This window comes from Rattus norvegicus, chromosome 20 (genome assembly GCF_021556685.1).
Source record: "Rattus norvegicus strain SHRSP/BbbUtx chromosome 20, alternate assembly SHRSP_T2T, whole genome shotgun sequence".
NCBI classification, from domain to species: domain Eukaryota; kingdom Metazoa; phylum Chordata; class Mammalia; order Rodentia; family Muridae; genus Rattus; species Rattus norvegicus.
In genome coordinates this window covers 32,080,080-32,224,258 of record NC_141553.1, presented here as the reverse complement: position 1 = coordinate 32,224,258, position 144,179 = coordinate 32,080,080, and the positions used below count along the sequence as shown (strand labels likewise).

Genomic DNA, 144,179 nt, shown 5'->3' with positions numbered 1-144,179 from the left:
ACTCTCAGATGAAGAAGATGGAGAAATAAAGGGCGAGGACCACATAGAGTGGCGATGTCATCAAGACAAGGCTGTTTTTAAGTGGATGGAAACGAACACACAAAGTAACCAATCATTAGGACACTGAAGAAGAGACAGCGGAAACCGAATGATCAAGACAATAGCATCAACCATGTGTGGCTGTTGCAGTACCGGACAAAGATTCAAAGAGAGATGTCAAAAAAACCATCTTTTGAAAACTGTGTTCGGTGTGAGTCTTATTATACATGAGAAGGAATATAATAGACGACATTGATCATAATATTGGTTCTTAGAGTGTTGAAAATTTAAAAGAAAAGTGAAAAAAAAGTCTTGTTATTTTTAATGCTTTTTAAAATTATGTCTATGTGCGCATGTGCAAGTGAGTTTGTGCGCATGACTGGTGTGCTCACTGAGCCCAGAAGACTGCATTATGTCATCTGGAGCTGGTTGTTAGCCCACTGATGTGAATCTGGGAACCAAATCTGTGTTTCCCACGAGAACAGTACTCACCCAAACACTGAGTCACCTCTCCAAGCTCCTGGACAGCTTTGCTTGTCAATTTGACAACATCTAGAGTCATCTGAGAAAATGGAAGCTCAGTTGAAGAATTTTCTTGATCAGATTGGCCTGTGTCCACGTCTGTGTGAAATTGCCTTGATTGATAGTTGGTGACACAATACCTAGGCAGTTAGGTCTCAATTTTAGAAGAACGCAAGCTGACCATGAGTGACCAGAGAGGTGACTGGTGAGCAAGTTTCTCCATGGGTCTGGGCTCCTCGGTCTTATTTTCTCTCTTTACTTATCCTTTCCTGGTCACACTTTCAGTATAAAATATAGAAATATATAAAGAATAAAACAGAAAACTACCTCATCTCTTCTACCATAATAATCATTATTTATACTTGTTATATTTCTTTTCAGTGTATGTATTTTTTTAAAAAAAAACTGTATCTACCTTGAAAATGATGTATTGTCTTTTTTACCAAATACTAATTCTCAAAAATATTTTATTATGAAATAAAATAGTCTTTTAAAAATATTGGTTTTAAGCTAAGTGTAGTGGGGCACATCTTTGTGGGGCACAGAACAGATCTCTGTGATATCAAGGCGTGGGTCTATATAGCAAGTTTCAGGCCATCCCGGGGCATATAATGAGACCCTACCTTTAAATAAAAATAATTTGGCTCAAATTCAGTTCATAATACTTCATTGTTGGATGAAACGGTTTCCTTATTGCTATTGATAAACCTATGGATGTGTGCGATTGGAAATAGCAGACTCACTGTCCACGTATCAGTATCAACGGGTCTTAAATCTATAAATGTGGACAGATAGGAAACAGTAAAAAATGTAACACAAACCATTGAAACACAATTATAATAACTATGTGGCAGTCAGGATACTAGCCAAGCATCATGCCATGGAGCAGATCCCAAATCCCCTCGTACCATTCATATAAATGGAATTGTGTTCACACAAAGCAATTCACGCAGCATAAGAACACAAAGGCAGAGAGCTCTGCACGAACACTTTTGGTACAGCTTTGGCTATATTCCTTAAAGATGAGTAGATTGCTTATACCTGCCACAACTGTCTCATCCCTAGGAGGGTGTCCAACAGAACTGGGAACATGCATTTGCCAAGAGACGAGTCAAGGGTTCTTGGCAACCTTAATTTTGAGAGCTAAACAGGCAGTGGAACAGGGAGAAATTGTGATTTATTCACCAAGTGAGAGAAACACAGCAGCAAGAATGAGCTGTCTTAATTGCACACAAAATCACGACCAACATTACTTTTGGAGTCCCTACTGAGGTAGATGTTAGTAAGTCTTTATTACTGAAGACACCACACACTTTGTGTATGGGACACAGAGAAATCAAGTTGGGACAGAGCCGCAAGCTTCAGCTCACGATTATCCATAGTGCTGGAAGCTTCTGTCTAGGCTACTGGGGAAGACAAGGTGTTAATGTAACGTTAAAGTGATTAAAATAAGTTACTATTGAATGCTCACCACTAAATGAGGCACGTATAGGAACCTTCAAGACCCAGAAAACATCGTGAAAGAGGCAGTGACAAGACTGTAAAAGGATTGGGAAGAGTGGCATGAAATGCTATCTTTGCAATAAGATGTGACTGTCACAGTCATGACTACCCAGAAAATGGCTATCTGCATAAGACCCACAAAAATTGGGCCCTTCATTATTCCATTGTGGAGAGGGGCCAGAACTCATGAGACCCTATTCCATACTGTGGCTTTAGGTAACTAATGGCTGTCAGGGAAAGGGGGGGATAGTTTTCCCTTCAGTGCTATAATCATTGCTAAATTGCCTATGCTCCAGTAAACCACAACTTAGTGACTCACAAACACACACACACACACACAAACACACACACATACACACACATACACATATACACACATACACACATATACACACACATACACACATATACACACACATACACATACACACACACACACATACACATACACATACACACACATACACATACACATACACACACATACACACACATACACACACATACTCATACACACACATACACACATACACACACACATACACACATACACATACACATACACACATACACACACATACACATACACATACACACATACACATACACATACACACATACACACACATACACATACACATACACATACACACACATACACATACACATACACATACACACACATACACATACACACACATACACACATTCACACACACATACACACATACACATCCACACATACACACACATACACATACACACACATACACATACACACATACACACACATACACATACACATACACACACATACACATACACACATACACATACACACATATACACACATACACATATACATACACACACATACACACATACACACACATACACATACACATACACACACATACACATACACACATACACACACATACACATTCACACACATACACATACACACATACACACACATACACATACACACACATACACACATACACACACATACACATACACACATACACACACATACACATACACACACATACACATACACACATACACACACATACACACACACATAAACACACACACACAGAAAATGACATGACACATAGATGCACACACAGCAGAGGGAGTAGTTGGGAGGAAGAGGGTTAGCAGAAGTGGGAGGAGGTGCGAGAGGGTGGTTGGAGTGACTATGATCACAGTACATTGCATGTATGTATAAAACTGTAAAACAGAAAGAACATCCTAACTCAAAAACAAAAAGGTGAGCTGGGGAAGCCAGACAGTTTAATGTCAAAATGGAATAGTGTCATTTAAATACACAAATGCAACATAAACAAAGGTAATCTTTTTTTCCATAGAGTCAGGTTCTATGAGCTGGTAGTGACTAGGGAGGAGTGGACTCTTAGAGTTTTGGGGTGCTAGCCACATTTGCTCTTTGAAGGCAAGGCTGGTTAACATGATGGGCGTTAATTTGTAAAATGTCATTATGCTAAATGCTTATGGCAGCTGTCAGATATTAATCTATATTGTTTTTCAGTGCAATGACACATTAGAATGGTGGCCAACAGAGAAGGCATGTGTCAGCAAGAAAGAAAAGCAGGTGCCTGAATGAATTTCATGGGATGATTTTCAGGAGTTTGTTCCTAGTTTTTCTCAATAATCGTGATTTACAAAAATAAGAGAATTTCCCTTTGTGTTAGGAATTTTTAGAAAGCATGTGGCACAAAATGAAACTAGGCAAGCAATTTTAGGTGAGTCTTATCGATGTGTGACAACAACACATTAGGGTTTCTCTACATTTACGTTAACCTATGACTATAATGCAAACATTTTCTTTTTTGATTTAACGTGTTTTTTAAGCTGCGCTTTTTATTTTCAGTTTTGGAAGATTGAATTTGTTTCATTTCATTTTTTTTTATTTTCTTGTTCACATTTAATCCCAAGGCCCAAATTTTCACGTGACCGTAGCTAGCCACTGCTACTAAAAGGGCCATTCTTCTTCCAGAACAACTAAGCAGATTAGAAATTGCAAAGTGCTTCTGAGTTTAATTCCCCATAGAGCCACTAGAAGAGTTGTTTTGGGTGCTCCTGGTGACATTTATTAAGAGCAGAAAGCTCAGAGATAAGACCATCAGAAATGTTTGTTTTGCTTAACTACTCAGACCCTCCCACATCTGCTCAGCCCAGTGACCCAAACTATCTTGTAATTGCCCATGTTCGGCAGCGAGGAGGCAAGAATAGCCCACCTTAAGGAAAGCACACGCATTTTACACTAATTTTCATGGCTGGCTGGCATCAATATAGTGAAATAGAGGGACACTTTCATCGAATATTCTTATTTTTTTATTTTATTATACAGTTAATTAAAATTATTTAAATCTTAGATCATTAACTTTAATTTTTAAAACCCTCTCAACTCTTCTGTTTAAAAAAATGTGCTGTTTATGAAGAGAATAAACTTAAATCTTCCCTTGTGAGATTTAAAAACAAAAACGCTTGACAGCTGCTTAACAACCACATTGCTTACCAGAATTTGAATTTGCAAATGCAAATTTTAAGGGAAGGTTTTAAGGGAAGAAGACAAGTTACTTTTTGTAAACGGAATTTGCTAGCATATAACATATTTTTTTGAGAAACTGCACACTTATCCATGTGACAAATTCTTTTTATGTATATCGTAGAGTTTTTCCATTCATTCATTTTTGCCCAAAATGTAACTTGCTCCCACTTTAACTCAAGCAGCCTTCATTAGAATTGTGCTTATGTGCGTGTATTTCATGGCATAAAGGTATACCCACTTTTATATTTTTTTCTTCCCAGGGTTATTCAACAAAGAGGAACCGAGAATTGTGTGCTCCGTAGCTCACCGAAGCCCCATGGAAAACCCTACTGCACCCGGCAATGCACAGCTCTGGTTAAACATTGTCCTAGGGTTTGCCCTGCTCCGTCTGTTGTTTTTACATTGAAGGCTCAGCCCAGGTTGGAGGCAGTATTGACTTTGTAATTAAACCATTTTACCGTCAGAATTTTGTAATCATTGCATTTAAAACCATCTGTTGTGTAAAAGGTAAACTCTTCCCCCACCTCAAGGTACAGGGGGAAAAAAAGAAAAAAAAAGAATTAGCAACCTTTATTTTTAACTTCTGAGTCCCAATTTTAGGACCTTGTTTGCCTAATAGAACCAGCAGGAGGAGGGAGAGGAGAAACAGTTCTCCCCTGGAGAAGAACCAGGGGTGGGGGCTGACATAGAATTAAAAATAACTGTAGGTTCAAGGGTCTAGTTACCTGCAGCTCTTTTTCAAAGACACTTCCTTTCATCCTGTGTGCAGGAGCTCCTAAACATTAGTTTATTAAAGAAGGGATGTAATGATATTAAAGGCAGATTTGGATGTTTCCCAACATTAGAAATATTTCTTGCATGTGTTCTGTGGTCTCAAGGATCTAATAGGATGGGTTACTCGTAGTGGTGAGTAAAGGGGATTGGCAAACAAAAGTAGAATGTTCCGGAAAGAAGAAACTACTTTTTAATGGAAAACCAGTGCTTTATGAAATACACTGATAGTCAGCAGGCCCTACCTCAGAGCTTAGAAAGAAGCTGCAAGTGAAAGGTGAGCAAACTCCATCCTCCCCACACTCTGACCCTGAGGCTGGATGTGTGAGCCAAGCACCCTGTCAGCTTTAGGGAACCGCTGCGCACAGACCAGGCCCTGTACCCACTGTGCTGCTCCTTAGGCCCTGGGCGACCCTTTGAACTCGCAGAACCCAAGGCCCTGTCACTGATAATCACCAAAAGTTAAAGGGCTTGCATTTTCAGGTTGTTCAAAATCTTCATGAAATAATGTCTTAAAGTGTCCGTAGAGAAGATGCAAAGCAAACTGTTTATTTCTATGGGGTCCGGTTGACCCTTTGGAAGACGAATGCTAGAGGCATTAATCTTTAAGCTCCAGTGCACATCACTGACAAAAAAAAATTGATGCTTGATTTAATAGTGAACCTTACAAAGCAATCTTGTAGTTTTGATATGCATTATATATGTCTATTTCAGACAAGGAAAATTAAGAAAATAATTACCAATGATGATAAGAATCTCTCTCTTGACACAGCCAGAATACGGCAAATACATAGGCGAATGCCAGCAGCAAACCACTGAACTGAGAACGGGACCCACGTTGAAGGAAACAGAGAAAGGACTGGAAGAGCTTGAAGGAGCTCGAACCCCTTATGAACAACAATGCCAAGCAACCAGAGCTTCCAGGGACTAAGCCACTACCTAAAGACTATACATGGACTGACCCTGGACTCTGACCTCATAGGTAGCAATGAATATCCTAGTAAGATCACCAGTGGAAGGGGAAGCCCTTGGTCCTGCCAAGACTGAACCCCCAGTGAACATGATTGTTGGGGGGTAGGGTGGTAATGGGGGGAGGATGGGGAGGGGAACACACACATATAGGAAGGGGAGGGGGAGGGGTTAGGGGGATGTTGGCCTGGAAACCGGGAAAGGGAATAACACTTGAAATGTAAGTAAGAAATACCCAATTTAATAAAGATGGAAATTTTTTTTAAAAAATTCTCTCTCTCTCTCTCTCTCTCTCTCTCTCTCTCTCTCTCTCCCTTTTTTCTTCCTCCCTTCCTCCCCCCCTCCTTCTCTTTCTTCTTCTCCTCTTTCTACTGAATAATTCGAGGACTCTCAGTAGAAGGACAGATCAGATATTCCTCCGACATCGGTCCACAATAGGTGACGGTAGCATGGGTAAGGGGTAAGGAAAAGAAGAGGGTAGGTAGCAATAGGTCAAAACTTCAGTTCTGGGCAGAAGCACAAAACCCCAGAAGGCATGCTTTAATGTTAAGGGACCCAGTTTTAACTCTTCTTACCAGACATGTAAACACCTATCTTCAGTGTACAGTTCCCTCATTTGTAAAATGGAGATGAGACTGTCTACCAACTCATGGCCTACTAAGGTAATAACGTAAAGCACACTGAGCACAGACCCAGGTACACAACAGACATTCAGTGGGCTTCCAGTGCACTGCTCAAGTGAGCACATGTGCTTCTTATTTCTATTTTAAATTCACTTTTTATCATTTTAAATTAAGTATATGGACTACAAATATGTGTGGGCATGTGCCCATATAGGCAATTGTCTGTGGAGGCCAGTGGCAGCAGATAATCCAAGAGTGGGAATTACAGACACTTTTAGTAAATCACATGTGTATATTCAAGTGGGCACACACACACATATATAATATATATATATATTCAAGTGGGCGTACACACACACATACATATATATATATACATATATATATATATAAACCTTTAAAGACAAGCAATTTTTTGCAAAATTTGTTTCTACTTATTGGAAAAAATGTATATTTTAAAATTAAAAATAATATAAACTGGTAAATATAAACTCAAACATGTTTATTATAAAATTCTAAAATATATATAAAAGTATTATATAAGCTCTAATGCAAAACCACACTAGAAAATTTCTGAATCAGAATCCGTGGAACCATAGCTCCATCAAGTGCTTGAGCTTGAAGGAGAACTGCAGAGCAAGGAAAGGAAGGACGAAGGAGCGGGATTATCTTGGAAATACCTGGATTTCTATCAGAACTGTGCAGAATAACAAATTCTCTTTCACAGTTTATCGTCAGCTCAGAAAGCAACTCTTTCTGGCATGCTGAATGTCACAGAGGGGGCCCTTATCTTTAGCATTATTAATTTACAATTCCTGTGAGCTAAAATGGCCTCTGGGGTGTACCAGTGCGTATGAGCCTGCTGCTAGCCTCCCATCTGACTGTTCCTCCAAAAGGGAGAGATCTCTGGTGCATTCTTGGACCTCAAACAAATTGCTTCTCCCTGAGTCTTGGAAGAGCACAAAAAGATTTTCTTACTTCTTAGGGGTTTTTGTTTATTTCCCCGGATTTTGTGTGCTCATATTTGAAATATCCTATCCCTGGCCTTTGACCAGTTCAGATCCTTTCCTCACTCTTATCAGCACGTGTGAAATGAATGTTATCAGATGGGAGAGAGCACGGGAACCCATCAGCTGTGCCTCACTGGCCACCGATTGTTCTCTACCAGCTGTACTCTTCTCCCGAGGAGATTGGCTCGCAAAGGTTGACTTTGATCTGACTTGACTCTGTTTGACAAAGCCGGTTGCAGACGCTCTTTGAGGGGACAGCGATTTCAGACAATGCAGCGTGCACAGAAACACGCGTTTCTAGGAGTCCTAAATATGAGGTGACTGCAACGGGAAGCATCTATTTACCTGAGTTCTAGCAGCTCTCTTGAGACGCACCAAATTTAGCAGCAACCACTGAGTGACGATTGTATGCAATGGGATCTAAGAGTCACGCTTGTGGGTTTAGCTAGTAAGACTGCTACTGAACTCAGCAGAGCAGTAAAAGCCATGCTCCAGTTTATACCAAAACATCTTCAGCTGTTGAAAGAGAACAGAAATAGAAACATGGCTGAAAGGGAAGTTGTGTAAAAATGTGATCTGAGCGGTTGGGGATTTAGCTCAGTGGTAGAGCGCTTGCTTAGCAAGCGCAAGGCCCTGGGTTCGGTCCTCAGCTCCGAAAAAAAAAAAGTGATCTGAATCTTGAAATCCCATTCTGACTTTTACTACAACGTAGGCAGGGCATTCAGACTTTATGCCCTGGGACTATGGGAATAAAGAATACCAATCTCGCCCATACAAACATATCCTGCAGAAGACATGTTCCAAGTGGCTATTCTAACGGTACAGCTCACAGAATCTATAGACTCTGGGTCTGTTTAACTTTGTGGTGTGATGGGTTTTGGTTTGTCATTTTTTTTTCCTATTAACATTTATAAAATCCTGAAAAAAGAAATGATACCTTCAAAACTGAGTCTCGAATTTGTCAGTGTCATGAGGATAAGTCACACGGGAGCTGGTGAATGGACAGGGTAGTCAATAGCTGTCTAAGTAGAAATATATAATGACTATGTTCTGTAATCACGCGTTTTTCATACTGATTTGGAACCCTTCGTCACTCTGCTTGTCGTTCAAATGTGAGGGCTTCCCACATCCTGAGTTTATTTATTTACCTCCACAGACACATTCTTAAAATATTTTCTTCTGTTTTTTTTTCCAATTTAAGTTTTACTTTGGGACAGTCCATTCAGTCTGCTATTTTTTGCAGCATCATCTGGAAAAGTTATTATGCACACGTCTTTTACTGGCCACTACCTACCATTGCTAAATGGTTTTTCAAAGGCTGGTATTCAGGCTTTGGCTTTCTCAGCTCTGACTAATGAGATTAAAACACAGCTTGCTAAGCAGTCATTTCAAGGGGACACTGACCAGTACCTGGTTATCAGCAAAATGTCAAGACTCCATAGGAGATATACGCCAACACAATTTAATGGCCAATTCTTTTTTTTTTTAAATCGGACATTTTTTTATTTACATTTCAAATGTTATTCCTTTCTCGGTTTCTCACTCATAAGCCCCCTATCCCATCCCCCTTCCTCTTCTTCTATAAGGGTGTTCCCCTTCGCCAAACACCCCCTTCCCACCCACCCCCAACATTCCCCTGCACTGGGTGGTCCAGCCTTGGCAGGACCAAGGGCTTCTCCTCCAATTGGTGCACAACAAGGTCATCCTCTGCTACATATGCAGCTGGAGCCATGGGTCTCTCCATGCATAGTCTTTGGGTAGTGGTTTAGTCCCTGGGAGCTCTGGTTGCAAGCCCCTTCAACTCCTTCAATCCTTTCTCTAACTCCTCCAATGGAGAACCCGTTCTCAGTTCAATGGTTTGCTGCTAGCATTCACCTCTGTATTTGACTTGCTCTAGCTAAGCCTCTCAGGAGACAGCTATATCAGGCTCCTTCCAGCATGCACTGCTTGGCTTCATCAATATTATCTAGTGTGGGAGGCTGGGTGGGGCAGGCTCTGAATGGGTGTTCCTTCCACCTCTGTTCTAAACTTGGGGCAGGCTCTTTTAAGAAGGACTGAAGCATCCGCACTTTGGTTGTCCTTCTTCTTGAGCTTCATGTGGTCTGTGGATTGTATCTTGGATAATTCAAGCTTTTGGGCTAATGTCCACTTATCAGAGAGTGCATACCATGTGCAGTTTTGGGATTGGGTTGCCTCACTCAGGATGATTTTTCTAGCTCCATTTAATGGCCAATTTTTAACACAACATATAGTAAACAATATTTTAGGTTTTTTTCAAATTATTGTAGCAGTTAATCATTTAATAGATTCAGGAAATATTAAACACACAGTCTCTTGTCATTCCCACACCATGGAAAATCACTACCAATGGTTTGGAGCTCAGTCACTCTCTCCTTGTTTATATTTATAACAAAGTATTTATTTTTAAAGAAAAAACATGTTATCACATAGTACTGTCGATTGTTTTCTCATACATCCCTACTTTTACCTATCTTTCTATATGTCTCACACCACACTGTTTTAAAAACTCATACGGGGAAGAAATCCTTAGTTTTGTGTTCTGTTTGTTAGCAGAGGTTTCTGGGTAAATCCTAAGAGCTAGCAAATGTAACGAAAGCAAAGAAAGATTGTTCAGCGACGATTCAATACTCCTTAAATGATAATGCCCCGAAGGCCAAAAGAATATGTCTCATTTTCACCATCATTCCTCCAACTGGGAAGTCCACGGGGTGGTAGTCCCCGCATGTCTGCATTCAACAAAGACTCAGTGTATGAAGTCCTGGGAGTAACTGCTGTCTGCATCGCCCTTCTTCTCACCCCACGTGCTTTCCTGGTTTGTGCTTATCCCAGCTTCCAGTACTTTCTACAAATTTTATTTAATTTTAAAAGTTTTATATGCTTTTATGTTTTAATGTACCTTAAAAAGTCTTTCTGTGTACATTTCTAATTTCAGTATTTCCAATTCCTCTCAGGAATTGGTCATCTTCACTATAAAAAGAACACAGAACTTTTTGGGAGCCATTTTCATCCCATTTAATATCTTTTCTAAAACTAATAATTTGGACACATATAACTTGCTTGGATTTTTAAAAATGCAAGTGTATATATCTATCTTGTCCTAAATTCTCTGTCTTGCTTGCTCTTGCCTCCTTCCTTTCTCCAACGGTAGTAACCAGGGCATAGGGTACCTGGAACATGTGGACTTTTATTTGATCAAAGCTAATGATCAACCAGGCCCAGAGGAAGATAGGTCAGCTGTCCTACCTGAGCTGCCGGATAGAATCTTTGTGCATTCTCCCCAATTGTGAGTCCATCTGTGCGATCACCACGAAGGGAAAAACTCTCCTGAAGTAGAGGGGCCAGTAGACCAGGAGCAGGACTTTTAAAATGAGTTCAGATGTGTATTGGTAGGAGTTGCCAGTCTATGATTAGAAATCTGTCCTTTGTTCATTTCTCTGACTCAGTCAGAGCTACAGAATGCTCACCTACGTCTGTTTGCTCACTTCTCTATGATTTTCTTCTCCTACACCACCATTTTGATTCCATAATATTTTTTGTTTACATTGTAAGCAAAGTGGAGCATATCTCAACTTTATGCCAAGAGACTTTAAAATGTACTAATACACTCTACAGTATATATGATGTATAGATGTGTATGTGTATATATATATATATATTCAGTACTCTTGGCTTTTGGAATAAATGCAATTAAATTTTTATAAGAATGACATGGGGTGAATTTATTTCAGGATGCCCATGGGGTTTGCTGTGTTAATTTGTTTCTTTGAGTATGTAAAGGAAATGTATAGAGATGGTGGAGATTCTATATCTTTTGAATGTATGCCATTTAAGTGGTATTAATACTTCACTTTTCTCAAAAAGAGAGAAGTGCCATTAAGATTTTGGGTCATTTTGGTGGTACAAACTAATTTATTCCAAATGTCTGACTCCTTGCCTTATTTCTGGATCCCAGGACACAGATCTTAGTTGCTTATATTACAGTAAAGCACCAGAGAGGAAAATGAGGTCTATTAGTCAACGACTGTTGCCTCTGGAAACTGTCTCCCCTTCTTAGATTGAAGGGACGTATTTAGTAGGACTTGGTGCTTAACAAAACTTGTTTGAGGTGTTGACTGATCTATTCGTAAAAGAACTTAGAAAAGCTAGTGAATGATAAGGATAGTTGACAATGTGTCAGGTAGAGTAGATTGTCATAATAGTCAAATTTGTCAAAGGATAAAAGTGGGGGGAAGTCAGGAGATGGTTATCGATTTAAAGAAATGTGAGCATTTTAACATTACAGAGAAGTTAGAAGAAAGGAGCCTAAGGAGGTCACATGCACTGGTAAGACTTTTAAAATAGCTATTTCCACACTCTGACCATTTATGTACATTCATGGAATTAAAAGGACAAACTCTTAAACCTTCAACCCATAATGACCAATACCAGGTCATGAGATTACAGAACACTTCGACACATTTCTAAGCTTTACTCAATCCTCTAAACATCAGCATCTCTCAGAGACTTTTAAAAACATGGCTGTGTCCAATACACATACTTCACAAGAGCAGTAAGTTTACTACTCATGATCATAAGACAGCTCACCTTAACGTCTACAAGTACAAGGGTGTTAGAATGGGTCTTGAAGATGAGCTGGAGCTTGGCAATTAAGTGTGTGTGGGGGGATGGGGGCTGCTGTATCTTTTACTGGGTAATAAAAAAAATCCTTCTAAATGTCTATCAAGCCTGCTTGCATGTACCTGAAGCTTCTTGCCTTATCGGAACTTTCTGCTTTATCAAGATGGTGTTCTTTATGAGTTTTCAGAGTCCTCTCTAATTCAGCTCCAATACACAGTGAATATGATGGGACGTTCACTTGGATTTCATTGCAATCTCTGCCTTATGAAGATTTTTGTGGCCATATCGCTCTGATAATGGGGTTTGTCTTTTAGATGAGAGCACTCAACTGTGAGGGGGGGGGTGTGCAATCTGGTTACATCATTTTATTGCTGATGTAGCAATTAAGAGATAATCGATCCAATAAGGAAGTAGATGTGATGTGAGTTTCCACCTTCCCCCACTGATGTCCAGTTTTCATTTACCAGTTCCTGCACTGTACTGTTTCGTTTTCTCATGGGGACTTCAAAGAACAAAGCTCATCAACTGACAAACGTTTCAAGTGTTGGTGGGCTGCAAGAAAATACAGTCTGCCCACAGCATGGCCAGAGGGTGTCAATGGTGGGGTTGATACTGCTCAAGATTTAAAAAAAACATATTAATGGGGCTGAAGAGATGGCTCAGCAGTTAAGAGCACTGAATGCTCTTCCAGAGGTCCTGAGTTCAAATCCCAGCAACCACATGGTGGCTCACAACCATCTGCAATGAGACCTGATTCCCTTCTCTGGTGTGTCTGAAGTGTACTTCAGCTACAGTGTACTTATAATAAATGAATAAATAAATCTTTAAAAAAACATATTAATGACCACATAAATCCAAGAGTTCCAGAGTGAAAATACATTGGTAAGGGTGTGCCCCGAAGATCCATCAAGGCCCGTCTGTTTAAAATGGCTATGCCTCTTCTTGTACAAGTTTGTTCTTCTTCAGATATGGCTGCAAGAGTGCTCTGCTGCCTTTTGTAGCCGTTAACCAGTCAACAGCATCACATATACCGTTTCCAGATCTCCCCTCCTATCTACCTTCACCTTCTTTAATGCTCATTGACTAAATATTCTCTAGGGTTTCTGTTTATTCCTTATTTTTACCCACTGTGTAGCCGAGGTCAGCTTCAATCCTGTCTCAACACCAACTGATGGTATACTGACATATACCACCACACCTGGCTAGTGTTTTTATTTATTTACTTATTCATTCATTCATTCATTCATTTTACTTATTCACTTTACATCCCGCTGCTATTCTCCCACAATCCTTCCCTCTCCCTCTCCCCTTCTCCTCTGAGTGGGTAGCACACACACACACACACACACACACACACCACCACCACCACCACCACCACCCCAGGTTATCTTAAGTTTCTGCAAGGCTAGATGCCTCTTTTCCCAGTGAGGCCAGACAAGGCATCCCGGCTAGAAGAACATATCCCATATACTGGCAACAGTTTTTGGGACAGCCCCCTCTGTGGTTGTTCAGGACCCACATGAAAGTCAAGCTGCACATCTGCTACACATGAGTGGGGAGGCCTAGGTCCAGCCCATGTATGTTCTTTGATTGGTGATTCAGACTCTGAGAAACTCATGGGAGCAGATTAATTAACTCTGTCTTTCTGTACAGTTCCTATCCTTTGGGGAGCCAGAAATCCTCATATTTTTCCATAAAAGCCTCTAATTTCCATCCATTGTTTGGCTGTGGGTGTTGGTATTGGTCTGAGTCAGCTGCCGGGTGAAGCCTCTCAGAGGACAACATGCTGCTGTTTGCAAGCATAACAGAGTATTAGTAGTAGTGTTGGGAATTGGTGCTTGTCCATGGGACTGGTCTCAAGTTGGGTCAGTCGTAAGAGGCCGACGGAAGAAGAAAAGTGGGATGGAGAGGGAAGAGGAGGAGATTTGGGATCACACATGGGGAAGGACAGGAAGGACAGCTACATGGCCACGAAAATGAATGCAAAGCTGCAACCAACAGGGGTGAGGAGGTGGGGGCATCTTCAGGATGAGACAGAGATCTGGGATAAGGATGGTACCCAAGAATCAATAGAGATGACCTTAGCTGTGACTCACTGCATTGAGGAAATGGAACCTGAAAAAGCCACCTTCTGTAGCCAGAAAGGAACCCCAGTGGAGTGATTGACACAACAACCCACACACAAAACTTTCAAGTTTACTCTATCTACACTAATGCAGGCACAGAAGAGGATGTAGTGACTGAGGAATGGCCCGCCAATAACTGGCCCAACTAGTATTGTTTTTTAGGTTATCATATTTATCACAAATGTTGGGTGCCTTAATCATATCACAACTACAATATTACAACATATTCACCATTGATCAAGAAATTCTAGTACCCCAGAGAGCTTTAGGAAATCAATACAGCTTTTATTTTACATTTAAGGCTTTGACCAATAATTTTCTTCTACTATATTAGAAACTTGAATATAAAATTGTCTCCAGCAAAAATAGTTCAAGCAAATGATTTATCTTCAAATAACTTGGGCAAGCATTTGTGGAACATTGTTCGCTCTGACCTCTGACAGGAAGTTGGCTTTGATTCCTTGGGAAAGTGTGAGTGGGAGAGGTGTCTGGATAGTTCTCTTATCTAAGGGAATGTGAGATGGTCATCTAACATTGAGAGCAGAAAGCAGATCAGTTGCTAGGCTATTGAGAAGTGTGTTTGCATGGAGGGATGATTCCAAGGGATGAGCCGTATGTTTATAACCTCATCAATACTAACTGAACTTGAAACTCTGAATTGTGACATTGCTATTGACAGTGGGTCAAACGATGACCTCTATGGTGCCTGGATTGCAATAAGCATGCGTGCTTGTTGCTATGTACACTTGCTTTCCGTGTAATGGCAAATGCTGCCCATTCTGTGCTGCACTAGTAGTCTTCTATTCACTCTATTACCATTGCTTCATAGATCTCGCTGTCTCCAAAGATATATGTGCAGTTAATTTGAACACAAAGAGAGGTTTGTGTTTTGAATATCTTTTTGGGGGATTCAGACCAACAAAGCTATTGACGATAATCAATTTTAAAGTATCATTAGGGGGAGAAAGCTGGACTCACAGAAGTACAGACAACCTGAGAGCTCAGAGGAGACAACGACTTTTTTTTTTTATTAACTTGAGTATTTCTTATTTACATTTCGAGTGATATTCCCTTTCCCGGTTTACGGGCCAACATCCCCCTAACCTCTCCCTCTCCCCTTCTTTATGGGTGTTCCCCTCCCCATCCTCCCCCCATTGCCGCCCTCCCCCCAACAATCACGTTCACTGGGGGTTCAGTCTTAGCAGGACCCAGGGCTTCCCCTTCCACTGGTGATCTTACTAGGATATTCATTGCTACCTATGAGGTCAGAGTCCAGGGTCAGTCCATGTATACTCTTTAGGTATTGGCTTAGTCCCTGGAAGCTCTGGTTGCTTGGCATTGTTGTTCATATGGGGTCTCGAGCCCCTTCAAGCTCTTCCAGTTCTTTCTCTGATTCCTTCAACGGGGGTCCTATTCTCAGTTCAGTGGTTTGCTGCTGGCATTCACCTCTGTATTTGCTGTATTCTGGCTGTGTCTCTCAGGAGAGATCTACATCCGGCTCCTGTCAGCCTGCACTTCTTTGCTTCATCCATCTTGTCTAATTGGATGGCTGTATATGTATGGGCCACATGTGGGGCAGGCTCTGAATGGGTGTTCCTTCAGTCTCTGTTTTAATCTTTGCCTCTCTATTCTCTGCCAAGGGTATCCTTGTTCCCCTTTTAAAGAAGGAGTGAAGCATTCACATTTTGATCATCCATCTTGAGTTTCATGTGTTCTAGGGATCTAGGGTAATTCAAACATTTGGGCTAATAGCCACTTATCAATGAGTGCATACCATGTGTGTTTTTCTGTGATTGGGTTACCTCACTCAGGATGATATTTTCCAGTTCCAACCATTTGCCTATGAATTTCATAAAAGCATTGTTTTTGATAGCTGAGTAATATTCCATTGTGTAGATGTACCACATTTTCTGTATCCATTCCTCTGTTGAAGGGCATCTGGGTTCTTTCCAGCTTCTGGCTATTATAAATAAGGCTGTTATGAACATAGTGGAGCACATGTCTTTTTTATATGTTGGGGCATCTTGTGGGTATATGCCCAAGAGAGGTATAGCTAGATCCTCAGGCAGTTCAATGTCCAATTTTCTGAGAAACCTCCAGACTGATTTCCAGAATGGTTGTACCAGTCTGCAATTCCACCAACAATGGAGGAGTGCTCCTCTTTTTCCACATCCTCGCCAGCATTTGCTGTCACCTGAGTTTTTGATCTTAGCCATTCTCACTGGAGTGAGGTGAAATCTCTGGGTTGTTTTCATTTGCATTTCCCTTATGACTAAAGATGTTGAACATTTCTTTAGGTGTTTCTCAGCCATTCGGCATTCCTCAGCTGTGAATTCTTTGTTTAGCTCTGAACCCCATTTTTAATAGGGTTATTTGTCTCCCTGCGGTCTAACTTCTTGAGTTCTTTGTATATTTTGGATATAAGCCCTCTATCTGTTGTAGGATTGGTAGAGATCTTTTCCCAATCTGTTGGTTGCCGTTTTGTCCTAACCACAGTGTCCTTTGCCTTACAGAAGCTTTGCAGTTTTATGAGATCCCATTTGTCGATTCTTGATCTTAGAGCATAAGCCATTGGTGTTTTGTTCAGGAAATTTTTTCCAGTGCCCATGTGTTCGAGATACTGTCCTAGTTTTTCTTCTATTAGTTTGAGTGTATCTGGTTTGATGTGGAGGTCCTTGATTCACTTGGACTTAAGCCTGAGACAACGACTTCTACTCACATTCCTGGCCCAAGAGGAACCCACCTAGTGCCCTCTGTGCCCTCTGGGCACAGGAACCTAGGAACAGTCAGGGGCAGGACCCTTCCAGTTTCTGTTGCACCCAGAGCTGAAAGCCAGTTGCCAGGAGTGCCAACACACATGAGAGCAGAGGTAAGACAAACTCTTCTGCTCTAAGCAACTCACCTGGAGACCTCAGGACACACAAAGGCAGGAGCGTCTAGGACAGCACCTTCCAGTTTCTGCCTACACCCCGAGCTGACCAGGTCTCACAATTCACTGTACCAAGATCCGGCTGAAAGAAAACAGGTCTACAAAAATGCTGGCACACAGGCATGCAGGAGGGTCAAGCCACTGTCAGAGACAGCTAAACAGGCTAACACCAGAAACAATCTGATGGCAAGAGCCAAGCACAGGAACCTAAGCAACAGAAAACAAGACTACTTGGCATCATCAGAGCCCAGCTCTCCCACCAAAGCAAATACTGAATATCCAAACACACCGGAAAAGCAAGATCTGGATTTAAAATCACATTGCATGACAATGATAGAGGACTTTAAGAAGGACAAAAATAAGTTCCTTAAAGAAATACAGGACAACACAGGTAAACAGGTAGAAGCCCTTAAAGAGGAAACACAAAAATCCCTTAAAGGTTTATAAGAAAACACAATCAAATAGGTGAAGTAATTGAACAAAACAATCCAGGATCTAAAAATGGAAATAGAAACAATAAAGAAAACACAAAGGGAGACAACCCAGGTGATAAAAAACCTAGGGAAGAGATCAGGAGTCATAACTCAAGCATCATTAACAGAGTATAAGAGATAGAAGAGAGAATCTCAAGGGCAGAAGATACCATAGAAAACAATAACGCAATTGTCAACAACAATGTGAATCAAAAAAAGGTCCTAAACCAAAGCATTTGGGAAATCCAGGACACAATGAGAAGACCCATCCTAAGGATAATAGGTATATGAGAAAGTGAAGACTCCCATCTTAAAGGGCCAGTAAATATCTTCAACAAAATTATAGAAGAAAACTTCCCTTATCTAAAGAAAGTGATGCCCATAAACATACAAGAAGCCTACAGACCCCCAAATAGATTGAACCAGAAAAGAAATTTCTCCTATCACATAACAGTCAAAACACCAAACGCACAAAACAAGGAAAGAATATTAAAGGCAGTAAGGGACAAAGGTCAAGTAACATATAAAGGCAGACCTATCAGAATTACATCAGACTTCTCACCAGAGATTATGAAAGCCAGAAGATCCTGGGCAGATGTCATACAGACCCTAAGAGAATACAAATGCCAGCCCAGGTTACTGTATCCAGCAAAACTCTCAATTAACATAGATGGAGAAACCAAGATATTCCATGACAAAACCAAATTTACACAATATCTTTCCACAAATCCAGCCCTACGAAGGATAATAGATGGAAAAATCCAACACAAGGAGGGAAACTACATCCTGGAAAAAGCAAGAAAGTAATCTCCTAGCAACAAAACCAAAAGAAGAGAGTCACACAAACATAATTCCACCTCTAACAGCAAAAATTACAGAAAACAACTATCACTATTCCTTAATATCTTAACATCAACAGACTCAATTCCCCAATAAAAAGACATAGACTAACAGACTGGATACATAAAGAGGACCCAGCATTTTGCTGCATACAGGAAACACACCTCAGAGACAAAGACAGACACTACCTCAGAATAAAAGGCTGGAAAACAATTTTCAAAGCAAATGGTCCCAAGAAACAAGCTGGAGTAGCCATCCTAAATCTAATAAAATCGACTTTCAACCAAAAGTTATCAAAAAAGATAAGGAAGGACACTTCATATTAATTAAAGGAAAAATCCACCAAGATGAACTCTCAATCCTAAATAACTATGCTCCAAATTCAAGGACAACTATATCCATAAAAGAAACCTTACTAAAGCTCAAAGCACAAATTGCACCTCACACAATAATAGTGGGAGATTTCAACACCCCACTCTCAGCAATGGACAGATCATGGAAACAGAAATTAAACAGAGACACAGAGAAACTCACACCAAATGCATTTAACAGATATTTATAGAATATTTCATCCTAAGATAAAAGAATATACTTTTTTCTCAGTACCTCATGGTACCTTCTCCAAAATTGACCATATAATCAGTCACAAAACAGGCCTCAGCACATACAAGAAGATTGAAATAATCCCATGCATCCTATTAGATCACCATGGACTAAGGCTGGTCTTCAATATCAAAAAAAATGACAGAAAGCCCACATATACGTGGAAGTTGAACAATGCTCTACTCAATGATAACTTGGTCAAGGAAGAAATAAAGAAAGAAATTGAAAACTTTTTAGAATTTAATGAAAATGAAGGCACAACATCCCCAAACTTATGGGACACAATGAAAGCAATGCTAAGAGGAGAATTCATAGGTCTGAGTGCCTCCAAAAAGAAACTGGAGAGAGTATACACTAGCAGCTTGACAATACATCAAAAAGATCTAGAACAAAAAGAAGCAAATACACCCAAAAGGAGCACAAGGAAGGAAATAGTCAAATTCAGGGCTAAAACCAACCAAGTAGAAACAATAAGAACTATACAAAAAAAATCAACAAAACCAGGAGCTGCTTTGTTGAGAAAATCATCAGGATAATTAAACCCTTAGTCAGACTAACCAGAGGGCACAGAGAGTGCATTTTGCATTTTCTTTTACTGTTGTGTCACTATTTTTTATGGTATCTTCTGCCCCTGAAATTCTCTCTTCTATCTCTTGTATTCTGTTTGATGCTTGCATCTATGACTTCTGATTTCTTTCCTGGGTTTTCTTTTTTTTTTTCTTTCTTTTCAGAGCTGGGGACCGAACCCAGGGCCTTGCGCTTGCTAGGCAAGCGCTCTACCACTGAGCTAAATCCCCAACCCCCTTTCCTGAGTTTTCTATCTCCAGGATTGTCTCCTGTTGTGATTTCTTTATTGTTTCTATTTCCATTTTTAGATCCTGAATGGTTTTGTTCAATTCCTTCACCTGTTTGGTTATGTTTTCCTGTAATTCTTTAAGGGATTTTTGTGTTTCCTCTTTAAGGGCTTCTACCTGTTTGTGTTGTCCTGTATTTGTTTAAGGGAGCTATTTATGTCCTCCTACAGTCCTCTATCATCATCAGTAGATGTGATTTTAAATCTGAATCTTGCTTTTCCATCTGCCTAGAACTTGCTGTAGCTTAATTCTTGTGATGCCAAGTAGCCTTGGTTTCTGTTGCTTATGTTTTTGTGCTTGCCTCTCACCATCTGGTTATCTCTAGGGCTATCTGCCCTTGCTGTTTCTGACTGGAGCCTGTCCCTCCTGTGATCCTGGTTGTGTCTGAACTTCTCAGAGTCCAGCTTTCTCTATGATCCTGTAATTCTGGGATCCTGGGAGCCTGAGATCCAGGGTGTGTCAGAGCTCCTGGGAGTGAAGCTTTCTCAGGGTGTTGCAGGAATGGGTGGTGCTCTGAGCACTGGTACTCACTGGAAGAAACCTGTGCCTCTGGCTTGGTGAGGGTTTGTGTTTCCCTGGTTCCTGTGGGTGTCCCAATCACACTGGGTGTTGTGAAAGATGTTGTGGCCTCAACTGTGATCTTGAGTGTGTCAGAGCTCCAGTGCTCCTGGTTGTGTCCGATCTCCTGGGAGTCAAGCTTCCTCTGTGATCCTGTGATCCCGTGTTCTGAGGTGTTTCAGAGTATCTGGGAGGCGGGTTCCCTCTGGGTCTTGTAAGAGTGGATGCAGAGCCAACACCCCAGGTCTTCTCCGGGTCTAGGTTCAGACCAGAAGGAACCTGTGCCACTGGCTGGGCAAGGGTTCCTGCATCCCTGGATCCTGGGAGACCCAGTTACTCCAGTGTTGGGACAGATGCTGTGGCCTCCTTACCTGTGATCCTGAGCACGTTAGAGCACCTGGAAGTCGGTCTTTTTCTGGGTGTTGTGGGACTGGATTCAGAACCAGCACCCAAGGTCTACTCAGAGCACTGGTTCAGACCAAAAGGTAGTGTAGGCATTTTAATATCTAATAAAATACTCTTCAAACCAAAATTAATGAAGAGTGATAGGGAAGGACGTATTCATCAAAGAAAAATTCCACCAAAATAATATTTCAATCCTTAGCATCTATGGTCCAAACATAAGGCAAACCAAATATGTAAAAGAAACACTACTACAAAGATCACATATTGACCCTCACAGCGGGAGACTTCAATACACCTTTTTTTTTTTTTAATTAACTTGAGTATTTCTTATATACATTTCAAGTGTTATTCCCTTTCCAGGTTTCCGGGCAAAATCCCCCTCCCCCCTCCCCTTCCTTATGGGTGTTCCCCTCCCAACCCTCCCCCCATTGCCGCCCTCCCCCCATAGTCTAGTTCCCTGGGGGTTCAGTCTTAGCAGGACCCAGGGCTTCCCCTTCCACTGGTGCTCTTACTAGGATATTCATTGCTACCTATGGGGTCAGAGTCCAGGGTCAGTCCATGTATAGTCTTTAGGTAGTGGCTTAGTCCCTGGAAGCTCTGGTTGCTTGACACTGTTGTACTTTTGGGGTCTCGAGCCCCTTCAAGCTCTTCCAGTTCTTTCTCTGATTCCTTCAATGGGGGACCTATTCTCAGTTCAGTGGTTTGCTGCTGGCATTCGCCTCTGTATTTGCTGTATTCTGGCTGTGTCTCTCAGGAGAGATCTACATCCGGCTCCTGTCCGCCTGCACTTCTTTGCTTCATCCATCTTGTCTAATTGGGTGGCTGTATATGTATGGGCCACATGTGAGGCAGGCTCTGAATGGGTGTTCCTTCAGTCTCTGTTTTAATCTTTGCCTCTCCCTTCCCTGCCAAGGGTATTCTTTTTCCTCATTTAAAGAAGGAGTGAAGCATTCACATTTTGATCATCCGTCTTGAGTTTCGTTTGTTCTAGGGATCTAGGGTAATTCAAGCATTTGGGCTAATAGCCACTTATCAATGAGTGCATACCATGTATGTCTTTCTGTGATTGGGTTAGCTCACTCAGGATGATATTTTCCAGTTCCAACCATTTGCCTACGAATTTCATAAACTCGTTGTTTTTGATAGCTGAGTAATATTCCATTGTGTAGATGTACCACATTTTCTGTATCCATTCCTCTGTTGAAGGGCATCTGGGTTCTTTCCAGTTTCTGGCTATTATAAATAAGGCTGCGATGAACATAGTGGAGCACGTGTCTCTTTTATATGTTGAGGCATCTTTTGGGTATATGCCCAGGAGAGGTATAGCTGGATCCTCAGGCAGTTCAATGTCCAATTTTCTGAGGAACCTCCAGACTGATTTCCAGAATGGTTTTACCAGTCTGCAATCCCACCAACAATGGAGGAGTGTTCCTCTTTCTCCACAACCTCGCCAGCATCTGCTGTCACCTGAGTTTTTTTTTTTTAAAGATTTATTTATTTATTATATATAAGTACACTGTAGCTGTCTTCAGATACACAAGATCTCTTTACAGATGGTTGTGAGCCACCATGTGGTTGCTGGGAATTGAACTCATGACCTCTGGAAGAGCAGTCGGGTGCTCTTAACCGCTGAGCCATCTCTCCAGCCCTGAGTTTTTGATCTTAGCCAATCGCACTGGTGTGAGGTGAAATCTCAGGGTTGTTTTGATTTGCATTTCCCTTATGACTAAAGATGTTGAACATTTCTTTAGGTGTTTCTCAGCCATTCGGCATTCCTCAGCTGTGAATTCTTTGTTTAGCTCTGAACCCCATTTTTTAATAGGGTTATTTGTTTCCCTGCGGTCTAACTTCTTGAGTTCTTTGTATATTTTGGATATAAGGCCTCTATCTGTTGTAGGATTGGTAAAGATCTTTTCCCAATCTGTTGGTTGCCGTTTTGTCCTAACCACCGTGTCCTTTGCCTTACAGAAGCTTTGCAGTTTTATGAGATCCCATTTGTCGATTCTTGATCTTAGAGCAGAAGCCATTGGTGTTTTGTTCAGGAAATTTTTTCCAGTGCCCATGTGTTCCAGATGCTTCCCTAGTTTTTCTTCTATTAGTTTGAGTGTGTCTGGTTTGATGTGGAGGTCCTTGATCCACTTCGACTTAAGCTTTGTACAGGGTGATAAGCATGGATCGATCTGCATTCTTCTACATGTTGCCCTCCAGTTGAACCAGCACCATTTGCTGAAAATGCTATCTTTTTTCCATTGGATGGTTTTGGCTCCTTTGTCAAAAATCAAGTGACCATAGGTGTGTGGGTTCATTTCTGGGTCTTCAATTCTATTCCATTGGTCTATCTGTCTGTCTCTGTACCAATACCATGCAGTTTTTATCACTATTGCTCTGTAATACTGCTTGAGTTCAGGGATAGTGATTCCCCCTGAAGTCCTTTTATTGTTGAGGATAGCTTTAGCTATCCTGGGTTTTTTGTTATTCCAGATGAATTTGCAAATTGTTCTGTCTAACTCTTTGAAGAATTGGATTGGTATTTTGATGGGGATTGCATTGAATCTGTAGATTGCTTTTGGTAAAATGGCCATTTTTACTATATTAATCCTGCCAATCCATGAGCATGGGAGATCTTTCCATCTTCTGAGGTCTTCTTCAATTTCTTTCCTCAGTGTCTTGAAGTTCTTATTGTACAGATCTTTTACTTGCTTGGTTAAAGTCACACCGAGGTACTTTATATTATTTGGGTCTATTATGAAGGGTGTCGTTTCTCTAATTTCTTTCTCGGCTTGTTTCTCTTTTGTATAGAGGAAGGCAACTGATTTATTTGAGTTAATTTTATACCCAGCCACTTTGCTGAAGTTGTTTATCAGCTTTAGTAGTTCTCTGGTGGAACTTTTGGGATCACTTAAATATACTATCATGTCATCTGCAAATAGTGATATTTTGACCTCTTCTTTTCCGATCTGTATCCCCTTGATCTCCTTTTGTTGTCTGATTGCTCTGGCTAGAACTTCAAGAACTATATTGAATAAGTAGGGAGAGAGTGGGCAGCTTTGTCTAGTCCCTGATTTTAGTGGGATTGCTTCAAGTTTCTCTCCATTTAGTTTAATGTTAGCAACTGGTTTGCTGTATATGGCTTTTACTATGTTTAGGTATGGGCCTTGAATTCCTATTCTTTCCAGGACTTTTATCATGAAGGGGTGTTGAATTTTGTCAAATGCTTTCTCAGCATCTAATGAAATGATCATGTGGTTTTGTTCTTTCAGTTTGTTTATATGATGGATCACGTTGATGGTTTTCCGTATATTAAACCATCCCTGCATGCCTGGGATGAAGCCTACTTGATCATGGTGGATGATTGTTTTGATGTGCTCTTGAATTCGGTTTGCCAGAATTTTATTGAGTATTTTTGCGTCGATATTCATAAGGGAAATTGGTCTGAAGTTCTCTTTCTTTGTTGTGTCTTTGTGTGATTTAGTTATAAGAGTAATTGTGGCTTCGTAGAAGGAATTCGGTAGTGCTCCATCTGTTTCAATTTTGTGGAATAGTTTGGATAATATTGGTATGAGGTCTTCTATGAAGGTTTGATAGAATTCTGCACTAAACCCGTCTGGACCTGGGCTCTTTTTGGTTGGGAGACCTTTAATGACTGCTTCTATTTCCTTAGGAGTTATGGGGTTGTTTAACTGGTTTATCTGTTCCTGATTTAACTTCGATACCTGGTATCTGTCTAGGAAATTGTCCATTTCCTGAAGATTTTCAAATTTTGTTGAATATAGGTTTTTATAGTAAGATCTGATGATTTTTTGAATTTCCTCTGAATCTGTAGTTATGTCTCCCTTTTCATTTCTAATTTTGTTAATTTGGACGCACTCTCTGTGTCCTCTCGTTAGTCTGGCTAAGGGTTTATCTATCTTGTTGATTTTCTCAAAGAACCAACTTTTGGTTCTGTTGATTCTTTCTATGGTCCTTTTTGTTTCTACTAGGTTGATTTCAGCTCTGAGTTTGATTATTTCCTGCCTTCTACTCCTCCTGGGTGTATTTGCTTCTTTTTGTTCTAGAGCTTTTAGGTGTGCTGTCAAGCTGCTGACATATGCTCTTTCCTGTTTCTTTCTGCAGGCACTCAGCGCTATGAGTTTTCCTCTTAGCACAACTTTCATTGTGTCCCATAAGTTTGGGTATGTTGTATCTTCATTTTCATTAAATTCTAAAAAGTTTTTAATTTCTTTCTTTATTTCTTCCTTGACCAGGTTATCATTGAGTAGAGCATTGTTCAATTTCCACGTATATGTGGGCATTCTTCCCTTATTGTTATTGAAGACCAGTTTTAGGCCGTGGTGGTCCGATAGCACGCATGGGATTATCTCTATCTTTCTGTACCTGTTGAGGCCCGTTTTTTGACCAATTATATGGTCAATTTTGGAGAAAGTACCATGAGGAGCTGAGAAGAAGGTATATCCTTTTGCTTTAGGATAGAATGTTCTATAAATATCCGTTAAGTCCATTTGGCTCATGACTTCTCTTAGTCTGTCGACATCACTGATTAATTTCTGTTTCCATGATCTGTCCATTGATGAGAGTGGTGTGTTGAAATCTCCCACTATTATTGTGTGAGGTGCAATGTGTGTTTTGAGCTTTAGTAAGGTTTCTTTTACGTATGTAGGTGCTCTTGTATTTGGGGCATAGATATTTAGGATTGAGAGTTCATCTTGGTGGATTTTTCCTTTGATGAATATGAAGTGTCCTTCCTTATCTTTTTTGATGACTTTTAGTTGGAAATTGATTTTATTTGATATTAGAATGGCTACTCCAGCTTGCTTCTTCTGGAAAGTTGTTTTCCAGCCTTTCACTCTGAGGTAGTGTCTGTCTTTGTCTCTGAGGTGTGTTTCCTGTAGGCAGCAGAATGCAGGGTCCTCATTGCGTATCCAGTTTGTTAATCTATGTCTTTTTATTGGGGAGTTGAGGCCATTGATATTGAGAGATATTAAGGAATAGTGATTATTGCTTCCCTTTATATTCATATTTGGATGTGAGGTTATGTTTGTGTGCTTTCCTTCTCTTTGTTTTGTTGCCAAGACGATTAGTTTCTTGCTTCTTCTAGGGTATAGCTTGCCTCCTTATGTTGGGCTTTACCATTTATTATCCTTTGTAGTGCTGGATTTGTAGAAACATATTGTGTAAATTTGGTTTTGTCATGGAATATCTTGGTTTCTCCATCAATGTTAATTGAGAGTTTTGCTGATACAGTAACCTGGGCTGGCATTTGTGTTCTCTTAGGGTCTGTATGACATCAGTCCAGGATCTTCTGGCCTTCATAGTTTCTGGCGAGAAGTCTGGTGTGATTCTGATAGGTCTCCCTTTATATGTTACTTGACCTTTTTCCCTTACTGCTTTTAATATTCTTTCTTTATTTTGTGCGTTTGGTGTTTTGACAATTATGTGACAGGAGGTGTTTCTTTTCTGGTCCAATCTATTTGGAGTTCTGTAGGCTTCTTGTATGTCTATGGGCATCTCTTTTTTTAGGTTAGGGAAGTTTTCTTCTATGATTTTGTTGAAGATATTTACTGGTCCTTTGAGCTGGGAGTCTTCACTCTCTTCTATACCTATTATCCTTAGGTTTGATCTTCTCATTGAGTCCTGGATTTCCTGTATGTTTTGGACCAGTAGCTTTTTCCGCTTTACATTATCTTTGACAGTTGAGTCAATGATTTCTATGGAATCTTCTGCTCCTGAGATTCTCTCTTCCATCTCTTGAATTCTGTTGGTGAGGCTTGTATCTACAGCTCCTTGTCTCTTCTTTTGGTTTTCTATATCCAGGGTTGTTTCCATGTGTTCTTTCTTGATTGCTTCTATTTCCATTTTTAATTCCTTCAACTGTTTGATTGTGTTTTCCTGGAATTCTTTCAGGGATTTTTGCGATTCCTCTCTGTAGGCTTCTACTTGTTCTCTAAGGGAGTTCTTCATGTCTTTCTTGAAGTCCTCCAGCATCATGATCAAATATGATTTTGAAAATAGATCTTGCTTTTCTGGTGTGTTTGGATATTCCATGTTTGTTTTGATGGGATAATTGGGCTCCGATGGTGCCATGTAGTCTTGGTTTCTGTTGCTTGGGTTCCTGTGCTTGCCTCTCGCCATCAGATTATATCTAGTGTTACTTTGTTCTGCTATTTCTGACAGTGGCTAGACTGTCCTATAAGCCTGTGTGACAGGAGTGCTGTAGACCTGTTTTCCTCTCTTTCAGTCAGTTATGGGAACAGAGTGTTCTGCTTTCTGGCGTGTAGTTTTTCCTCTCTACAGGTCTTCAGCTGTTCCTGTGGGCCTGTGTCTTGAGTTCACCAGGCAGCTTTCTTGCAGCAGAAAATTTGGTCTTACCTGTGGTCCCGAGGCTCAGGTTCGCTCGTGGGGTGCTGCCCACGGGCTCTCTGCAGCGGCAGCAACCAGGAAGACCTGTGCCGCCCCTTCCGGGAGCTTCAGTGCACCAGGGTTCCAGATGGTCTTTGGCTTTTTCCTCTGGCGTCCGAGATGTGTGTGCAGGGAGCAGTCACTTCTGGTTTCCCAGGCTTGTCTGCCTCTCTGAAGGTTTAGCTCTCCCTCCCACGGGATTTGGGTGCAGAGAACTGTTTCTCCGGTCTGTTTCTTTCAGGTTCCGGCGGTGTCTCAGGCACAGGGGTCCTGCCGCTCCTGGGCCCTCCCCCACGGGAGCCCAGAGGCCTTATACAGTTTCCTCTTGGGCCAGGGATGTGGGCAGGGGTGAGCAGTGTTGGTGGTCTCTTCCGCTCTGCAGCCTCAGGAGTGCCCACCTGACCAGGCGGTTGGGTCTCTCTCTCACCGGGTCTGGGAGCAGAGAGCTGCTGCGGGCCGGGATCCGCGGGTGTGGGACTTCCGGTAAACACAGAACGTGCCCGGTCCTAGAGAAATTCTGCTTTCCTGTGTCCCAAGCTCACCAGGCAGCTTTCTTGCAGCAGAGAATTTGGTCTTACCTGTGGTCCCGAGGCTCAGGTTCGCTCGTGGGGTGCTGCCCACGGGCTCTCTGCAGCGGCAGCAACCAGGAAGACCTGTGCCGCCCCTTCCGGGAGCTTCAGTGCACCAGGGTTCCAGATGGTCTTTGGCTTTTTCCTCTGGCGTCCGAGATGTATGTGCAGGGAGCAGTCTCTTCTGGTTTCCCAGGCTTGTCTGCCTCTCTGAAGGTTTAGCTCTCCCTCCCACGGGATTTGGGTGCAGAGAGCTCAATACCCCTTTCTAACCAATGAACAGGTCATCCAAACAAACTCTAAACAGAGAAATAATGTATCTAGTATACATTATAAACCAAATCAACCTAACCTATTTACAGAACATTTCACTCAAACATAAAAAATACACATTCTCAGCACCTCACAGAACTTTCTCAAAAACTGACCACATATTTGAACACAAAGTAAGTCTCAACAAATATAAGACAATTGAAATAAACCCCTGTATCCTATCAGAGCACCATGGATTAAAGCTCGATTTCAACAATAGAAAATAAAAAACCTTGCACTCATAGAGACTGAACAACTCTCTAGTGAGTGAAAACTGTGTGAAGACAGAAATAAAGAAATTAAATACTTTCTAGAATTCAGCATACCAAAGTTATGGGACACAATAAAAGCAATGTTAAGAGAAAAGTTCATAGTATTAAGTGCCTATATTTAAACAAGGAGGAGGAGGAGGAGGAAGAGGAGGAGGAGGAGGAGGAGGAGGAGGAAGGAGATCTCTTATTAGTGACTTAAAAACATACCTGAGGCTGTACAGAAAAAGAAAAAAGTAAGCATGCCCAGGGGAGTAGATAGCAAAATATGATCAAACTGGAGGCTGAAATCAATAAAACAGAAATAAAGAGAACATAAAGAATGAATGAAATAAAAAGTTGGTTCTTTGGAAAAAAATGGAGAAGACAGACAACTCTTATCCAAGCTAAGTAAAAGGTGAAGGGAATCCAAATTAACAAAGTCAGAAATGGCGGGGAGGGGGGCATAACAACAGATGCTGAGAAAATCCAGAGAATCATAAGGACATACTTTAGAAATGTGTATTCTATTAACTTGGTAAATTTAAAAGAAATGGAATTTTCTTGATAGAAAACTTAAATCAAAATCAGATAAGCAATTTAAATAGATCCATAATCCCTAGTGAAATAGATGTAGTCATTAAAAGTCTTCCATCCAAGAAAAGACTGGGGCCAGATACTTTCAGTGCAGAATTATACCAGATTTTCAAGGGAGAGCTAAAACAAATCCTCCTCAAATTATTCCACAAAATAGAAATGGAGTAACATTGCTCAATTCATTTTATGAAGCCACAATGATCCTGACACTCAAAGCATATAATGTACAAAGAGAGAGAATTATAGACCAGTTTCCCTTATGATCATAGATGTAAAATTTCTCAATCAAATATTTGGAAACCAAATCTAAAAACAGGTCAAAAGATCATCCACCATGATCAAGTAAACACCCCAGAGATACAGGATTGTTCAACATACAAAAATCAGTCAATATAATCATATATACATATATATAAATATATAACACATTGTTATATCATTAGATGCAGAAAAGAGTTTGACACAATCCAACACCTTTTCATAATAAAAGCTCTGGAGATATTAAGGATACAAAAGAAATGCCTAAACATAATAAGGGCAATTCGCAGTAAGCCTATAGCCAACATCAAATTAAATGGAGAGAAACTCAAAGCAATCCCAGTAAAATTAGAAACAAAATAAAGCAGTCCACTCTTCCCCTGTCTATTCAATATAGCGTTTGAAGTTCTATCTAGAGCAGTGAGACCACTAAAGGAGATTAAAGAGATACAAAGGAAGAAGCTAAAGTATTGATGTTTGCAGATGATATGATAATACACATCCAAAAAATTGCACCAGGGAATTCCTATAGCTGATAAATACTTTCAGTGAAGTAGCTGAATACAAGATTAACTCAAAAACATTCAATAACCCTCCCAAGTATAAACAACAAATGGGTTGAGAAAGAAATCAGGGAAACCACAATCTTCACAGTAGCCACATATAATATAAAACACCGTGGGGCTAACCCTAACCAAGCAAGTGCAAGTCTTGTATGATAAAAACGTCAAGTCTTTGAGAAAAAGAAAATGAAAAAGATATCAAAAGATAGAAAGAACTCCCATACTCATGGATCATTAGGGACAACATAATAAAAATGGCTATTCTGCCAGAAGCAATCTACATAGTCAACACAATCCCCATCAAAATTTCAATCATGCTTTTTTACAGGCCTTGAAAGGACAACTTTCAACCTCAACTTCAACTTAAAAAACCAAAAGCCTAGGATAGTTAAAACAATCCTGGACAATAAAAGAACGTCTGGGGGTACCACCATCCCTGATTTCAAGCTGTACTACAGAGCTTTATTAACAAAACCCCTGTGGTATTGGCATAAAAACAGATATATTGATCAATGGAATCAAATTAAATCCACACCCCTATGGATACCTGACTTTTGATAAAGAACCCTATAATACACACTGGGGGGATAAAGTTGACATTGTCAACAATTGGTATTGGTCACAGTGGTTGTTCACATGTAGAAGAATGCAAATATCCATATTCATCACCCTGCACAAAATGCAACTCCAAATGGATCAAAGGCCTCAACCAAAGCCACATGTACATAGTCTGATAGAAGCGAAAGTGGGGAATAGCCTTGAACACATTGAGCAGGGGATAACTTTCTTAATAGAACATCAATAGTGCACGCAGTAAGATCGACAATTAGTAAATAGGACCCCATCAAACTGAAAAGCTTCTGTAAGACAGAGGACACCATCAATCAGGAAAATAGCATAGATTTTATGAATGGAGGGGGCGGTGGACCTGGGAGCAGGAAGGATCGTGTTTGTGGGGGAAGTGTGGTGGAGTGAGTACAGGATGAGGCAGGCGAAAATGGGGAGCATGTGGGGAGTGGTTGGAAATACAGTGCAGTGGGAACTTCCTGGAATCTATGTAGGTGACTCTAGTGAAGGTTCCTCATAATGGGGGAAACAGAGTTTTTAGTGGTCATCTCTTGTAGCCAGGCAAGTCCCAGTGGTGGGACTGGGTTGCATTCAGTTGAGTTACTGGTCAAGAGGGTTCCATGCAAATCCCCAAACAACCCTAGCCTAATGCAAGGTTTGTTCTCCTCAAACAACAAGGGTTGTTCTCCTCAAACTGATTATGCAACTCCATTTCACAGGACAATATTCATACAAGTCCCTGATCAGAGAGAAGTTGAGCTGATGCATACATGGAGCCTTCACTCCTATGTTCGTCTCTTTTGTATGGGAAGAACTCCGTAAGGTACTGAAAAAGAAATGTGGACGTCAATCCAGCCACAAAACTTTAGACTTAAAATATGTCTTGCATGCAAAATATGTTAGGGCAATGGTTGCAGAGCTTGTAGAAGTGGCTTTACCTATCTCTGATTTGACTTAAGGCCCATTTCATGAGAAGGAACTCATTCATGACACTGCTTGGGTAACCAAAAACCAAAGACTGCATAGCCCAGAGACCCAGGGTCAAAACAACTGTGTGGAACTCTGTCATGTTTTAAATTGCTGTGTATAAATGACACGTGTATATAAAAATACCATAATGAAATATTTTATTTCATATGTTAAACTAAAAATTAACAAAAATAAAGTAGTCTATGTGTTTGTCCTACTCTGAAATCATTTTTGCATCAACTTGGGCTTTATCTCTTACTAAGCACCCAGAAATTCACTTCTGTGACATTGAAGAGATGTGTCTGGAACTTTGGGGAGCTGTTTTTCTTGGGGTTTGGCCATACTTTACCAATGCGATCTGCTCCCTACTGCAGCCTTGTTGACTCTCAACTGAAATAAACCCAATACAAGCTCTACGGGCATCACACTGGGTCCCACTGACGAGCTTGGAGAGGAAAGGGAGTGGTCGGGGAGGGGGAACACCCTTATAGAAGAAGGAGGAGGGGGATGGGATGGGGGCTTATGGATGGGAAACTGGGAAAGGGAATAACATTTGAAATGTAAATTTTAAAAATCCAATAAAAAGAAATTTAAAAAAAGAATAAAATTCAGGTTTAATTTGTTTTGAAAAAGAGAAAAGGAATAACCACTCATTTCCTAGCTGCTTTTCCCTTGTAGTTCCCAGAGAATGGCCATATGTCAGAAACACAGCTGTGTCAGGAGCTGTTTCTTCTTCTGGGTGAAGAAGGCTTTCTCTGAAGGTCTGTAATCTCCAGGCAAGCGAATACTCAGCTGCCTAGGAGAATGCAGCGAGTACCACTTTCACGTAGTCTCTAGACTCTTACCAGTTTCCTCAAACATCAGAAAGTCAAAATGGATGCTATGAATTGTACAGGCGTCTGCACAATAAATAATAAATGAAAAACGGTATTATGTGTCAGGTGGCACAAATGCATCACCCTGTACACAAATACAAAAGCAAGAGGTCACCTTGTAACCTGAAACTTGGGAATGGTTTTCTATCCCATAGAGGTCATGTGCACAGCATTAATAAGCTAAAGTACACACATCCAAATGATAAATGTTGATTAACAAACTCCCCACAAAGCTCATATTTGCTGCAGTGTGTTTAAAGATGCTTGAAGGCTGTAAATTTCTGGCCCTCGTGGTGACTATTGATTGGTAAGAACAACACCCTTGTTTTGAGCTAATAAAAAGGAATAGTTTCTCTTTACTTTAGAGCGGATATCATATTCAGTAGTTAATTTTTCACTTTTGCAAATGTGTCCACTGGCTCCTTGAAGGTCCTACAACAGTCTTAAGATGTGAGGGTTGGTGATTTAGCTCAGTGGTAGAGCGCTTGCCTAGCAAGCGCAAGGCCCTGGGTTTGGTCCCCAGCTCCAAAAAACAAAAAAAGATGTGAAACCATATTATTATATGAGAGATCTTGGTTTGAGCCTCTTTATCATCGGTTACCTTCTGTTTGAGGATTAAAATCATACCAACAATGTAACAAGACATCGTTTGAATGCACTACCATTTATTTTGCTTCTTTGCTACTTAGGTTTGTTTTTGCAAAGAAGTACACTAAGACTGAATTTGTGGATACACAATAGAGAGTACAGGAGATGGAGAGGGAGCTCAGGTGGTTAGCACATGCCAGGAAACATGAGGACCAGGGTTGACTTCCCGCACCCACATAAAAGATGGTGGTGTGAATCTGCAATCCTGGTGTCGAGAGGCAGGCAGCTGGTCTAGCCAATAAGGGAACCGAAGGTTTAAAGAGCGAGTCAAAAAATCAAACCGGATGCCCTTCAACAGAGGAATGGATACAGAAAATATGGTACATCTACACAATGGAATATTACTCAGCTATCAAAAACAACGAGTTTATGAAATTCGTAGGCAAATGGTTGGAACTGGAAAATATCATCCTGAGTGAGGTAACCCAATCACAGAAAAACACACATGGTATGCACTCATTGATAAGTGGCTATTAGCCCAAATGCTTGAATTACCCTAGATGCCTAGAACAAATGAAACTCAAGACGGATGATCAAAATGTGAATGCTTCACTCCTTCTTTAAAAGGGGAACAAGAATACCCTTGGCAGGGAATAGAGAGGCAAAGATTAAAACAGAGACTGAAGGAACACCCATTCAGAGTCTGCCCCACATGTGGCCCATACATATACAGCCATCCAATTAGACAAGATGGATGAAGCAAAGAAGTGCAGGCGGACAGGAGCCGGATATAGATCGCTCCTGAGAGACACAGCCAGAATACAACAAACACAGAGGCATATGCCAGCAGCAAACCACTGAACTGAGAATATGACCCCCGTTGAAGGAATCAGAGAAAGAACTGGAAGAGCTTGAAGGGGCTCGAGACCCCATATGTACAACAATGTCAAGCAACCAGAGCTTCCAGGGACTGAGCCACTACCTAAAGACTATACATGGACTGACCCTGGACTCTGACCTCATACGTAGCAATGAATATCCTAGTAAGAGCACCAGTGGAAGGGGAAGCCCTGGGTCCTGCTAAGACTGAACCCCCAGTGAACGTGATTGTTGGGGGGAGGGCAGCAATGGGGGGAGGATGGGGAGGGGAACACCGATAAGAAGTGGGGGGGAGGAGGGGGATGTTTGCCTGGAAACCGGGAAAGGGAATAACACTCAAAATGTATATAAGAAATACTCAAGTTAGTAAAAAAAAAAAATCAAACCAGAAGGCAATATAAAAATATATGCAACTTCAAATTCTACTCTCACATATACACTCAAACATACATGAGCATCTTTACACACACACACACACACACACACACATTTACACATGATACAAATCAGACATGTGCACACACACCAAGAATACATGATTTTACTAAAAATTGCTTACATTGACTGAAATTATTATTTTTGAGATTTACTTGGCCAAGACTGTGAATGCCAGATACCCCAACACTCAGGATGCTGAACCAAGAGGACCGTGATGTAAACGCCAGCACAGGCAACTTCGTGAAGGACTATCTCAAAATAAAGAGGAACGTATCTAGGAGTGTGCTGGAAAAGCTTTTATCAAGACAGACAAGGTAAAACTCTTTTTAAACATTAAATACCTTAAAATTAGTGGCCACATTCCTCCTATGAGGACTTACAACATGTTTTCAGCCATTTGTCCTTAAAATGAGAGAGGGAATGAAAATATTTTCATTTGATTTGACCAATGTGATTTTGGAACAGACAGATCATGCTTTTTGCCATTTATAAACCTGGGGATTTATTTTAAAGTTCAATAATTGAATAAGATAATATAATGACATTTCATATCTATTCATCATTTCTTTTTTCCCCAAAGAACAAAATGTCCTATGTGCCATAGTCAACATTGTTTACCTTTCCATAAAGTCTTTGCTGAAATTTCTATAAACTTACCCTGTACTATACATCTGCCGCCACAATGTTTTGTTAACAAGAGCTCAGAGCTATTGTGGTGATTATGTGGAAACTAGTATCTCTCTGTGTTAAATAAAAATTGAAGTTCTGTAAGATCCCTTTCCATGGGGTTTAAGCATATCACTCTTATGTGATTCCTGCTTAAAATAACAACAACTTGGGAACTTTAGAAAAAGTTTCCCAATTTATTTATGTCAAATGTTTTCTCTTTCTCTTTTACTTTGCTTCTCTTTCTTTTCCTTAGTTTGTGCCTTTTAGAGTCATAGAGGAGAATGCATATCTTGACTTTCAAGAACTACACATTCCAAGATGCCGGAAGGACATTTAGAGATGTAGCTCAGAAGCAGAGTTCTCTTATGCGAAGACCCAAGTTCGAGCACTTAGGTGAAGGCACCTACGATGAGTAAGCCTGAAAGTTCTTATCACTGATGATGATATCTGCTTGATCAGACACATGTACTTAGATGGACTGAGGTTGATGTGTTTATAAAGAGACCTTCTCATGTGGTATCCCTTTAACGTCCTCAGCTTTCATCGTTTCTGTACGTTATCAGTTAAGAATAAAATTAAGAAAAATGTAGTAGAATTTATGTTTATCCTATTGTAGATTGTATGGGACAGATTTCATTTGAAATGATGCATCTGCCTAAATCTCACGCTGACCCACTTTATTTGCAGAGGGCTCACACACCGTAGTGGGTTGAACGTACCGCTGAGGCAGCTGTATCTTGAACAGCTCAACGGGCACTGCATCCAGCAAGGGCTTAGGGCTGGTTGATGCCATGGGCCCAGGAGATCCAGCCAGTGTACCATACTGGTCAGGATGACACTAATGCTGTTCCATTGGTTTGTTGCATGCCTGGAGACTGTCCTGTCAGCGTCCCGTGGGAGGTGCCCACACATGGGTGCCAGCTGGAGCCCCTCTCACAACTTAGCTTCTCCCCAGAACTTCCACCTCCACGGCTTGTTTCTTGGGACTGTGTTGTTAAAGTCTCCTATTCTAAGGAGATAATTGAATTGGTTAGAGGCTTGTCTGGTATAGAGATCTATTAGGAGGCGAAGTTTGAGGGGCAGGAATCTTACAGTCTACCAGTTTACTTTTTTATGCATCCATAGAAGGGTTCTTTTTTTTTTTTTGAAGTCAGGCTGTTCTTTCATGTGTAAATCTATCCTGCACATTGCCATATAATCACAGCCCTGCTCCTACCACCAGTTACTGATGCACTCGCCACTCAACACATCATGGCGACTCTATTTTCATAGCTCTCATTGGATGGGGCTTTCGGCATCTCCAGGAGTCTCCTCTCTTAAAGCAGGAAAAAGGAATGAGTTTTTGGCATCCCAACTATCTCTGAAATTTGTCTTTAAAGTACAAATCTACCAATATTTCATTAGAAAATATACATACTTGGGTGCATATAACTTGAGCAATCTCTGTTTTTCCTAGTAGGAAACTACCCAGAGAGAGGAAAATTAAGCCAGGTCCATTATGATCTGTGATTTGGTATTAAAGACAAAGCTGGATTTTTGGCAGATATGTTGCTTGTTCTTGATCTTAAATTTATCTTAAGATGTTCACTGAGTCAATTGAAACATTTTACCTGCCTTTAACAGTGGCCACAGTCATGTACAATTTGAAAAGAAAATTTCTGTAAGTCAAAAGATACATGAGGTATTCAAAATCAAAACCTTGGCTTTATAGCCTTAATTTAATGTAAGCAATAGCTCGAACGGCTACATCTTCGTGATGAATGCTACACAAGCTGCACAAGCTTCACTTGAAGATCACACAATTACATTGTATTTAAAATTAACAAAAATGTATCCCAAAATACCTTGAGCATCCAGTCTTTAGACCCATGAGGGAGCAACTCTTAAATGATGAATGCAACCAAGGATAGAGAAGTATGCCATCTAATGGTCTCCTGCCAGGCAAGATTCAAAGCATCTCTGCTTTGAATCATGCAGGGGTTACACTGTCTATCTAGAGGCGTTCGAACATAGAACACAAAAAGCAAGTTCTATTAGAACTTAGTGTCTGAGGACCAGCAACTTTAAATTAAATCTAACACAGTAAGATTAGTTATATAAAGCAGAACCATCTTGTGTAAATACCAATAGTCAAGATTGGGAAATACTCTCATGTAATCTCCCAGCAGATGAGTATAGAAGGAAATATAAGAGACATAAGTATAATTTTCCAAGATGTATGAACAGACTTTCAGACAATGTAGTGTATGATTGTTCTCTAGGCTTATTTGCAAGGTATCAAGTAGTTCATGTGACAACATGAACTCCAAGCCCATTCTCTGGGACAAAGGGAAAGTCAGTCACGTGTTTCCTCTTGAAGTCAACATCAGCCAGGAGCACATGAAGCCCAGCAATACTTCTCACTGTCTTTTGGGTTTATGTACACTCCTTGGTCGACTACTTGATACCTTGCAAATAAGCCTAGAGAACAATCATACACTACATTGTCTGAGAGTGTGTTCATACATCTTGGAAAACACTGTTATACTTATGTCTCCTATATCTCCTTATATACTCATCTGCTGGGAGAGTACATGAAATAGCCTTTCAAATAATTCTCAGGTTAAAGGTTCCCCTAGCCAGTCTGTCTGTCCCCACACCAAGCTGCTACATGCTCCTGGAACGTCATTTATTTATTCCATGCAGTTTCCCTCCCCTCAAATCTTTAAGCTTTAATTTCCCATCACCCCACCCCTTTGTTTCCACACAGAAGTGCTTTATTTGACAGGGTCACCTTCATCTTTGCATCCCCATGTTACATAATAGCATCTGACAATGCTAAACAGGCCTGGAAATTTTGCTTCCTAACTCTCAAGATTTGTGTTCAAATGCTTCTTTTTTTTAAATATTTTTTTTCTTTTCTTTTTTTCGGAGCTGGGGACCGAACCCAGGACCTTGCGCTTGCTAGGCAAGTGCCCTACCACTGAGCTCAATCCCCAACCCCATTCAAATGCTTCTTAATGCTGTTATTGCATTCCAAGCCTATGGTTTCATCCTTCTTTGCAGTCATACCGAATTACTAGTGAAAGGAAGACACTTCATTTCATACTCCTTGTGATTTGCTGGTACCGCCAACTTTCTCTGCTCATCTGTTAGATCATACTGTACACTGCTAGGTGGGCACAGAGCTTAGAGATTCTTGTATAGTTAACAGAAGTCTTCTAGGATAGGCTACAACACAAGGAAGAGAAAAATAAACAGATGTAAATAGAGGGTGCTGTCGGCTGTGTTAGCTTCCGTGTAATTCACTCTGAACCAGCCTCTGCAACCAGATTATCCCCGGACATTATTCCTTTCCAATTTATTAGAAAAATACTCAATAAACAAGTGCTCTTAAAAAACAAAAAAGTTAAACAACTAAATCTAATTTATTGACATTTACAGTCAGGAGTCTGATATAAAACACTCTTGAATTATAGTATCTTAAGCAGCAAGCTTTATTTATTTTTTTCATTTCATATCCATTGTACTTTGGCCTGAAGTCTTCACGTTCTCCAGAAACAGAATCAATCCCCAAAGCAATCACAGCCTTGAAAATGTTTCCACACACTCCTTTTATTTCCTCTTATCATTTTAAATAAAGAAGGAAAGCGTTTATCATTTGTTTTCAGTTACATAGAATTAGAACACTGCTATGTAACAGAAGTCACCACACTAGTGCACAGGGATAGAAGAAGGTCAAGTCACTTGGATCTAGGCTACATACGAAAAAGTCTTGACCTTGTAAACATTCTCACAGGAGGTAGAACTTAGACATTTGACTTTGGTCAAAAGGTGATAGTAAACAATGATTATAAATTAAAGATCTTGTGAAGGCATTGAATACACTTTTCTTCTTTTAGAAACCAAAGGTGAAGGAAAATAGAGAATTTTCAATAAGTTAGAAAGTGAAATATTACATCTTTGTAGTGTCTGCATCTTTAAATTTCCATCGGCTTCATTCGATAGTCCTTGAAGTTACGATTAATAATGGCTTCACATTTTTGCCTAATTGTGTGCAACACAAGTATTTCCATTCACTATGGAGTTGTCCAACACAGCAGTGACCTGAAAATAACATTCAGCCACTCCACCTTCCACTGTCTCTTCTCTCATGGCAGCTGGGGGTAGACAATGACACCGATGCAGCAGAGCCTTGAGTTTCATCTGCATTCTGCATTGTTCATTTAAGTGCCTCCAGCTGCTGTCCCCATAAACACAGTGTTGATGGGAGGTAAAGAGGACACCATTTCTCTGTCACTTGCTCCATTGGAATCCAGATTATCTTGCACTGGATACTGACCAGAAGTTCCATACATACACTGGGATGAAGAGGGAGGAATCTGGGTTTGCAAATTGGAAGCTACAAGGGAAAACACAAACCATTAAAAACAAATGGATGCATTCTGTTCAAAGGCCATTCATTTTGAACCTTTGATGGTTTGGGCATCTAGCACGTATAAGGTGTTTTCAATGCAAGTGTGCATGATTCGCCAGAACAATAATATTTCCTTTGATTTTCCCACTTGTACTCCTATGTATCATTTCTACATATTTCATAGAAAAGACAAATATTATATTACATTCTGCCACTAAAAGATATCTTCACTACTTCTACCTCGTGTTCGCACCTCTGATCACCATCTCTCCCATGACCCATATGGCAGCCTCAGTCTCTCACCCTTGCTTCAGTCTTTCACCCTTTGAAGAGCTAGAAAGATGATGCTGACTTGTAAAGCAGTTGTATTCTTCTGTCAGATGACCATGACTTATACTCTAGGAACAAAATCCAGTCTTCTTGCTATGATTCACAAAATTCTACACAAACTGACTTTTGAAATTTACTCTCATATGCTTAGCTTCGCAAGGCCCATTGATTTTTCTTTCTGCTCAATTTTCCCCCTGAATTCAGAGGCTCTGTAATGACTGTTTCTTCTGTCTAGATCTTCTTCATCTGATTTTCAGTGTTTCTGGATTCCCCAGCTCTCAATTCAAATGTCTCCACCTCAGGATTCCATTCCCGACCTCTGCCTCAGAGAGCTCCCACTTTGCCAATCACCACTTTACATATTTCAAAAAAAACTTTAAATTATCTTTTAATAAACTGTCTTAGTTGAGTGTTTCAAGTAATGGGTTTATAGCGTCTTCAGTACATATAGTCCTTACACTTGTTCTGATTTGTTCCCATCCCCCACTGACTTCCCCATAGTCAGTTCCCTCTCCAGCCTGTTCCTCCTTCCCCAGTTAGTTCCATCACATGTATTCCATTACTATATATTTTCCATGTCTATTAAGAGCTCTTCCTCCTTTCTCATGATCCTTCATGGCCTACATGCACACACATATATAAATGCATCTCTCTACATATATATATAGAGAGATATACATATACATATATATAATGTTTCACATATGAGAGAAAGCATGTGGTAGTTATCTTTCTAATGAAGTTATCTTTGTAATGTATTCATTTGTATGTTCATGACTCTTCCCCTCCGAGAACATAAACCTTCTCCAAGAAGAAACTCTGTCTTGATTACCTCGGTATCCTCATACCCACAATCTGATACATAGTTGCTTTAAAAAACCTTCCTTAACATGTTCAAACGGGTCTACTTCCTTCTTGCATGGTTGATGCCTTCTCTTGTCAAGCCAACGAGCTCTCTGTCTCGAAGGATCAGGCTTCCTAACTGAATGAGCACGGAATGAGTCCAGGCCCCACTGGGATTATTCACTTGTTCTCTTTCCCCTTTCACTCTGATGCCCAGTTTGCAATCTGCTCATTAGCCAGCTCTGACAGCTAAAGCTTAGAAGCCACCATACTTCCAAGCCATGTTCCATCAACGTTTCCATTATCTCTACGAGTAAACAGAACTAATAGTAACAATAGCAACACGGTACATTTTAGTCTGATGGTGAGGACACTTCCTGAAGTGGAATTTTCTGCTTCATTAGAGTAACCTAGAAGCAATGGCTATTAGCAGATAGCAGGAGATGAGCTACTAGACTGCTCAGGTGCGTTTGTGATGGCCACAGGAAGGGAAGAAGTACTTCCTATTGAGTTATTGGAAAAGTACACTGAGTGATGAGAGATGGAATGTATTTCATTTTCTCGGTGCTTCTATTGGGATCACGTACCTTTCACTGACACTAGTATAAAAATAAATTCCACTGAAGAATGGTTTCAGGCGTCTCATGTAAACATCAACACTCTCTTTTGATATGTGATGGTTACAAACTTTCTTGGCGATACTGCGTTATTAGTTTTCCAAACTAAATGTAAACATGGCTTCAGGGTCAATACCTATGCTATCAGAAATAACTTATTAACGTCGACTAAATGTATGTATAGATTTAAGGTTATTAGCTTGGTGCTAGAAGTCAAACCCTGGGCTTCGCGTATGACAGGCAAGGAAATGTTTTGCTGCCAGAGTCATACCTGAAGCCCCTAGATTTATTTGGACTTGTGCCTCCCTCATCGATTTGTTAAGTTCCTCTGTGCAGCCAGCTAGGCAGTGCATCCAGTCCCTGCATAGATGAGGCTAAGATTGGAAGAAGCAGCTAGGAGACTTCCTGGCAGGCACACTGATATGCTTATGTGGACTTGAATTACATGCTATATATAACGATTAAAAGTAGCGACAGTTACTGCAAGGCTATTCAATCCCACTTTACAATTGAGAAAATACTAGCTGCCACCATTGCAGGATTTCTGTTAGCTACTGTAAGCATTCAGAGTGGTACGGGGTGCTAATGGTGATGATGGGGTCCAAAGATCACTCCTGACACTTTCTAGTGAGTCCAATGATGGTCGTGAAAAAAAAATGAGGAAAATGTATCATTTTTCTTCTCAGATAGTTCACTATCATTTCAAATGCCTTTGGCAAGCTGTAGTAAACTTTTTATACATAGTACATATAAGTTGTTATTTCTGGAAGAAATAGCAGATCTTAAAGAAGGTGTGTACTTAATCATTTCAAAGAATGAGAAGTGGAGATGTATTCTTTACTCAAACACAAAAACAAACATAAAATGATGATAAAATCACTTTAGGGCCATGCATGCCTCGTTCACTGAACATCTCCCCACCCCCATCCCCACCCCCCCCCCCGACCCCCTAGCCAGGTCATTCTGCATAGCTAAAGCTCATGGCTTCTTACAATGCTTCCAAAGACTAGGAAAACAATTTACCCACTACAGGAGTCCGACATGTGACAGGAGAGGATGTGTGTGCATAAAACAAGTTGCTCTGCTTCCGGCCGCTGTCATCTAAAATGTTAAGTGGATCATGGATGTCACTGTAGGGAGGCAGGGAGCGAACACTGCTGATGACCGAAACGTGTTGGTTCACCATTGATCCGAGCCTATGTGCCTCTGGGTAGTTTATATTGTTTCCATAGTACCCTAGAATGGAACAAGTTGAAAATGTTCTATTTGCTCTCTGCTGAATCACCCCAGGAAAGGAAAAAGAAACATCATCGCTGGGTAAAAATATTAAATAGTCAGGATGATTTCTATTAGCTCGAGACTTGAACTCACGCCTTATTTTATAGCATGGTTTACTATAGTAGTTTTTAGATAAAAGGTAACTGGCATATTCTTCATTTTGAAACTGACTATACGTTTTTCATATTTTCTATAACTAAATTTATAAAGCATATCTATGAAGAAAGGTATAAGTACTGCTTTAAACCGCAATATTTCTCAAACAGAATTTCTCCCCACAAAGCCATGTTCATGGAAAAATTCAGGACTACACTTAGGAGAAGGTCTTTTTAAAAGTTTAATAAATCCAATGTCTTTCGATCTCCTTAACTTCAGGGTTACTTTTTTTTTGCTTTCTTTTATTTTTACAGAATTAAATAATAGTGGTTTTAGAACCAATCTTTGAAATATACTATTAATTCTCTGAAAGACATAATCTCTATTGAAAAAAATTTTTTTCAAAGGACAGATTCTTTTTTAATGTATCTAGCATAAGGTTTGACTGTTTAAAAATCAGGTATAAAAAAACCTTTAATAAAACCACAAGAATTAAGGAATGTGTTGGGGTATGGCTCTACAGCAGCTAAGATTCTGGGATATTTTACATTTTTTACTGTATATTATGAAGCTCAGCAGGTGACACTCAACGTCAGATTTTTGCTTTGCTGCCTTCTCAAGAGCCAAAAACCCACTTTAGAGGTTACGTACCATTAGGAGAATTAGAAGGTAAGGCTGCTCCTTGGCAGCTGCCAGTTCCTGCGTTACTGAGGAAATTGAAGCTCCCTGTGTTCAAAAACTGCATGTTGTGTGACTCTTGGGTTGCGGGGGATGGCCCATAACCGGAAGGCGGCCTGGAATTATACGGAGACCCAGCACAGCTGCCCCCGAAGAAGTCTCTAGAAAGCTGCTGTTCCGTCCAAGCCATGCATCGCCCGTTCTCTGCACGGTGAGCATAGAGACTTGACGCAGGGTGAGACTGTGCCCTAAACACAGTCTGATAGTTAGAGTTGGTCCCGTAAAAGTCGTGGTTGGCTGGAGGGAGGGTAGGATAAATCGGTTCTGCGTACGTCGGACAGTGCGTTGGAGCTGAGAGAGCTGTGCCCACGCTCGAGGGTCTGCCCGCCATTGGCCCTTGGTTAATAACACTTCCTCTGCTTGCTATGGCTGGAGAAATAGGTGGCGTCATCAGATGGCCAGTACTTTGTGAGAGCTCTATTTGACCTGGAAAAGAGAGTGAGACCATCCTATGAGTAACACAGTAAGACAGGGGATCATGTCTTTTAAAGTATTCGAATGATTTATTAATGCACCCTTTGTTAAAACTAAGCGACCCCTCCCTTGTATAAATAACTGGCGAATATATGTGCACACAAGTTTACAACACAGCTATTTCACAGCAGTGGTAATCTGGAGTTCATAATAGGAAAAGCCGGGGTTGTTTCAGTTTCCCTCAGGGGTTGGGGGACATTGAGGAGGATGGGGAAGAGCTGGGAGAGGAGAGGGGCTATAAAGAGGGGGAAGCACGTGATCAAAATATATTGTGTAAACTATTTTAATAAATAATAACTCACAAGTAGGAAGGGAAATGTACTATGAGGCCGACACTGTACCATAACAAACAAACGATCACAGTGCCGTCGTTTCACAGTCAGCTGAACACAGCACACAAACACCACTGGTGAGCACGGATTCACTCGCGTCTTCCACGCCCTGGGCCTATGGCTTTCAACTGGGATAATCAGGCCGCAGCATTGTGTGTCTGCTTTTGTTTTAACCTTCTGTGTGCCCAACAAATTAATCTATAAAATGAGACTGTGGTAACAGTCCAGTAGCCAACACTATATTCGAAATATTCTCTGACCTCTTGTTCAAACTACTGGAGATTTATTTTGCTGCAAAGCATAAAATTACCACATCATTATTCTAAAGTGGCTGGAAGAGAAATTGCACTGAAGCCAAAGTCAAATACGAAACCCATTCTCTAAAGTTTCTTTCTTGTTATTTTGTTTGTTTTACCTGCATGTACATCTGGCTACTCCATGCATGCCTGATGCTGGAGGAGGAGGAGGAGGAGGAGGAGGAGGAGGAGGAGGAGGAGGAGGAGGAGGAGGAGGAGGAGGAGGAGGAGGAGGAGGAGGAGGAGGAGGCTCCATGTGAGTGCTGGGAATCAAACCCAGGTCCTTTGTAAGACGTGCTTTTAACCACTAAGCCAATGCTGTGCCCAGCAACAGTTTTTACCGCTGTCCAACCCAGCCTGGTTTGAACTCATGACCTTCTTAGCTCAGTCTCCTGAGTGCTGGGCTTACAGATCTGTGCCACCATGCCTGGAAAGCTGTCCACATTTTATCTTATAGGTATCTTAGGGATTTTATGCATAGCTAAGATACGTTTTATTCTGTTAAATGAAGAGACCTAGTCATATTTGAAATGAGCTGCCATCCATCTGTGTGTGTGATAACCATTTGTAATGGTATAAATATGAGTGATAAAGGCAAAAATCATGAATATAAACCCATAAGTTTAAAATATTTTTTAGTCAGCTAAAATATTTTTCTCCGTGGCATTCCTGGAAGTTAGCAGTGTTGAGAGAAATGAGGGGGTGGGTCTTCTGTGAAGTACTGAAAGTGTGTGAAGGCGCTCTCGGTCGCTCCCCCACATACCTGAGAGAGGCATGGTCTCAGTGCTCTCCGCTGGGAATGAGTGCAGAGCATGGGGTACGGCCAGAGGCTGGCTGGAAGGCAGGGGAACATAGGCGGTCTCCTCGTGGCTTTCATTCTTCACAGGGTCACTGGAAAGTGAGCTGCCCTTATTTCGGTTGGCCAGAAAGCATGAGCTCGGGGAAGCTGTGAAGGCAGCTTTACTCGCCTCTGGAAAGATTATTTTAAAGTGACACAGACGAGATTACAAAACACTCCTTGTTGACAAGCCCAAGCAAAAGACACTGAACGTGGCTCCTGGTTGAGTAATGAATCTGGGAACCCCTGCATCATGTTTTCCATAGGAAACAGGCTGGAGGCTTTGATGGTTAGTGATGGTGCTGGGTTTATTAGTTCAGGATTTGTGGGGAGGTATATCTCTGAAGAGCAGTGAACAATCCACTCTGGGATAAACAGTCTTCGGAATGCAGGCTTCTAACCAGAAATGGGCTAGCTTCTTTTTCACTAGACTCTTGTATTTCTTTCTTTTTAATATTTTATTTATTTAATGTATATGAGTACATTGTAGCTGTCTTGAGATACACCAGAATCTGTTACAGATGGTTGTGAGCCACCATGTGGTTGCTGGGATTTGAACTCAGGACCTCTGGAAGAGCAGTCGGTGCTCTTAACCGCTGAGCCATCCCTCCAGCCCGACTCTTGTATTGTATTTCTACATATGTTGCCTTGAGTTAGAATGATTTGTGGAAAGAGTATGGCAGACTTCTCTTTAACTTCATTGAAATTAAAGAACATAGGTTCTTTAAGAAATTAAGAACATACGTTATATAAATTTCGAGTTTCCATTGAGGAACCTTTACTGCTGTGTCTAAATGGAGGGGAGAGGGCGCTCCCCATCAGTATTCAGACATGATACTAATGGTCCTGAGCGAGGAGGAAAACTGAGACTTCTATGAAGTCCACTGTGTACCTGCAGTTCCTTAAGCTTAGACCTAAACAAAGAGATACAAAAAGTATTTACGGCCATTTCACTTACCCGAGTTCTTCATATACTTGTCCAATAAATTCTGTAGCTCCTGTTCTTTGTCATTGTTAAATTGAGTCTCCATAGCCAGGAGAATGTATTCATCCAGAAGCATCCGGATCAAATGGAGAGAACCTAGTTCATAGAAGAGGGGGCACGTACAGGAGAAAAGAGGGGAGGGAGAAAGGAAAGGAAAAGGAAGAAACCTTATCTTTGTGACCATCTCACCTCACTTTACGAGGAACAACTGAGATAAACAAACACGTGTTGGACTTTCAATGACCTGCTAAGACCAACATGCTTAACTTGGGTCTCTAATCTTTCTGTGTACCTCCTGCCCAGCTCCCTGTGTGCACTGTCCTGCCGGCCCTTGGGCCACTAATTACATCAAAGGGAAATTCGGATGAAAGTGAGACAGGCTTTATGCTTTAAGAGGGCACACAGCAGGGCATGATAAGCTCTAAGCAGGGGAGAATGAGCTCTCTTCTGCTTGATTCCTATTTACTTTGTACTAAATAATTAGACAGCAGCCAACACTGTCTGAAAGTTTTATCAAATAAGGTGTCTCTCTAGCCTGAACCATATTTGATTTAAAAATAAAAGCAAATGAGTCATTTTCCTATGAAAGGTGAACTGGAAAGTCTAACCTTCTTTGACCCGTTCAATGGATTTCCCAACGAAAGTCTTTTTTTCATGCTAAAGTTGGGCTTGGATGCTCTGAATTTTTAGAGACTTGAAACATAAGAACAGCTATTCTAATTATTAAATTATAAAAATTTAAAACTAAGTTTAATAATTCATTTCTTGTTGACCTTTCAGCCCATTGTTCGACTTTAATTCGATTGAACACTAAATAAAAACTGAGTTGACACTAATACTTGCATAGTACTATGGAAAATTCTTAAAATGTAATTTGATATCTATAGGGTTGGTATTGTAATTCAATATTAGCAAGTTCAAAATGTTCAGGGCAAAGTAGATATGCAATTTTTGCAAAAGTGAAATTAGTCCAATTTACTTTGTTTAGAGATCAGGCAAGACAGTTCAGAAACTGTGCCTGTGCCTTCCAAGTTGCACATTGGTTCCTCAAGCTTAGCTATCTGGGTACCCTGGAGAGATGTACATGATGGCCACGCTATACCTAGAACAGTTCCTCAGGAGACTGTCTCAACTACTGGCTTTTATTTGCTTGTTTTATACAGAAAAATCTAGGCAAGCACTTCTACTCGTGTTTTCTGTAAACTTTTCATATGCATCATCTCTTCAAACACTTGTGCTCTGTGTACGGAACACTCCTCAGACTGGTTTTAGGTAACGCCTCAACCACAGAAACGGTGTTAATGCTACCGGAAGTCTGATGCCCAAAGGTAGCTCATAACTACCGTTCTCAATGTGGCTGGTACCCAGATACATTTTGAGAAGGAACGAGTGAGTAGTAAGCGGCTCAAAGTGGACAACGAGGGAATGAATGAAGTCACTGAGAAATCAGTCATTGTAAAGCACACTGGATACCAAAACTCGATGCGTTGTTCAAGGTCAGATTATGCATTACGCGGGCACCAAAAAAGCTCCATTTGAGCAGGAAGTCTTGAGCTCTCTTCTTCAGAGATCTTCCGTTCTGTTTGCTCATCTAAAATTAAAAGATGAATGAAACGGAAGCTGTGAAATCTGTCTTCTCACTGCACATGCGCCCTGATCAGGTGACGAGGTAGAGAAGCTGACACGCAGATAGATGGTATCACTTCATACTTACTTCATCAAATAAAGTGATTTGTCCGGGGATTTTTTTTAACTTCAGCCTGTGGTTGTGTTCATTCTAATTTGTACTGCATCTCTATTCCTTATACCTTAAAATTAGACTTTAAGTTGAAATAATTTACAGGCTGTTTTATCTTCTTTTTTTTTTTAAATAATGCTTTAAGAAAGACAGAAAGTAAGGTATGAAGCGAGGGTGGTTCTTTTCTGTAAATGATTAACTGGCTTCCCTGCCCTGAGAGTCTGTTTTCCTTCCAGAACAAAAAGTCCCCAGACTATAACCAGTTTCCTTGATATGGAGCGGCTTGGGCCAGCCAGTGAGGGGCATATTTGTTCTCAATGCCTCTCTTCATGATGGATGACTTGAAGGTTAACTGAAAGAGTTGAAGAAACCAAATAGAAAACCTAAAATTGTGACCTTGCAGAATCAGAATTTCTAATGCGCAAGATCACAGTTCCAGTCAGTCTTAAGGCAATTTGCTCTTTTGGAAAGACTCAAATCTTTTCAGTTTCTAAGTTTATTTTTAACCTAAATTCTCTCATACAGGTGTAACTTTAAACATTGATACAGGAAACAACAGCATCCAGTAGCCTTAGATTAAGGAAAAGAAAACAGCCTTATGTCTAGTGCTTTCAAACCAGTCATATTCCCAATTTTGATGTTTTGGTCATTCAATTTTATATGGTCTCAAAATCTTTACAAAGCATATTAAAATTTTCAAATTAACGTATATGCTATTAAATATCATTATGGCATTGTTAAACAAAGTATATTATTGCTACAGTCGAGTTCCCTGTAATCCTTCCAAGTCTCCTACCTCTTTTTCTCACTTGTCCTTTTCCCACTTCGTTCTTTCCATCCCCTGTTTTCACCCACTTCATGGCCTCCTTTCTTGGCTTTCTGGACAGTTATATGTGATGCATATGCATTTTCAGGCCCAAGCTCATGTATGAAGAAGAACACATGGAATTGCTTTTTTGACCTTGGATTGCCTCACTTAATACCATGCCTTCCAAATCCACCCATTTTACAACAAATTTCATTTTCCTTTACAGATGGAAAAAAATTCCACTCTCTATATGTACCACATTTTTACTACCTATTCATTTCTCAATGGCCATCTAGGTCGGCCCCATTTTCTTGCTATCACAGATACACAAAACATGGTTTAAAATGCACTGTCTGAACCTTTCCACAGCCGTCAAAAGATTACATCCAGGTTAACACTTTTCTCTTAAAAGTATTTTCTGAATTGTTCATAAAAATAATACCTTAATAACTCTCTGTTCTACCACAGTATCCAACCATTCAATAAAAGCTTCCACTGTCGCATTCTTCTTAAGGAGATCCTTCAGCTCTTGGAACACAGTGATAGAGTCATCTACCGTGTCAAAAACAAGAGGAGGAGGAGGGGGAGGAGGAGGAAGAGGAGAAGGAGGAGGAGGGGAAGAAGTGGGAGGAGAGGGAGGAGGGATTGGAGGAGGAAGAAGGGGAGGTAAAGAGAAGGGAGAAAAGGAGGAGAAGGGGAGGAAGAGGTGGTAGAGAGAACAGTAGAGTCGTTGGGAAAAGGAAGGGTGTCAGCGTGAGTGGGAAAGAGAAGAGCAGTTAATCAGGGGAAATACTAACAACAAACATCATATACATATGTGAAAATCTTATGGTAAACCTTGCTATTACGAACAATCAGCAGTTGGTAATTAAAAATTAAAATATTTTCCAACCACTCTGAACCCAAGGTACAACCTTGAGCTTTAAAACATTAGTGACTCTATGACATAAAAGGGGAAATGGAGATGGATAAGTGTGTGGAATTAGTTAATGTTTTATCCTGATAGTGGTAACAAAAATACTTAATATAATAATCAGGGTACTTGTCTTGGGATAGGGATATAGGAAATATAGGCTTATACTTTAAATATGCACATTTGACATGTTTTTGATGGGGGTAATTAATATAATGAATATTTCTTTTTAATTCAGTACTTTCATTTGAAGAAAGTAACTCATTAGATGAGGCAAAGCTAATGAGGTTCGTTGGTTTTCTGCTTCTGAAAGACTCTTTATCTTCTACAGATTAAGTTCAGCACTGAAGAACTGAGCTATTTATATAGATAGAGACCTTAATAAAATTTAAGGGGACAGACTAGGATTATCACTGAAGAGTTTGAGGTCTTCTAAGCCACGAGATGTAACATAGCATTTCTCCCAATAGAAATGAGGCTTGATGCTGAACTCCAAGAACGAGTCGTTGCCTGAGCCAGGAGAGGGCATTTCTGTCAGGCGGCAGAACGGGATGGGAAAACAGTCTGCTGCTGCCCCTTGATATTGACTATAGCTACATAGTCACACACGTGGGCTGTGCTAACTGCCAAGCAGCCTAATTCTGAATCAAATCTCTGCTTTTAATAGCATTGTATTGACACACAGTCTTCATATGTTTCACATGCTGTACAATGACAGAAACATGGAATACATGCAAATGTGTTCATATGATATAACAGTGGAAAATTTTTCAGAAAACTCAAAGCTGTTCCTATTGCTTCTGGGTTAATGTGGTTATTTCTAGACAGTGAAATAATCAGTTATTTTTCTTTTCTTCAATATTTCCCACAGTAAGTATACCCTTTCGAAGAGAACATTTTTTTAAATTAAAAATGATTCTGAAAGAGTTTCTTCAATAACTGTGATTTTGCTGTCAGAGACCTTCAGTATCAGCTAGCGCAGTGGTTCTCAACCTTTCTAATACGGTGGCCCTTTAGTACAGCTTTTTATGTTGCAATGACCCCCCCAACCATAAAATTATTTTCATTGCTACTTCATAGCTATAATTTGTTATTGATATGAATTGTAGAGTAAATCTCTGATATGCAGGATAGCCGAGATGCGACCCTGTGAAAAGGTCACAAAAGGGGTCACAGCCTACCTGCAGGTTGAGAACCTCTGATCTAGAGACACTTTTGGTTGTCACAACTTTTCTCCTAGCACCTAGTACAGAGACGAATGATGCCCTTAAATACCCTACAATGCTTCGCGTAATCTCCCAGTTCCGTTACCTACCAAGAGGTCAGGAGGGTCAAAGTTAGGAGATTCTATTGTTGGCTAAGCAGACTCACATTCACTGTAGATGTCGGATTCTGTGTCTGTGCTGTTGGATATGGTAAGAAGAGCCTGAGATCCAATACTATTTAAGTCAACCTTTTCAATATCAGATACCATGGCGTTCACCACATGCTGGTCAAAGAGAGCTGGTCTGGCAATCTGCACATAGACAAAAAAGACACTGAACTGTATCCATTATAGTCTACCTTAAAGAAAATTTTAGCTCCGATAAAAATAGTTTCTTGAAGAAAGACAGCCATAAATAACTTCTCTTGAGTGTGTCTGTGCATAAATACATGTTTGTATTTATGTATATGCATGTGTGTGTGTGTGTGTGTGTGTGTGTGTGTGTGTGTGTGTGTAGGTCTGTGGTCTGTATTGGGTGTCTTTCTCAGACTGTCCCCACACTGTTTTTTGAGACAGTGTCTCACTGAACCTGGAACTCACTGATTCAACCAGCCTGGCTGGCCAGAAAGCCCCTGGGATTCATGTCTCTCAGTCTTTGCCACACCAGCTTTCCAGGTATGAACCTGGCTCCTGTGTGGGTGTTGGTCCTCTAGCCTGTGTGACGAATACTTTATTGGCTGAATCATCTCCTCTGTCAAACCTCTTACTCATTTTAAGATAACTGAAACACATGATTGTTTGTGAGACAGATTTGAAATCTCTTTTAAGATTTAGAAAAGGAAAATAATATTTTTGATCCATCATCACAAAGCAAGGAATATTAAAGTGTCTATTTAAAAATAACATTTTAAAGCTGGGTGGTTGTGACCTGTGCCATTAATCTCAGCACTCAGGAGGCAGATAAAGGCTAGCCTGGTCTGTGAAGCAAGTTCCAGGGCAGCCAGGGCTACACACACACACACACACACACACACACACACACACACACACACACACACACATACACACATGGCAAGATATCTGATATGCAACCCTGAAAAACCAAAGCAAACAAACAGAAAAGAAAAAGAAGAAAGAAAAAAGATAGAAAAGAAAAGAAAATGCAACATTTAAAATATGTTATATTTCTTCAGCACCAAAACTAGATAAGATTGATGAAGCGAGAAAATGCATGCGGAAGGGACCGGATATAGATCTCTCCTGAGAGACACATCCAGAGCATGTCCAATACAGAGGTCAATGCTAGCAGCAAACCACTGAACTGAGAACAGGGGTGAATTAGAGGAAGCATTGAAAGAGCTGAAGGGGCTTGTAACCCCCTAAGAAAAACAATGCCAACCAACCAGAGCTTCCAGGGACTGAACCACTACCGAAAGACTATACATGGACTGACCCAGGGCTCCAACTGCATATGTAGCAGAGGATGGTCTTGTTGGGCACCACTGGAAGGGGAAGCCCTTGCTCCTGCCAAGGTTGGACCCCCAGTGCAGGGGAATGTGGGATATATGGGGGGAATACCTGTATGGGGGAGGAGGAAGGGAGGGGATGAGGGCTTATGGACAGGAAACTGGGGAGGGGAATAACATTTGAAATGTAAGTAAAGAAATATATCTAATAAAAAATTTTTTAAAAAAAAGAAAATAGTTATATTCTTATCTGGACCTGTGACTAGGTCTTTGTTGCTTTGTTTTGTTTTGTTTTTATTCGGACACTGAGGCCAACAGTATAACACAGTAATAACTGTATGTGGTACTTTCTGTGTTTGCTGCTCTGTCTGATAGTGACTGTCAGTAGCAGTTTCAAGTGCAGAAGGCATGGAGGGTTGAGAACTTTAAATATCACACAGTCAGGCTAGAGAGATGGCTTGGAGGATAAGGGCACAGATTGCTCTTCCAGAGAGTCTGAGTCTGGTGCCCAGGACCCAATGTCAGTCAGTTTACAACCACCTGTGACTCCATCCCCAAGAGTATCCAATGTGCACATGCTCCCACACAGATGAGAACACACACATCCCATTCAGAAGCTGTATCTAAAAGAGGAACCAGACAGCCTTGCTACTCACAACTTTAACTTGTACCAGACAGCACAATCCTTTTGAGATTTCAATATCGTTATTTTTTTTAATTTTTGAAATAAATTGGAATCACAGAAACTTTGCAAAACTAACGTAGAATTTCAGAATTCTTTCCACCCAGCTTCCTATCACACTATACAGCCTACTATCCACACCGCGTCCTTTCCCAAAACTAGGAGATGAATGTTTCTACTGTGTAGTTAGAAGACGTAGGCCTACAGATTGAATTCTGTGTCTACGCGTCCTCTCAGGTTACCTGTTACATCTAGATCTTGTGCACTGTGCTTCCTTCACATTGTGAGAGACCCTTAATCAGAAGAGTCCTTTTGATTTGGGTGACTCGGGTTCTCAGCTGACCCCCCCTACCTGAGCAAGATGCAAGAAAGATGTCTGTCGCTTCAGAGAAGATACGAATCTTCGCAAAATGGGGATTTTCTTGTCAATGAGGGCTTCTGGCAAGTTTTCCAAAGATGAGACAACCCACTGTTCCCAATTTTTAGCAAAATTTCTTATATCTGCTAATAAGCTGCAAAGAAAATCCTGGGTTAGGTGCTACATTGCTCAAAAAAAATGTACTGAAAATGCACATTTCATTAGTTCGCCTATGCTTCCAAATGCTTGAAGTCGAGGCCAAAACAGAATCAACCTGGGGCTGCTCTATATGATCTTAAATGAAATGCTCAAGTTTCTAAAACTTCTTATCTATTAAATGGGAGTAAGAATGGGTTTCATTTGATTATTTTGAGAATTCTAACAACTCATGGAAAAGACCCTGATTTGAGCCTAGCACAAAGGTAGAAGGCCATAAATACCATATTATGATTCATAGTTATTTTCTGTGAAATACATTTCTTAGAAAGTCTGTCAGCTTTGCCATCCATATTTCAACTCCCTGGATGATATTACCCTGACAATATATTATATTTAGTATCAGTCTTATTAATACATTAGTATCATCTACATTTTATTCGAGAGGTGACCAGAAACATACAGCTTACAGTCAACTTAGATAATTGCGAATGGTGGCAGAAGTGTATGTAAGAGAGTATTTGTCTCATAGCAGCAGTCTGAGTACAGTCGCCGTGGTTTGTATGTGGGCAGTGGTGAGAAGACCGAGGGGAAAGACTAAGCAAAGCTCCTCTAGGTCAAACCGTGGGGTTTAGCTGGCTCTGGGACATTAATAAAGTTTCTCTCTACTTCCAAATTCCCTGCTTGGTAATTTTGGGATTATGATGTCTACTCTTGAAAAATATATCAGCGTTTATTTATCAGTTAATGAAAAAGAATTGAGTGCATGCTGGGAAGGTTTGCCATGGAACTTGAAGAGCTGGACTCACTGCTGTGGAAATGTCCTTGGGGGAAGGGCTATAAGGTTAATATTATGCTTTCAAGTGTGCATAGTCACATGATTAAATATATGATTTAATTCATCTAGGCTACTACTACTGTTTAAGCAGTCACATGACCAGCTGCTAGCCACTAAACTAGTATATCAATTTGACTGTGACACCGAATCCTCGTTTATAAGTAATTGCGAATACAGAGTGGATGTGTACAGTACACTGGGGATAATTAGAGGAAACCATTGACCAAATCATTATTATATAAAGAAAGAAAATAATCCCATGAAATTTCGTCAAAGGCGGATATTTTTATCAAGCAACATGCGTTGGAGCACTCTGTCAAGGCATAGTGTGACTGTTGCCTCTGTTTTAAAAGAACTTACATTATTAGACTGTTTTAAAGAGAAAATTTTGCTCATCTCCCTCCAAAGTTCTATGTTTTCACCCTAGAGAAAAGGCTGCGTGAGAAATCTTCCCATACATTTTAAATAAGTATTTAAAAATCTTTGCTCTTGCTGAAAGGTCATAATTTCACTACACCTGACTGATTACTTCCTGGTTGTGCAGAATAAGTTAGTCATAAACATATAGTAATTAAGGATTCTCCCACTGGCTATCTCACGAGGCCGCCATCTAATCTCTGCTGAAGAAATCCAGAAGGCACTGGAGGTTGACCATGACCATGGAGGTCAACACTAAAGGGACTTTAGATTTTGCTTTTACCCATTTTATTCACTGATGCTCAAATACAAAGCCCATGACACACTCCTTCCAGGTGAGAGAAAGCTACAAAAAAAATGTATTCTTGATAAAAGGAGGAGTTCCAAGCCAATGGTTTGCATCAACAGTGTATGAGGTGAAACCATCGTTCTTACGGGGGACTGTCCTGCTTCGTTAGCTGAACATACCTTTCAGGCATTTCTTGCATGGTTGCAGGAATGAGGACATCTGTAAGAACCTTAACCAAAGCAAAACAGGGTTAACATAAAACTTTAGAAATGATTGTGATTGGCGTTCTGGGAGAACAAGCTTTGTGCTTCACCATCCAGGCAGAGTTGGGAACTGAACCAGGGCCTCCAGTATGCTAGGACAGCACTCTGCTGAATGAACTGCATCCTTAACACCAGAAATGATTATTTCCAATGCCAGGGACAGACACTATTTGTCGATTATTTCTACTTCTTTCCCTCCTAGAGAGTAACATGATTCCACATGATTCCTTTCTGAATGTTAGCTTTTTTTTTTTTTTCTCCAAACCGAGTGTGAGTCGTCTGTGAGCACTTGAGACAGTAAATCAACACCCCTGGCGTGAACTGCCCATGCTAATTAGCCTTGCTAATCACACAGTTTTCTGGACTAGACATCGGATACTTTCTATGAGTGAATGAAGACCTCACAGATGCTCAGTTTACAGTTATATTTTCTGTGCCCTCTGCTTCTCTCTGGCTCTATTTATGAGGAAGAGAACTAAATGTACCTAGTGATACTTAAAATCAGGACATTGATGCACTAGACTAAAATAAAAAAAATAATCCGTGTGTGGGGTGGACGTGAAAGCCGTTTCTCAGAAGACCTGAGTGGTAGCCCCAATATTGTTGCTGTGATGGTAACAGCCGTGTACCTGAGCCCAGGTCTTTCCTGTGTTCATTCAGAACTACCTCTCACCTCCTAACAACTGCTTTTGGTAAGTGGTAAGAACTACAGACAATCACATTTAGTGCAAACTGAACCTTTCTTTGTAAATACTGGCCTTTATTCAATTATAGCAAAAACAAAACTCGACAGTCCTTGCTCTCCCTTGTCATTCAGTGTGAGCTCGAAGGCAGAAATACCCTGCACTTAGCTCTGCGTTCTCTCTCACTCTGTTGCTACTGAACAGGGGAAGAAAGCATGATCCCTCGTTTCTCACTCTCCAGTCAAGCGGTCAGACGCTTGCAACGTTGCCTCTGAATGATGTAGCTGGTTGCTTCCTCTAGCTTTCTGCAAAGCTGAGAATGCAGAAACAGCTAATTTGCCCAACCGGTTTGAGCTTTCTCGCCAACTCAGATGATGGTTTCTAACTATACTTTCCTTGTGACAATTTAGCAGGTAAATGCATGCTCATTTAAAGTGCCCAAATTGCATTATCATTCTACCCTTCTGTCTGGGCCTTCTGACTGCTCAGCTGAGGAAGATACTCTCCCCATTCCCACTAAATGTTTGCCTGGGCCAACCTGGTCCTCTTCTCCAGGATCACTTCTTGTAACCATCTTAAAGACATCTATAGACTCGTATTAGGTTAAGTACAGAATTGAGTATTAATGTACATAAACTAGAAGTTTTAAAGTTGTTAATTCTGAGGGTGTCTAATTCTGCTATTCCCTGAGAAATTAGATGTCATATTATATAAATCTGAATAGACCTCACAGAGACAACAAGGATTAATGAATTTTTTTTCACATATTAGCTACCATGTCTTATTTTAGATAATTCTTAGCTGTAAACAGAAATTGGGCTGGTTTTGTTTACTATAAGGTTTTTTAAGTAATTATAAATAAGTTACAAGCATTAAGAGTGTTATTTAAATATATAAATTATTTATGCCTAAGACACCCCAGAAGGCTTACCTTATACAGAATTGAGTCACAAACACAGAAAATGTCAATGATTACAGGATTTTCAAGCAGGGGAAGGAGGTGGTCTGGCATTCCTTGCCAAAAGTGCAGTAGGAAATGCTGGATCTGGTTGTAGAGCAAAGAGCACAATGAACTTCTCAGGAACAGGATGCGAAGGTCTAGGTAATGTCGTAGAGAGGCACGCAGTTGACTCACCTCCTCAAAGTTCCCATTGATGGCGTTGTCGAGTATGCACTGGCAGTGAGTCTTATACATCATTATGAGAGTGTCAACCTGTGTCACGGAAGAAAGAGCTTGACCAAAGAGTCTCCTGGTGTTTGCTATCTGATCAACCCACACTTTAAAGCTCCTGTTGTATACCAGGCAGAGGACCTGGTGCAGAGGTCAAACCATTGTCTCAAGGACCTTGCTCCCCAGTGAAGGAAAAGACAAGGAAACTGGTGATCTAACACCTTATGACTTGATAGGATGCTCTTTGGTTGTAATAAGAACATTTTAAAATCTAGTAGCAAGGGAACTAAAGCAACGTCTTAATTTTCTGTACAAGAAAAAATATGTTTTATTTGGAAATGAATATAAGATATTAGCATGCATCATTTTCATGGTTGTCGTTTTGGAGACCAGGTTTCTCTATGTAGCCCTGGCCAACCTGGAGTTCACTCTATTGACCAAGGTGGCCTCAGACTCAGAGATCTGCCTGCTTCTTCCAGGCAAGTGCTAGAATTAAAGATGTCCTACCACATAACTGGCCTAAAATACATCAACTCTTGGCTTCTGGGAGCAATGTGGTGTAGTGGTTTCAGGTTTTGGGTCAGCAGTCACCTTGTGAGTTCTAAATGAATTAACATATACTAAGTGATTAGTAGACATTAAAAAAGATGAACCCTTTGAATCACAGCAGCAGCATCTACCGTGGTGTAGTCATTGCCTGGCCTAACATTTTCCATTTCCCCCCTTATTCTGGGGACAGCATCTGTCTTTGTGGTCTAGTTTGCCACTACATAATGATGACATACAAACTATCAGTCTCTTTCCAAGGAATTAGGCTGACTTAGGATATCTCCAGCTGGCTGCTTTCATCAAAATAAATGAAACTTGTTCTACACTTTAGGCAAAGTTATTATTTTTAGATAGATCACCAAAGCAAACCTTTAATATGGGACTAAGGACAGCAAAAAAGACGGGAAGGAGGTTATAACACTATCAAAACGTAATGTTTTGATACTGTTACAGAATTTGAAGGGGACCAGTAGGATGAGGGAATGGGAAAACGTGTAGGGAAATTGGGAAAAATATAATCAAAGTAAGTTATATACATGTATTAAAATTCAATTGATTATTTTATTCAATTAACATAAAGTAATAAAAAGTAACCCTTTGAGCATCAAAATCTACTGACATAAGTATAAAACTCTAGTTCACAAGTTACTATATATACTTTTTCAAATCTGCCACTTTATACACAGTTCTTCAGAAACTTTAGATCCTACCATTAGTATTTCTTCTGCTTATTTGACATTTGCAGGCCTTATGACATTAAACTTTAATTGTAGTATACTCGTGTTCTTCAGAAACACTATTTGATTTGATTTTCTGAGAATAGATACCATTTTAGAGAGTGCCAGAGAGAGGCAAGGCTCAGCTCAACTGCAGACAGTGAACATGGAGGGGAGTTGACCACCACCTTGAGTGCGGACAGCAGGATGACAGAGCAGCCCTTGCCCCAACTCTTGGCACAGTTATTTACTGACATTGGCTTCACGTTAAGCATGTCCCAGTCTCTCTGCCTTAGTGAAAAGGGTGCTTCAAGTCCTTTGCTTTAGATCCAAACTCTTTCCAAGAGCCAATTGGCCACCTGTGGATCCTGGAAACTGTAGGAAGGTAAAGGGGCTAAGTTGTCCTCAGGAAAACTGGTGTCAGTCCCTGGACTCATATAAAAACATCCAGGGGGAATGAACTTAGAAGCGAGGGCTCTCACAATCATCTCTGCTACCTGAGTGAGAAATGATCTGTCAGTGTGAAAGGTGAGAATTCCTTGGAGACAGGTAGAGAATCGAAAGGAAACCATTGGTTCATGTTCCTCACCATTCTATTTTTCTTTGTCACTTTTCTCCCTTTCTGTCTCTCACCAGACAGATTTACGCAGTAAACATCTTCATGGCATGTATTCATGCAAACAACCCCCTCCACAGAGGTTAGCCAATACCTCCAAGAAGGGAAGACCCATTGATTTCCACCACTCTCCCCACAAGCTGCCACATGTTAACATTTACTGGCAATTTCTCTAGTATGAAGTCACTATAACTATGAAGAAAACAGTATGTTAACCTTAAGTACTGTAGTTGGAGGACAGAATAGAAGGAAATGGATGTATTCAATGTGAAAATTATCTTCAGTACGTGGCCTATTCTTATCTAGTGAGGTGCATCTGTCATCCAAATGTGTCCTATGGTTACTCTGCACCTCTACTTATGTATCAATAGCTTAAAATTCATTTTTCTATTTTTATTTCCTCTTTCTGCAAAATTGCTAAAATAATTCAGTTTGGTTTACAACGTTCCAGTGTTTGCATCTTAAAATATAAATTGTGTCAAAATCACTTTCACTCGATCTGAGTATAATGAGCTTTACTTGAAGGAAACATATAAAGATTATTAAATTCTGATTCAGTAGTGGTATACGCTAATAAATGACAGTAATTCCCCAACAAATGACTCTAGAAGTGCAGAAATAGAAGGAGGTTTAGTGTGAGACTTTATTAAAGAAGCTTTGGAAATTAATATTGAGGAATATCCAATTAAAATACATCTCCCTTTTGTTATCTTGTATAACACTTACATTTAATTAGTGTTCCCTCTCAGTGCTAGGAACGGGCTATATCCTAGAGAAATACTTGGCAATATTTATTGAAATAACAATTGAATTAATTAAAACCAACCAAAACTATAAAACTTACCATTGAAAAGCAGAATGCAACTCCAGTCACACTCTAGTACTTTTTTTACCCTCTATTTTGAATTTTAAATAAAAATAATCTTTAGCCCTTGGGATCTATTTTACTACCTTCTGATTACGCACTATTATAGACATGGTAAATAATTAATTGGAAAGTGTTTAATCAATGTTAGTAAACATTAGTCTCTCCTATAAATCAATCAATTCTGTATGATAATGCAGATTTCTGATTGCTTCCTGCAAGTGCCATAAGATTCCAAACAAAAGGAGATATGGAGTCAACATATCAGAAAATCAATAGAGACGTGTCGAATTGATACCTTATCCTTAGCAATGCATCCTGGGTACACAAGATGTTGAGCGCTGGGGAATTCTGGAAGAAGGGTTCCTGTTTTTGAGCTGAGTGAGTATTTACGAGTAAAACCACCCTATAATTAAGAGAGGCACAAAAAGAAATGTCAAATTCCAAATTTGGTAATGAAACAGAAATGCACATTGAGAGTTTTGTTTTGAATATTTGTCAGTTCTTACAACTTTTAGAGTAAATTTCATATGTATTAATGGTGTACTTTTAGAAGATCTACACCTGGAATTGCTAAAATTATTTTAGCTACGAAATCAAGGATTGCTGGATCCTAACGCTAATAAATGACAGTAATTCCCCGACAAATGACTCTAGAAGTGCAGAAATAGAAGGAGGTTTAGTGTGAGACTTTATTAAAATTTATTTGCTAATAACATAATCAAGATGCATTTACTAATAATATAATCAAGATGGTGACAAGTAGAACCAGTCGTTCAGTCTCAGGTGGGTTAAGTACTGCTAGGATTTTTACTAGAATCTAAGTCATTTGGTCTCCAAATTATTCATCTGTACTTGTCTCTGTCAGAGTCCCGCACACAGAATTTGGGTGTTTGCCATTCCTTTGCATTTCCAGAAGAAAGCAGTTTTCAGCAAATTAGAAGGAGAACGCAAATACATATTTGTAATGATGCGTAGTGCTGCAGAACTGGCACCTTAGGAAACCTGCATGGGAAGAGAGAGTGCTTTTTTACAACGAACCTGAAGCCTCCTCAAATGTCTCACAGGACAGAACTGATTGCCCCAGCTCCAGAAACAGACTTTAACCAACTTTTCAAGAGCAGTTAATCCTTGGGAGGAAGAAACAGAAAAACTAGGGATTCAAGAACAGCCTCTCCTATACAGAGAGCCTGAGGCAACCTGGACTACCTGAGACACCGTCTCAGAAAACAAAAATAAAAACTGAAAGAAAAAGATTTAAATAAATAGGCTTGCAACCAAAAGTTTGAACTGGAAATAAAATTATAAATGTGGCAAATGATAGGAAGAATGGAATTCATCCTTTCTTCTAGCTTCCCACACTTCTAGGTTTCTCATGTCCCCTTGTTTATCTAAGTCATATTGAATCTGTTTACTAGACTAAGGATTGATTACTGGCCTACATAGGTGGGGCTTTCTCCCTGTCTTATCAGTTCCAGGCTCTCTATGTCCTTCTAGACTTTCATGGTAAAGCAGGAAAAAAGCTGGGAAGACTTTTGAGTCCTTAACAACAAATATTTTAAAGACCACTGGTTGTATAAGGAGACATTCTGTATAAGCATTTAAACTAACTTTATGTTAATACAAAAATCAAATATTCCTAATTGCTATAAATTTTAGCTCTCATCTATATTTTCAAGCATGTGAAGTGTTAAGTAAAAATTTAAACCTAGTCAAGAACTATTATATGAATAATCCTCGTATGCTGTTATACCTACAAGTAGCTCTCAATCCACTCTATTTAATTAGACGTCATCATTCAAGATCTGTTTCAAAAACTTTCTCTGTTTTGGGTTTGCCATATATGAACACTGCCAGTGAACCAACAAAGATACTCTAAGCAAAAAAAAATGCTGACTTATAAAAATAAAGAATTTGGTTTCTAAGAAAAGGCCAAGTTATAGCCTCAGTGTAAAGCCTAACCATCAAAACTTCTAGAAAAAAAAGAACATAAGCATTACTCTGGAAGTTCCTTGGAGTCTATGGAAGTGACCTTAGCTGAGACTCCTAGCAGCTGGGGACTCCAGTGGAGGGTGGGAAACATCGACCCAACCGTAAAACCTTTGACCCAAAATTTGTCTTGCCAACAAGATGCAGAGGGATTAAGACGGAGCAGAGATTGTGGGAATGGCCAACTAATGACTGGCCCAATTTCAGACCTATCCCATTTGAGAGAGCAAATGCCTAACACTATTAGTGATACTCGGCTATGCTTGCAGATACCCTGCTAGCCCAGAAAAACTATCTCCTAAGAGGTTTCATCCAGCAGTAGATGGAAAACAGATGCAAAGACTCACAGCCAAACATCCATCAGTCAGTGCTCAGGGAGTCTTGTGGAAGAGTAGGGAACAGGATTGAACAAGCAGAAGGAGTCAAGGATGCCACAAGAAGACCTACAGAGTCAACTAACCTGGGCCCATGAGAGCTCACAGAGACTGAATCACCAACCAAAGAGCATGCAGGGGCTGGACCTAGGGCTCCTATACATTGTAGCAGACATGCAGCATGGTCTCCATGTGCTTCCCCTAACAACTGGAGCTGAGGTTGTCTCTGACTCGGATCCCTTGGATCCCCTTCCCTTAGCTGGACTGCCTGGTTGGGCCTCAGTTGAAGAGGATGCACCTTGATGTCCCAGGGTAAGGCACTTGAGTGGTTTCCCCTTCTCTGGGAAGAAGAGGGGGTCATGGGGGAGGTACTTGAGAGGGCAGGACTGAGAGGAGAGGACATGGGTAGGGTGCAATCAGGACATTAAATACATAAATAAATAAATAAATAAATGGACTTTCTGAATAGGACTTCATTTGTCAAGGAGTTAAGATCAATGTGGAACATTATAAAATGAAAAAGCATCTATTGTTCTAGGAAACAATTAACCAAGTGAGCTGGAAAGCTCATAGGCAGTGGGGTCAGGAGCTACTGTTGTTTTGCTAAATGGACTTGAGGTGTCTGCCAGTTGTCTTCTAAATAAGTATGCTTTTTTTAAAAAAGATTTTTATTTATTTTATGTATGTGAGTATACTGTAGAGTACACTAGAAGAAGGTTTCGGATCCCATTACACATGGTTGTGAACCACCATGTGGTTGCTGGGAATTGAACTCAGGACCTCTGGAAGAACAGTCGGAGCTCTTAACCACTGAGCCATCTCTCCAGTCCCTAAATAAGTGTGCTTACAGTTATGCTTCTTTCCGCTCTGGTTAGAGAAGAATTTTTGCAGAGAGCAGCAGAATCTACAGAGACTCACGACTGATCAACTTGCAGAAACTAACTGTTCAGTGTTCATCCTGCCCAAGGCTCAGAAAACATGAGAGATACAGAAGAAAGATGCTAAGAGGTAGGGGAAAGAATCAAGTGTTGTGAAATGCTGTCTTCTAGGCATGGCAGACCTGCACATGACTGAGTCTTTCTATATTCCATTATGGTGTTGAGAAGGACTCACGAGGCCCTGTCTTTACCTGAATATTTGTAAATACTATATAGTTGGTGTTATGTATGGTTGGGGCCACAAGTCTCTGCCCCTTTCTACAGCCATATCTATAGGTAATTAGTGGTTTTTAGGAATAAATGAGATATTTTCTTCAGTGGCAAGCCACTAATAAATTGCTCAACACCCTGTAAATAACCTAAGATCCTAAGGAACTCCAATTAAACTCATTGGCTCACTAAAAAATAAGCGCAAAGACACAAAAGTAGACAAACAACTAGAGAAAAAGACAAAGTGCATCATCCGGTATGGAAGAGAGACATCAGAGAATACTAAGGTAAGAATAATTTTCCATTGAATAAGAATCACAAAAGATAAATGTGGAAAGATTAAAGTTATAAAGAGTAGCATATGTTATTAAAACCACTCAATTCCATATTGCTCAAAAAACAAAGTCAAGCATTAATAAAACTGCTTTCTTATAGAAACCAACACAGCTACAAAACTTGTGGCCTATAATCTGCCCTGACTGAAAGATGTGCTAGAGCAATGGGGACACCAAACTTGTGGAAGTACACAGCCAATGTCTGGTTTGACTGAGGCCCACTCTATGAGAAAGAACCCATAACCAACACTGCTTGGGTAACTAAGAACTAGAGACTAGGTAGCCACAAAGACCTAGGACAAAACTAAATACTACTAGTCTGACAAAAAAGTATCAATAAATGACTCCTAATAATATTCTGCTACACTCATAGATCAGTGATGAATTCAGTCAGAGAAGCTTCCTCAGGTAGCAGAGGGCAACAGGTGCAAAGACCCTCAGCTAGACATTATGCAGAGAGACAGAGACAGAGAGAAAAAGAGTCTCTAATGGGAGGTCTCCATCAATTCCCTCCTCTCAGAGTTCAGGAAATCTCATGAAAGAGGAAGTTAAAAGATTGTAAGGCCCAGAGTGGGTAGAGGACACCAGAAGAACAAGGCTATCTGAATTTCAACTACGCAAGGTACAAAAGATCTCACAGAGAGTGAAGAGGCCAGCACAGGGCCTACATGGGCCTACTCCAGCTCCTCTGAGTGTATTTAAGTACAATCATTAGCTTAGTCTTTCTGTGAGACTCTCGACTTAGAGAACAGTGTGTCTCTGACTCTTGTCCCTGCCCTTGGGTCTCTTCTTCCTGTTGGGTTGTAATGTCCAATTTCAGTATGACAGTTTTTACTATATCCTATTATATTTTATTTTGGCATATTTGGTTGTTGTCTCTTGGAAGCCTGTTCTTTTTAAATGAGAGACAGAAAGGGAGTGATTCCAGAGGGAAAGGCAAATAGAAAGGAACTGAGACTAGTAGGATGAGGGGAAACTATAATGATAATATATTGTGTGAGAAAATATTCTATTTTCAATAAAAGGAGATTAAAAATGTTAAAACCTGATTTCTAACAAAAACAATAAAATGTATTTCTTCACCAGGACAATATAATTATGTTTTATTTTATTGCAAGGGATTAAAGGTTTCTGAGAAGTTCTCCACGATTTTGAAATTTAAAAGATGTATTTATAAACCAAAATTTTAAGTCAATGTAAATTCATAAGATTACAAACTAATTATGCTTTCTGCCCTATTTCTGAGCTTTTTAATTGTTGTTCAGCTTGCATTGTGGCTTTGCAAAGCTACATAGGATAGATAATGAATATACTTATCATCCTGACTAAAACATGAGACACTCCCTATGATAAAACAGCCTTTGCAGCCATCCTTATTTAAGCTACCTTTCCTTTCCACTAGAAAAAAAAATCAATGATCTGGGTGTGGCCTAGATCACCACTATTCATACTTTAAACTTTGTTTCCTATAAATAGATTCTGAATCAATATTTATTGTTTAAAATTGGTACCATACATAATGTATCCTACATTGATGTCCTCTATAATCTACTCACTATGGTTTCAAAATTACTCACATTCTAAAGACAGTTCCCTCATTCCCATTAAATCACAATAGATATTTAAATTATTTTCCAGCATTTAGATACAATGATGATAAACAATGTTGAAATGAACATTCTTCTATGTGCCTCTCTGTTCTGTGAGAATTTCTTTAAGAATGCTATTAAATATGGTACCTTTGACTTTATCAGATATTGTCTCTTCTAGTATTCAAGGGTGTTTTTTTTCATATTCCTAACTACAGCATTTCTTCAGACCTTGTGAAAAGTTACTTATAATGGTTCTAATAATTTTGCATTTCCTTTTTCTTTTCTGTTTTTTTTTTTTCAAGACTAGAATTCTTTGTGCAACCCTAGCTGCCCTGGAACACACTCAGTAGATCAGGCAAATCTTAAAATACCAAGTGCTGGCTGTGATCATATGTGTACATCACCAGGTCTGGCTTTCATTTCCCTACAAATATTTGTATTGAGTAATTTTTATTGACAAAGATAGTATCCAAAATATTATTTTTTTCATTTAGTATGAATACTAACCATCCAGAATAGGTGTCTTGAGCATCAATATTTTATAGTAGTTATTCTTGTTATTGTTATTTGAATATATATTATTCTTGGTTATATGTCTTTTTAAAAGATTTTAAATTTTTTATTTAATTATGTGCATGTGTGTGGTTATGTGTAAATGAATGCAGGTGACCGTGGAGACCTGAAAAGGTGTGAGCCACCTGATGTCAATTCTGGGAACCAAGAATTGTGGTCCTCTGGAAGAGCAAGAAATAGTCTTAAACTTTGAGACATCTGGTCAACCTCACTCTGTTACATTTCTAATGTATCACATTTTTTTACACATCATGGAACAGTGCTGCTCAGCAGAACTTCTATGGTGCTAATGTTCTGTAAATTCTATCTAAAATAGTAACCATTCACTGCATATAATTTATAATCAATTGAAATATAGTGTGACTACAAATTTTGATTTTTAGTTTTTTTAATGACATTTTATGATTAGTAGCTACCATATCCCAGAATATATTTATAAATACTATATCTAGAGAAGTCAAAAATCCTAGATGAAAACACAACACTGTTATTTGCTAAATGTACATAGTATTAAAGTAACTCCTAATGACTGATCTCTGTACACATAGATTAGTGTGACTCTCATTATTTATCAGAAAAGTTTCTTTTGTATTAGATAGTTATCAGTATAGAGACCTACAACTGGCCAATGTGCAGAGCATGAAAATCTGTGGAGTACTCAGCTTTCATTAGGACATCTATATCACACCCCTTTTCTTCCAGGCTTAAGGGCCATCCTGATATAGCATGTAGAAAGATTGCAAGTGACAGATGTCATGCACATTGATAGCGAAACAGTATTTGCTAGAAATGATAGTTCCTTTGCACAAATAAACTCACAACTTCTGTGACTGCCAATCAAAGATCCCAGCTTGTGCTGGAGAGGAACCCATAAAGCCCCATCCTAGCTCAGGAGCTATTTGTAATTGGTGGTATCTGGGGGAAGGAGAGTCAGTCTCTGATGGGATGCCGCCTGTCAAAACCTACCCAAGTTTTATTTGAAGAAGAGAAAGTGGAGAACATTTTATCAAAAAACAATCTATGCATGTGTGAAGTTCTCAAACAGTAAAAGAAGAAAAAGCAAGTAAACAAGGAGAACTAACAACAACCAAAACTATAGGTTTGAGATGAAATAAACTACAAAACTACTATCATCATGTCTTTCTCTCTGGCACATGAAGTGTGTAAGAGATCAATATGTTACGATTATTTTAAGATCAATATCAAACATATTAGTAGAAAAGCAAAACAACAGTAACAACAAAAATAACTGTTTTTCTCTTGAGGAAGCATCAAGGCAGGCTTTGTGCAGACAGGAATAATTTGTGGTACCTTTTGCTTTGATAACCCAACTTCCTCTAGCAAGGACTTGAAACAAGTCTTTGAAAAATATCTTCATCCCTTTTTTACTGCAGTCAACCCTAACCACTCAATCTTTATTTATACTAGAGAATTTTTTCAGCTACTGAATCTCTATTGCATTTTTTCTGTTTATAGTTGAGTCCATATCAGATACTCATAAGATTTTGGTATCTATTAGACATGTCCTTTTATGGAGTCTTCTGGTTTATACTTCTCTTAACTATTACTTTCTATATAACCTATATAAAGTTTATAGCTATTTTGATTGATTTCAAAAATTAATTACCATGGAGGTATCTATTAGAATATATATGTATATATATATATAATATCTAGTGGACCTAACCAGTAGTATCTCTTATAATTTTAATTTTGATATATTTATGCTTTTTTAAAATTGTGACTACTCTTTAATACTTCTGCAGGTTCCTGTCATCCAAACGCTATAATTTCCTATATAATTCCCATTCATAGTTTTCTAAGACTGTTTCCACAGTTCTCAACAGAAAATCCATGAGAAATGAAGAAATTATTTGAATTTTCCTACTTCTCCCAGAAAGATATGTAACTAATACGTGTCTTTCAAAAGAGTTCTACATATGGTGGGCACCTAGGGACATTAGGACTGCATTCCCAACCCTGGGAATGGTGCTTGAGGACAGCTGACTTTTCTTTTTTCTTTTTTTTTTTTTTTTGACAAATGTATTTTTATTTAGAATTTAAGATTTTAAAGCACATAATAATTTTTGATTGTTATATAAAGAGATTCAGTGAAGATACATACAATGAGAGACAAACAAACAGACCAAAGATGACTATATGTCCTGTATATGGAGGGAACCACTGTCACTATTTTGTTGTGGATGTGCAGTGCCTTAAATAGCTAGCACATATATTTGTCATAGCCATGAGTTAGCACACATTTTTTTTATTTTTATCACTTAATGCACTCTTAAAACACAACTTTCTTCACACTTATACAATTGTTATTAATGCAAAGGAATATGGTAATACAAAACAGTCTGAGGAACTCTGAAGCAGACCTTTATTATACTGATAAATTTGAACCTCATGTTTTAAACAATAAACTTAATATCAGCCTATTAACAAGTAATGAAAACAGTGAAATATTCACAGTGGCCATGACCTTCCTAAAGCTTCTCCAACCCATTTTTCCCAAGTTGTTCACAGCTGGTGACCTGACAGAGAAATAGAGCGTTAAGGAAGCTACCTCAGCCCACTGTCATAGAGTTTGCAACATACATCTGAATCTGCCTTTCCACTTTCTAGTTTGAATGGAAGATGTGAACCTTCATTCTCATGTCTTAGGATGATGAGTATATGAAATTTTATTATTTATTATACATGTCTTTGCAAAGCTTTAAGCACTTCAGAATGTAAAGGAAAACAAACACTGGACACACAAAAGCTAAACAACAATTAAAATGAAAAAAAAGATGGAGAAGTTATAAACATAGCGGTTTATAAATTTTGATTGTCTTAAATTTTTAATTCATAAATATATGCTTTAAATTCCACACATATATCTAGATACTACCTTGTCCTCTAGAACCTGTAGTATTATAAATATGTAAATTAGTTGCTTTGACCGTGGATTTAAAAAAGCAGAACCCCACCTGATGTTTATGCCCATGAATCTCTCAGCCTTGTTTGCTTTGGCTGTAAATCACCAGGATTGGCAGCTACTCAATCTATGTCAGAATTATTAATATTCAAATAACATAGTATACATGGATAGTATACATAGATTTGCACTGATTATATTTTGTCCTTAACAAACAGGAATTGTTGATCACCTTAAGCACAAAAATAATTTTGAATTTTTCAACTTTGTGGTGCAAATATCTTATCACTTTAAAAATCACTTTAAGGGTTGGGGATTTAGCTCAGCGGTAGAGCGCTTGCCTAGCAAGTGCAAGGCCCTGGGTTCGGTCCCCAGCTCCGAAAAAAAAAAGAAAAGAAAAAAAATCACTTTAAGCAAATGGGGGTTCCACTCAGTGGTAGAAACTGCCTGAGTTCAGCCCTCTGCCTGCAAAAGGTTACTCAGCTCTGAGCTTTTGGAAAGTTCTTTCATGGTTAGTCATCATCACAAAAATGCATGACTATTGATGCAGGTGCTTATAGAAAATGCATAGCCCATATAACACGCCAAGAAAAGTTTATTAAAATTTTTATTGGCTAAATGTCGATTAGTAACATAGTTTCCTAAAGAGGAACAAGTAGATCTCAGATGTATTTTCCTTTTACTGTGTGAGCTAAAATGTGCTGTACACAGGGTAAATCACTGAATGCATCAAAGCTCAATGGTCAATCAGACTGGAAGAATACCTGAGTGAAGTCACTGACAAGCCCTTTGACCTAATCTTAAATGAGCCAACGTGCATTTCTAAGTCAATATTTTTGCAGTTTCATCATTGTTTATTTAATAAAAGCTATTATTTCATTGATAAAAAAAGGCAATCTGGAGTTTATTGTGTAATTAACCATTAACTGTTTTAAAAGTACTGGAAAGAAACTGGTCATTTCAGAGGGTTGGGGCCTTTTATTATTTCTTACCATAATATGCTTGTATTATTCCATTAAATTAATGGAGTTACACTTTAGCTTGAGTTACTCTTTACCACACAACACATTGTCATGAGCCTTGAGTTCTATGGCACCTTGTTTTAATGATTAGTTAAGATGAAGATAATGAAGGTCTTATCATGTGTCTAATCAGCCATGCCGTCCCTAATGGTAGTATAACTCATTTAGATAAAGTCAGTTTACCGATCTGTTCTTTTAGGAGAGGTTGGAGAGGAAGCCAAGGGGAAAAGATTTCATACAGTGTGAGTTGCATGCATGTATAAGTGCATGTGTGGTTGCAAGCATGCATGCATGTGTGAGTGCCTGTATGTATATGTGTACATGTGTGTGTACGCATGTGCTTGTGCAAGTGTGTGTATGCAAGCATGTGTGCCTGTGTGTGTGTGTGTGTAAACATGTATGCCTGTGAGGGGTGTGTGTGTGTGGTGTGTGTGGTGTGTGTGTGTGTGGTATGTGTGTGTGGTGTGTGTGTGTGGTGTGTGTGTGGTGTGTGTGTGTGTGTGGTATGTGTGTGTGTGTGTGTGTGTGTGTGTGTGTGTGTGTGTGTGTGTATACACAGAGTAGTTGAACAAAGAGCAGGGCTGTACAGCATTCAGGCTTCTTGACAACTATGAAAGCTTTTCCCTGAATCAGTATATAGTTCAATTACCAATTCTTTCTATATTCTCTACTTAAGCTTTCCTAGTCACTGAAGTAGACGTTTTTAGGTCAGTAGAGGCTTACTTTTCAGTTTCTACATATATGGTATTAAATCACTGAAAACTGTCTCCCAAACAAACAGGTAGTGGTTGAGCGGGTCCATGCAAAGATTCTCACTCAAAGTCTGGCCTAACTGGATTTGGAGTTCTTGTTTTTAACCAGCTCCCAATAAATAACATTTGCTTTCATACTTAGGTAAAAAGAACTTTCTGACCTTTTAAGACACAAAGCAGATGCGAAGAGCGTTCTTACCTCATTCTTCAGTTTGCTCCCCGAAAACCTTAAAAATCATAAACTTCTCATTAGTTTGAAAGAAATGAACATTGCACCAAGACAACCCAGAGGACATTAGAAGTAGTCTGTTTCACAACATCATTAACTGTTCAAATATCTATAAAATGGTTTGGGAGAAGAAATTAAAATAGAAGATAATCATGGGAAATTGAATAAGATTTGAGACAAGCAGAAATACTATACTAAAGTTTTGTATGTGTCCTAGCCTGTATTTACATTTTCTTGAGGGTATTCACTAGTAACATATTACTGTAAATATCCAAATTAATCTCAAGTGACTAATTCTCCCTAAAGATATTTTGCTATTAAATTTAGTTCTTCTAAGAGTTAATAAATAAGTCTCCATAACCACACCATGAGGAAATCTCAGGTGAAGTTTTAATTAGTTTGTTCCAACATTCTTCTAAAACTTGTGTTCCACCTGGTTTTATTGATTATAATACCACATATTAATATCCTGCTCCTGATAGTTCATGGCAGTTAAAACAATGTGCTCTTTATAGTAAATGGATTTTTATCACAGAGACTCAAATGGACCATCATATCAGACTGTCTTAATAAATAATATGGTACTCAAAGATTATGTTTAGCAATTATTATAATAACATTTTTGTATTGTTAAGGTATTATTCAAATATACAGATTTTTAAAACTACTATCTTAAAAAATCACATTTTAACTTTATTTTTATTGAAAATAAACAACTCTTTGAGTAAATGAAAATATTTAAAAGATTTATTTATTTTTATGTTATTTGTATGTTTATGGCTACATGTATGTCTGAGTGTCATGGAGGCCATAAGACAGCATTGGATCTTCCAGAACTGGAGTTTTGGGTATTTATGGGAGGATGTGAGTCCTTTGCAAGAACAAGTATTCTTAACCCTTGAGCCATCTTCCCCAGCCCCTGAGTAAGTGTAAACTTAAAGGCAATTCTCCTTCCTTGGATTCTTCTCCTCATCTCTTGGGGGACCCTTGCTCACCATTACTTTCTCATTAACCATTAAGACTATATAGTTTACCAAGTAATCTAGACTATATTGTGATAATATTCATAGTATATTGACATTAGGTTTGATAATTAGAAGAAAACATTTTCATAGTGAAAAAAATTACAAAGCAATTTATTGAATAGATACCACATATACTTAAAGAAATGCAGAAATGAATGTTTACTATGTTATCACCCTACCTTGTCAAGCCCTTTCCAGAATAAACAGAGTGGTAATAGGCGCTGCTTTCTTTGATGCCAATCCCATAGTAATGATACCTACGTTAAGATAAGAACCATTTCTGAATTAATGAAAGAGAAGCAAAACTTAGGAATAACTGCACTAACCCATTAAGTCCTGCCACCCACAGAAAACCATCCCTGTGAGGTACCACTGCCCATCTTCCTGCCATGCTTTCCCATCTATGTGTACTTAAAGTCATGAAGTAGATAAAACTAAAATATGACGGCACTTCTATTGGACCCAAGACTAACTGTACTTTAGTCACTTTTTGGCATTACCGTATGAGTGTAACAATGGCAGACACACACTTCAAGCCATTCTTATGACATTAGTAATTAAAGAAAAAGAACTTGGTATAGTTGTTCTATTTCTAAAAATTTGCATGACCTAGAAAAGATGTACATATAAAAGCTTTAGGCAGCATGTCAAAATACTTAAAAATATAAATAAATAAATGAGTTGGCTTCATAGGCTATTCCTGTGCTATTACATTTCTAGTGCATGCCCATAATGACCTAGCAATCCGACTTTGGGATTCTTAGACTCATGGAGGTCCAGGTGAGAGCATGGTAGTGGGGAATCCATCACTTATCAGTTTTTGCTCTGTTCACTGTGAGGGACGGGTACTGCACATCCCAGATCCTTCCACCACTCTCACATTTCCCATAGCCACTCTTTAGCTCAGGGTCATATGCACAGGTAGGGTATGGGTGATTGGTAGGGTAAGGTGGCCTCCCGTGTATGATTAGGAGAAGCTCCCCAGAGCTCAAGGGAAAGGTCATGGCTCCAGGGCCCAAAGGGAAAGATGTAGTCTTTGGATGAGGGCATTCGCTAGGGCTAGGGACTATCTGACAATGGAGGAATCAGAGCTTCCAAGCACAAAGATTGTGGCAGCAAGTCTGTCGCTAGTGACTCAATGTCGCTTGAGTTATACATTGGTTTAAAACTAACACATGTGTACGCACACGCACACATGTGTGTGCACACACACACACACACACACACACAGTGTTATATGTTTTAAAAACAGGAAGAATGATATTTTGTAAGCCTGAAAAGACAAAGAAGATTTACGCTATTAGTTTTGGTCAAAGGAAAACAGTATCCTATGAACCTGAACAGAAGACTGCCATAACTATTCCACTTTTATAGATGGTAAAAACTATACGATATAATATGAGGCAAGAGGATCTCTAAGGTGTATTAAAACAAGAACGGAGATGGAAAAATAGGAAATGTCTGAAAGCTCAAAAATATTGAACTGGCTTTACTTGTCTATAGTAAAAGAAAGAAACTTAACTAGTGAAGACCCAATCGAAGGAAATGCAGTGATAGAAATAATCAAACAGTAAATAACAAATAATAAACAGTATCAGCCGGTCTTAAACTATGGGTAAACTAGCAGATTTATATGCATTTGGCAGATAAAGTAGTAGAATGCAGATTATGAGCTTAGAGGTTTGAAGTAAGTATCAATATTTCCTTTTTAAAACTTTAACACTAAGATACCAGTACAATGTCACTGCATTAGAAGAAATAAACTAGTGGTGTCCAACATTGAGAGGCTCTTTTTAAGTGGAAAAATATTGTAATTCCATGTTCTTTTGCTCTCCAGACTCTGTAGTTTAAACAAGTACACTTGCTAGAACAGTATATGCTCAGCGTCATTTCAACCATCAATAAACTTCTTTTTGTTTCTCATTTCTAACCCCCTTTTTAGCCTGTAATAAAATAATTCTATCCCATGGTAAAGTTGTTTGCTATTGCAGTAAATCTCCAACCCCAATAAGCCCAAGCAAAGAACACATAACTCAGTTATAATATTTATAAGCTGCGAGCCTAGATTGGGCAGATCCACCACTACACTGCTCTGTTTCCCAGCTATGAGATCCCTTGCTACTTGTGGCTTCTCCAGGCCACATGGTTCTGCTCCATTTTCTTTCCACCCTTCTCAGGCTTCCTCTGTCTCCTCCATCCCCTCGTCTACCTCTCCAAAACCTCCAACCCCACCTTTCCCTTCTACTATCCAATCACAGGCTCTCGCCTTTATTTAACCAACTAAAATGGGGGAAAGGTACACATGAAATCATCTGTGAATGTTATCCACTCCTCCTTGGGGCAGCACCAATTAGCATAAAAATACAAACAGCACAGGGGCAAAATACAACAGTTTGCCACACAATTTATAAAGAACTACACTGCCTTCAAAGGTGACAGGCAGCCAGATAATTCCAAGAGGTAGCCATGAGTTCAATAAATACCAAAGCATGTCTATCATGTCTGGCCATTGGGACAGTTGTCAGAATCATGATGAACGAAATAGACACGAAAAGTAAGGCCAGCTCTTCACCCCAGTTCATGGCCTCCTGAGCTAGATGCCTGCTAGACCTGTTGTAGTGATCACACCAATGGACACTGAGGAAAGTATATTTCCAGATTTTAAACTTACCTGCATTGGGAATTGGGAGGACTTGGGTGGAAAAGGGACAGGGAGGGGAAAAAGGGAACATGATCAGGGCTTAGGGGAGGGAGGAACAGGACTGAAGCCCTGAGGGCCAGCGGAAAGAGTGGAAACAGACAACCTCAGGAGGTAGGAGGAGGGGAGACCCTCTAGAATGTACCAGAGACCTGGGAGATGAGAGACTCTCAGGACTCAAAGGGAGGAACAATAGATGAAATGACCCACAGTGGGGAGAGGGAACTTATAGAGTCCATCTCCAGTAGAAAGACAGGGCATCAAGTGGAGGGATGGGGTTGCCATCCCACAGTCAAAAACACTGACCCAGAATTATTCCTGTCTGAAAGAACTGTAGGGTCAAAAATGGAGGAGAGCCTGAGGAAAAGGAGGTCCAGTGACAGGCCTAAATTGAGATCCAGCTTAGGGAGAGGCCCCAAATCCTGAAACTATTACTGATGCTATGGTGTGCTTACAAACAGAAGCCCAGCATGGCTACCCCACCCCCGAAAGGCCCAACAAGCAGCCGAAAGAGTCAGATGGAGATATTTACACCCAACCAAGGGACAGAAGCTGGTGACCCCTGTGGTTGAATTAGAGAAAAGCTGGAAGAAGCTGAGAAGGAGGGCAGCCCTAGAGGAAAACCAGCAGACTCAACTAACCTGGACCCCCAAGATTGCTCTGACAGCGAGCCACCAACCAGGTAGCATACACCAGCTGATATGAGGTCCCTGACACTTATACAGCAGAGGACTGCCTGGTCTGGGTGGAGGTCTGGGGGGATGGGGGTTGGGGGTGGAGACATCCTTTTGGAGAGGAAGGAGGGGGAAGGTATGAGATCTGGAACAGTCAGAGGGCAGACCAGGAGGGAGATAAAGGCTGGACTGTAGAAAAAGATTAAAAACTTAAAAATGCAATATTAAAAAAATTATCTGACAGTTGCATTAATTGCAATTAACTATAGTTGCATTCATTATTTTAAATTGCAGCTTCCTTCACTAGTGTGGCTTTGTAATTTGTTTTCTTATTTATGACATTAAGATTGTTATCATATACACTTACCAGTACCTTATTTTTAGAAGACGATTTCATTATTGTCATTTATTACCAATGCATGTTAATTACAATTAGAGTATGAAAGTTTACAAGCTCGAATTCAAAGTCAAGGTCTTGTGTACTTTACTGGTCAAATGTACTGACATATCAACCCAGACACCAGGATTCTGACCTGGTATCGCAATGCAGTCTCATGAGCATGCCTGGTGATAGGGAATCATCGAAAGAGAGAGTCTTCTTCAAATGCTCTTCTGTGTGCTAGATTGTGAAGATCCAGAGCCAGATAGGGGAGGGACTCAGACCCTGAGGAGTTACCAGTCTTGGAGCAGACGAGCATGCAAAGGAACTCCCTTGTCTGGCCTCAGTGGGAAAGGATGTCCCTAATTCTCTAAAGACTTTATGCCCTAGGGAAGGGGGATGGGGGTTGAGGTAGGAATGGATGGGTGAGGAGCTAAGTAGTTGAGAGGTGTGGGAGGGTGGGTGAGTGGGTGGGGAGCACTCTCTCATAGGCAAAGGGAAGAAGGGATGGGGTGGAGAACTCTTAAGAGAAGGGGGAATGGGGAAGGGGGGCAACATTTAAAATGTAAATGAATAAAACAATTTTTAAAAGGAAGGAAGGCAATTCTGAGTTGACACATGCTGCACCTGTTGAAGACAGTGACAGCAAACGGTAATAGTAGTTGCCTACTGCTACTGTAAGGGACTTCATACATACATGCCACAGTCTATAATATATTATCCCAACGTCAAACAAAGCTTCAAAAAGAAATCTGTGATTTTCAAAACAACCCTGAGATTCCACCTCACACCAGTCAGAAGAGATCAAACACTCGGGTGACAGCAGATGCTGGCGAGGATGTGGAGAACACTCCTCCATTGTTGGTGGGATTGCAAGCTGCTATAACCACTCTGCAAATCAATCTGGAGGTTCCTCAGAAAATTGGACATAATATTGCCTGAGGACCCAGCTATACTACTCCTCGGCATATACCCAAAAGATGCTCCAACATATAACAAGGACACGTGTTCCACTATGTTCATAGCAGCCTTATTTATAATAGCCAGAAGCTGGAAAGAACCCAGATGCCCTTCAACAGAGGAATGGATACAGAACATGTGGTACATTTAAAAACAATGACTTGATGAAATTCTTAGGCAAATGGATGGAACTAGAAAATATCATCCTGAGTGAGGTAACCCAGTCTCAAAAGAACACACATGGTATGCACTCACTGATAAGTGGATATTAGTCCAAAAGCTGAGAATACCCAAAATACAATTCACAATGCATATGAAGCTCAAGAAGAAGGAAGACCAAAGTGTTGATGCTTTAGTCCTTCTTAGAAGGGAGAACAAAAAACACTCACAGGAGGAAATATGGAGACAAAGGGTGGAGCAGAGACTGAAGGAAAGGCCATCCGGAGACTGCCCCACCTGGGGATCCACCCCATATGCAGCCACCAAACCCAGTCACTATTGTTGATGCCAAGAAGTGCTTGCTGACTGTAGCCAGATATGGATGTGTCCTGAGAGGCTGTGCCAGAGCCCTACTGATTTAGATGAGGGTGCTTGCAAATAACCATCAGGCTGACCATGGGGACCCCAGTGGGGGAAGTTAGGACAAGGACTATAGAAGCTGAAGGGGTTTGCAACCTTGTTGAAGAACAACAATGTCAACCAACCACTGCTGCAGTCCCCATCCCAGCTCCCAGGAACTAAACCACCAACCAAAGAGTACACATGGAGGGACCCATGGCTCCAGTCACATACGTAGCAAAGAATGGCATTGTCTGGCATCAACAGGAGGAAAAACCCTTGGTCCTGTGAAGGCTCATTTCCCCAGTGTAGGGGCAGTGTAGTCAGAGTGTTGAGGTAGGAGTGGATGGGTGGGAGGGGGAGCATCCTCATAGAAGCAGGGGGAGGGGGTCATTGGAGAAGGAGGAGCTGGGAAAGGGGATAACATTTGAAATGTAAATACAGAAAATATCCAATAAAAAAATCTGTGATTTATGTTAAATTTTATTTATTTTTGTATGTATGAGCACATGGTGTGTGCGTGTTTGTGTGTGTGTGTGTGTGTGTGTGTGTGTGTGTGTGTGTGTGTGTGTGTGTGTGTTGTGATGTGACTATGAGTGCCTCTGTGTGGAGACCAGGACAACTTTAAGGAGTCAGTTCTCTTCTTCCACCATGAGGTCTTAAGACCAAGCTCAAATAATCAGGTTTGGGCGCCAAGTGCTTTTACCCAATTTGCCATCTTACCAACCCTGTGGTTTATTTAAAGTCTATTGTTTATTTAACAGCTGTATGGGTTGAAGGTCACCGTTTCTCAGGGCAACTCTGTCCTTCAACAGCGTACGTATGTTGCCTTCATCCCTGAAATGCAGAAGATACAACTAATTTTTTTTTAATCTCAAGCTTACTCCCGTTTAGACATTCTTAAGCCGCCTTTCCTGTTCCGGTCTGAGTGAAACAAGCTTGTGGGCCAGTGATACCCAGGAATTAAGGGTTTTTTGGAACCCAAGAGGTTGCCGATGGCTGCTTCCCGGCTGTCATCCTGCCACAAAATGAATAGATTGAATTGCACCACAAACAATATGGATATCATTTGGACTACCATGAGAAAAAGAGAAAGAAAGAGGGTTGGGAGGCCCATGAACATTCAAAGAAGGAAAAAAAAAAAAAAAAAAAGATTGGCCTGAAGGCTAAGCTCTACCATAAACAGCGACATGCTGAGAAAATGCAGATGAAAAAGGCCATTAAGATGCATGGAAAGAGAAACACCAAGCAGAAGGGTGATGAGAAGACTCCACGGGGAGCAGTCCCTGCCTACCTGCTGGACAGAGAGAGGCAATTGAGAGCAAAAGCACTTTCCAACATGATTAAGCAGAAATGAAAGGAAATCGGGAAGTCCCGCTCCCCAAAGTTGGTGCCCAAGGAGAAACAGAGGTATTGAAAGTTATTCGAACAGGAAAAAGAAAAAAGAAGGCATGGAAGAGAATGGTTACAAAAGTCTGCTTTGTTGGTGATGGTTTTACAAGAAAACCACCTAAATATGAAAGAAAGGGTCATTAGGCCAATGGGTCCACGCCTCAACAAAACCCATGTTATACACCCTGAGCTGAAAGCTACCTTTTGCCTGCCTATGCTCGGTATGAAAAAGGATCCACCATCCCCATTATACACAACCCTGGGTGTGATCACCAGAGGTACAGTCACTGAAGTGAATGTGAGCGAGCTGGGCCTTGGGACACAGGAGGCAAGGCGATTTGGGGGAAGTGTGCCCAAGTTATCAACAATCCTGAAAATAACGGGTGAATAAATGCAGTCTTTCTGGTTTGACAGTGACATCATACAAGTCATTCCACTCACTACCAAAGACTACCCACTGTCAGGAAACACCATCACTGTGATCCTTCTGAACTACCAAGTAACCTTACCTGATGTGCAGTCATCGAGAAGTATTTATTGAATTGTAAAGGAAAATAAAATACTGCCCAATTTTGGAAAAGAGAGGGAGAGAGAGAGAGAGAGAGAGAGAGAGAGAGAGAGAGAGAGAGAGAGAGAGAGAGAGAGAGAGAGAAATTCTTAAGCCTATAAATATAATTTGAATAATGGGCATTGATACACACTAGGAGTCATCATGAGTTAGAGTAGCACAAATAGTCCATGTGAATCCCTCAGACCTGCAGCATTGATCGGGCTGTCTCATAGTTGACCTTCCACGTGTAAATAAAGCCTTCTAGATTGCAAGCTTCCTGTAACACGGAGTCAATAAACTCATCAAATAATTGAATATATGGAAAAAGTTTTAAGACTAACAATGTGTCATAAAAGAAACTCTATAACTAACTTGTCAATTAAGGTCAAGCAGATATAATCACGTATGTGTGATTGGCACAATCCAAAATTTGGCAAAGCTCAAAATATTTTATCACCTATGAAATATAGAAATCTACTCACTCCTTTCACCCAGTCAGAAGCACTTTGTAAACTTAACTGTTTCTGCCTGGCTTACTGGCTCTCCATAAAGAGCTTGTGATGGCTCCAGCCATTGTTTTCTTGATCCCTCCACTAGGAATAGATATATCTTCTTTCCTTCCTGGGATAGGATTGTTTCTTAGTCAACATTGAGGCATATTGTTGGTGAGTGAAACTGCCTACTCTCTGAGACAAAAACTAATCTCTCTGTCCACCGAATTCCATTCTTGGCCATTTACCCATTGTAGCCTTAGCCCTGTAATCATCAGTATCTCTGTCAGTGGCTTAAGCACTAAGATTTGAAGATATCCTTGGGCATTTATCAATGTTTGTGTCCTACAGACTCGAAAACCAATAAAACATAAACTTGAATCCAGTAATTTTGTTTTTTTTTAGTAAACACCTGACATTGTGAATTTCCATGTCACCAATGAAACACTTGAGCAAAGCCAAAACTGAATGTTTAAATCCTTTAGAGTACCAATGTGAGGTCAGCAAGTTTAGAAAGGAAACTGTGGGCGACACAGATCTCAGGATTTCACTCTGTCCACCACTGTGCTCCAGTGTCTCATACCAAGCTTCTTTGGGAGCAAATAAACCAATCTTTTCCCCTTAAGCTTTCTTTTGGTCTAACAAAGCACCCGTTATCATCTTCGTGATGATTTAGCGTCTTTCAGAAAATAGCAGAGATAGTGCACGAGCGGCCCTGTCTTCCTAGAGTTAAACATAAACCCCGTAAAACTGGGAGGAGCGAGTTCACACAGGGTATGTGCGGATTCTTCGTCTCCGCTGTAGCATTTTACAATGTTTGTCATTAATAGATTTTGCTAAAATAAACCTCGCTAGGAAATGTTTCCAGGAACATTACAACGAAGTAACATATGCTAATACATGGTGAACGAGAATGAAATTTGTTTCACTGTTTTGACTTAGTTATAATCTCTGCCTGCTGCCTGTTTGGTGGGCCATTCTGCAGATCACGGTTCTCTAACACTAAAATTCTGAGTAGGATTAGTTGTGTTGTCTAGAAAAAAAAGTTTATCACAAAATTAGTCTTTCTGATTTTCTAACAATATTGTATCTATTCATTAGCACCACTGTCCTCTGCTTTACACTTTATGTTAAGTGATTGGTCTCATTTATAAGTTATGAAGACAAAGGAATGATTAATTAATCCATGGGCTCATAAGATAACTATAACAGATTCTTAGTAGACTAAGTGAAACTATTACATTTCTCCTTCGTGGCCAGCACGTTGACATTCTGTCCAGCACTTTTCCTCATCAGCTAATCAGAATCCACCTATGCTCGCACTTCCTCTTTTTCCTCACCGCTTCTCATACAGAATTCCCGAAACATATGTTCCCACTGAGCGGGTGGCCCCGATGTTGGTTGTTTACACTGCACAAATGATAACCGATAAGGAAATGATAGGGTTAAGCTGCCCGCGGACTTGCAATAACTTGCCGTGATAAGAGCAGCTGTCATATCAGTTTTTATTAACCCACTAAATCACCACTAATAAATAAGATAATAGCTTTTGCCCATCACGTCTGAAAACCAAGATTTGGTTGATCAAAGTCTACCAGAAATTAAAATGTAACTTTGATTCAGACGGTGTACCTTGTACATGTGTATGTATTAAAGAGCACACATATGACATCTCTTACATGTGTATGTATTAAAGAGCATACGTATGACATCTCTTACACTATTCATCTATTTTGAGCAAAGACACATACCGGCTTTTTTGTTTCATTTGTATCCTCAAAGGCTAGCAACTATTGAGACTGTCAATATAATGCTTATTAATATGAATAGTGAAAATCCTTTAGCGATACATAACTAACACCTTATATATCTCATAAGACTTTATACCTCCAAAACTCTTTAGAACCATGCTTTGTACCTCAATTCTAATTGAATGTATCAATCATCCCCAAAATACTCATAATCGTGAAATGTACATGATTTATTCTGTGATACCTAAAGAATTTCATTTTTTGAAAACTTAAATTTAAAAATGTGAAAGAAACTGCAGCTCTATGCAGCCAACCTGTAGAGTCCACGTATTGCTATGAAATGGAAAGAGACTTGATTCCATGAATCCCAAGTACATTTGAGGTCAGTTTCAGAAACTGTGACACCTACTTCCTATCCGGAACCCAGAAGAGCTGTTTAGACCCATCATTGCCAAGCACCAATTCCATTTGACATCCCAAACAAAATATTTAAAATTTGATTACTCTATGAAAATATGGCAGAATTGAAAACTTACTCAACACTACTAGAAAATTGATTAAAATTCTGGAAGGAAGTATGGTCTCCTGATTTTTCTAAGTAAGATTACTTCCTTTGTATTTCTGTCTCAGTTGTCCGTGTTTGTAATCGTCATAAAATATTTTTTTATAAAATTGAAACCCATGAAATGCTCAACACCTAGCAGAAATAATAGTTGGAAGATAATTGTTTCACCTCGAAGATGCTTAGGGTTAAAATTAGAAAGCATGGAGTTCATTGGTTGTGCAAATTTGCTTTCATACAAAATATATATCACTAAAATTAGTTATTAAAGATTAATAAAATATTACTGTCTTTGAGGAAGAATGTAATAGTAGCTACTCTTAAAAACTGCTTGAGCAGTACAAAATTAATTAAAATTTGAATTTACAAAGATGAAAACAATATAAAGTTTAATTAATTGTTTTGGTAATTTGATTGATAGTAGAAACAAGTGCTTTTCTTACTTCTACTACTTGATAAAGCATATACTTTAGAGTCTGTTGAAACTTGGAATGAACGCCAGTGTTGTTAGGATTGTATCCTTGTGGACTTAATCACAATAACCTTCTAACTATAGTTTCCTTATTTATAAAAAACACAATTCCTATCTTGTATCATTATTGAAAGGATTAGATCTAAGAAATGTGTGTGGGGGGTGTATATGTGTATGTGTGGTGTGTGTGTTTGTGTGTAGTGTGTGTGTGGTGTGTGTATGCATGTGTGTGTGGTGTGTGTGTGTATGTGCGTATGTATGCATGTGTGTGTGTGATGTGTGGTGTGTGTGTTTGTGTGTGGTGTGGGGGGGTGTTGTGTGTGTGTTGTGTGTGTGTTTGTGTGGTGTGTGTGTGTTTGTGTGTATGTGTTTGTGTGTGTGTGTGTGTGTAGTGTGTGTGTGGTGTGTGTGTGTGTCTGTGGTGTGTGTGTGTGTGTGTATGCATGTGTGTGTGGTGTGTGTGTGTATGTGCGTATGTATGCATGTGTGTGTGTGATGTGTGGTGTGTGTGTTTGTGTGTGGTGTGGGGGGGTGTTGTGTGTGTGTTGTGTGTGTGTTTGTGTGGTGTGTGTGTGTTTGTGTGTATGTGTTTGTGTGTGTGTGTGTGTGTGTGTACAATTCAATAGACAATAACTTCATTGCATTGTTGATTTTTGATGTTTTCAGTCAGAATTTTCTCTTATAAAAAGAGTATCATCATAAGGTGGAAGGTGTACTTGACTGTCCATTAATATTATTTAAATTTTATTTCATTCTCAAAATAATGTTATAAGGTATCACAGCCCACTCTTCTGATAAAGGCTGAGTGATCTGGCCACTCTCATACACTTACATATGGAAGCATTGAATTCAGCCTGATGTGTTCATCTTTAACTCATGTCCCAGTCATCAGGCATGATGTCTTAGATGTACCGTCTTCCAAAGTAAAATCTGAAGATGTCTTTTAGAAGCAAAAATAGGTACGCCCCCTGAATATGAATAATCATATCAGGGTATTACCATTTCTAACATGATCTTCGCTTTATCTTTGACATACTTTGTTTACACTGTGGGCGCTATTTCTACTCACAATATAAAAATGCCCAAAAGGGCCATGTCATAAAACGCAAATGGTATACCAATAAGGCAGAAAAACAATTTGGTATATCAAATCGTTAGGCCTTGATCATGTCAATGGCTCTTAATTATCAAATAAGTTGCCAGAAGTCACCAAATGTTGCTATATCAACGTAAGAACAGGAGTGTGGCTGTGTCACAAGGGCCATAGTTAATGATTCATCTCTAATCCTAAAGGCTTCTTCTGGGATTAATTGACCTTCTCTGCAGCCTGCCCACCCACCCTCTTCTAGATCCTGTCAAGAGGATTGCTTATGTTGCTTTGCCTCTCTGCCCTCTATCTTTCTACTTCAAACACTACCTGATCTCACCTCTACCTTCACAGTATAGTGCTTTAGAAATCATCAAACCGGACTGAGCCAAGCTTGACAAAGACTTAGTTAGACTTAGTTAGAAGGAAAAGGCTTTTTCCCCAGTGTGGCATTTTACTCTTCTTTCACAGGCCATAGTATTTTTTAAATTACTTAAAATCAGCAAAGTAAGTATTGATTGATAATAAAGTATGTGTGAGACAACAGGAAGGACTGAAAATGAAGGAGAAAAAGTATCTGACCTCAAAATAGTATCTGCTTAGGAAGCAGCTAAATTAATATCATATTTAGATAGATTCTGATCAACAGCTATGAGAGTGCAAAGAACCTACCCAAAAAAACGGAATAAGAGAACATTCAAAAGAGAAGCTTCATAACACATACCTTTAAGTGACTAAGATTTCAAAATACATACAAAGGCAAGAACGTCTTCAGCAGGGGAAACTAACATAGAAGAAAGGCATTTGGATGATTCAAAAGGGAATGGGGTAATAATTTCAGGACAGACATAGCAATATACTAACAACTGAGAGATAAACAATAAGGGAGAAAAACAGGTTGAAACTAAGTCATAATACACTTTGCATGTCAAGGTAAGAAACTGTCTTTAAGAGTAGAAATTGGATGGAGTAGAACTTCAGAAATTCAGTGTGGAAACTCTGTATTGAATGACTAGAGAGTCAAGATGACACTACAAAACTGAGAATAAAGAAAGACAACTTGAGGAGAATTCAAAAATTAGGAGTTAATTTTTTGCACGTGACCAGAGCTGGCCAGTGAAAGGCAGCTGCTGTACAAGGAGGAAACATCTGAACTGTGGCTAGCTTTGAACAGAAATGTGCAAACTATGCATGGGATTTTAAAAACTCATTATGAACAAAACAAAATATCTTCTCAAAATTTTATATAGATTACACACTGAATTTTTTTCTATACCGAGTTAAGCAAAACTTTATTGAAATTAATTTCACTTGTTGATTTCTACTCTTTTGCTATGATTAGCAGGAAAATTTAAACTAAGATAAGGCTACCTTGTGGGTCAGCACTGTACTGGAATCCAGGAGACTGCCTGCAAGCTAGAAAGATGGGGGCGGGGTTACTGGGGGGGGGGGGGACTGTGAAGTGACTCGGAACCCATAGGTCAAGGTTCTGTGTCGAAGAGGGAAGTTGTCGGAAGGAGCAAGTGCTAGGCAGTAGGCAAAAGCCGAGTAATCATAGAAACAGGCTATTTGGGTTTTACCCAGAAACAGAAGCGTTCTGGCAGAGTAAGGTACCTATCACTGGGAACTGTGACTGATTGTTGCAGTTTGTTGCAGTTTCCTCTCCAACCCGAATCCGCCAGTACAAAGAAAACGCAACTCAATTAATATGAAAACAATCTAGCGTCTAGATTGGGCAGATCCACCCTACACTGTCCTATTCCTAGCTCCCAAATCCCTCATCCCTTGCACCTTTTATTTGCCAGGTCTCCAGCTTCTCCTTCTCCCAGGACAACTCTCTCCTCACTTCTTTCCTTTCTCTCCCCTGACTCCTCCCCCTCCTGACCCCTCCCCTCTCGCTCCCGATTCCTCCCCTCTCCTGACTCCTCCCCTCTCCTGACTCCTCCCCCGCCTGACTCCTCCCCTCTCCTGACTCCTCCCCTCTCCTGACTCCTCTCCTCCCCTGACTCCTCCCCTCTCGCTCCCGACTCCTCCCTCTGCCCAAATCTCGAGCTCTTGCCTTTATTTTACAAATTCAGAGAGAACTCCAAGGCAAACCACAACAACTGATAACTAGTCTTTCGAGGAACAGCAAAGAGAAGATAAACAAAAAGTGGTGGAGGATATGTCAGGTCTGACCTGATGTTTTTTTCAATGTGGAAGATCTGATTCTGTTCAAAAATGAAAGCGTGGACAGATGAACCACTGGTGTGCATGGGTTAATGGTGATCTACAGAGAGTTACGAAAGAATATCCAAGAACGTCAAAGGGCATGACGCATACAGCCCATTGTATGTTTATATGTATATATAGAGAGATTACTTGACTAAAATGACCATCTGGATGACAACAGTTGAGGAGGAACTTGAAGCATGCCAGGGCTCCCTTGTGCTACTGACCTTATCCTTTAGGAGATGTTGTCAGTCTCCTTGCTCATTAAAGTTTGTCTTGTACATATTTTGTTCAAGACATTGGTGACTTTGCCAAGACTATTCACTTCACGTACTTCAGGAGGAAGCATGATAAATATTATGAGTAGTCTTTGTAAATTTTGCTTTCTAAATAATATATATGTGTTAGTTCTTATAGTTCATTAGCATATACCTGATTAAGAAGAAAATATGAAATTCCATTCACTAAGACAATGTTACTTTATGTCTATAATTATAAAGGAGAAACCTATTATTCTGTTCTTACTTTGAATGACCTCTTGTTCCAAGTCTTCTTGTTGTCAGGAGGGGAAATTTTTGGCGAATTGTCTAAAAAGAAAGACAGGATTTAGAATATGTATAGTTCTAATGCAAAGCACTCGTACCCTAATTGAAGAAAGTAAATGGTAAACTAAAAGGAACAAAGTAATATGCATGTATTGATAAGAAATACATCAATTATCATAGTTACTTTATTTATGCCAAAGAAGGATTGTTTAGATTCCTTTGTAATAATTCCAACCAGAGGTTTACCTGTACTAAATATCCATCACCATTCTGAAGAGATCCTTGGATCTTAAGAGAGCTCCATGGACAATCTGATGGGTTAATTACTTCTACTTTAATTGGACGTCCAAGGTGCTCTGATTCCCACTTAGGCCTTATCATCATAGGGTAGTCTCAAAAAAATGATACTGCTATTATGGACATCGGAAGCTGTTTCATCCAGCTTTAGAGGGTATATGAAGCCTTGAGGAGATTCTTTACCAGCAAGTATCACCATAAGCTAATCACAGGCATGGCTAGATCCTAGGCCCCTCAAGAAACATGCTCTACAACACACTGTCTCTGTAAGAAAACATGTTTTCAAAATAATCAAATACTTCCTGGTATTATTTTATTTTATATGGATAGGTGTTTTGACAGCATGTTTGTCTGTGTACAGGCATGCAGTGCCCACAGGGGCCAGAAGAGGCATGAGATGCCCTGGAACTGGAGTTACGGGGTTTATTTGGAAGAGCAGTCAGTTCTTTTAACCACGGAGGGAATCTCTCTTGCTCCCAAAATAAACTGCTTCTTTAAGGGTAAGGCATTGGTCTACTTTTCAAGTGGTGAGCTGGGTAGAATGACACACGTCTATAAATCCATCACGCAACAGGGTGAGCAGGGGGATCGCAAGTTCAAGGCCAACCTGAGCCAGATAATGAGTTTAAGGTCAGCCTGGGGTATATCCCTGTTACATATCTGTATATCAATCACCTGTCTCCGTCCTCTCCCAGAAAACCTGAAAACATGGGCCATAACACTCATTAATTTCTGAACAATGAGTCTTCTACAGGTTAGGATTTGGACTTTGGAACTGTAATGCTTGAAAGCCAAACTCCATAGAGTTCTAAGACGTCCTAGAGTCCCAGACAACAGATGACTGGAAGAGGTTTCAAAGATGAAGGCCTTACCAAGCAATTGATATTGTTCTCTAGTTCTCAAAAGGATATCAACATATATAAGCCATCCAGGGTCAGATTTATAGATTCCCACCCTAATGATAGAAATCCAAAACACAGAAGTATAACCAATCCCATTATAAAAAATATGTTAATTCTGTGGTATGGACATAATCAAACTAAGGCAAAGACTAAGAACAACTACTTAAGTGATAGAATGAAAATCTGTCAAAAACTCAAATATTTGGTCTATATAAATAATAAGAAAAGCCTGCATTTATGGGTTTATCTTCATTTGCTTTCCTTTTCATATATAGTTTATACCAATCTCTTGAATTTACTCTCTTTGAAGAAACATGCTACTTTTTTGTGGAACTTGCCTTGAGCTCACATTAGATCTGGCAGCCAGTGATCTGAGACTCAGAAAGAAAAATCAAGATAGACACATATAGCGCTTCCAAACATAGATTTCATTTCTACCTGCAAAGCAAATGTCTTAACATTGTCTAAGAGAACTCATTTAGGTAAATTTAGTTACACATGGTTCCCCCAATGTTAGCTATAAGGCAGTATAGCCAATATGTGTCATATACCTTTCCAAAGGTGGCTGCACAGGCTGGTTCCAGTTTCTCTTTCCTGCAGAAATCTAAATAGTGAGCATAAAGAATGCACCGTGGGAGGCAAACTCCTTCACATACAATGTAGTTGTCTTCAAGCCTGAGAGAAAAGGCCAAGAATTAGGTCAAACTTTTTCACTATTACCTCCCCGCCCCCTCAATGACCTAATGCTAGTTCTGAAAACAGACTATATAAAAGTGAGTTAATGAGTACATATACATGAGACTTTCTTTGTTCTGGTTGCTATTTAAAAATAATACCAGGATGAAATAAGCAAAAAGTTATGTGCTGTACATTTCAGAATTGCTAAGAGAAGAATTTGCATGTGATTTCCATTAAACCACCATAAACTGATGTTTGTGTCAAGGAGTGTATAGATATACACTCCTTACACCATTGTCACTATCCAATGTTTAAATAATCAAAACATACCAGTGGCCTTTAAAAATGTCTATGAAGATTATAATAAGTGTTCATTCATTCCCTCGGTAAGGAAATTCTCTTGATGATACCATTTCACTTGGCAAGCCCTAGAACAATGTCTGGGAGTCAGAAGCAGAAGGACGATCTTAAGTAGGAGCAGACACCCCCACGGATCTGGAGAAGCAAGTGATAATTTCTTGAAGAGGACCATCTCTAGGAGAATGGTAGGTAATCCATAAGCACTAAGGGCCTTGGTTCTACAGTTCAGGGAATAAATTCTGTCAACAACCAATAGAGAAACAAGAGTTGAAAGGTCTAGCGTGAACTGTCAGGACCAACAAATAATTTCTTCATTTCTACTTGGTGTGAGTATGAACTTAGTATGACAAGGTGTGAGTATGACAAGGTGACCTGTCTAGACGCCTGACCCACGGGAGCTCTGGGACAGTATGTTTATGTTGTAAGCAAGCACATACTTGTAAGCACATGAACACAATCATAAGGGTTAATGTTAGAAGAGTAAAATCCACAGTGAACACCCGTTAGTACAGTTACAATGTGATGTTAACGTGGAAACCACTCCTTCCAGGCCATCAGTTCAAATACCAGGTCTTACTTCTGTCTAAGTCTCCAATGCTCAGTAGTTTACTCATTGATCTAGGACTATGAATGGTGAGATTAAAGATGCTGTCTTTTAGAACATCTTCAGTTTGGAAGGGCTGCCGGGCTTCGGCCCGTCAAAGCTCACACACCCTTACTTCATCCGCAAACTACTGAGCAACCGAAGGTAGTGTATTTGTTTGGAAAAGATAGCAGGGTAAACTCACTTCACTGAAGCTGCGATGATAACGGTCTATTTCTACTCTTACACCTCTACTGTGATTACACCTATATTCATCTAAATTATCAGATATAACCAAGGCAATGTCTATAAAAGCCTCCATATACATAACATATACAATCCCAACTCTGTAGTGTAGATATGACTATATAAGCTTTGAAAATCTGGGTAGATCTCCACTTAATTTCAACTACATGTGTTAAATAATCTGTGTTCCAATCATCTGGATGACAATCTAGAAACCAAAGCTTCTAGATTCTGTTCCCTTCTTTTTCAAGGTTTTCAGTAAATTATTTTTCTTAAAATGTACTTATATATTAATTTCATGTTTAATAAAGCATAATCATTTACAACACAAAAGCAATGCAGTATGCAGCATTATTCAGAATAAAACTGGATGAAGTCCTTTAAGACTTTACATACAGACTCTCGATGCACTCAAAATAAAAGTTAGGGGACCTATTCCTTGAAATTCAAACATTAATTTTTTTTAATTAAAAAGATTCAAACCAGCTAGGATATAGTATTTCAAAACAAATAAATTCACCTATTTAAAATTGAATAGCTAACTGACAATAAGAGCTGGAGTTAATGTCATATTTTTGCTTTGATTTTCAGTTCTAATTTTTAACACTCCAACCGCAATTCTATAGCCTCATGGATTCCTTAAAATCTAAGGAATTTGGGGTTTAAAAAAATGTATAACATTCATTTGCTTCAGAAGATTAGTAAAATGAGCTCTATAGTCTTCAAAAATGAATAATCTTATGAGAAAGAAACAGCTATTTAAATTTTTCAGTTTAAAGGTAGGAATATAATACCCACAATCCATCTATTTGGGTAGTTGTTTTTATATTTATTGTTTTATCTTCAAAACACTGAGTTAAGCTAGGCATATGTATGGTACGAATTTTGACAAATTCAAGATTGTTTATAAGTACTTAATTTGAACTGAAAGCCTCAGAGTGATCTTTCAAAATCCTTTAAAATAAATTCAAAATTAAACATTTTTTCCAAACTGTCCTGATGACAGTAGTTCTTTCCTAAATATTGCAGGTAATTTCTCAATTATTTACAGTTTTGGGGTGTTTTCAACTAGTAATCATCACACCACACTTTATCAGTTAAAATGTAATTTTACAGGCATATTTATTTTCTATTTCAGACACTGAAAGGGTTCAGGCATATACTTTCAGAACCTCAGGCTATAAAAATTAGAACTTAATGTTTAAATATCAAAAATAAAGTTTACAAGCATTTATAGATCCTATTTTTCTAATTCTTAGATAATAATAAATTAGATAGATAGATAGATAGATAGATAGATAGATAGATAGATAGAAATTTGTGGTCCTAATGCTTCACATTATGCAAGGGTTCTTAATGACACGTTCTTATTTATATATCTCTTCCTTTTGTAGCAAGTATTACAAAACACACTTCATATGTAGACCTGCTGATAATTTCTCAGTTTTAAAAGATTTGAGGCAAAAAGCCAATTTGTGATGTTTTATTATAGTAAATCATGTATGCTATATGCTGTAAAAACTAAAAATTATTTACTCAGGACAGCTTGAGTGATTTTTTTTTCCGTTTTGTACTTCTAACTCAATCCATCTGTTTTCTGACTGACACAGTAACTGCCCTCTTACGGATTAAAGCAGAGTTAAGAGCCTTCCTTTTTTTGTTCTGAAGAATTATATCTCGAAAGCATAAAAATATCAAAGAAATGCATTTTATGCTAACTGAACAATCACAGAAAAATTCATCACAGCTTACATGTGAAGAACCCGTGGTTTAAGTCAAAAATATATCCCGTCTTTCATCAGGGTCAGAATAGGTCTCTGTGTGCATAAGCAATGCAAGAAAATAGATGCATTTCTCGTGGGTCTTTTAAACTTGTGGAAGTTTTAATGAGAAGCAAGTTGGGGAAAGGCAGGGTCCTAGAGACACGGGCTGGTGGACGTCAGCCTGTGCGGGCGCCAGGGCCAGCTTACCACTGCAGGGTGAGCTGAGTCTGCTTCTTCTTGTCCTTCATGATCTGGGTGATGCTCTTCTTCTGAGAGAGCTGTGGGTCGGTGGCTTTGGTCTTGCTTTCCTGAGTGTCTGCATCGTCTTCCTCCGAGGAAAAGTTGCCATTGTTTAAATGCATTTCTGAGGGCGAGTTTTCGGAGTGACAAAGAACAAGAGAACACGCGATCAGTCCAGTGACCTCCACACCTGCCTGCTTTGCACCCAAGGAGGAGCAAGGCAGGAGTTGAGCAAAGCCCTCAGAGTTAACAGTTTTCCTGGTGAAATAAAATGGTTCCGAGAGAGCACTCTATGTGTGTTCAGAGTGTGTTTTCTTTTTTATTGTTGGCATCCTTAGGACTCAGCACCGCGGCAGGGCGAATGGAGCACTCACCTGATTTAACTCCAACCTGCAGCCCGAGATCCCCGTCTTTCTCCTCGCTGCTCCGGGCGCTGGCCACCAGGTAAGCGCTCTCCTCGGAGTAGACCAGCAAGCCCTTGCCGAGCAGCTGAGCGCCGCACTCCTCCGCGATCTCGGAGGGAAGTTGGGGCGAAGGCTGCTCGTGCACGAAGGTTTCCTCCAGTTCCCGGACCTTAGCCATCCTTCCCACCGCCCGGACCTCGGCACCCGGAGCCTGGCGGAGCTCGGTGTGGAGCCCCGAGCCCGGGGCGGGGCGGGGCAGGGCGGGGCGGGGCGGGGCTGGGGAACCTGTGGCGGCTGAGCAGGCTCCCGAGCCCCCGATGGCGGAGAGGGGACCGGGTGGACAGATACCGCACAGATGGCGGGGTGGAGGAGGGCGGAGGCGACGCTGTCTTTTCTCCAAGTGTCCGGGTCTGGGCAGAAGCTTCCTCCCAGTTAGTTCACTTCCACGTCGGCTGTCAATCACACGGAGCGCTTTCCTCTTCTGTTCTCTCTTGCCTCGTTCTAGACCCAGGACCACTTCTCTACTGCAAACTTCCTGAAGAATCCTCTAAAGCTCAACTCTCCTCTCTAGTGGGACAAGCAACTTCAACTGTCCCTATAGACTCTTGGAGACTTAACCCAGGCACCTGCCAGGTCAGCCTTGGCTTGAGTATAGGATGGACGGAAATAAAACCCAGAGTAACCTTCCTTGGGCAGCCAGTCTTTGTACAGCCTGGGTCAGATGTATCCCCAGAATAATGCGAGAATTGAGGAGCACCCTTCTCAGTGGCTGGAGGACAGAGACACTGCTTGGTATTTTGGATACTTGGGCCTCACACCCCCTCTAAATTCTCGAGATTAGAGGAAAAGACGAGTCCCCGTTCATACTTGTATGTGCATCCCTTACAGTTCCTCATTTCATGTCTAGCAGTAGAACAGGAATATTTACTGAAATTTAATATTTTCAGCCCCAAATGCAAAACACGAGCTTGTCTCAAAGTGAGTTGGGCTTTCTATAAAGAAGGGTGCCGGGTGGAGATTTGGGATCCTACTGCCTGGCTGGTTCGAAGCTTTCCTCATTCTATTCCCTGTGCTTTTGACAAACAGGTCCTCCTCATGAAGGAGGGATCCTGCCTTGGTTTCCATTGCTTCTTCGCAGCCAACCCTGTATCTTCTTTGGGGGGATTAGGAAAGGGTATCACCTTTGAGTTTAGCATGTAATAACATTAAACTGAAGTCACGCAGAGAAAGCAAAATGAGACCCAGAGTGGCAGATGACTAAAAGGGACCATTACAGGAGCAATCCAACAGAGAGAGCAGCCTTTCCCAGGGCAGCTCAAACTGTGCATCTGCGGCTGCTTCCGCTCTCAGCAGCACTTGCTGGAAAAGGCATCACTTCTTTCCGGGCTCATCTCGCCGGCTTCCTCTGGTTGCTGGACAGAGACCGTAGCCACGCACTTTGCCACACACTCATTGTTCTCTACCTTTGGATAACTTGATATCTATCAGTCTTCTCTACCTAGTCCTCTGAAAGCCTCTGAGACTGCCTCACGTGTGGGGCTTTTCACTTTAGAGCTCACGTGTACAGTGTACTACTTTTACAGAGACGGACTCAGGGGTACTCTGTAATAGAAGTCCTCTTTGTGTTCACAGCAGGACTCTATCGTCTCATGTCCCATAACCACGAGAGAAATGTTCAGAAAATGACTAGGATGTCTTCTTTAGTTTCAAAATACAGCCTACTTGATATCAGGGAGCTGTGTTTGTGTATGCGACTCATATAGATACTTAGTGAATATTTGCCAATTGAAACATTTTTTGGCTGTATTTTTTTTTAAAACAAATTGTCTCTCTTATAAAACACCATTGAGGTTCTTTGTGCTTCTCTTCAAAACTAGGAACCATAAGTAGGCATGTAACAGTAAAGGTATTAAATCGGTGATCAATAATCCTCCAACATTAATCATTCCAAGGCAAGCGTGGCTTCAGTAGTAAATTGCACCCAGAGTTTGAAGAATTGATGCTAACCCACTCGGCAGGGGCAAGTCTGCCGTCATTCTGAACGAGCATGCGTGTGATTACGATAGCCTTCACTTCCATGGGGACGTGTTTTAGGATCCCCAGTGTGACTTGAAACTGTAGGTGGTAACAATCATGGAACCAAAGCCAATCTGTCCTCCTTTATTTTATGTGCTGGTGTGTCCTTTGTTTGTCTTTCACTGTGGGGGTCAAGAGGAAGTAAAACAGCAGTGAGAGGACCCAAAGCCCAAGCCTAGCAGTACCCCAACATTCCACCTCATACCCCAACAATCCATATCATACCCCAACATTCCATATCATACCCCAACATTCCACCTCATACCCCAACATTCCACCTCATACCCCAACATTCCACCTCATACCCCAACATTCCACCTCATACCCCAACATTCCACCTCATACCCCAACATTCCACCTCATACCCCAACATTCCACCTCATACCCCAACATTCCACATCATACCCCAACATTCCACCTCATACCCCAACATTCCACATCATACCCCAACATTCCACCTCATACCCCAACATTCCATATCATACCCCAACATTCTACCTCATACCCCAACATTCCACCTCATACCCCAACATTCTACCTCATACCCCAACATTCCACCTCATACCCCAACATTCCACCTCATACCCCAACATTCCACCTCATACCCAGAAAGCGGGTTACGTACCCAGTGCTACTCGTCACACAGGCCAGCACACCCTCAAGCATTCTCCATCCATTACACTTCTTGCAGAAACTCTTGTCCACAGGGGTAAGAGATCACTCAGTCAGTCTTTGAACATGACGATGCCTCTCTAGTGGAACTTCAGGTCTGCAGTTTCAGACGCCGCTACACTCCTGGTCTCTCTTCTTTGTTCTGTGGCTTCCGGCTTCTTGAACTAACCTAATACCTGTTTCCATGGTTCCCAGCCTGCAGTTGGCCATTGTGGATCTAATTCTACATATAATAGTGTATGTTAATCCAATAAACCTTCTTATAACAGTGTGTATGCTATTGATTCTGTTCCTCTGGAAAACACACATTTGTTTGGTTTGTTTGTTTGTTTGTTTGTTGACAAGGGCAGAAAGTCTACCCAGTGAGAAAAGAAAACCTGGCTTCATGAAATTCATATGCAAATGGATGGAACTAGAAAATATCATCCTGAATGAGCTAACCCAATCACAAAAAACAAAAACCACATATGCTATGTATTCACTGATAAGTGTATATTAGCCCAAAAGCTTGGATTACCCAAGATACAATTCACAGACCACATGAAACTCAAGAAGGACAGCCAAAGTGTGAATGCTTCAGTCCTTCTTAGAAGGGGGAACAAAAATATTCATAGGAGGAGATATGGAGACAAAGTTTGGAGCAGAGACTGAAGGAATGGCCATTCAGAGCCTGCCCGACCTAAGGATCTAGCCCATATATATACAGGCACAAGACCCAGACAATATTGCTGATGCCAAGAAGTGCATGCTGACAGGAGCCTGATATAGCTGTCTCCTGAGAGGAGCATGTCTCCTGTCAGAGCATGACAAATACAGAGGCGAATGCTAGCAGCAAACCATTGAACTGAGAATGGGGTCCCCTTTGGAGAACGGATTGAAGGAGCTGAAGGGTTTGCAACTTCATAAGAACAACAATACCAACCAACCAGAGCTCACAGGGACTAAACCACTACCCAAAGAGTACACATGGACAGAACCATGGCTCCAGTTGTATATGTAGCAGAGGATGGCCTTGTTGGACACCAGTGAGATGAGAAGCCCTTGGTTCTGCCAAGGCTGGATTCCCCCAGTGTGGAGAATGTCAGGGCAGGGAGGCAGGAAGAAATGGGTGGTTTGGTGGGGGAACACCCTCATAGAACGGGGAGGTAGAATGGGATGGCGGTTTATGGACAGGAAACTGAGAATGGGGATAACATTTGAATGTAAATTAAAAAATATCCAATAAATTGTAAAAGAAAAAAAGAAAAGAAAAGAAAGAAAAGGAAAAAGAAAAAGAAAAGGAAACCTTTTCAATTAACATTGCTGAAACATTATAAAGGAGTAAATGTAGACCCTTACCTCATGCAATACACAAACATCAAGTTAGACTAAAGGTCTATAAATAAGATCTACAAACGCAGAGCTTGTGGAAACCTTAGCATACATCTGCCTGGTTTTGGATTGGGCCCAGGCTTCTTAGATATGACTAGATGGAAGCAGCTAAAATAAATAAATAAAATAAAATAGAAAATAAAGAGGGAGACCAATTGAATTCCTTCAGAATATGTACACCTGAAAACTACCAGAAAGGTAGACAAATCAGTATACATGATGGGAAAAGATTATAAAATCATCCCAAAGGTTCTAATATCCATAATACATAAAAACCGTTTACAGCTCCACAATCAAAATGGCCTTATTTTTACAACGAGCAAAGGAAGAAGATGCAGAGTTGGGTGAGCAGAGGAGGAGAAGTGGAAATGAGAGGGGGTTAATATGATCAAAATATGTCGTATACAATTTTTAGAGAACTAGGAACAATTTCAAAACTCTCCTACAAATGAGTAGAAGGTTTAAACAGACATTTGTATGTAATATAGAGATGGAGATGGGGATGGATAGATAGATAGACAGACAGACAGAGATACAGATTAGAGATAGAGATTGAAATAACAATGGTGTAAAGAGATGTTGCACACTGTTCAAATTAGGAGACTTCAAATCAAACCCACAGGAAGGTACCACCTTAAACCATGAGGGCTGCTACAATCTTATAAATACAAAGCACAGAAAATAACTGTTGGTGAGTTTGTGAAATAATTGGAATTGTCCTCCACCGCTGGTAGAAAAATAAAACAGGTGAAAAAAAGAAAAAACGGTTGAACACATGGTCCAGTAATTTCATTCCTAGATTCTCATTCTGCTCAAGTAAATGCAAACTCAAGTAAAAAGTGTTCAGTACGGTATTAGGGATGGTACTCCAAAAGGTGATGAAATTCAAACACCTTATCAATCGTTAGATAACAGGGACTAAATCACCAAGCAAAGAGTACGCATGGACGGAGATATGGCTGCATGGCCTTATCTGACATGGATGGGAGGGGAGGCCCTTGGTCCTATAGAGACTCATGCCCAACAGAGGGGAATGCTAGGGCGGTGAGGCAGGAGTGGATCGGTTGGTTGGCAGAGCTCCTTCATAGAACCAGGGGGAAGGGATATGGGATGTTGGATTTGCAGAGTCCCCTCTGGGAAAGTGGGAAGTGGGATAACATTTGAAATGTAAATAAATTAAATAACCAATAGAAAAAAATATATAAACAATTACTAGAGAGGATATTTCACTTCATTATCATTACATATTAAGCATAGGTGAAACTAAGATGAAGAAATAAATTAATGTAAAATTCTATGAAAAAAAAAGAAATTCGATGTGGCACAGCACCCAAGGGAATAGTAGTCAATCATAAAAAAAGGAAGTACTAATATATGGTATAAATTATATGCAATCTTTAAGGCCATTATGCAAATTTACATACAAAAGCAACATATTATTACCTTCACAGGAAATAATCAGAGCAAGACAAAAAAGTAAATCAATGTTCCTGTTGGGAGAAGAAGAAGGGAGACATTAGGAGTTACTCTTCACTGGACACAGGCTTACATAGTGGCGATGGATGAGTAATGTTGACACACAAGAAACTCTATAATTGTACACTTTAAAATGGTTTAACTGGGGGATTTTGTCTCAATAACAAGAACTACTTTCTAGGGACAGAGCAAATGACAGGCTTTTAGTTTGACACCTGGTTTCGTGGCCAAAGCCTTCTTATGTTTCGTACTCATAAAAGTCAAATCCTATCCAAGCAGCACAGAGAGAGAGGAGGAAGACCTGAGGTACCCATAGACCTGCCCTCCAGCATACAGCGGAGGGAGGCTAAAGATGTCTGTGTACCACCATGCCACACAGCAGTGGATGTCACCCAGGGGCCCACCAGCCCTGTGGCCAGCCTGCAGCAGTAGCCACCACAGTGTGAGAGTATGTGATGGTCAGATTGGAAAGAAAGAGTAGAGCGGCTTGGACATTATGAAGAGAGATGGAACTGGACCTCCATGGTGGAGAGGAGCAGCCTGGTTTGAGTGGCCAGCCCCGCCACACGGGACCACGGTAAGGTCCCAGCCAGAGCTACTGCTGAGAACCATGTGTTGGTCTGTGGCTACACAGCTTCAGGGGTCAGTGTCGATGTCTGTAGCTTATGTTACCCCCAGAGAGCATGGGGATGTCCCTGGTGTGAGCAGTGCTAGAGACCACATGGATATCCAGCTTCCCAGTAATGGGGGTAACAGTAAATTGTCGACAGAAAGTCTCAACTGCTCGACTGCAATATTATCAGTTCTATTATCTGTTTTAATCTGATTTGGAACACCCAGCATAGAGAAACAACTTAAGCAATGAGTATTACACTTTTACTTGTTTCTTCTGTTAAAACAGTTGCAACCAGAAAGCCCAAGAAGGTGTCAATGGTCACAAATAAATATTTTAATTTTCCAAAACCAGAAATATGGGTGACATTCATTTACCATAATTGGTTAGGTACAAGTCCTCGAGGACTAACGCCATTATGTGATACAGGTATAAATTGAGGACATTCAGGACAAGTCTTTACAGTTTGACTTGCACATTCTCTAGAAATACCAAATTGTTGTCTCAGTCCATCCCTATTCTGATGATGTAAAGGATGAGATTGTATGGCTAATGTTCCTGGGTAAGGCCCATAATCTGCCTGGCATACAAATCTGCTGTGGCATTGCCCTCACTAAGGATCCAGGCCATCCAGTATGAGCCCTTAAATGTCCTTTGAAGTTAAGAAACAGTACATCCTCCTAAATTAAGTTGTATTTATACAAAGAATTGCAAAAAAAATTATCTTTCAAGCTTTTATTTAAGTGCACAGACTTAAGTATGATTTAGATTTTGTTAAAAGCAGCCACATCCATGGACTGTACGTAGTCCTCGAAAGCAGTAATCTGCTCTTCCAGCATATCTGTTCCAACCTTATCATCTTCAACTACACACTGTATTTGAAGCTTTTTAATTCCGTATCCCACTGGAACCAATTTAGAGGAGCCCCCCACACCAAGCCGTCCACTTGAATGCTTCGGACACACTCCTCTAGTTTCGTCATGTCTGTCTCATCGTCCAAAGGCTTCACATCCAAACAAGATAGAAGACTTCGCAACAACTGCAGGCTTTTTAGCTTTCTTTGATTCATACTGAGCAAGGCGTCCTTCTCGTAGCCTCTTTGCATCTTCACTTTCCTCCTCATCGTCAGATCTGAAGAGATCGATGTCATCATCATCCTTAGCATCTGCTGCTCCACTTCCTGTGGTGTCTGCCACGCTGGCAGGGCCATACTACAAGTATGAAGATGTCTTCACTCCCGGCAAGCTGGCCTTTTCTTTCTCATAAGATTTGATATGATTATACCAACGCAGAGCATGACACAGGTCAGCGGGTGGTGGACCAGAGATTGCTTCAAATACTGCCACGTCGGCTTGTGATGGCACATACCCCTCAATGTAGCTCTTGTCTGCCAGGTAATCATTGAGCACCGGGAGGCCAGCGGGGGTTTTCAGGCCTCCGAAACCCGTGGCGTCGGTTGTAAGCAGGAGCCAAACAAGAGGAACAAGAGCGGAGGAAAAGAGCGCTAGAAGCCCACGGTCAGCGCTGAGGGAAAAAAAGGAGAATTGCAAAATTTGAGAATTAGCAGTATCTAAAAGAGGAACAGTTTCAAGCAATTGTAAACCATGAGCTATATATTGGCTATCCGTATACAAATTAAAAGCTTGATTTTTCAATAATCTGGGCTGAAGCAAGGGGAAACTCAAGAGAATAAACTTGTGATCCAATGATATGTGCCGTCTTCCCATTAGATGAGTCATCTGTAAATACAGTAAGAGCATTTTCTATGGGCTGCGTGCATAAATTTACAGTAAATACAAAAGCATGCATAGAGGCAAATTGTAACAACTTGTCCTTTGGATAATAAATACCAATTTTGCCTGAAAAAAATGCGATAGGCCAAATATCAGCATTCTGGAATTTAATTGCTGTTTGAAATAAGGAATAAATATTTCATCAAGTTCTTTCCCAAAATACTTTCTTGATTCTATCCTAAAACCTTGTATTAGCACAGCAACAGTTTCACAATGGGATGTTAAAGCTTTCTTTGGAGATGAAGAAAGGTGAATCCACATTAATTAATGTTCCCTTTAGCCAAAGGACTGCTGTGGGTCCAAACAGCCAACAATTGTCTATATAATGTATCTGTTGTTGGCTAATAGCTTCCTCCACTCTCTCCAAAGCTATTTGTTCCTCATCAGTTAATTGTTGAGGGGAACCAGGATTTGCATCCCCTTGAGAATATCAGAGGTTTAAGCTCTCCTGTGGTAAGCTTAAGATAAGGTCTTAACCAAATAGCATCTCCTAACAACTTTTGAAAATCATTTAAAGTAAGTAAATTATCTTTTTTTATTTAAACTTTCTGTGACACAATGTGTTTAGGATATAACTGATGTCCCAAATATTGAAAAGGATGTTGCCTTTGAATCTTTTCTGGAGCAAGAACCACGCCCCAAAATTTTAAAGCTCACTGTATAAGAGCAAAGTCTTGTAGTAAAACTCCTTCAGAGGGATCAGCTAATAAAATATCCATGTAACGAGTAATATACGCTGGAAAATTCTAAGTCCTAACTTCTTGTATTGAAACAGAGACAAAATTGTTGGCATACCATAGGGCTACTAGCCATTCCTTGAGGCAAAACTTTCCAATGATATCTGTCTCTTCAAGGGTTCTTTAAACTTACAAGCAGACATGCTAAATGCGAACCTTTTACAGTCATGAACATGCAAAGGAACAATATAAAAACAATTCTCCAAATGCACAATCATTCTATCTGCGTTTCCTGGAATGGCAGCTACAGTAGGAAAGCCTCATCAGCCCTTCAAAAACCCTGCAGCAATCTGCAACTGCCTGATTTTTTCTTAATTGCAAATATGTGTGTGTTAAAAGCCCAAGCCTGTGCTCGAACTGTGAGCTGCAGCCAATGGAACACTGGCAGCTTGACTGTAATGTCCCTTGCAACACCAGAGCACAACCATAACTTTGGAAAGCAAAACCCAACCTCCAAACAATCCAGTCTCTCCGAAATCAACACCAAGCGCATCACTCCCATGCTATAAAGTTTGGCTGCCAATCCCTGCACAGGAACACACGATGGTGCAGGCTCTAATACCTCAACAAAGAGAAATCGCCCTAAATCCTGTCTTTCATAAGTCTGGATTCTAGGATAAGAATTACATAAAATATTTCCCAAGTTAGACATATCTTTAGAGACATGTTTACCTGGTTTGGCTCATGCCACATGTTGTTCTAAATGACTCCAACCCAGAGTTACCAGTTTTAGGCCAACTTTCTGTTACCAATTTTTTAATCATACCCACTAACTTATAAGCCAATATTCTATAACCAAGACATGTAGAGCATATTTATGTATTTAAAACCAGTCAGAAATAGACATGAAGTGGCCACACATTTACTTACTTAAACCAGACAAAATTCTTACTCTTTCTAGCTGTAATTTCAAGAGGGGAGCACCTTGTCACCGGCTGACCCCAATAATCACAGTCACAGAGATTTTTACAGAAAAATAGCCATCAGCTCTCTTACTGTAGAAGCTGAGAAGCTGCTGGCACCTTTGAGAGTGGCTTGTGAGGACACTCAGCCCCTGCCAGGGCTTGTCCAGCTACACTAAACTCCTAGCTACTGCTGCAGGGCTGTAAAGACCAATTAAAACTGCTTTTTATTTTATTTTATTATTTTATTTTACTTTATTTTGAAATGAGTTAAAACTAAATCAAGGGGTGAACAACCAGCAGATAAAGTTTTAACCATTTTTTCTTTTGAATATGAAACACAGAACAACATTCAAGCGACGAGACAAAAACACAGACATAAACTGACAGACACGGAGAGATTGGTGCACCCGTGACAGACAATAGACAGAGAGGGGAGAGAACTAGATGATGTCCCACCAAAGGGACCCAGATATCCTACCTAAGGAGCCCAGAACTAGAAATAAGCATTTCTCCAGTAGGAGCCAAAAAGGAGGCAGGATATCTCCCGACCTCCTTCTATCTCTAGGAGAGCTCTGAAAAAGCTTACGCTCATTTTCCTTCTCTTTTGCCAAAGCGTCCTGGGAGAGTCGGGGGGACTGCTTTTCTCAAAACACATTCTCTCTCATGTCTAGGGTGTAAACTGTCTCTAGTCAGGGTTCAAAGACTAAAAACATCTATGAGGATTATTTTCTCATCACTTTACCATCACCTTGTCCCTTTTTACAATGGTTGTCACCGCTGGCCCAAATCTTCTTTTACTTTCCTTTGTGCACATTTCCCGTGGTGTCCTTCCCTGTATCCCATTTACTGGAGCTTCAACATTGAGGCACCATCTGACCAAGCCATTTCAGTCAGTCAACGGGTTCTCCAGCATGGGAGCGAGGATCAAAAAGAAAAAAAGACAATTAGACATCACTGTAGCATGACCCCAGCCAGTTCTGAGGTTAAGGTGGGTTTATTTTTCCCCCAGTCTGCTTTTATACCATTTTAATTACATGCAAGTAATAAGGTCAGTTCTAGGTTAAGGGAACAAGCAAGACAATCAAAGTCCCGTGATCGCTGTTTCTAAGGGCTTATCAGGATGACCAAGATTCTCGAGCCTTCTTCCCTGGTCTAGCCCAAAGTCATATTCTAGCTTGAAACCTACTTCTCTGTTCTAGCTCAAAATCAGATTTCTGCCTGAGCCTACTTCCCTGTCCTGACCCAATATCAAATTCCTGCCAAGTGACCCCAAAAGCTCTCCACACTGCCCCTTTGCTCCCCACCACCTGAGGCAGTCAGGATGGTTGACCCCATAAGACATAAGAGACAATGAGTTGGTCCTGCCTCTTACAGGTAAAGGCGAAACTGTCATTGGACGAGAAGAAAAGGAGGCGGGAATAAAGTTTTAGAGAAGGAGGGGGAGAAGGAAAAAGGAGGGAGAGGCAACATGGAGGCAGGCATAAACGATCCATCGCCATGCATCTCAACATAGATACAGGTTATTCTGAATATTTCTTAAGGGATGGATTTCTTTTTTTTTTTTCATCTTTATTAACTTGAGTATTTCTTATTTACATTTCGATTGTTATTCCCCTTCCCGGTTTCCGGGCAAACATCCCCCTAGCCCCTCCCCCTCCCCTTGTCTATGGGTGTTCCCCTCCCCATCCTCCCCCCCAGTGCCGCCCTCCCCCCAACAATCACGTTCACTGGGGATCCAGCCTTGGCAGGACCAAGGGCTTCCCCTCCACTGGTGCTCTTACTAGGCTATTCATTGCTACCTATGAGGTCAGAGTCCAGGGTCAGTCCATGGATAGTCTTTGGGTAGTGGCTTAGTCTCTGGAAGCTCTGGTTGCTTGGCATTGTTGTTCATATGGGGTCTCGAGCCCCTTCAAGCTCTTCCAGTCCTTTCTCTGATTCCTTCAACAGGGGTCCCGTTCTCAGTTCAGTGGTTTGCTGCTGGCATTCGCCTATGTATTTGCTGTATTCTGGCTGTGTCTCTCAGGAGAGATCTACATCCGGCTCCTGTCGGCCTGCACTTCTTTGCTTCATCCATCTTGTCTAATTGGGTGGCTGTATATGTATGGGCCACATGTGGGGCAGGCTCTGAATGGGTGTTCGTTCGGCCTCTGTTCTAAACTTTGCCTCCCTATTCCCTGCCAAGGGTATTCTTATTCCGCTTTTAAAGAAGGAGTGAAGCATTCGCATTTCGGCCAAGGGATGGATTTCTATAGGTCAGTTTATCTTATCTAGGTGGGCGATTTATATCGTTATCATTTGGCTGTGAGTTTATTGTGCGGATGTATTGTGGATTGAGAATTTAACATATAAATTTGATTGTTAAATTACAGTTTAGTGAGTCCTGATTTCACCGGGGAGTTGGAAGTTATACCTAAACGGCAGGGGTTGGTCGCTGGGAGTGTCCGCAAAGTCCCTGGCAGGGAGCTATGATAGGCCAGCCCCATGCTGGTCTCCTAGAGCCCTGATTTTACCAGGTAGTTGGAACCAGAGAGTTTGCGGCTAGCAGAGTCGCCAGGAGAGATACTAACCAGAGATAAATTATAGTTAGTTCCATATGGCCTCCAGTGTAGGCACTAACTCTAGGGACCAGCGTGGCAAGGCGCCACACTGGAACGACTCAGGGCCTGCCTGGGTCTGAGAGTACCTGGGGGCAACCTGCTTCTTTAGCAAAGGTTGTTTGGAAAATGATTTAATTTAGGTTTGGTTTATTTGTTTTAAAGATGGCATTGAAGAGTTAAATTTCAAAAAGTTAGTCATAAACAAGGTCCGGACTACCTGAGGGAGACTATAGGGCTTGCCAGACCATTTGGAGCTGAAGAGTTAAAATAAAAACTTCATAAAAACTGCAGAAGAACAGCAGATAAGGGGGCAGGACAGAGCTGGCCTGAGATGTGCCCGGCCAAGCCTAAAAACAAGGTCGAGGGATTGTTCCAGGAAGGGGGCCATCCGGACGGATGACTCCCTGCTCTACAGATAAAGATAAGACGTTCTCCTATATTGAGAACACCCCAGCCCGCACATACTGCTTGCAGATGAGACCTTGTACCCATTTCCCTTGCTGATAACCACGCGAAACCCCCTGGCTTCTCCTATATAAACCCCTGCCTGAAGAGGCTCAGGGCTGATTCCTCTGTCTCCTGTGTGAGATATGTGTCAGTCCGGGATCTCGTTAATAAACGCTACCTCTTGCTGTTACATCAAGACCGGCTACTCATGATTCCTGGGGGCACCCCACCCCGCGATTGGAGCGAGAGACGCGGCTCCCCATTTAGGGGTACGCTCTTTCATATGGGGGCTCGTCCGGGATCGGAGTGTGACCCCCCGGAACCCTGAATGCCACTTGGAGGTACGTTAGTGTGAGTGCTGGAAAGCGGCCGCTGTGTGTGTGAGTGTGTGTGAATTAAGTCTTGTAGTCTGTGTTTTTCGGTACCGGTTTAAGGTCTTGGTGCACTGTCTGGGCAGAAGAAGGATTCCTGCCCTGTGCACGGGTGGAAGAAGGATTCCCACCCCGTAGAAAGCTAGCTTGAGAGTGCACTGTCTGGGCAGATGAAGGATTCCTGCCCTGTGCACGGGTGGAAGAAGGTTCCCCACCCTGTATAGGTGCCTGTGAGTAGATGAAGGATTCCTACTCTGAATAGTCTTTTTCTTTTTCTTTTTAGAAAGCGCACAGGGGGATGCCCCAATCGCGCAGGTTCTGGGACGCGTGAGAGACGTTCCAAGAGCCGAACATAGTCGGGAGGACAGTCAAGGAGATCTGACTGTGACTTTCCAGAACCAGGGGGACGGAGAGCTCCTCCTACCAAGGCGGTCCTATTTTTCTTCACCATGGGGACAGTCTGTGTCCACCCCGTTGAGTCAAACTTTGAATCATTGGTCAGAGGTTAAAGCTAGAGCTCGAAATTTATCTGTGGAAGTGAGAAAGGAACGCTGGCAGACTTACTGCACATCTGAGTGGCCAAGGTTTGGAGCAGGCTGGCCACAGAGGGCACCCTAGACAAAGCTATTATTTTGTCAATTAAAAAGATTGTTTTTCAGCCCAGACCTGGATCTCACTGGGATCAGGTCCCCTACATCGTGATATGGGAGAACCTCGCCTCCGACCCTCCCCCGTGGCTGAAGCCCTGGTCCCGGGCATCCCCATCCCCGTCCTCACACATATTGGTAGCCCAGGAGCTGCAGACGGAGAAGAAGACGACTCCTCGAATTTATCCTGACATCGAAGGTCTTCCAGATGAAGATGAACCCACACCTGAACCCACACCGTGGGCACCCAGTCCTTCCCCACCCCCTTATCAACATAACAAATCTGAGGGTCCCGAGGCCGGTACTAGAAGCCAGCGTGGAACAAATATAGTGAGAAAAAAAAACTTAATTTTGTGGATCCCGCTCTAGTGGCGGTGTGTTGGTTGATAGCCAACGTTAATTTTTTTAAAACATAGTGTTTTATCTGTGCTTGTGCTCGCAGCCCACACAATAGGGGAAAGGGAAACTAGCTTCGGAGCTGCTGCAGCGAGCATGGGGACTTCTCAAGTCTCACCCAATTTTTCTGGCTCTTCAAGAGCTGTTTAAAAGAAAAAGGCTTAAGGTAAAAAGAAACACTATAGAGAGATTTCTTAGTGAATTGCTACATCTTGGTTCGCTGTCTCTGGAAATCTCACGATAGACAGCTGTGATAAGCTGGGAAAGATTTAACTTTTGCTTGGGAGCAAAGAACCTTAAAGGGACAGGCTACATTAGAAATGCTACAGGAGGAACTATCTGAAAAGGCTGAGAGCGAGGTGGGAGAGGACTCTAAGGAAAACAAGAACAAGAAAGGAATTTCTGACATTTGCTCACAGAAGGAGAGCGCTGTTTAAGAGAAGTTCTTTAAGGAAGCCTGCCTTATCTGCTGGCCCTATTCCAAGAGAGGAGTCAGTCTCCAGCATTAAATTACTTTTCTCGTTAGTCATCATTAACATGGACAGTGCCTTTGATCCTATTCCCACAGCAACCAGTTCCTGCCCCTGTGGTCAAAATGCCCCAGGTTGGGGGACAGAGAAGCCCCTAAAATAGTTTCAAAAAATCTACAACAAACTGTGAAAAAACTTTGTTTTGCCAGTCAAGATTTAGAATTCAGGCTTTGGCGGTGGCCAAGGTCAGGATTAATGTTTTCTTTTCCATGGGCCTTTAACCCAGTGAGACAGTTTGGTAAAGGGCTACTACTGAGGTCCTGATAGCCCCAGGTGAACTGGTTACAATTCTTTTGTCAGCCACCTGGCATCTTGCACCCAGGTTCTAACCCTCTCTCCATCCTTTTGTTATTAGTTCTTACTAGAAGCCTAGTGTCCTTCAGAGGCTGGGTTTATTGAGAGACAGAGCCACGGAGCTGACAGTGAAGAGAGATACTCCTTGAGAGAAAATCTAAGTCTAGAGAGATAGTCGATAATAGATCGGCTGCCTCTCTGCTCACCTTTCTGGTTCATAGACAAAGCTTGTGTTTATTTGTACAATGGTCTTTTTGTCCAAGAAGGCCTCCTGGTTTAGCTGTGTGACTAAATGCTGTTTGCCCTCTTCAGTAGACCTCTATTCTCAAGATTCTCTTGTTTTCTCATCATCCCATTTGAGATGCTTGTTAGTAACTATTACAGGTCTTCTTTACCACTGAGGAAAGACAGAATCCTACTGGAGGCTAGAAAGAATGTTCCAGACACAGATGGAAGGCCCTCACTTCTGCCTGTTAACTTCAATACGCCTAAAGGTAGGGAGTGCCAGGTCTGCCGCCAGGCTCCAAGGGTGGGTCTCTGAGGGGCTAGAAAATGCCCAACCAATTTGGCTAAGATAAAGAAAGGATATAAAGAAAAAATTACAGAAATTTAAAGGGTTAAGCTAAGTTGCTGAGAGTTAGTGTAAGTTGCAGAAAAAGTAAAGTTAAAGTGTGGTTAAGTGGACAGCATCTAATAGCTGTAAAAGAAGATACAGAAGATATGAGAGAGACTGTGGAAGAGAAAGAGGAAAAAAAGGTAAAAAGAACAGGAAGCTAGAGAAGAAAAGAGATAAAAAGAGGAAGTTAAAGAGCTAAAGAGAGATAAGAGACAAGAGAGAAACATATACTGGCCACAGTAGTTAGGGAACCTAGGAAGATAGTACCTGGCAACAGAAGAGAATTCCTGGCTAAAGATCAATGTGCCTAATACAAAGAAAAAGGACACTGGGTCAGGGACTGCCCAAGAAAGAACAAGAGGGGCCACTGGAGAGCTTCTTGGTCCTAGAGTGCTGGCTATGTACAGAGATAGAAGAGAAGTGTGGATACAGGGACCCAATGCTCTGTGCTCCTATGCCCCCCCAGTGGGCCAATATCCAAAGATCTTGAGTACAAGGGGCTACTGACAACAAACAATACTTATGGACTGCCCGAAGAACAGTGGACCTTGGCATGGGCTGGGTAACCCACTTGTTCATGGTCATCCCTGACTGCCCCTATCCCTTGCTCCTGAGAAATTTGCTCTCCAAAATGGCTTGCATGGACTGAAATGGCTGGGTGAGGCCATGTATATGCATATCTACAGACTGTGTATGTAGAGCTTAAGACCTGTCTCAGTGCACCAGTACCTGATGCTGAGAGATGTGTGGCTTAGTCCTGTTCTGCCTGGAACACATCACTCCTGCCAGCCGGGCACTAACAATTATCACCCAATCCAGGACTTAAACTGTGGTAGAGTGGCTGATGTTTTGCCTTTAAATGAAATGTCCCAGAAGATGGGACCACTGGTCAGCTGCCATGGAGACAGTCTGGTCACCTTGCTGCCCAATCCTGACCTGGAGCCACTACAACATGAGTGTCAAGCACTAGCAGAAGCCCATGGGTGGAGAAAAGACCTCTGCGACTGGTTGATTGACCCCTGCTGAAAGCCGAGGCTACCTTGTCTACAGATGGGAACAGTTCTCTTCATGAAGGTCAGAGATAAGTGGGTGCTGCCATGGTGGACAACACAATGTCATCTGGGATGGCTGAACCTCAACCCCCCAGCACATCAGCGCCGCAGATGCCTTTGCCATCTCTTGGATGCCCTGGTGAAGCCAGCAACTGTGAGTACTATTCATTGCCCAGGACATCAGGAAGGAAGAGATTCAGTGACATGGGACAGTAACAAAGCAGATAAAGTGGCTTGAGAAACGGCTATACAGGAGCCTATCCTGGTTACAGGCCTACAAGAGACAGCCACTGGGAACTGGGATTGGACTAAGGGATGGCCTCACTTAGAATGTACAACAGAAGAAAAGGCCCAAATTGCTTAAACAAAAAAAGACAATGGTACACTTGAGAAAGCTATACTCCTCAGAGAACAAAGAAAAGACTCACTTTGCCAAATACAGAAATGGACTCATTTAAGAGATAAAAAGTTTGTCCAAGTAGTTAAGTGTATATAATAGACTTTAAGATTTTAGCCAGAGAGAGTAAAAAGTATAAGGTATGTCAATAAGTGAATAATTAACAAGCAAACAGGGCAAAGAGACCTAGAGAGTTTAGTGAAAAGTCGAAGTGAACTTCACTGAGACAAAAACCAGAAAAATATGATCACGAGTATCTCCTAGTGCTTGTAGATACTTTTTCAGGAATAGATAGAAGCTTTCCTCACCAAACGGGAGACGCCCTCTACAATCATCAAGAAGATACTGGAAGAAATCTTCCCCCGATTTGGAATGCCCAAGGTAATCTGGTCAGACAACGGCCCTACTTTCGTTGCCAAGGTAAGCCAGGGTGTGGCCAAGTATTTAGAGGTCGATTGGAAATTACATTATATTTACAGACCTCAAAGTTCAGGACAGGTAGAATAAAAAAATAAGACTCTAAAAGAGACCCTGTTCAAATTGACCATGGAGACTGGCACAGACTGGGTGATACTCCTTCCCTCTTGCTCTCTTCAGAGCAAGAAATACCCCTTCCAGACTCAGCTTTACCCCCTTTGAGATCTTATATGGGGCCTCAGCTCCTCTGACTGTATTAGATGATGTTACTGAACCAACATGTCATAGTAATAATGATTTATGTGCCAGGCTAAAAGACCTACAGGTGATATGGAAAGAAATCTGCTCACAGCTGACAGCAGCCTATGCCCCGGAGACCCCTGAAACATTTCATCAGTTCCAGGTCGGAGACTACAGCTACACTGAGCCCAGATACTCGAGCCTCACTGGAAAGGACCGTACCTGGTGCTACTGACCACCCTGACAGCCATCAAGTCTCAGCCCTCACCAACAGCGTACTAGCTGTTGGGGCTGAGAGCTGGGACCTAGAGGGATACTCCCTAGAATTAAGTGACTGGGAGGTTGCTATAATGCTCACTTGAGGAGTGTGCTTTAGAAACAAAAATTTCATGTTTGCCCTGGGTTCCATCGGGATAGGTGAGGAGATAGGCTTGATTTAACATTATATATGTTAGTACTCCTAACATTTCTTGGGACTGTGCCTCAGGAATCACAATCTGTATAAGTTTAAAAGTTCTAAAAGCTGGTCATGACCTTGGTGTATAGGTTTAGATAGTGTCCAGATTAGAATCCTGATGCTAAAAACTTAATAAGACACAAAAGAGAGTTAAAAATTATTTAAGGCTATCTAGGTGTTACAAGGGCCACACAAGGACATCTGCTGTTGCCCAAGGCTTATAGAGAATTCAGAACTGCCATTGACTCTGACCTCCAATAATACCTAACCTCCCTCTCAGAGGTAGTCCTTCAAAATAGGAGAAGATTAGACCTGATATTCTTTAAAGAAGGAGGGCTATGTGCTGCTTTGAAAAAAAATGTTGTTTTTACCTTGATCACTCAGGGACCATTAAAGATTCTATGGCTAAACTTAGAGAGAGGCTAGACAAGAGACAACGAGAACGAGAAGCCACTGATAGCTGGTTTCAAAGCTGGTTCAATAGGTCCCCATGGCTTACCACCCTGTTGTCAGCCTTAGCCGGTCCCTTGATTATCCTCCTCCTTTTCCTCACTTTTGGGCCCTACATCATTAATCGCCTTTTAACTTTTGTCAGGGAACGGATTAGTGCTGTACATGTCCTCATGTTAAGACAGCAGTATCAGGCTGTAGGGGGAGCCTCTGGATGCTGAACTCATCATGTAGTTCTAAGATTAGAACTATTCACAAAAAGTAGAGGGGAATGAAGAGTTAAATTTCAAAAAGTTAGTCATAAACAAGGTCCGGACTACCTGAGGGAGACTATAGGGCTTGCCGGACCATTTGGAGCTGAAGAGTTAAAATAAAAACTTCATAAAAACTGCAGAAGAACAGCAGATAAGGGGGCAGGACAGAGCCGGCCTGAGATGTGCCCGGCCAAGCCTAAAAACAAGGTCGAGGGATTGTTCCAGGAAGGGGGCCATCCGGACGGATGACTCCCTGCTCTACAGATAGAGATAAGACGTTCTCCTATATTGAGAACACCCCAGCCCGCACATACTGCTTGCAGATGAGATCTTGTACCCATTTCCCTTGCTGATAACCACGCGAAACCCCCTGGCTTCTCCTACATAAACCCCTGCCTGAAGAGGCTCAGGGCCGATTCCTCTGTCTCCTGTGTGAGATATGTGTCGGTCCGGGATCTCGTTAATAAACGCTACCTCTTGCTGTTACATCAAGACTGGCTACGTGTGATTCCTGGGGGCACCCCACCCCGCGATTGGAGCGAGAGACGCGGCTCCCCGTTTAGGGGTACGCTCTTTCAGTATAAAGATATAATGCTTTATTAAGTCTTTCAGGATACCCATATTCTCTTAACGTGGGCTCCACAGGAATTTTGAGTTAAAATCCTGGTGAGACTAGCTGCCTGCTTCTTAAAGACAGGAAATGTGATTAAATTGGTTTATATGGAAGGAGAGAGTCCAGAGTTTATCAGAATCACATGGGTATATCCACGGTTTAGAACTAGGATAGGGAACATTAATCACTGACTCCAAGTAAAGAGTGGTGATATTTTCCGGTTATAAACATTATTTAAAAATAGAAGTCTGTGCACCAGGCAGAGTGAATACAGACATACATTATAGAAGTTATTAATAAATAAAAGTCTGACACTCCAGGTAGAGAGCTTAACAGATAGATGTATGTTAGACTAAAATCCTGGTTTGACAAGTTGCTTCTTTTTTTATTGGTACTGGTATTGATAAAAGTGTGATTAAATTGTTGTGAATTACCCCACTGATGCCATACAGCTCATCAGTGCCAGCTAGTGAGGGTTTGTGATTATTTTTAAAATTACCACAGCTGGAGGCTCATATCTCTTAACATGGGCTCCATGGGAATTTTGAGTTGATTTTCTGACATAACAGATTAAAAAGGCCTAACAGGCTCACACAAGCTTGTTCAGCTACTTCAGCTTTTTAAATTGTTTTAATTTTCATAATGGGTATGATTGTGAGTCTTGTGGTTATATTATTTCTCTGAGAGATAGTACAAGATACAAACTTTTCTGGTTACAGACTAAAGAACACACTGTTTTGGGGAAAAGGTTTTGTCTTTGTGTTTTTTAAAAGGGTGATTAGGCTCTGGACACCTTCCGGAGCTTTTTTTTTTTCTTTTTTTTTTCTTTTCTTTTTTTTGGAGCTGGGGACCAAACCCAAGGCCTTGTGCTTGCTAGGCAAGCACTCTACCACTGAGCTAAATCCCCAACCCCCTTCCAGAATTTTATTGATCAGATTTGATACAGGTAGAAAAAACTAGATTCAAGAGAATCAAACAAAAAGATATCTTGATGATACTAAAATTTTGTTTTGAGATTTATGTATTACAGAATGTACAGCCTAGTGAAGCTCATCCTCAGAATGCTAAAGTGGCCTGTTTGGATTCCTCATCTCAGGGACTTTCAGCCACGTCTGGTCAGTACAGACATTAGACTACAATAATCGTTGGATAACCTTCTTAAGGTTGAACAATTCCCCCATTTTCCCTCCCCCTCACCCTAAGATATCTCAATGCCCACATACACCTTGAAAAAGTTATCAAAGAGTCATCACCCTAATTCCCTAAATGTTGGGAGGCTGAAAGTGGTTGTTCTAAGGTTGTCTTTCTAGAGAATTTAGAAATGGTCATAGGGGTTGGGGATTTAGCTCAGTGGTAGAGTGCTTGCCTAGCAAGCACAAGGCCCTGGGTTCAGTCCTCAGCTCCAAAAAAAAAAAAGAAAGAAAGAAAGAAAGAAAGAAAGAAAGAAAGAAATGGTCATAATTTAACAGGGAAGAATTAGCTAGAATTGACTGTACAGTCATAATCTCATTTGGTAGAAATCCTTATACTTGTTACTAAGATAAAGTTATAATCTTTTACATTGGTACAGAATTTATTTGACACAAGTTTAGATTTTCTTTGATATGAATTTCTTATGGGTTTAACATTAATACTGTTAGTCTCATATATAGGCCTGGTGCCTATACAACTCCTTTAAGTATACAAGGCTTAGACCCAGTCCTTTACTGCTATTAAAAAACTATTCTGAGATGGTTAAACATGTGAGTTAAGGGCCAGATAGCAAATTCATGGCTCTAAGTTTAATGTTAGCGTGCTTTTAAGATAATTTATTAAGTTAGTGAGTGGACAACAGTCCAGATATATATATATATATATGGTTTTCAAAAATATCAGAAATCCACAAAATGTGATATTTATTGTTATTTATCATTTGTTGAGATATATCTGCTCCTAACATCTCCCATTTGGTGGATTAAAAGAAGAAATTAAACATCTTTACCTCCAGTTGAGATAGTACATTGTGGCTAGGTAGCCACTGGGCAGAAATTGTCTATTTCTTCTACAGACTAAATACTGTCCAGAAAAGGACACACTGCAGAAGAGTCGACTGATAATCTCTCCCAAGCCAGAATGATCAGCCCTTCGTAATTCTGTGTTTCAAAAGTCTGTCAGATGATGCTAGGCCAGAAGGCCGAAGACGTGTTGCTCTCAGGGGACTGTGTAAATAGACAATAGTCTCGTCAGCATGTCTTAGTTCAGGAAGCCATGTTAGGCTTCCTATATTTTCAGATAATATTGGTTGTTCTCAGATTTCTGACAGGGTTGGAACTAGTTATAGATTCATAGCCTACCCAAGCTGTTTAACTTTGATAATACATATTTAATTGGATAGTTACCAGATAGTATACAAGCTAGCCAAGACATAACATAGATTTTAAACTTTCTTAAGCTAGAATAGAAAACTAAATGTTCTGTTTAACTGATAAAATGTTGGACTAGGTGTTAGATTTATTTTATACTTTATAAATTACAAAATAATAATAGTTGTGCTCAGCTTACAATTGAGAGAAAAGTTTTTTTTTAATTAAACAAAAAGGGTGAAGTGTAGGTTGGTGCCGTTATGTAGGTGAGGGCAGACACAAGATAAAACGAGGCCTGTCATTGGACAAGAAGGAAGAGAGGCGGCAACAAAGTTTTAGAGAAGGAGAGGGAGGAGGAGAAAGTAGGGAGGCAATATGGAGGCAGACGAAAATGATCCTCACCATGCATCTCTACAAAAATACAGGTTATGAATATTTCTTTTTGTTTGTTTGCTTTTTGTTTTTTATTGGATACATTTCTTTATTTATATTTCAAATGTTATTTCCTTTCAAAGATTGTATTTATTTTATTTATATGGGCACACTGTGTCTGTCTTCAGACACACCAGAAGAGGGCATCAGATCCCATTGCAGATGGTTGTGAGCCACCATGTGGTTGCTGGGAATTGAACTCAGGACCTCTGGAAGAGCAGTCAGTTCTCTTAACCACTGAGCCATCTCTTCAGCCCTGAATATTTCTTAAGGGATGGATTTCTATAGGTCAGTTTATCTTATCTAGGTGGGCGATTTATATCTTTATCATTTGTTGTGAGTTTATTGTGTGGATGTATTGTGGATTGAGAAATTAACATATAAATCTGATTGCTAAATTACAACTTATTGAGTCATGATTTTACTGGGTAGGTGGGACCTCATACTTTAACTACCAGGGCTGGTTGCTGGGAGTGTGGGCAGAGTCCATGGCAGGGAGCCATGATAGGCCAACCGCTGCTGGACTTCAAGATCCCTGATTTTACTGCATAGCTGGAACCGGAGAGTTCGCAGCTAGTAGAGAGCTGGTGGGAGAGATACTAGCCAGAGATAAATTACGGTTAGTTCCATATGGCCCTCTGGTGCCAGAACTAACTCTAGGGACCAGTGGGACAAGGTGCCACACTGGAGTGGCTGGCGGACTGCCTGGGTCTGAAAGTACTTGAGGGCAGTGTGAAGCCACTGAGATAAAAGTACCCCAATGGTGCCGGCACCGTGCGGGATAAAACGTTCAGACTTTTTAAATATTTACTGCAGCAGCAGGCAGGCTGCTGCATAAGGGAGAGTTACCCCTGCACCTATCTGGGCAGCACAGAAGAGCTGGCCTTGGTGGAGGGGGTGGTCAGCCGGCCCCCAAGACGAGAGTACAGAAGAAATGGCCCTCGCACTTGCTACTAGTATGGGTTGAGGTGTCATGGGCATGGAAATGATACATCACCACCACCACCATCACCACCACCACCACCACCTGCAGTATCCAGTGGAGACATAGCCCTGGGGTCATGAGATCCAGCTGGCTCTAACTTCTCACTGGCTGTAGCACTCAGGAGACCAGAGACTGGACCCTGAACCTCACCGGTCCAATGCGTGTGAGAGCAGAAGAGCTGGCCCAGCCTGACAGGCTGCAGCACTTGGTAGAATAGGCCCTCTCACCTTGCCTGGGCAGCAACCTGAAGGCACGGGTGTGGGTGAGTTGGCCCTGCTTTCTGCATTGGGTGACCTGGCCAGAGCAGCCCTGGAGAGCTCTAGTGGTATAGTTCAGTGGGCTGACTAGTTCAGCTATTGCCCAGGCCCAGCTCCAGGGCTCTGAAATGGCTCACCCCAAAATTTATATCATTCATGAATAGTTGGGATGCAAGAAAGGGCCAGTTCCACTATTCAAAAGCTGCAGGATCTCCATGACACAGGGCAACAACAGGATCACTGAGAGGATTTCCGATCAGGATCCAATATTGATGGTGGCACAGAACCAAACCAATGACTCACTGCAATGGATATGGACTATGCGACATACTGTGACAATGCTACAGCTTTCCCCATGAGATACTTTCTATGCTTTGTTATTGTTATAGGTATTGTTGCTGCTGCTCTGTGTGTGTGTGTGTGTGTGTGTGTGTGTGTGTGTGTGTGTGTGTGTTTTATTGGGGGGACACACACTGCAAGGGCAAAGGGCAGATATGAGGGGACAGGGAGATGAGTGAAACCTACAAAAAACAATAAAAAGTTTTTTTTAAAGAAAACTACTTTGAAAAAAGGAAAGCCATATTATAAAGAAATAACTAGTGAATCTGTTACATTCTGACCAAGTAAGAATTACTATTTCATGTGGAAAGGAAATGTACAAAGCTTGAAAAAAATCCTATTCTTGGATCATAAAGTATGAGCTATCCTAGGAGATAATTTAGTGCCTTTGAGACCCTCACTTGGTTTGGTGTTTTACACACACACACACACACACACACACACACACACACACACACGTTGTAATATGCACATGGGCAGCTTGGGAGGTTTTTTTAACCTTTATGCATTATGCATACACACCCCACTCAAAACAGTGTAAGCAGCATCTATCTTCAACCCCCCAACCTGCTAGCTAAGTTGGGCTACACTCACTCCCAACTCTGAGCAGTGGCACAAGTGTCCGTGCTCTTAGCAATGATCAGATTTAGACACTGTCTAGTCTGTGTATTCTCAGCATTGCTGGCGATGGAGAGTAGAAGTGCTGTTCTGACCTGAAGTGGTTTTGGGTACAGCAAGGCAAACTGTGCCTTAATGCAATATTTAAGGGAGAACCCCCTATTTACCATCTAATGCCTATGCAAAATGGGCATGTATATGTTGAAAATCAGACATATTGTGAAAAACTACATCTATCAATCAAAGTAGACAACAATTCAAAGTGCATCACTTAGTAACCAGCCCCTCGTCTTGACGCTAATAAATGGAAGCCCTGAAAATTACCCAAATCCCTTGAGTATCTTCGCTCATGTCTCCCACTGTCAATCTTAACAATGTATTTTCCTTTAATCTGTACTGTCTCTTAGCTCCAAGTAAAAGTGTCTTGCTTCCTTTACAAATCTATGTGGGGCCCATGTAAAACCAGATACACTAAATCTATAGAGAAGAGAGTGGGGGCATAGCCTTGAACTCATTAATGCAGGAGACAACTTCTGAAATAGAATAGCCTTAGCTCTGGCACTAAGTTCAACCACTAATAAATGGGACCTCATGACGTTGAAAAGCTTCCATAATGCACAGGACACTGTCAGTAGGACAAAACGGGCAACTTACAGATTGGGAAAAGATCTTCACCAACTCTACATCTGACAGAGGGCTAACGCCCAAAATATGTAAAAAAACTCAAGAAGTCAGACACAGACAACCCAAATAATCCAACTTAAAAATGGGGTACAGAGCTAAACAGACAATCCTCAACAGAGGACTCTCTAATGGTCAAGAAACACTTCTTAAATGGTCAATGCTTTCAGTCATCAGGGAAATGCAAATCAAAATGACTCTGAGATTGCACCTTACACTCATCACGTGAACGGGTGTTTTGTCTGCGTGCGTGTTTTTGAACCGTCTGCATGTAGTCCTTACAGAGATCAGAAGAGGGCAACAGATTCCCTGGACTTGAGCCATGTTGGGGGGCAGGGGTAGAACTTAAGTCTTCTGCAAGAATAGACAGTAATTTACTCACTGAACCCCTCTCCAGATCAAGAGAGTTTGTTTTAAGACAATGTAGGGGGTAAGAATGTGTCACAATCTATGCCATAGTCTAGAAATGTAGAGACCTTGTAAGTAATGCATTCAGCCAGACTACAACTGAGCATTGTGCTTATTTAGAAGGGCAGAGTAGGGCTGGTGAGGAATAGTGATCATATTTCTTCTTTGTGTTCCTGGTCTTTCACACCATTCATTTATATGACCATATGCTGCACCCAGAACATTGAAATAAGCATCATAGAGGCCGGCACACCAGAGACTATTCCTGACATGGGAGGGAACACATATTGAAAATTCTCCAAGGCACAGTCAACAATTTCCCTGCTAACATACACATTGCAGCATGTTGCCAATATTGGCTGCATGCTAGTTTTGCATTCTTTTTTTTTAAGATTTATTTTGTGTATGTGAGTACATTGTCGCCGTCTTCAGACACACAAGAAGGCATCAGATCTCATTACAGATGGTTGCGAGCCACCATGTGGTTGCTGGGATTTGAACTCAGGGCCTCGGGAAGAGCAGCCATTGCTCTTAACCACTGAGCCATCTCTCCAGCCCTATTTTTGCATTCTTAATCTAACATGTAACCTGATGTCAGGAAGTTACTGAGTCATTCATTCTCTAGGTACTTGTGTCCATTTCCAAGGATAATTACTGAACTATTAACTGGACATTTCATGTAGAACATGACATGTAGAAAATTCTTAGTTATTTTAGTTGATTGTTTTGAGATCAGTTATTTAATAATTATTATATAATCTACCTATATTTTGTTTTCTGTTAGTTATCTATAACAGCACAAAGTGAAGTTTTAACAGTGTGAAAGTCACAGGTATAAGCTATATAAAAGTGATAGAATCTACTTTTAATTATTTATGTGATGGCTGTTTGCTACATATGCAATATGTAAGCTGTGTCTTAAAAAAGATAAATCAGGTAAATAAGCATTCTAAGCTAAAATAAGAAGAACTATTAATTAGAAACAGAGATGGAAATGATAACATTGACATTGATGCTTATAAGAAAACAAAGCACTGTGATTAACCCTTCAATGCAAAGACCAATTAATCAGTTTCCTAAACGATCCAGTACCAAAACTGTGGGTTTTGATCTATAATTCAAGCTTTGTTAAATTTTAACAATTTATCTTTCAGTACTGACTGGATGTGTTACAATATTAAAATGCTGCAAGATAAACCAGAAAATATGAAATATTGACTATCACATGTCATCTTTTTAAAAATTAAAGAGCATGCAGAATTAAAAAAACTATTACAACAATTATATTAACACAGAAAGCAAATAGCTACATATGATTACATTTTTCTATGTTGATCTATTTATAATTTCTCTTTGTCCAGATTTCCGGAAACAAATAGCTGACAAGCAGGACAGCATAAAAGCAGATATAAAACCACAATAAATATAAGCCTATTTATGAACTTGAAATAAATGTAAACTATGATTTCATTTATGAAGTGAATAAATAAAATCTTCAATTATAAAGCTTAGTTATTAGAAGTATTAATTTACAATTTAATCACATTATAAATGTATTTATTTATAACCGTGAATTAAACTTAAAGGAACACATGAGAGACAGAACAGAACAGCTAACCATTCTTTTTTAGAGATAATAGGTATAATCATCAAGGCCATTATCTGACTTACTGGTTGATCATATGAGGAAAATTAAGCTAACAGAAAATTATTGTATGACGAGTTTCCATTAAATAGTCGATGGATTGCCAACTGCCTTCAGTAATCACTTAGAGCTACAAAGGAGAGGATTGAGGAAGACAGTAAAGTAACGGAAACTGCAGTCACTGATACAGGAAGTGATAAAGTAAAGTAAGGATTTAATAGAGTGAGGGTCACATAACGGTGGCTTCTGTTTTGACCCTGTTCCGGTATAATGATAATTACAAGCCTATGGAAAGTAAAAGTAATTTTATAGCACCAACAGTAGACACATTGTTGAATTCCAATCATGAAGACCTGTGTAAATATGAATGTACATCACACATAATAAAGTTCTGAATTTTCACTTAAAAGTTAGAATCACATTTCCTTCCCCTAGCTGGGCTGCCTTGTCTGGTCTCAATGGGAGAGGATATGCTCAGTCCTGCTGTGACTTGATAGTACTAGATGGGGCCCCATCTTAGAGGAGAGGATGGGGGAGGGAGTGTGAGGGTAGGACTGGAAGGAGAAGAAAGAGGGGGCCTTCAATCAACCTGCAAATTAATGGGGGAAAATGTAAGCTTGGCATCAGAAGCAATTTGTGATGCTTTGAAAAAGTTGTGAAAACCACTTTAAATAAATGTTCTTTCTTCTTAAAAAAAAAGTTGGGATCATAAAATGACTATTTCAAGTTCATAACCTTTTCTCACTTTGTTAAGCTTCATTGCATCAGGGACTGGACTGGAAGGTTATAATGTCTCTGTAGTTTTATCCACTGAGAAGCAAATGTAGGATATACCTTGTATGCATACTCTGCCCTGAAGGAGTAAGAGTCTGTCAGAGGTAGCCTTTAGTGTTTGCACTCAGAAGACCTATGGGCTTGCTGAGGAAGAAGGCTGAATTATCTTCCCAACCAAACAACCTCCTCAATAAGAGAGTTCCTGACCTCCAATATGGTCACAATGCTCCCATCTACCTTTTTTATAGTTCTGAGATGTAGCAGAACACAATAAATATGGATGGGTCTGTGGACACTAAGAGAAAAGGAGATTGTTGGGGCAATGTATCTTTTATATCTGAATGTAAATTCTAGATCTGAAGAGAATAACCAAGAAAAATTTATAGGAGCAGAATTTGGTGGACTGTGCCCGGAGCTGAGCCAGTCCTACAGCTCCCTGTACCTAAATCTTGTAGGGGAAAGAGCTGAACTCTCAGAAGTTTGGACAATCCTGAGAGCTCAAAGGAGACAACTACTTCTGCCCACATTACTGACCCAAGAAGAACTGGCTTAGTGCCCTCTGTGCCCTCTGGGCACAGGGACCTAGGAGCAGTCAGGGACAGGATGCTTCAGGTTTCTGCCTGCATTGAGAGCTAAAAGCCAGTTGCCAGGAGTGCCTACACACATGAGAGCAGAGGTAAGACCAAATCTTCTGCACCAAGCAACCCACCTGGAGGCTTCAGGTCACACAAGCCCAGGAGCAGCTCTCTGTTCCCAGATCCAGCTGAAAGAAAACAGGTCTACAGGAGTGCTGACACACAGGCCTACGGGAGGGTCAAGCCACTGTCAGAGACAGCAAGACAGGTTAACACCAGAGACAACCTGAGGGTGAGAGGCAAGGAGAGGAGCCTAAGCAACAGAAAACGAGAATACTTGACATCATCAGAACCCAATTCTCCCACCAAAGAAAATACTGGATATCCCAACACGCCGGAAAAGAAAGACTTGGGTTTAAAAGCACATCTCATGATGAAGATAGAGGACCTTAAGAAGGACATGAATAACTCCCTTTAAAAAAAATACAGGACAACACAGGTAAACAAGTAGAAGTCCTTAAAGAGGAAGCACAAAAATCCCTTAAAGAACTACAGGAAAACACAACTGAACAGGTGAAGGGATTGAAAAAAACATCCAGGATTTTAAAATGGAAATAGAAACAATAAAGAAAGCACAAAGGGAGACAAGCCTGGAGATAGAAAACCTAGGAAAGAGATCAGGAGTCATAGACTCAAGCATCACCAGAACAATACAAGAGATAGAAGAGAGAATCTCAGGGGTAGAAGATACCATAGAAAACATTAACACAACTGTCAAAGATAATATAAAACGCAAAAGCTCCTAACCAAAAACATCTAGGAAATCCAAGACACAATGAGAAGATCAAACCTAAGCATAATAGGTATAGAAGAGAGTGAAGACTCCAAACTTAAAAAGCCAGTAAATATCTTCAACAAAATTATAAAAGAAAACTTCCCTAACCTAAAGAAAGAGATGCCCATAAACATACAAGAAGCCTACAGAACTCCAAATAGATTGGACCAGAAGAGAAATTCCTCCCATCACATAATAGTCAAAACACAAAATGCACAAAACAAAGAAAGAATATTAAAAGCAGTAAGGAAAAAGGTCAAGTGACATATAAAGGCAGACCTATAAGAATTACACCAAGGGGCTGGGGATTTAGCTCAGTGGTAGAGCGCTTGCCTAGGAAGCGCAAGGCCCTGGGTTCGGTCCCCAGCTCTGAAAAAAAAGAACCAAAAAAAAAAAAAAAAAAAGAATTACACCAGACTTCTCACCAGAGACTATGAAAGCCAGAAGATCCTGGGCAGATGTAATACAGACCTTAAGAGAACACAAATGCCAGCCTAGGCTACTATATCCAGCAAAACTCTCAATTAACATAGATGAACAAACCAAGATATTCCATGACAAAACCAGATTTACATGATATCTTTCCACAAACCCAGTCCTACAAAGAATAAGAGATGAAAAACTCCAACACAAGGAGGGAAACTACACCCTAGAAAAGACAAGTAAGTAATCTTTCAACTAACACAAAAGAAGATTCTAACACAAGCATAATTCCAACTCTAACAACAAAAATAACAGGAAAAAACAACCATTGGTCCCTAATTTCTCTCAACACCAATGGACTCAATTCCCCTAAGAAAAAGAGATAGACTAACAGACATGATATGTAAAGAGGACCCAGCATTTTAGTGCATACAGGAAACACACTTCAGAGACAAAGACAGACACTACCTCAGGGTAAAAGGATGGAAACAACTCTCCAAGCAAATGGTCCAATGAAAAAAAGCTGGAGTAGTCATTATAATATCGAATAAAATTGACTTTCAACCAAAAGTCATCAAAAAAGATAAGGAAGGACACTTCATATTCATCAAAGGAAAAATCCACCAAGATAAACTCTCAATCCTAAATATCTATGCTCCAAATGCAAGGGAACCTACATAATAAAAGAAACCTTATTAAAGCTCAAAGCACACATTGCACCTCACACAATAATAGTAGGAGATTTCAACACCCCACTTTAATCAATGGACAGATCATGGAAACAGAAACTAAACAGAAACATAAAGAAACTAACAGAAGTTATGCACCAAATGGATTTAACAGATATTTATAGAAAATTTCATCCTAAAACAAAAGAATATACCTTCTCCTCAGCACCTCATGATACCTTCTCCAAAATTCACCATATAATCAGTCACAAAACAGGCCTCAACACATACAAGAAGATTGAAATAATACCATGCATCCTGTCAGTTCACCATGGACAAAGACTGGTCTTCAATAACAACAAAAACAACAAGAAGCCCACATATACATAGAAACTGAACAATGCTTTACTCAATGATAGCCTGGTCAAGGAAGAAATAAAGAAAGAAATTAAAGACTTTTTAGAATTTAATGAAAATGAAGGTACAACATTCCCAAACTTATGGGACACAATGAAAGCTGTGCTAAGAGGAAAACTCATAGCTCTGAGTGCCTGCAGAAAGAAACAGGAGAGAGCATATGTCAGCAGCTTGACAGCACACCTACAATGTTTAGAGCAGAAAGAAGCAAATACACGCAAGAGGAGTAGACAGCAGGTAATGATCAAACTCAAGGTTGAAATCAACCATGTATAAAGAAAAAGAACTATACAAAGAATCAACAAAACCAGGAACTGGTTCTTTGAGAAAATCAAGAAGATAGATAAACCCTTAGCCAGACTGACTAGAGGGCACAGAAAGTGTATCCAAATTAACAAAATCAGAAATGAAAAGGGAGACATAACAATAAAAACTGAGGAAATTCAAAAATCATCAGATCCAACTACAAAAGCCCATGTTCAACAAAACTGGAAAATCTAGAGGAAATGGACAATTTTCTAGATAGATACCAGGTACCAAAGTTAAATCAGGATCAGATAAAACCATCTAAACAATCCCTAACTCCTAAAGAAATAGAAGCAGTTATCAAAAGAGCCCAGGACTAGATTAGTTTAGTGCAGAATTCTATCAGACCTTCATAGAAGACCTAATACCAATATTGTCAAAACTATTTCACGAAATAGAAAAGAAGGAGCACTACCCAATTCCTTCTATGAAGCCACAGTTATGCTTATACCTAAATCACACAAATACCCAACAAACAAAGAGAACCTCAGAACAATTTCCCTTATGAATATTGATGCAAAATACTCAATAAAATTCTCTCAAACCAAATCCAAGAATACATCAAAACAATCATCCATCATGATCAAGTAGGCTTCATCCCAGGCATGCAGGAATGGTTCAATATACAAAAATCCATCAACATAATCCACTATGTAAACAAACTCAAAGAAAAGAAAGCATGATCATTTTATTAGATGCTGAAAAAAAAATTGAAAAAATTCAACAAACCTCCATGATAAAATTCTTGGAAAGATCAGGAATTCAAGGTCCATACCTAAACATAGTAACAGCAATATACAGCAAACCAGTAGCAAACATCAAACTAAATAGAGAGAAACTTGAAGCAATCCCACTAAAACCAGGGACTAGACAAGGCTGCCCACTCTCTTCATACCTATGCCATATAGTACTCAAAGTCCTAGCCAGAGCAACAGAAGGAAGTCAAAGGGATACAATTTGGAAAGGAAGAAGTCAAAATATCACTATTTGAAGATGATATGATAGTATACTTACGTGACCCCAAAAGTTCCACCAGAGAACTACTAAGCCTGAGATTTACTTCAACCAAGTGACTGAGTATAAAATTAACTCAAACAAATCAGTAGCCTTCCTCCACTCAAAGGATCAACAGGCTGAGAAAGAAATTAAGGAAATGGCACCCTTCATAATAGTTACAAATAATATAAAATACCTCGGTGTAACTCTAACCAAGCAAGTAAAAGATCTGTATGACAAGAACTTCAAGTCTCTGAAGAAAGAAAGTGAAGAAGATCTCAGAAGATGGAAAGACCTCCCTGGCTCACGGATTGGCAGGACTAATATAGAAAAAGTGGCCATTTTGCCAAAAGCAATGCTATGCGATCCCCCATCAAAATTCCAACTCAATTCTTCTTAAAGTTAGAAAGAGAAATTTTCAAATTCATTTAGAATGACAAAAAACCCAGGATAACAAACTCTATCCTCCATTGCTGGTGGGATTGCAAGCTGCTACACCACTCTAGAAATCAGTCTGGAGGTTCCTCGGAAAATTGGACATTGTACCACCTGAGGACCCAGCTCTACTACTCCTGGGCAGATACCCAAATGATGCTCCAACATATAACAAAGTCACATGCTTCACTATGTTCATAGCAGCCTTATTTATAATAGCCAGAAGATGGAAATAATTGAGATGCCCTTCAACATAGGAATGGGTACAGAAAATGTGGTACCTTTACACAATGGAGTACTACTCGGCTATCAAAAGCAATGACTTCATGAAATTCATAGGCAAATGGAATGAGCTAGAAAATATCATTCTGAGTGAGGTAACCCAATCACAAAGAAACACACATGGCATACACTCACTGATAAATGGATATTAGCCCAAAAGCTCAAATTACCCAAAATACAATTCACAGACCACATGAAGCTCGAAAAGAAGGACGACCAAAGTGCAGATGCTTCAGTTCTTCTTACAAGGGAAAACAACAATGTGGAAACAAAGACACAGAGACTGAAGGAATGGCCATTCAGAGCCTGCTTCACCTGGGGGTCCAGCTCATTATATATATTATATAACCTAGACAATATTGATGAAGCCAATAAGTGCATGCTGACAGGAGTCTAATATAGCTCTCTCCTGAGGGACTCAGCCAAAGCATGACAAATACAGAGGGCAATGTTAGCAGCAAACCATTGAACTGAGAACAGGGTCCCCATTGGAGGAGCTAGAGAAAGGATTGAAAGAGCTGAAGGGGTTTGCAACCCCATAAGAACAACAATACCAACCAACCAGAGCTCTCTTGGGGTAAACCACTACCCGAAGAGTACACATGGACAGACCCATGGCTCCAGCTGCATATGTAGCAGAGGATGGCCTTGTTGGGCACCAATGGGAGGAGAAGCCCTTGGTCCTGCCAAGGCTGGACCCTTCAGTGTAGGGGAATGTCAGGGCGGGGAGGCGGGAAGAGATAGTGGTTGGGGAGGGGAACACCCTCATAGAAGAAGTGGAAGGGGGGTTAGAATAGCGGGCTTATGGATGGGAAACCAGGAAACGGAATAACATCTGAAATGTAAATAAAAAATATCCAATAAAAAAAAACTGAGTTCAACAATTAATTAAAAGATTTATACATCATGATTAAAAAGAGCTCATTATTGAAAAAACAAGATGTTTTAATCTTCTTTTAAAAAGTCAATTCTTAAGCTGATTGTACGAAGCCAAAGGCCTTAGTAAATGTAGAAGAAGCACATTTGTCATAATTCAGTACCCATTTGTGAAAAGTATTCAGTTAATTAGGGAAGATGGAAGTGTAATGGGGCTCATAAAGGAAACTGTTACATAAAGAATAGCTGAAAATAAGTTGAGACAGTTATAGCTACTGTGTCACAAAATAGTGCATCGATGAAGTGGGCACTTGCTAAATGGTGATGAGGACAACAGCAATAATAGTGATGGGAGCACGGTGATGATGGTGGTGATGGTGATCGGATTGTATTAAGTAAATGTTCTTAGGATTTAGTTATTGACAAGTGTGTCCATAACCAAATGAAATAGGGCGAAGATATTTTCTCATTCAGAAATTTCTGGTGAGCTAATGTAATACTTTTTTTTCCTCTCTCTAGAGCTGAAGTAGTTGTCATTCTTGAGGCTCCCATACCTACCAAGTATTATAATGAAAGCCAATTTCAAAATAATCGCATTCCTTCAAGCATTCAGCAGATATTGAGCACTTAGTGTAAACCAAGCTTGTGAGATTCATCAGTGAGTAAATAGAATAAGATCTTGTCCTTTAGGGACTTCATTCTGATGAAAACAGTGAGTACTTTAATACCATCATGAGCTTAAAAATTATAACACGGTAAAAGAACAAACCTATGGAAAAGTCAAACAGTGCAAGACAGAGGCTGGGGAGATAGCATAGTGAGTGAAGTGTTTGCACCACAAGCAGGAAGACTGAATTAGAGCTCCAGAACACACATTTTAAAAAAAGATGTCTATGGTGATTCATGCTTCTAATCCCTATGTGGGATGAGTCTCAAGTGGATACCTAAGAACAGTAAAGAAGTTAGCAAAGGGTGATAGAGAAGAATATTCTAGGCACAGGAGGGTGTCTGAAGCAATAGTGTGTTGTCTTAGTTAGGGTCTTATTGCTGTGCACAGACACCATGACCAATGGAAGTTTTATAAAGGACAACATTTAATTGGGGCTGGCTTACAGGTTCAGAGGTTCATTCCATCATCATCAAGGCGGGATCATGGCAGCATCCAGGCAGGCATGGTGCAGGAGGAGCTGAGTTCTACATCTTCACCCAAAGGAAGCCAGGAACAGACTGAGTGTCCTCAGGCAGCAAGGAGAAGGGTCTCCAAGCCCACCCTGACAATGACACACTTCATTCAACAAGGCCACACCTTCTAATAGTGCCACTCCCTGGGCAAGCATATGCAAACCATCATGTGTGTCAAATGTTGTCTACAACAGCAGGTGGCCAGTTTTTGGGAGATGGTAAGCAAAGTTGAAATTAGCAAGAATAAAGCTAGAGAAATAGTAGAGACCTGATTGATCAGGCTTATCAGTCCTAGAAGTCCACTGTAAGAACTTGAGAACTTCATAGTTTTGGACCAAGAAAGGGAAAGATGCAAACTACATTTCAATCCTTAGTTTCATTGCTATGCCAAGAATGGGTTGAGAAATGATATACTTTTTGGGTGTTCCTGTTCAATTATTAATGCCAAATTGCAATGTTATGGCTTTTTTTAATAGTTTTAGCTACCTCTTGAATCCATGAGTCAGCACTACAAGCAAATGTTAGTTGGGCAGCCCCTCTGCTCCATGTAGCATGCACTTGTGGATGTTTTCCTGATGGGAGGTCTGCTTTGGATAATCTGAACTGGCTTCATTCTCATCTCTAACTTTCTTTAAGGTTCACTCAGGACAACTGAAGCACCAAAAAGGACATCTGCATCACAGTAATCACCGGGTTGGGTCCCAGGGAACATGCTCCAAGAATCAGCCGCAGAAGCTGCTCCCTTTAATACCTGAGCCTGGAAATTGCCATACTGTCACTTCAATGATATTAGAGAGGCAAAACAATTACAGAGAACCCCAGGATTAGAGAAGAAAGGTTGCAGACCCCTATGCACAGAGATGATGGACTTTAGTACTGCCATGAACTATCTTATAGTCCACCCTCTGGCTAACATTATTCCCACTTAAATATACCCATTCACTTCCTGTGGTGGTTTGAGTGAGAATGGCCTTCATACGGTCTTGTATTTGAATACTTGGCCTCTAGTTGATAGAACTGTTTGGGAAGGATTAGGAGGTATGGCCTTGTTGAAGGAGGAATGTCACTTGGGATATGCTTTGAAGTTTTTAATAAACTCATTCTATCCTCAGTTACCTCAATGCCTTGTGGATCAAAATGTAAGCGTTCAGCTACCGCTCTAGCCCTGTGCCTAACTTCCTGCATACTGTCGTGCTGTCCATGATAGTCATAGACTCTAACACTTGGAAAGGGTGAACTTCAAATTAAATTATTTTATGAGTGGTGTTGGTCAAGTTGCTTTACCACAATAATACAAAAGTAACTAAGAAATCCCTTAAATTCTTATATATAACATCCTTATACATAAATTTCATCCAAGTTGAAGTTTAAGGCCTAGAATGTAGATATGTAGACTATATTCTTGCTCAGTCCTTAAACGGTGATATGTTTATCTAAGAAAGGCAGAAAATTTTCTTTGTTAACGTGATGAATGCTCTCAAATAAACTTTACAAATAACAATTTTGGTTTCTTTCTTTTTTCCTTCTCACAGACCCTCTCAGTTATAAGACTTTTTAGTGTCTCTTTTTAAGAAATTGTCTCACTGTCTAGTCCAGACTGGCCGTGAGAGACCAGATCTTTTGGGCTCAGACTCCATCTTAGAGAAACTGACTTAAGGTTGACCTAACAGGTCAATACCTAGCCCCAGTTTCCAGGTTATTCCCCAACAAATCTGCGCCCCAAGGTTACAAACCTGCCCTTGGCACTTAACCTTCTAACAGCCACCAATCGGGAGAAAAAGAGAAGTTAAGTTAATGGTTTGGCTCCCAGGACCAGCCAATTATGTTAAAGGCCATAATGGTCCCCCAATCAGATAAATATCAGACTATCTACCTCCTTCCTGCCTCTATAAATTCTTGCCTAAAACTAGGCTCAGGACTCCACCTTCCTGCTGTGTCAGGGTTGGTGGGGAGCTCAAGCTCAAGCTTGAATAATTAAATGCAAATACATTTAATTCAGCTCCTTGGTGGCCTTTGGGGGCTTATGAAAGTTACAGGAGCCTTGGAATTAGAATCTTTCTGTTCCAAGCTAATAAGTAAGTCTTAGGATTATAAAATAGGATTATAAATAAATACCATATCTATGCTTATTTATAGTGTTTTTAAAAGTCTATTATATACAATACTTAGCCTTACAGATAGATAGATGATATATATATAGATGGATAGATAGATAGATAGATAGATAGATAGATAGATAGATAGATAGATGAAGCTTTTAACCTTCAGCAAAAAACAAAATTTCCTGCAGATAGAGGCTACTGAAAAGGCCACAACTTGACCAAATACAAAGGATGTGACTGCAGAGTGCCCATCCCCTAGTCAGATATCTGTAACATAACCCTTACACACAAGGCTCTGGGAACATCAAAGAAGAAAGGGTTGAATGACAGAGTCAGAGGGCCTGCAAGACTGTGGTGAAATAGTGTCTTCTGGACGTGACAGGGTTGTGGTTCCTATGAAGTCTTGCCTACATAATATCAACACAGGACCACACCAGTCAACAGTCTAGCATGGTAAGGGAGAAGTACTCATAAGGCCCTTCTCATAGCTGAGCAGGTACAGGTACTGAAGAAAAGAAAGAAGGAGATTCCATTTTCTTCAAGGATAAGCCCCTTATAAGTTGCTCATGCTCACGTTATCAGATCTGCTACATCAATGTACATATGAACAACACGAATTGGACTCAGTAGTTCGTGTATACATAAATAATATGCATATGTAAATATATAATATAAAAAGAAGACATAAGTTCGTGGGGAAATATGGGAGAAATTGAAGGAAAGGCAGGGAGGAATGGATGCAATCAAAATGCCTTGAACTCATGTATGAAATTCTCAGAAAAGTATCATCGTCGTCGTCGTTGTCGTCGTCGTCGTCGTTGTCATCGTCATCATCATCATCAACATCACCACTTGTTTTTTTAAGACCATGTTTCTCCATGGCCTTGAACTATCTGTTTAGAACAAGCTGGCCTTGAATTCACAAAGATCCATCTGCCTCTGCTCCCCAAGGGATGGTGTTAAAGGCATGTGCCACTACTGCCTGGTGAGAAAAGCATCTTTTAAAAGAAATAGAATCTACTTGGTTGATCTGGTGTTTCGGTACAGCAAATACAGAAAATAGTGTTTCAATAAACATAAAAGGTGTCTTTTGTGTACTGATTATGTGTATTTGAAATGGGTATAAAATAGTGCTATAGCTTCATTGTATAGTAGTTCTGTTTTTTATTTCTTGAACAACATCCATACTATATTGTGGCCATATTGAACAATTTTCCTGCCAACAAGGCAGAAGTGGTCCCTTTTCTGCACATTTTTCCTCTCTAAGCATTTCTTTTCTGTAGTTTGAGTTTGGCCATTCTAAATAGGGTGAGATGAGAGATCACAATGATTCTGAGATGCATTTCCCTAATAATAAGTAAGTAATATTGAGTATTTGTCACATAATTCTTAATCTTTTATGTGTTTTTGAAAAATATTTGTTCAGACCATTTGAGTTGAGTTGCTTCTTATTGTTAATTTTTTCATATATTATAAAAATTAAGACGTTAGTGAAAAAGTAGTTTTGAAGAGTTTTCTCTCATTCTATATGTGATGTGACACAGATATCATCTTCTCTGTGCTTCATAATGTGCTCTATAGTTCAAATACTGTTAAATGGGAGGGATACATTCTAGTTTCTTGGTGCTGAAAAGATGACTCAATGGTTAAGGGCACTTGCTGATCTTACAGATAGGCTGACTTTGGATCCCAGAATGCATTCATATTGGGTACCCCTTAACCACCTGAAGCTCCGTCTTGCAGTAGATCTAATGCCTCGGCCTCTGTGGGGACTTGCATACATGTGCACATATCCCCATACACATACGAATTTATTAAATAAAACACTCTTTTAAAATTCTGATTTTCCATAGCACAACAAGATGGATTTTGCCTTTAACCAGGGATTATCTCTTTTATTTTTAAAGTATGAGATGAACAGTAAAAGACTCATAAAGAAATCATAAATGTTTCTAGAGATGGAAAAGACAAGTTGTGTGTTTTAATCATTATAATCTGAATACATGGACTGAACTATCATACTGTATCCTATAAATATGCATAGCTGTGATATACCAAATATTTTTATTAAAAATCTACTCATTTCTTTCTTTTTATCACCATGAGAAAATTGTTAAAGAAGAACAACATAGTATTGGGAGAAAATAAAGACAGAAAAATCATTTCATAGGATGTTGCAAGCATCTAGACATAAAATATTGTACATCCAGGATCCTGCTGTAGTTTAGGAGGAAATTATTTCTTCACTAAATTATATTGACCCACTCAAAATATAATTTTGTGGTTCTGTTATTTTGTGAATATTTTGTGATTAAATTATTTTGTAATATTTTTCATAGTATAGATAAAAGTTGAATGAAGGTTAATTATTGTCAATATTGTTAGTAATTTATTAAAATAAAGAGCATGGCTTCCAGTTTCCATCTGTATCTGGAGCGGACCCTGTACCAAAACACTCTATGTCCAGATCCCACTGTGAGAGAGCTGGTCTCCCAGGACTGCTGACACACAAAATTACAGGAGGGTCAAGGCACTGTCAGAGACAGCAAGGCCAGCAAACAGCAGAGAAAACCAGATGGCCAGAGGCAAGTGTTAGAACCTAAGCAACAGAAAACAAGGCAACTTGGTATCTTCAAATCCTACTTCCTTCACCACAGCAAGTCCTGCATACCCAACACACCAGAAAAGCAAGATTCTGGTTTAAAGTCACATCTCATGATGACGTTAGAGGACTTTAAGAAAGGCATAAATAACTAGCTTAAAGAAATACAGGAGAACACAGGTAAACAGGTAGAAGTTCTTAAAGAGGAAACACAAAAAACCCTTAAAGAATTACAGGAAAACACAACCAAACAGGTAAAGGAATTGAACAAGACCATTCAGGACATAGAAATGGAAATAAAAACAATAAAGAGATCACAAAGGAAGAAAGCCCTGGAGATAGAGCACCTAGGAAAGAGAGTGAGGGTCATAGCTGCAAGCATCACCAACAGAATGCAAGAGATAGAAAAAAAGAATCTCAGGGGCAGAAGATACCATAGAAAACATTGACACAACAGTCAAAGAAAATGCAAAACACAAAATGCTCCTAACCCAAAACATCCAGGAAGTCCAGGACACAATGAGAAGATCAAACCTAAGGATAACAGGTATAAAAGAGAGCAAGGATTTCCAACTTAAAGGGCCAGTAAATATCTTCAACAAAATTATTAAAGAAAGCTTCCCTAACCTAAAGAAAGAGATGCCCATAAACATACAAGAAGCCTTCAGAACTCCAAATAGATTGGGCCAGAAAAGAAATTCCTCCTGTCACATAACAATCAAAACACGAAATGCACAAAACAAAGAAAGAATATTAAAAGCAGTAAGAAAAAAAGGTCAAATAACATATAAAGGCAGACCTGTCAGAATTACACCAGACTTCTCGACAGAGACTATGAAAGCTAGAAGATACAGACCCTAAGAGAACACACATGCCAGCCCAGGCTACTATATCTAGCAAAACTCTCAATTACCATAGATGAAGAAACCAAGATATTTCATGACAAAACCAAATTTACACAATATATTTCTATAAATCCAACCCTACAAAGGATAATATATGGAAAACTCCAACACAAGGAGAAAATTACACACTACAAAAAGTAAGAAAGTAATTTTCTTTCAACTCACCCAAAAGAAGAGAGCCACACAAACATAATTCCACCTCAAACAACAAAAATAACAGGAAACAACAATTATTGGTACCTAATATTTCTCAACATCAATGGGCTCAATTCCCCAATAAAAAGACACAGACTACCACTAGATATGTAAACAGGACCCAACATTTTGCTGCATATAGGAAACATACCTCAGAGACAAAGACAGGCACTTCCTTGAGTAAAAAGTAGGGAAAAGTTTTTCCAAGCAAATGGTCCCAAGATACAAGCTGGAGTAGCCATTCTAACCAAAAGTTATCAAAAAAGATAAGAATAGACACTTAATACTCATCAAAGGAAAAATCCACCATGATGAACTCTCAGTTTTCAATATCTGTCCTCCAAATAGAAGGGCAGCCATATTCATAAAAGAAACTTTACTAAAGCTGAAATCACATATTATACCTCACACAATAGCAGTGGATGATTTCAACACCTCACTCTCATCAATGGACAGATCATGGAAACAGGAACTAAACAAAGACACAGGGAAACTAACAGAAGTTATAAACCAAATAGATTGAACAGATATCTATAGAACACGTCATCCTAAAACAAAAGAATATAACTTCTTCTCAGCACCTCATGGTACCTTCTCCAAAACTGACTATATAATCAGTCACAAAAAAGACCTCAACAGATATAAGAAGAAAGAAATAATCCCGTGCATCCTACCAGATCACCATGGATCCAAGAACACATCAAAATAATCATTCATCATGATCAAGTAGGCTTCAACCCAGGGATGCAGGGATGGTACAATATTTGGAAATCCATCAACATAATCCACTATGTAAACAAACTCAAAGAAAAAATTCACATGATCATCTCATTAGATGCTGAGAAAGCATTTGACAACATTCACACCCCTTCATGTTAAAAGTCTTGGAAAGATCAGGAATTCGAGGCCCATATCTAAACATAGTAAAAGCAACATACAGCAAAACAGTAGCCAACAGCAAGCTTAATGGAGAGCAACTTGAAGCAATCCCACTAAAGTAAGGGACTAGACGAGGCTGCCCACTCTCTTCCTACCTATTCAACTAGTACTTGAAGTCCTAGCCAGAGCAATTAGACAATAAAAAGCGATCAAAGGGATAGAAATTGAAAAAGAATAAGTCAAAATATCACTATTTGCAGATGATATGATAGTATACTTAAGTGACCCCAAAAATTCTACCAGAGAACTAAACCTGATAAACTACTTCAACAAAGTGGCTGAATATAAAATTAACTCAATCAAAACAGTAGCCTTCCTCTATTCAAAGGATAAACAGGCTGAGAAAAAAATTAGGGAAAAGACACTCTTCACAAATAACATAAAATCCCTTGGTGTGACCTGAACCAAGCCAGCTAAAGATCTATATGACAAGAACTTCAAGTCTCTGAAGAAAGAAATTGAAGACCACAGAAGATGGAAATATCTCCCATGATCGTGGATTGGCAGGATTAATATAGTAAAAATAGACATGTTGCCAAAAGCAATCTACAAATTCAATGCAATCCCTACCAAAATCCCTAGTCAATTCTTCAGAGAGTCAGAAAGAGCAATTTGCAAATTCATTTAGAATAACAAAAAACCAGGATAGCGAAAACTCTTCTCAATAATAAAAGAACTTCTGGGGGAATCATCATCCCTAACCACCAGCTATATTATAGAGCAATAGTGACTTTTTAAAAAATCCTGTATCATACTGGTACAGAAACAGGCAGGTAGATCAACAGAATAGAATTGAAGATCAAGAAATGAACCCACATACCTATGGTAACATGATCTTTGACAAAAGAGCTAAAACCATCCAGTGGTAAAATGATGCTGATTCAATTGGAGGTCAGCATGTAGAAGAATGCAAATTGGTCCATTCTTATACCCTTGTACAAAGCTCAAGTCCAAATGGATCAAGGACCTCCACATAGAACCAGATACACTGAAACTAATAGAAGAGGAAGTAGGTAAGATCCTAGAACACAAGGACACAGGGGAAATTTTCCTGAACAGAACACCAATGGCTTATGCTCTCAAATCAAGAATCAACAAATGGGACCTCATAAAATTGCAAAGCTTCTGTAAGGCAAAGGACACTCTAACTAGGACAAAATGGCAACCAACAGATTGAGAAAAGATCTTTACCATTCCTACATCCGATAGAGGGTTAATATCCAATATATACAAAGAACTCGAGAGGTTAGCCTCCAGAGAATCAAATAACCCTTTTAAAAATAGGCTGCAGAGCTAAACCAAGAATTCCCAACTGTGGAATATCCAATGGCCGAGAAGCACCTAAAGAAATGTTCAACAACCTTAGTCAAAACAACCCTGAGATTCTACCTCACACCAGTCAGAATGGCTAAGATCAAAAACTCAGGTAACAGCAAATGTTGGCAAGGATGTGAAGAGGAACACTTCTCCATTTTTGGTGGGATTGTAAGCTGGTACAACCACTGTGGAAGTCAGTCTAGCAGTTCCTCAGAAAATTAGACATAGTACTACCTGAAGACCAAGCTATACCACTCCTGGGCATATACCCAAAACATGCCTCAACATATAGCAAGGATACAAGCTCCACTATGTTCATAGCAGCCTTATTTATAATAGCCAGATGCTGGAAAGAACCCAGATGTCTTTCAACAGAGGAATGGATACATAAAGTATGGTACACTTACGCAATGCAATATTACTCGGCTATTAAAAACAATGACTTCATGAAATTTCTAGGCAAATGGATGGTATGCACTTACTGATAAGTGGATATTAGCCCAAAGGTTGGACTACCCAAGATACAATCCACAAACCACATGAAGCTCAAGAAGAAGGAAGACCAAAGTGTAGATATTTCAGAACTTCTTAGATAGGGGAACAAAAGTACTCACAAGAGGAAATATGGAGACAAAGTTTGGAACAGAGACTGAAGGAAAGGCCATCCAGAGACTGCCCCACCTTGGGGATTCATCTCAAGTACAGATGCCAAACCCAGACAATATTTCGGATGCCAAGAAGTGCATGCTGACGGAAGCCTGATATAGCTGTCTCCTAAGAGGCTCTGCCAGAGCATGAAAAATGCTCGAAGCCAACCATTGGACTGAGAGCAGGGTCCCCACTGGAGGAGTTAGAGAAAGGACTGAAGGAGCTGAAGAGGTTTGCAACCCCATAAGAAGAACAATATCAACCAACCAAATATGCCAGAGCTCCCAAGGACTAAACCACCACCCCAAGAATACACAGGGATGGATCTATGGCTCCATCCGCACATGTAGCAGGGGATGGCCTTCTTAGGCATCAATGTGAGGAGAGGCCCTTGGTTCTGTCAAGGCTCGATGCCCCAGGGTAGGTGAATGTCAGGGCGGGGAGGTGGGAGGGAGTGGGTGGGTGGGTGTGGGAGCATCCTTATAGAAGCAGAGGAGGGAAAGGATGGGATATCGGGTTTCTGGGGGGGGGGTGACTGGTAAAGGGAATAACATTTAAAATGTAAATAAAAATATCCAATAAAAAAATAAAGAGCACATGTTAATATTGACAGTAATGAGGCTGTAGTTCTTTCACTAATTGAAAATTTTTATAGTGTGGAGTAGCCAGTAGGTGGGGATATTGATCAATATTTTTCTAGGTTATTACAAAGCTTGCTTCTGAATGCGAACGAACATGTGTCCTATTATTACACGGCACAATTTGCTTCAAGGAAATTTTTAAAACTTACAACTTTCTAGAGTTTTTTTTATAAAAAAAAAAATGTGCATAAAGATTCAGCCTAGAATGTGAACATTGGCGCTCAGGAGATGAAACCTCACAGTGTACGGTCACTGCTGTAGCTGCAACAGTGCGTTCTAAATCAATATCTCCTTATCACTTCTGGCAAAGCGCATTGAAAGTGAATTACGGGGTTGGGGATTTAGCTCAGTGGTAGAGCGCTTGCCTAGAAAGCGCAAGGGCCTGGGTTCGGTCCCCAGCTCCGGAAAAAAGAACCAAAAAAAAAAAAAAAAAAAAAAAGAAAGTGAATTACAACAGACGAGTAACAATTAAGTGCCCAAGTGTCAAAAACGCAATAACAGAGAGCCTTAGTTGGTTTTCGCCTTCTTCCTGATCGTACTTAGGGCGCAACTGCTGCTGAAGGGCACGAAGGAGACTGCCATACTTGCTGTCTTTGCAAAGGTCCCAGGGGATCGCCATTATTAGAGTCTGGCTGTCAAAGGAGCTGAGAAGTTGAATTGTTTGGCTCAATTCACCCACCTAGTTGATAATGGCAGCAGAACCTGAACCCAACATCAGCTGATCTCATGCTTTATCTTTATTTGCCTAAGAAGATATCGAAATATGTTTGCTGAGTTTTCAAAAAAGAAACCAAGGTAAATATACATTCACCCACATTTACTCTAAGCACTGAGCATAATAGCTAAGCCAAGAAGTCAGCCTTAGTGCCCATAAACAAATATATACCAATAAATGGGAAACGTGTCGCATTCACACCAGTAACTATTTGTTAACCACAAGGAGAATGAAAATTTGTCATTTTCAACAAAATGTGTAGAGCTAGGGGACTTTGTGAGAATGAAATAAGACAGACACAAAAAGACAGTCTATATATTTTGTTACTCACGTGGGAGCTAACAAAAGTTGACCTGAATGTGGAGGGAAGACTACTATATAAAGAGGCTTAATCTTATAAGTACATGGGTTGCATGACGTGTGCGTGTGTTAAAATAGCACATAGACCTTCATTCATGTGCAATTAATACAAGCTAATAGGATGTGCATTCGTCCTAACCTCTATTTAAAATAAATGATAGTCAGTGTGTATTTTGCAATTAGAGTTACTTGAGAACACATAGGAGTTAAGTAAAATTAGAAAATCATTTCTCCTCCAGTAAAACAAATACAGCACTTACCCATCTTGTCATGTGACCTCAGTTTCATTCTGAAGTTTTGTTAAGATACATGGAAGTTGTATAATGACACAAGAATAATATTTTTGCTGACTTGCTTGGAAAGTTCTCTCTTTAAACAATCATTTTTAACTTAAACAGAAAACAATTTTTCCAGTGCTTTGGAAGAAAACAGATATGATAGTCCAGGATGGTTATATAGGTCCAGACTATTGGAAAATATTTTTGTACCTGTGTCTAACAAATTACTTGGATATAAAGTTTATATTTTCAAAAAGTCCTTCAAGTCTCTGAAAAAAATTATGTAGACACTTAGTACTGTAAACTCTCATCTTAGAACTGCCTTTTGCACCGCATAGATGTGTATGTTGTGTTGTAATTTTCAATTGATTCTAAGAGGTTTTTAATTTCCATTTTTGATTTCTTCCTTGACCCAGTTACGGTTCGACATAACATTTAGCTTCCATGAGTTTTCCTTCCTTCTGTCATTTTTATGGTTGCTATGTACCTTTATTGCATGGTGCTCAGAGAGAGTTTAGGATTCATTTCCATTTTTCTATGTATGTTGAGACTTGTTTTGTGTTCTAATATGTGGTTGATTTTAGGAGAATATTTGTTGGGCTGCTGGGAAGAATGTGTAGCCCTTAGTGTATGGATGGAGTACTCTTTTAGGTCCAGATGCTTTATTGTGTCATTAAACGCAGACTTCCTCTGTTTAGCTGTTTTCAAGATGACCTATGTATTGCTGAGAGTAGGATATTGAAGTTAAACACTACTACTGTGTGTGGCCAGTCTGTGGTTTTAGAACTAATAGTATTTCTTTTATGAAATTGGGTGCCCTTGTGTTTCATATATATATGCTTGTATAATCCCTGTTGGTGAATTTTTTCATTTACTTAGTGTAAAATGTTCTTCCTATCTCTTCTGACTAATTTTAATTTAAAACCCGGTTTCATCAGATATTAGAATAGCTCTCCTTGGTGTCTTAGTTGCATTTGCTTAGGATTCCTTTTCCATCCTCTTATTTTGAGGTGGTATCTGTCATTGATGGTGAAAGATAGTTCTTGGAGAGCAAAAAAAAAAAAAAAATACCTCTTGTGATGGTTTGAATAGGCATGTCCCCTCCCCCATAGACTCATGTGTTTGAAAGCGTGGCCCATAGGAAGGGGCACTATTTGGAAGTGTGGCCTTGTTAGAGTAGGTGTGGCCATGTTGGAAGAAGTGCATCACTGGGTAGGCAGGTTTTGAGATCTCATATATGTTCAAGATGCAGAACTCTCAGCTCCTACTCCAATAGCATGGATGCCTGGATGCTTCCCTCCATGATGACAGTGGACTGAACCTCTGAAACTATAAGCTAGCCCCAATTAAATGTTTCCCTTTATAAAAATTGTGTTGGTCATGGTGTCTCTACACAGCAATGACACTAAGAGTCCTGTTTTCTAACTCAACTTAGTTTATCTATTTATTGGGAATTGGGACCATTAATATCAGAGTTATTATTGAATGATACGTGCTAATTCCTGTCATTTTGTTCATTTTGTGATTTTCTCGTGTCTTTTTTGATTACCTTTCCTGGTATTGTTTAATTGCTCCCTGTGACCTTGTGGATGTATTTATACTTCTCTTCAAGAAAAATTATTTTCTAGTTTCGTATACAGAGCTGTTTTCTAGTTATAAATTCCTTTACCACATTTGTGTCATAGAAAATTTTCATTTCTCTCTCAATTTTAAAAGCTACTTTTGCTGGGTATAATGATCTAGGTTGGCAGCTGTGACCTTTGGGGACTTCAAATACATCTTTCCAGGCCTTTCTAGCTTTTAAGGTTTCTGTCAAATAATCAGATGTTAAAGGGTCTGCTTTTACAAGAGACTTGAATTTTCTCTCCTATGTTTTTCAGTACCTGTAGCTAAGGTTTCGGCTATATCTTTGAGAATTTCTTTTCAGCTTTTATGTGTTTGGTGTTTGGTAGGTCTCTTGTACCTGTATGGGTGTCTATTTTACAAGGTTTGAGAGAATTTCTTCTCTCATGTTACTGAATATTCTCCATTCCTTCAGTAAGGTCTGATTCTTCTTCTATGACCATAATTTGGAAGTTATATCTTTACATGTGTGCCCAAACTCTTCCGTGTTTTGTTCACTTTTTTTAATGTTTCATTGACCTTTATTGGATGATCCAATTTTTCAACTTTGAACCTGATCCATCCATTTCCAACATGATCCATTTTGTCAGTGAGACTTCCCACTGGAATTTTTGCTTCTTGAATTTACTTTCTAATTTCTGGAATTTTTACTTTACTTACTGAAATTTTCACTTCCAGCATCATTTCAGTGTTGCTTTTATACAATTGTAAAATATTATTAATATTCTGTGTATATTAATTAATGCTGGAAAATACTATTACGTCAGTTACGTCAGTTATTCCCTAACACGCTATTTTCCAACTAAAGACATTTATAAGCCTTTAAGCACTACAGCTGGGCAGATCCCAACCTTCTTTTTTTTTTTAAGAGATTTATTTATTTTTATTTATATGAGTACACTGCAGCTGTTTTCAGACACACCAGAAGAGGGCATCAGATCCCATTACAGATGGTTGTGAGCCACCATGTGGTTGCTGGGAATTGAACTCATGACCTCTGGAAGAGCAGTCAGTGCTCTTAACCACTGAGCCATCTCTCCAGCCCAGATCCCAACCTTCTAAACTATCTTTTCTGCTTCCCCTGCCAAAATCCCCATGAGAATTTGCATCTGTTTCATCTATGCTGCTCCTGCTTCATCAGGCCAGCCCTCAGTGGCCACATTCCCAGAATCCCCTAGCTATCCCAAGGTGACTCCTTTCTCCTTGTGATCCTCCGGACTGGAGCTCTGCCTACCTCTCTTCTGCCCACCTATAGGTTGTCAGCAACTTTAGGAACCAATCAAGGATAACGTGGGGATGGGGGGAGGGGGGACGACAAGGTTTACACAACAAAAGCTGATGAATTCACTAATCTTGTATCTTGGGATACAATATTTAGCATTTGAATACACAGCAAGACCAGACCAACCCCAACATACAACAATTCAGGCTTTGTTTTCATGACTTGGATTAACTTCCTTATTTCACTATCTCCTCTTTGACTTGTTTATACAGCATTATAAGCATTCGATTGAATTCTTTGTAAGTTCGTCCCTGTGATTTTTTTTTCATTAGAAGCTGTTATTATAGGATTTGCATTTGAAGGGAGGAGACATATTATTTTTGGCTTTTTGTCTTGTTTTTATTCGCTCATATGGAGTTCATTTGTTGGTGTAATGTTTCAATTTTTGTTCATGTCACCTTTTTTCTTTCACCAGAGGTATTTACAGTGTTGAGGAGGGGGCTAATTCATGATAGAGATGGGATTCCACTTTCTTCTGTTTGTCTGGTATTACTATCCTTGGTCTTCTACTTGTCTGTCACAGCATGATGCCTTCCTGAATAAAGGTTTCCCTGCTAGTGTGGTCTGGTTCTGGGTCTTAAGGCCACATAGGGGAACTGGATGGCAACTGACAGGGTTCTGAGTTATCAGATAATAGGGTAGCTGAAGAGAAGGCTGGGACTTGAGGCATGCCATAGGCATGCCATAAAGAACAGACAAGTACTCTAATCAGCTATCTCTCCACTCCAAAGTCTGTCTTATTGTATGTGTATATTTTGTCTGACAGAGTCTCACTTTGTAGTCTTGTTGACCCAGAACTAATACGTAGACCAGGCTAGTTTTGAACTCACAGACCCAGAGCTAATACATAGACCAGGCTAGCTTTGAACTCACAGAGATACGCTTTCCTTTGTCACCCAAGTCCTAGAATCAAAGGCAGGCATCACTATGTCTGTCTGAGTCTCTGTTTTTAAATAAGAAAATACTCAAAGCAGGCATTGCCAACATAATCATCAAAAATGAACATACAATTGTGAGATGACTTCATATCGCTGACAGGAGAGAAAAACTACTGGAATCCTCATGCATTTCTGAAAGGCTTGCACAGTTTCAGGTTTGCATGGTTGCACTGAATATAGTTTACCAGTCACCATTTTATTGAGCACAGTCTACTAAGGCTTAAAGTACATCAGTTTCTATCTCAGGAACAGATCCAAATAATATGCACAAATGTTTGCTAAACACATTGAAAGAAAATTTACAGTTATTATTTTAATGATCCCAATTAGAAAACACCTTAATATCAATAAATATCCCAATCGAAAGTAAATTATAATTTTTCCATGTAATTCCATACAGCAGTGAAAAATTAACTACAGTTTCTGCTACAAAATGGATAGATCTCACACTTACAGTTCAAAACCAAGAAAAAAGAAAAAGCAGACACTTTAAGAGTCCATTTGTATGAAGTTAGAACCCGGACAGAGCCGCTTGTGATAAAAGTCACAAGGGCAGATGCTTTGCCGGATAACAGCTCACAATAGGTATAAGGGCAGTTTCTAGGCTGCTACCAACATTCTCTAGCTTGGTCTAAATGTATATATATATATATATTGGATTTGTAAGAATTAATAAAGCTGTAGTCTTAACATTTGTGCTCTTACCTGTGTATATATTGTACTTCAGTAAAAGAGCTAATAACAAATGTCCAACTTGGTACAACACAGGGAAAGGGTAAACAAGATGAATGGCAAATATGAAGGGGAAAATAGGGAGAAGTGCCAGGCAGCTACATAAGGAAAAGAAAAAACCTGTGGTATGCGTTTGGTCACTGTGAAGTTGATAGCCAAGGATATTATAAGCCAAGGTTAAATGTGTGTGAGAGACACAGAAAGAGAGAGAGAGAGACAGAGAGAGAGAGACAGACACAGAGACACAGAGAGAGAGACAGAGAGACAAACACAGAGACACAGAGAGAGAGAGACAGAGAGACAGACACAGAGACACAGAGAGAGAGAGACAGAGAGACAGAGACAGAGACAGAGAGACAGAGAGACAGAGACAGAGACAGAGAGACAGAGAGACAGAGAGACAGAGAGACAGACACAGAGAGACAGATGGAGAGACAGAGAGACAGAGAGACAGATGGAGAGACAGAGAGACAGAGAGACAGAGAGAGAGACTTATATGTGCCAGGAAAGGGGTGGAGGGAGAAGAAGCTGGAAAGCATAGTGAATTGAATGTGTCAGCAAGTCAGCACACTGAAATAATTTCAAAATAAAAGTGCTCTGTATGTAAATGAATTGATGTGTTGAATATAGTCAGAGAACTTAGAAATTGTTTTACAATATTTATCTGATTTTATTTTGAAACTTTCATGCATAAGTACTATATTTATACCATTTACACCATATTCTTTCATTCTCTGCCCTCTCCTTAATTGTCCTAGGTAGTTTTGTTTGTTTGTTTGTTTGTTTGTTTGTTTGTTTTCTGTCTGTTTGTTTTTTTTATTAAGTTGATAAATGCTAGAGTCATATGAGAAGAAAAACTTCGGTTAGGAAAATGCCTCCATCAGATCTGCAATAGGCACACATGTGGGGGCATTTTTTTTGACAATTGATAAGGAAGGACCAACCCAGGATGGTACCATCCCTGGGTAAGTGGTCCTGGTGTATATAAGACAGGTAAGGGCAAGCCTATAGGAATAAGCCAGTAAGCAACTTTCCTCCATTACCTCTACTTCAGTTCCTCCCTCCAGGTTCCTGTCTTGATTTTGTGCCCTGGCTCTGCTTCAGCAAAATGAAATGTTCCTTCACAAGTCTGCTTTAGCAAAATGTCCTTTCACTTGTGTCTGCTTCAGGAAAACACCCCTTCATGTGTTTGCCCCAGCAAAACATCACCCAACACAGGTTTCCACTTCAGGGGAGGGCACCTATGCATTGGGGGAGGGCAAACTCAGTTGAGCACCTGAACCATCTAAACTGCCCAAAGCCTGAGAGGTGGGAGACTTGTCACACAGGAATAATAACCTGACTGACTCAGTCATTACTTAGTTGAACCAGATGCTTCTATTTTATTTACAAACAAAAATCCTTTTAGAAAAGACAAACTACCACCATCTTAAATAATAGTTAATGCAACGCTAATCTAAAATTTGAATTATTTTCCTATGTCTCTAGTATGTCAAATTAAATGGTCCATCAGATTTTCATTAGACACTTCTATTACTAGCATTTTCTCATTCACCCAAATCATATCTCCTTAATGTTTTGTTTACCTTCTATCTCCTGGAAGACTTTTTTGGTTTGTTTTTTTTTTTAAGCAGAGTAAAGTGTTTTCATTTATTTTGTGGTTCCCAGAAACTGCTTTCATCATCTTTTACTTACTAAAGAAAATTATAGCAACTTTTAAATCTAACCACAAAAATAAGCTATAAAAATATACTAAGTAGAAGAGAGCAATTGACTTAAAATCAGAAATGTTAATTATTGTGATTCTCCCTTTACTAGCTTTGAAGAAAATGGGGAGGAATCTTTGATCTTCAATGTTTTCCAAGATATATGCATGGTTAAATTTAGGTAAACAGAAAGAGAGAATCACGATG

General features: G+C 40.1%; 1 protein-coding gene and 2 pseudogenes across 1 annotated transcript; 1 reads left to right on the top strand and 2 right to left on the bottom strand.

Annotated features, from left to right (window-relative positions):
* Window positions 1–38,831: 38,831 nt before the first annotated feature.
* Rfx6 (regulatory factor X, 6) lies at window positions 38,832–92,315 on the bottom strand. The gene is made up of 19 exons (NM_001414918.1): window positions 92,063–92,315; window positions 91,656–91,812; window positions 88,370–88,493; window positions 86,600–86,661; window positions 72,469–72,546; window positions 71,235–71,262; window positions 60,623–60,730; window positions 57,543–57,620; window positions 57,339–57,452; window positions 55,641–55,690; window positions 53,756–53,915; window positions 51,423–51,567; window positions 49,581–49,690; window positions 48,066–48,183; window positions 46,566–46,688; window positions 45,533–45,739; window positions 43,581–44,093; window positions 42,579–42,791; window positions 38,832–39,750 (listed from the first exon to the last, which is right to left on the bottom strand). The coding sequence occupies exons 1-19, from the start codon at window positions 92,268–92,270 to the stop codon at window positions 39,575–39,577; spliced, it is 2,772 nt and encodes a 923-aa protein (NP_001401847.1). The 5' UTR covers window positions 92,271–92,315; the 3' UTR covers window positions 38,832–39,574.
* LOC134483940 (ribosome biogenesis protein NSA2 homolog) lies at window positions 74,819–79,361 on the top strand (annotated as a pseudogene).
* A 6,705-nt stretch (window positions 92,316–99,020) lies between the features above and the next one.
* Eef1b2-ps2 (eukaryotic translation elongation factor 1 beta 2, pseudogene 2) lies at window positions 99,021–104,720 on the bottom strand (annotated as a pseudogene).
* Window positions 104,721–144,179: the final 39,459 nt, after the last annotated feature.

Excerpts from the sequence above, each read along its gene's own strand:
- Rfx6 (NM_001414918.1), bottom strand. The coding sequence starts at position 92,270 with ATGGCTAAGGTCCGGGAACTGGAGGAAACCTTCGTGCACGAGCAGCCT. Across the intron at positions 72,547-86,599 it reads GGAACAAGAGGTCATTCAAA|GTATCATTACTATGGGATTG; the intron begins GTAAGAACAGAA and ends ATCTTAACGTAG. Across the intron at positions 42,792-43,580 it reads ACCTTCTAATTCTCCTAATG|GGTACTATGGAAACAATATA; the intron begins GTACGTAACCTC and ends GTTCCATTCTAG.